This window comes from Rhinolophus sinicus, chromosome 10 (genome assembly GCF_057876585.1).
Source record: "Rhinolophus sinicus isolate RSI-liver-muscle chromosome 10, RSI-T2T, whole genome shotgun sequence".
NCBI lineage: Eukaryota > Metazoa > Chordata > Mammalia > Chiroptera > Rhinolophidae > Rhinolophus > Rhinolophus sinicus.
This window is the reverse complement of record NC_142510.1, coordinates 8,224,061-8,340,527: the sequence shown is the minus strand read 5'-3', so window position 1 is coordinate 8,340,527 and position 116,467 is coordinate 8,224,061. Positions and strand designations below refer to the sequence as shown.

Genomic DNA, 116,467 nt, shown 5'->3' with positions numbered 1-116,467 from the left:
GGGGGGCAGTCATGGCTCCGCCAGGAGCCCACACGCCATGCAGTGAACGTGGTACAATCATCCCTCCACTCCCTTGCTTGACTCACTCACTGTCTTGGAGCTCTGGGTTAAGTTCACAGTCCTTAGCATTCAAGTTCTGCCTGGACTGCCCCCTCCTGTCTCTTTGTCCCCCAGCTTTGACCTTGATGCTGCCTGAGCCCCCTTCACAAGACACTCTGTCACACCTACCAGCTTGCACCTGCTGTTCCCTCTGCTCAGAAGCCCTTCCCAACCTCTCTCACCTGCCTAGGATTCTTATCCTTTTGGTGCCTCCTCCTGACCCTCCTCAATGGAGTCAGCAGCGCCCTTCTATGATGAGGAGGCAATTTCTGTTCACTTGGCCACTTCCCCCATCTAGGCTGTCGGCACATACAGAGGCAAAGCGGGGCTGAGCCCACCCCCAGTACTGTCAGGTGGACCTAGAGAACCCTGTCGGGGTACGTTTCATCCCCCTAACCCCTCAGTCTTCCCCCTCCCACCCTCCCTCATCTTGATTTTCAACAAAGACCATCTGAGAATCTCTGTTGTGGGCCAGTCCTGTGAGGGGGAGAGGAGAAACAGGGTCTCCCTGCCTTTAAAGGGTGCTATGAACTGAATCGTGACCCCCCAAATTCATTTGTTGAAGTCCTAACCCCCCAGTATCCCAGAATGTGACTGTGTTTGGAGACGGGGTCTTTAAAGAGATTATTAGGGGCGGGGCACTAATCCAGTAGGGCTGCTGTTCTTCTAAGAAGACGAGATTAGGACACAGACATACACAGAGGGACAACCATGTGAGGACACAGGGAGAGGACGACCGTCTACATACAAGCCAAGGAGAGAAGCCCCAGAAGGAACCAACCTGCTGACACCTTGACTTTGGACTTCCAGCCTCCAGACTGAGAAAATAAATTTCCGTTGTTGAAGTTACCCATCTGTGGCACTCTGTTATGGCAGCCCTAGCCGACTAATACAAGGGGCTCACAGTTCTGCTTTCGTAAACAGAGATAATATCGGTCCTATCTCGTAAGGTGGGCGGGAGGACTGAATAAGTTTAATACGTGTAAAAGAGACACTGACCAACGCTAGCTGTGGTTTATTATTAGTGCCATCGTCAGCGTCAGCATCATCCAGGTGGGACAGACAAAACTCAGCAATGAAAAACAAGAGGATGCTAAAGACGAGAGTTGAGAGGGGCTGACACTGATAAACCAAATGATGCCTGAATTTAGGAACTGGAAGGGCCACTTGGTGTCCCCCTCATTTGAGGAATGAAGAAACTGAGGCCCAGAGAAGGCAGGAACTTGCCCGAGGTCTCATGGTAACAGAGAAGACAGACTTGGACTCCTGCCACACCATCCTGCTGGTTGTGGATTAAGCAAAATCCACGCCGTTGCTTGGTTGCCTGGCTTGCATCAGGCAAGCCCACACGCGGTACGGGGTTGACCCTTCCTGGATGAGACACAGGCTGCAAGGAGGAAGCTGTCTGGCTGCTGGGATGGTGGAAACAGCTGCTCCCAGATTCACATCTGCTGAAATACTTACTCTAAGGGCTTCTCCACGTATCCAGGCAGCCAAGAGCTTCCCTCACGTGGGCGCTTTGCCCAGGATCTGGGCTGAGCAGAGAGCAATGGGGGGCTCTCCCTCCAGACACTGTCTGGGAGCAGGAGAGAATGGAGAAGGCATGAAGCTGACCCGACACCACAAGGACACAGAGGCAGCAGGGCCCGGTCCTCCGTCTGGCCAGTCATTTGTTCCCTGAGCCAATAGTATGTCATGCGGGACTCGTCTGGAAGAGCTGGGTCCTGCTGCCGGGTAGTGAGGGCTGACAGTTAGCTACACCCTTAGCTGTGACCCCAGAAGCAGCTGCATGACTAGGAGAAACCCACAAATCTCCAACTCTGAAGTCACTGTGCACCATCCCCGCCTTCCACTCAGCCGGATCAGCTTGAAACCATCTCAGGACAGGGGCCTCACTACTCACCAAAGCCTCCCAGCCCCTTGCTGCGCCGTTCTAAATCAGTGCTACCCAACAGAAGTATGTGAACACATTAATGGCATTTTCACACTTGATCTGAGCCAAAAGGCCGAGAAGCGACTATGAATGTCATTTTTAAAAGTAAAAAGAAACAAGTGAAATTAATTTTAATATGTTCTTTAAGCCAATCTGTAAAATGTGATCATTTCAGCATATAATCAACATTAAAAAAATTTAGGGAGATATTTTACATTCTCTGCGTCTTGGAAATCGGGTGTGTATTTCGCACATCAGCATTTGTCAATCGGACCTGCTACTCGGGTGCGCCATGGCCACGTGGGGCTGGCAGCTCCAATCCTGGACAGTGTAGCTCTCAGGCGTGGACTTTTTTCTTATGCTGAATTAAAATCTCACGCCCTGCTGTTTTTTTACATATTGGCCAGACTTATCAGCTCTTTGGTAATTATTAGTAACTCCACATAAACAACTGTTACGCTCTTAATTCTGTGCCAACCAGTGGGCTGGACGCCATATGTGGATTCCATTTAAAACCCACACTGCCCTATAGTGCCGTTTTTCAAATGAAGACATGGAAAATGAAAAAGGTCACACAGCCAGCAAATGGGAAAGCCATTTGGCCATTGAGAAGGGGGAAAGCCAGCCAGGACGTGGCCCCAGGTCTGTGATTCACCCTCTCAGCCCTAACACCAGGCTGCTCGGTGTGGTAGACACCAACCATCTACCACAAGCGCTTGAAATGCGGCTGGCCTGACGCGAGATGTGCCGTCAGTGTCAGATACGCACCAGTTTTCCCAGATGTAGTACCAAAATCAATAAATAATTGTTATGCTGATTATATGCTGAAATGACATTATTTGGGTTAAATAAAATATTGAAATTCACCTCACCGGTTTCTTTTTGCTTTTTTTTTAAATGGCTATTAGAAAATTTAAAGTTGCATATGTGACTGACATTATATTTTATTGGACAGTGATCTATTTCCTTCTAGGCTAAATATTCTCCATTCCTTTGACAGTTCATACATAACATTACTTCTAATCCCTTCCCTCTGGTGTACCTTTGGATGGATATTTCTCGAAGTGAACAACAATCGGGCTGACTATTCTTCTGTGACCTGCTTGTTCAGGTCCTTTGCCCAGTTTGGGTTGAAGTGGTTTTCCTTTTGTCCTACTGGCTGGCAGACCTCTTTGTAGTAAAGGGTATTTGCATCTGTCAGTTGCAACAACTGGCCTTTCCGTTTTTCCTATGGTATCATCGGCTACACAGATTTCTGTTTTATTCAGCCAGTTTGCGAATAAGATTCCTCTGGTGGCTTCTGGATTTTACGTCATGCCAAGGAAGATCATTCTTTTGCCCACTCCCAAATTTATGAAAAAGTATTATCCTGCATTTTCTTCCACTACACTCATTTTTTAATCCTTTTTTCCTTTCATCCAACTGGAATCTATTTCTGTTTGTGATGGGAGGAAGGGAGCTGACTTAATTTTCCCCTACATGTGTAGCCAATTGTCCCATTTAGTGAATAATTCATTCGTTCCCCACTAATTTGAAATGCCATTTTAAAAATCATCTTTAGGCTCAGTTTTCCCCGTTGGCAGGCAAGTCGGCTGTCAGCAGCTCAATAGCTCAGCAAATAGAGGTCTGGTGTTCTCGGCAGTCCCGGGGTCACTCAGTAGACAGCCTGAACCGACGCGGCAGCCGGATGAAGCTGACTGACCAGGTCTGGTCTACAGAGGGGGGAGGTCACTAGGAAAGGGGGGAGGGTAGGTCCTAAAGGGAAATTGAGATGCTGGGGACAGAAGGAAGGACAGATGCTGGTCAGACGACGAGATGCTTACCACGGCGTGTACCCTCCTGGCCTGTCACTGCGTGCCCCACAGCCCAGCTCCACAGGCATTTGGGGGAGAGGGGTCCTCAGGTCCCCTCTGTTCTAGCATGGCTTCCCCCTCAAAGATTAGCTAGGGTTGTGTCTACCCTAGGAATTCAGATCTAACTCCAGATGCCCTTTCTGGGGGATCCCCTCTGCCTGGAAAATCAACCCAACAAGCTTGGGGAGGACTGTCCTGCCCACCTCTGCCCAGGCCTCTTGGCCAGGTCCCTTCTCCCTGCCTAAGGAGGCAGAGTGCAGGGAGGGTGGGAGGAAGGAAGGATGCCAGCAGGGCATGGCCACTGTTTACAAACAGAAAGTGATTCCTTCCTGCCTGTCCCGGGGAAAGGGACTGCCCCCCAGCTGGCTCAGGAAGTCGGGCTCCTGCAGGGAGGGTCCCCAAAATGCCTGTCTCGTCCTCCTTCTAAGGACCACGAGCATCCCTGGGTCACCAGGGAACAACCTGGAATGCAGAGTTCAGGTTCTTCTGTAGGGAGGTTTTGCAACCTCCCTGTGGTGGTGGGTCCCCAGCACCTCAGGCCACAGGGCGGGCACTGCCAGCACCTCCCTCTCACTCTAAACCTGCAGAGGTGGGGGTGGGGGAGATTTGAGGAGGAGTCAACGGATACGACCAGAACCCAAATTCTTTTGCTGGCTCCCCATCTCCATTGGCCCCTCTAAGCCCCCCCATAATAATAGTACACTGACCAGAATAATAGTAAATGAAAACACCATATAAAAGAAGACTAGAAGTCTCTTTACAAAACTTTGCTCTATCGAATGACATGGAACAGACCCACTAAACAAAGGCAGGCGGCCTGCCTGGCAGAGTGCAGATGTCTGGGCTCAAAGCTCAGCTCTGCCACTTGCTGGCTGTGACCTGGGCACTTTGTTAAACATTTTGTGCCTTTGTAGACTCCCCTGTAAAATGGCCCCCACCTCATATGGTCGTTGTGAGGATTCAGGAAAAGAGTAACAATAAATGATGAACAGCAATGTGTTTGGTGATTGTAGCATATGGATACACCAAATGAATGGCAGTCATGTAGGAAGGGAGGGGAGGGAGAAATTGGGAAGATTCTGTGACGCACGATCGTGCCATCTAAAAGTGGACTTAGATTAGTAAGTGTCTATTGCAAAACTGCTAGGGAAACCATTAAAACAAAATGTAGAGGTAGAATTGATAGGCTGGAAAAGGAGAAAACTGGAATCATAGGAAACAAAAACAGAGAAGGCAGAAAAAGGGAAGGTTTTAAAAGAGGAAGAATACACGGAATACAAACAAATGGGAGATAGTCATTCAACTATACCATTACATTAAATGCGAATGGTATAAATATACCAATTAGAAAACAGAAACTGTCAGCGTGAATAAAAGAGAAAGACCCAACTGCATGTTGTCTATAAGAAACCCACTTTAAATATAAGTGAACGGAATCTTTAGCAGAAGGTGAAGGGCTGTGGAGTCAAACTGCGCAGCTTTCACAGGGCCACTTTTCTAACCTCACCGAGCCTCAGTTTCCTCTTCTGTAAAATGGGCATAGTAATAGTTCTGGCCATACAGAGCTGTTGTGAGGACGAAATGAACTAAGTCACATACAGCATTTAGAACAGTGACTGGCACATAGTAAGCACTGTAAGAGTATTCTTTTTATTGTTATTATTATTGTTATTATTCAAGTGTAGTGTCAGGACAAGCTGCCCAGCTCTCACTTCCAACCAGCTTTTCACTTGGAAACGCCCCCTAAATAGAAACTCGAGAGGCACTACTTTTTCCTTGAATTTTAAGACCAGGGTCAGCTCTGTAATTTTCAGGGTCCCGTGCAAAACGAAAATGCCGGGGCCCTATTCAACATCAGTAAGAATTTCAAGGTGGTGCCGGCGGAGCATTAAATCGTGTACAGGGCCGTTCTGAATTCGGGGCCCTGGGGGATTGACTACACAGGTCACATGCCCACGAAGCCAGCTCTGCTTAAGACCCACAGACCACAAGGGCAAAGTCAGAATCCAGGAAGCCAACCTGCCCTCCCTTCCCCTGTCCAGCCTGCTCCAGCTCACCTGGCCGGGAAGACTCTAACCTCGTAGATGTGAACACACCCCACCCCCTGGACCCATGGAACCCCAATACAGATGCACTCCTTGCCAAAGAAATGCTTTGCTGCCTGCTTCCTTTTCAAATCCTGAACTCAGGATCTCCAAGGGGCCTCCTTTCTGGACCCACCAGAGCTGGGGGCCAGGTTTGGAAAGGGGAATGGTGGAGCTAAGATTGTTTCTGGGAGCCACGCTCAAGAGTGGGATGATGAGCGTTCCTGGTCTGGGGGGGGGGGGGGAGAGATGACCACCCCAGGAAGCCCTGGGCAGGAACGAGTCCCAGCTTGTCCACACACTCCCCACCCGAGTCACCCAGTTGGCCACCAACAGTCTGGAGACTTCAGACCTTTTTACCTCTTTGTCCTGGCAAAGTGCAGGGGTTCTGGCTCAGCCTGGTCCCCCCTGCCCTGCCCCAAAGGTCACCACCCAGAGGTCCTTGCCCTTTGGGGCTCTCTTAGAGCTGCTCCAGGGACACAGGCAAGGAAGGGGAGGGGAGCCAACTGGCAGAGGCCCTGGCATAAGTGGCAGCCCCGGGGTACCCAGCCACGCAGGCGATTCCCAGTGAGTGTGGGCGGCAGGCAAACAAGCCTTTAGTGTCAGCGCAGCCCACCCAGCCCTGAAACATGTCCCTTCTGTCTTCTGGGGGGGTGGGGCCTGTTAGTAACCCCTCGGGTCCCAGAGACTACAGGGCAACCCACCTCCAACTCCTGGCGCCTCCCACCCACCCCTATTCCGCATCCCCCTCCCTCCCCTCCCTCATCAAGGGGGAGGGACTCCCTGCAGGCCTGGGTGTGGCCCAGATGGGTTTTGATCCCAAAGATATTGTCCATCCCAGCCTGGGCAGGGCACGGGGAAAGCTCTGGCTCCTCCCTTCCTCTTTTTCCATTCCCTGCCCCCTCAGAAGTGAACCTTGCGGGCATCGTGCCGAGCTCAAAATCCTCACATGAAAGCTGCCACCTCATGGGTGCCAGCTGCAGGGTGGGAAGCCAGGAAGGAGGAGAGCTGGGGTGCGGCTGGCTCCCTCTGCTGCACCCCAATCCCTCCTCCCCTCACCCCTACACTCTTGCATCAGACAGAAGGGCCCCCCCCCTCTCCAGGGCAGTGGCGATGTTTTCAGAGCCCCAAATCCTGCGTGCATTGCTCACAGGGACACTGGCAGGGAGGGGGACCGTTTGAAATCCGGGACACAGCAAGGTGGAAGGAGAGCCAGAGCGGGTCTAATTCAGAGCTCAACACTTGGCGGGAGTTTAGGAGGGAAGGGAGAGGAAGGGGGTGCAGGGCAGGAAATCAGCGTACTGCCTGTGCCCAAAGAGCTAGTGGATTGCATGAGCTAACTTGTGTAATCCCAGAACAGGGCCTAGCGTTACAGGGGTGCCAAAAATGCATACCTTAATTCCTATTATTATTGTTGTTGTTGTTGCTCTGTCCTCTCTCTGGGTCCTCAGTTCCCCACAGGTGTAAACATTTCCTCTGCCTACATGCATGTGAGGGGGAAGGTGCCTTCCCAAAGGGGGTGGGTGTAGCGACCTCAGGATGGTCTCCAGGACTCCTCTGTCCTCTGCTGGGGGTGCACGGCACAGGCAGGGTCCCCTTCTCAAACTCATCTCTATCTCAGACCCCAGCTTGGGTTTTATTAATACCCTGTCACTCTCTCAGCTCGAATTCCCCGGGGACATGTCAATCCCTCTTGGGTTGTCCTGGGTGCTGGCTTTGTGACTGGAGTTAAAGTTAGTCACGGGAACTAATTCCATTCATTCTATAGTCATCCATTCATTTCCCAAATAATTCTTGAGCCCTATCATGCGTCAGACTCAGCGTTAGGAGGACGAGTTGCAAGGATAAAGAAAAAGATGGGCCCGCCTCCCAGCACGCAAGAGTGGAGCTGGGGGACAGGGTGCAAACATCCATCACAGAGAAGGAGAGAACCGCCCACCCACCTCAGGGGCTCCTTAGACAGTGCCCAGCCCCCTCTCCTGGTGTTTCTGGTTCTAGGCTGGGAATCTGGTTCTAGGCTCAGGAATCTGCATTTTTTAAAACGTAGTCCACATGATTTTTATTATTGAGGGAGCTTAGAAACATAAGCTCAAGAAAACAGGAATTTCCAGAAGGAGCTCCACACTGGGAAGGAAGGAAGGGAGGGAGGGAGGGAGGGAGGGAGGGAGGGAGGGAGGGAGGGAGGGAGGAAGGAAGGAAGGAAGGAAGGAAGGAAGGAAGGAAGGAAGGAAGGAAGCTGAGGACTGGTCAGAGAGATCAGCTGAGGCTTTCCTGGGAAACTGGCTTGAGAGCTTGGAGCTAACGCACGAGGCTGTTCGCTGGGTGAAACAGGGAGGAACTCACGTTCCTAGAGAGGGGTCAGCGTGTGCAATGGTCCTGTGGTGGGAGCTGGAAGCCCAGTGTGGCTGGGGCTCGGGAGGGAGAGGGAGCTGGACAGGTGGGTCTGAGTTATTTGGGCGGGGGGTGGGGGGTGGGGGGGTGGCGGGGGAGCCCTGGGAGGTTCTGTGTGAGAGGGGCTGATGTGACCGGTGCTTTGAAGAGATTGTCCATTAGCAGATGCACATTGAGCCTTACAGGCCCAGGGCCAGATTTTGGCAGAATCAGGCCTCTTTCTCCACCGCCTCCTTCCGTGGACGCCTGGCAGGCGAGGAGGGATGGCCCAGGTAGCCTGCAGGCCTGCCTCGGCAGCCCAGAGGCTCCGGACTTGGTTTCCGCTCCTCCCACCAGCTGTGCCCACCTTGGCGTCCCCGCAGGTTCGGCAGCCGGTGGGCAGCTCCACAATCTGTTTTCTAGTCCATCGCCAAGGTTCACCCCCTCCTCCCTTGCCCCTCAAGAGGCAGTGCAGGACCCCCACTTTCCACCCACCTCCTCTGCCCTCTGGAGTCACCTGCCAAGGGCAATGCAGAAGAGCATACACTCAACCCTTCAGGGGACGCTCCTCATCTCTGTACCGGACTTGACTGAGCCCGTTCTCCCACCACCATCCCGACGCCCAGCAGTCTACATGGCAGATGGGGAGCAGGGGGTTCCTCAGCGCCTCAACCCTGCAGGGGCTGGTGGGTAGGAGGAGGCAGTGGGGAAATGTGGGCAGTGCTCATGGGGGCTGGGCTGCCAAGCACGGGTTGGCACCGAGCAGGCCAGGTGCCCTGACGTCACTCAGGGGTGTGGGGGTGGGGCTACAGATTGAGTCTCATTTGCATACAACCCTGAGGGGCGGGGTCAGAGGGGGCAGGGCCGGGCCACTGTTGATTCTTGGTCTGCAATATCCCCACCTCCACAGTTTTCAGGCTCACCACCTCCATAACCCAGGGGCGCCTCTACCTCTCCTCACCCCCAGCATCTTTATCTTCTGTTTCACTAGATTTAAAGCTCCTGGACCAGTTCCTGGAATCTAGGGAAATAGGGGAGGAGAACTGTCCCCCATTCAGTGAACTGATGAAAACGCCCTTGGGACAATTGTGTAAAAGCCAAGTACACTGGGGTTTATGAGCAACCAGGATGGGAAAGTGGGGTGAGAAGGCACATCCCACCAGCGTTTTCTGCATCTTTCTGTTCCAACGGTGGTTCGGCCCCTTCGTTTCCCTCCTGGGGGCCTCGAACTCTCTTCCCCTCCTCTTGTTCCAGGGGCAGCGGTGAGGACCCCTATCACCAAGCTCACTCCACTTTTTTGCTAAGTCTGTGTGGATCAACTGACAAGGCCTCTGAAGGGTCCCCCTAGCCTGGAGTTCTGTGCCTGGCTGAGGGTCGCTAACGGATACCGGACAAGCAATACCACGTAACAGTCACAACCAGCTTGCAAACCAGTCTCTGCAGCCTGCACTTCATAGGCATTATCCCAAATAACTGGCTGAACCCCTGTGAGCAGAAACTGTTAGCATCGTCCCCATTGTATAGATGAGGAAACCGAGGCTCCCGGAAGTTAAGTGTGTTGCCCAGTCACACAGAGAGAGAGCTACAGTGCAAGGATTGAAGCCAGGCAGAGGGGCTCCAGACCCCTTGCAGTGAATGCTTTTAACTCTCCTGCTGACCCACAGAGAAGGCGAAAGTGGGAAGGGAAACGGGGTGACAGGAAACAGTGTAGGTGACCAGGGGCAGGGCCAGGACGAGGTAAGGCAAGCGAGGAGCAAAATGCGAGGAGGCCCTTGGGTTCCTGCTGTGTGGCCCCTGTGCTTGAGTGGACGCTAAAATCACAGGTTCCCAAGCGCAAGGGCTTCTTACATTTGGATGTGTATTTCGATCTTTTACACAAAATTTCGAACTATTTTCCAATTTTTGGATATGTTTTCTGGGATCTAATGGCAATGTTCCACACACAAGGTTGGAAGGAGGAGGGAATGGGTTGGGCTGCACCAGCCATAGCTGATTCTCTTTCTCCTTCTTCAGAAACGGAGATGAAATTCACACGTGAAATTCACGAATTAACCATTTAAAGTGTATAATTCGTTGGTGTTTAGTATAGTCACAGTGTTGTATAACCATCACCTTTAACTAGTTCCGAAACATTTCCCTCACCCCCAGGGGAGACTGTTAAGCAATCACTCCCCATGCCTTCCTACCCCCAGACGCCAAAAAGTGAGGGGGACCTGGGTGGAAGTGTCTTAGTTCTGCCCCACCAGGACGTCAGGGCTCACTGGCCGCTTCTCAGCCCACATCAGGATGACCCCTTATCAAGATAGGAGGCCACACACCTCTTAGGAAGGCCAGTTCTCTGACTCACACCCTCAGCTGGCGGTCTCCCTCCTCTTCTGAGACCACCAACAGCCTGGGGCTGCACTCCTCTCAGGACACACACACAGCCTGGCCCAAGCCCGCCAGGTATGTGGCAGGGGAGGGACCAGGCCAGCAGCCCCTCAGACACCTCCCACTCAGGCTATCCTGGGATCTGCTCCCCATGGGTGCCTGCACCCGTGCCTGCCCCCAGAGGAGCGCCAGGCATCCCAAGCAGCATAGTTGGGTGGGGAGGAGGAAGGACCGGCTGGCTGTCTCTGGGACACAGAGAATTCCAGCCGGCAGCCCTTCTGTGGTCACGTGGGACCAGAGAAGGTGCAAGAGGCTGAAAGCCCAGCCCCCAGCCCAATACATAGAGACCAAGAATGTTCTGTGTGTTTTTAGGGGAGGAATAGAAGGATTCCACATAGTTCCTCAGGAATTTTAATTGTGTGCTTTGAACCTGCCTCCCATTCCTGCCCCTCCCCCTCAGTCTGCGTGAGGGGACACTTGTCAAGAGCACCCCAGGAACCACAGGAGCAAACAGCCAGGACTTTGTGTGATGGTGACGCACTGACATTTCTGGGCAAAGCGAAAAATGCAGCCGCCTCCCTCCCAGTGCCTTGTTGCCTGATGCTGGCTGGTACGTGTGGGTGTGGGTGTGGGTGTGTGGGGGGGTGGGAGTGCCAGTGGGGAGCCACCTGGGGGCTAGTGCCAGCTCATCATAGCTGTGTCACTGTGAGCAAGTGACCCAGCCTCTCTGTGCCTCAGTTTTCTCATCTGTAAAGTGGAGACAAGCATAGCAGCTCCTTTAAAGGATCCTGAGATAGAGGGTAAAGCACATGGCATCTCACAAGCATTCAAGATGTTCTCTCCAACCATCATTATTATTCATGCTATTTGTTAGCTGAGAACAGAGAAATGCTGTTCTCCTAGCCAGGGGCTTGGTGCATAAGGCTATGGGGTCCTCTGTCTCTTTAGACCACCCTTTGGGGCTGGCCTTTGCCAGTGGCCTTGCCAGACCCCTCTTGGACTCAAGGTCCACCCTAAACAGTGGCTTTTCCTATATTTAGAAGGCTGTGGTGTTAGGTTCAGACCTTGAAGTCACACTGCTGGACTTTAGTCCTGCCTCAGCAGCCATTTATTCACTGTGACAATGGGCAAGTTTTTAACTTCTCAACTGCCAAGTCCATAAAATGATAGGATAAATAGAACCCATGTTCCAAGGCTGAGGGATGATTAAATCAGATAGTACTTTTAAAATATTGCCTGGCACACAGAAAGTACTCAATAAATGTGAGGTGTTATTTTAAAAATACTACTGGATACCTTTATATGCAGAGTCAGATTAGTCTTAACAATCACCCTACAAAAGGGTGTTTGGTTAACAATGAAAGTATTATCGGCCCCATTTTATGGATGAGTAAACTAAGGCTCAGAATGGTTACGTGGCTCTCCCGAGAGCAAGACGGCTAGTAGGGAGCGGAAATTTAGAACCCAGGTCTAATTTGAAAGCCCTGCTTTTAGCCATGACATTATACCACCACCCCTTTTAAACACTGATTAAGAAGCCCCTTCCCCACATGAAAGAGTCCTCTTTTCAGGATTTGTCAAGAAAAATTGGTCACGGCAGAAGGCCAGTACCAATTCAATAATGTACCGGGTGAACACATCTACAAACATTTAAATCGCAGTTTAGCTTCTGTTTGAGATGCGTTATGATTTTCCTACCTGTGTCTTGATGCTCACGTGGGCCCAAGGACCCTCTCCTAGTTCCGAGGCTTCCCTAGGGATCCTTACAGAGGACGACCATTATACAGATAAGGGGACTGAGGCTCCCTGAAGTTTGGCAACCTTCCCAGTTCAGGTCTGTGTGACTTCAAAAATGACCTTTTCTGAAAGGTCGCCGACTCCCATCTGCCTCACAGATGATTAGTTGTGTCCATTGTTTGGGGCCCTTTCTCTCCTGGTGGCATCTGTAAGTGGGGCCAGTCATCTTCATCCCCCATCCTCACCAAGGTGAGAGGCGGTGGATGCTTGTCTAGCGGGTCATGGAGAAGCTGAGCAGCGGTCAAGTTCAGAAGAGATTATGAAGGTCTTGCTTATGGATTCAATGTGGGATGTGAGAGAAGAGGAATCAAAGCGGACTGCCAGGTGGGGTGGAGAGTGGGGGGTGGCATTTACTTAGGGAGGGACAGGTGGTGGCACTGTTTCTGCGCAGGGGAAGCTGGTGGTGTTGTCAGGAGGGAGATACAGGAGCCTGAGGGTGGGAGACAGTGGGAGTGAGTAGGCGCCGAGTGGGATTGAAACAGGGGAAGGGGTGCCTAGGAAAGGGGAGACTGTGCTCCAGGCCCTGCTGATGTTAGAGGCTGGGAAAGCATCTGAACAAACTAAATGTCCAGGGTCCCCGATCCCTGGGGTGGTCGGCTCCAGCCCCCCGAGTGGGGAGTGAGTCTCCTCATGTTGATGAGCCCTGTGTGGACCATGAGCTAGACATCGTGAAACCTACAACTGAGGGGAGAGTGCGGGGGTGGGGGTGAGGAACCCAGGGACGGGGTGCTGGGGGCTCAAGGTCTCCCTCTGGGATCATCCCCAGGGAATCAAGCCAGGCCTTCTGAGGATAAGATAGCAGGGAGTGGAGATAGAGAGCCCTAGAGCTGGGTTCGAGTCTTGAGTCACCGTTTCTTGAAGTGGGGATTCAAATGCAGCACTCAGTTCCAGTCTGGGCATCTTACACGATGTCCTGAGGTTTCTTCAAGCTCTGTAGTTGATGGTAATTCTATCTTTGTCTCACTGAGTTTGTGGCAGCGCTTTTAACTTACACCTAAGCATCATGACAGAAGTGGATTATGGTTGCTTATAGTTTCCCTCATTCACTCATCCCGTTCTTGTGGATTTCATGTGTTAAGTGCTGTGAAGTATGTAAGACAAGGTCATAGGAGAGTCTCGGAGGTGGGAGGGGAGGAAGAGCGGTCAATGAAAAGTATTCCAGGAAGTGGGGACAGCAAGTGCAAAGGCCCAGGGGCAGGCATCAGCTGAGTGTGTTGAGGAACGGGTCAAAAACAGAGTATGGCCGGTGCATCGTGAGTGGGGAGATGACAGGGGCTGTGGCTGTGGAGGGACGCAGGGAGCATTCCCTGCAGGTTTATAGAATGAGGTCTGGGTTTTACTCATATTATAATGGGAAACACAGGGGACTACTCAACAATAAAAATATAAAAAACCCAAAAACTATTGTTGCAACAACAGGGGAGCATCTCCAAACAGTTACACTGACTGCACTAAACTCTGAAAATTCTAGAAACCACAAACTAATCTCCCGCCGCAGAAAGCAAACCAGTGATGCCCAGCTGAGGGAGGGACGACAGGGGGAGCGAGGAGGCTTTGGGGGGAACGGATTCGTTCACTGTCTCTACTGTGGATACGGTTTCTGGGCCGGACACATGTTAAAACTGATCATACTGACTAAGTACATGCAGTTTGCAATGCATCACTTACAGGCCTATGAGGCCGGGACAGACGGCTATGGGAGGAAGCCTGTGGTGAAGGGACTGGGGTGGACTCAGTGAACAGACCCGCGGCAGAGGCCTGGGGTGGAGCAGGGCCTGTGCACGCCGCCTGGTAGAGCAAAGGGCAGATGGGTCCCCGTGGAGCAGACGGAGCTCACCGTCAGGGAATTTCAGACCCAGGTGCCTCTTCTGACCTGGTTGTTGAATAAAAGAAGGCCTCGCAAGTTCCCTTTTACAAGAGAACAGTATATACGTTTGAAGCCCATTTTTAAAAATCTCATTTAACCCCTCAGTGAAACAGAACTATTTGCCCCTGGGACGTCTGACAAACAACTGTGGCTGTGAGTTCCACAAAGGCAGGACTTGGCCTGGTGTGTCCCTGCTGGGGCCACAATGCCCAGCACAGGTGTTGGCATGTGCCAAGAGCTCAGTGAACATTTCAAATGAAGACATGAATGAATGAATGGATGAATGAATGCATGAAAACAACTTCATATTGAGTACAGTGGCTTCCAAGGACAGCTCTCTTGTGCTCCCTAATCCACAGCCACCTTCATGCCTAGACCAGAAGGTACAACTCGCGGGTCTTCAAGGTCATGCTCAGCAAAGACGGACTCAATCTGCCCCCTCAGCTCTCCTGACCGGGCGAGACCCTGCAGCAGGGCTTCCTGCAGCAGGCCTGGGAGTTCTGCAGAGAACGGGGAGCATGGCTCCACCTCCGACTTGCTGTGTGATGGCGAGCGAGGGCCAGTGCCTCCCTGGATGGGGCTTTCCAGAGAGGCCTTGGAAGTCTCACCTCCTGAAGACCTCACCAGCTCCATCTACCCTTTCATCCACTCACACGAGAAACATCATGTGATTCTAAAGTTCAAACCAAAAAAAGGGGGCCTTCTGGATCCCCTTCCTTAACCAGAAAATGAAAAATCCCCAGGACTTTTGCATTCCTAGAGCGTCACTACTGAAGTTTTACTATGCTTTTTCCTAGACTTTGATGAATTAGTGAAATGGAATTGGGAAAGAGATTACACTAGTGTTCAAATTAATAAGCACCCTGGCCCCTAACAGCTCCAGCCTTTATATCTTAGCCCCCATGCCCCTTCTTTTAACGCACCCCAACTGGGAAACGGACTGCAAGGACAGAGAGTCCCTTTTGGCGTCTGGCACAATAATTAACTCTGAACAATTCACACAGGAAGAAGCACGGCATCACAGGAAGTCAGCTGGACAGGAGTCAGGTGACCTGGTCCCTACCCCAAAGCTGCCTCCTCTGTAGCTGCATGACCCCCCTTGAAGTCCCTTCTCCTCTGTAACCCCTGGGCCTCAATTTTCTAGGCTGGATCAAAGGGTCTTTCAGGGAGTCTCAACAAGGCGGAGGAGACAATTAGCTGCCTTCAGGGTCATCAGGCACCACATGTGAGTGACGCAGGACTGGTGTGTGGCAACGGGGCGTGGTGGGGACTGGAGCAAAGTGAGCGCCGCAGGCTCAGGGCCTCAGCCACACGGGGACGTGGGCACAGGGCGGCCAGGTCATGCCATGTTTAAGAGAAGCCAAAAAATACATATTTTGAGGCAGAAGTTATTATTCAAATGTTGGCAATGAAGTCAATGTATTTTTGAAGGCTTCCTACAGATTGAGACCGAGGCATATGCCCATCAGCCTTGCCCGTCCCTACATCTTCAGCGCTTTCCTTTCTTGGCATTTCTCACTTTGCCTCCAAAGCCTGCTGGGTTTCTAGCACAAACCTGGTCTTCTGAAACACAATGAAATGCTCGGCTAGGCCATGGAGGCAGAAGGCTAGAAGCGTGAGTACATGTTTGTACGCCCGTGTGCACACACACTCACGCACACACACACACAGTCACACACCCCGCTTAGGGAGCGGTGTGTTCCCCGGGGCCAGCTGGACAGCACCCCTCCTGAGCCAACAAGGAAAGCAAGTCAACTGGGAGGTCCTCCAAGTTCTCCCAATGTGTTCGCAGGCCTGGCAGGGAGCCCGCACTTGCAGTTGACTCTAGGATTTCCTGTCTGGGCTACAGCAGGGGTGACACCCTGCGTGGCTGTGCTCAGTGTGCCAGCTTCTGCGAGCCACAGTGAGATCCCACATTACTGGTCCCTCAGTTGTAAACAGCAGATGGGTGGGAGGTTTACCTTACCCACATCCAAAGGCCACCACACCCTTTCCTCCTAAAACTCAAAAATAACCCACCAGTCCAAGGTGGATATACACGCATGTGTTATACTTGTTTGTCCACTTACTCTTCGCTGAATAAAGTACTGCGGGACACACCCACTGTGTGCTGGGACTACGGGCACGGAAGTGACTACAATTTCAGGGTAGCCCCGTTCCCTCCACTTTGTCTTCTGCCCCCGTCACCCAGCTACACCACTTTTTACAGCCCATCCAAAGCCTCCTGGGCACCAAACCCAGCAGCCTCTCTTTTTTTCCTTATTAAAAAAATTTCTTAACAATGAGCACACCCAACATCACTAATCATTAGGGAAGTACAAATCAATACAACAATAAGAGAACATCTCATACCCGCTAGGATGGCTACTATCAAAAACAAACAATGACAAAAACAAAAACACCTAGAAAATAACAAGCATTGCCGAGGATACAGGGAAACTGGAACTCTTATTAGTAAGAACAGCATGGTGGTTCTTCAAAGAATTACAGATAAAATTACCATACAATCCAGCAATGCCCCTTCTGGGTATACAGCCCAAAGAACTGAAAGCAGGGTCTCAAAAAGATATTTGTAGGGCTGGTGTGGTGGCTCAAGTGGTTGGAGCTCCATGCTCCTAACTCTGAAGGCTGCTGGTTCGATTCTCACATGGGCCAGTGGGCTCTCAACCACAAGGTTGCTGGTTCAATTCCTCAACTCCCGCAAGGGATGGTGGGCTGTGCCCCCTGCAACTAGAAAATGGCAACTGGACCTGGAGCTGAGCTGCGCCCTCCACAACTAAGACTGAAAGGACAACAACTTGACTTGGAAAAAAGTCCTGGAAGTACACACTGTTCCCCAATAAAGTCCTGTACCCGTTCCCCAATAAAAAAAAATCTTAAAAAAAAATAAAAAAATAAAAGATATTTGTACAAACCCATGTTCATAGCAGCATTATTCATAAGAGCTAAAATGTGGAAGTGTTTATTGACGGATGAATGGATAAGCAAAATGTGGTGCATCCATATAGTAGAATATTACTCAGCCTTAAAAAGGAAATTCTAACATGTGCTAAAACCTGGATAAACCTTGAGGAGATTATGCTAAGTGAAATAAGCCAGTCACAAGAAGACAAACACTACCATGTTTCCCTGAAAATAAGACTGGGTCTTATATTAATTTTTGCTCCAAAAGACCCATTACGGCGTATTTTCAGGGGCTGTCTTATTTTTTCATGTACAACAATCTACATTTATTCAAATACAGTCATGTCATCTTCTTCTGGAACATCGTCATAACGTACGAAATGTGTCCACCTGGCTGACGATCTTAACTGGGGCTTACTTTCGGGTTAGGTCTTATTTTGGGGGAAACACGATATATAATTCTGCGTATACGAGGTACTTAGTCAAAATCATAGGGACAGAAAGTAGAATGGTAGTTGTCAGGAGCCGGAAGGAGGGGAGAGTGGGAAGTTATTGTTTAACGGGCATAGACTTTCAGTTTTATAAGATGAAAAGAATTATGGGGATGGGTGGTGGTGATGGCTGCACAGCAATGTGAATGTATCCAATACCACTGAGCTGTATAGTTCAAAACAGTTAAGATGGTAAAGTGTATGTTATGTGAATTTTACTACAATAAGAAAAATTGAAAAGAAATTTCTTAACAATGAACACACCCGCCTCCCAGACCTCGCTTTCTACATACTATTTTCTAATAAAAAGAACCTTGGAGAAATGACTGATTCTAGCGCTGGTGCAGGAAAAAAATTCAAGATAAGCCTGGAGCACCCTACAGTACCAGAAAGTAAGGGGGTGATCACAAACCAAAAGGATGGGTGCGTGTCAAACGCACACAGGAACCGACCTGAAAGAGCACCCAATGGCCAAGCTGGAACAATTTGAGCAACACCATAAACAATATATGTAAATCAGCATTGGATTATAATGCAAAGCATTAATATTAATATTCATGAGTACATACACATTGATAACAAAGAAATGATAGTTACAAATAAGGGGAAGGGACATATTTTTCCTCTAGAAGAATTACAAATAATATATGTAAATACTCTGCCTCCTAATCCCTGATTTCCTTGGGTGTGGGCTGGACTTAATGACTCATTTCTAAAGGAGTAGAGTGTGGAAAGGAAAAGCTGAAACTGCAGAGTGGAGACCTGGCAGGCACCCCCTTAAGCAAACGATCGGACTAACATCACCAGTGACGTCCTAGGGACATCATGAACACCCTGGTACGAGGGCATGAGAAGGGCACGTCACCTCTGTGGTGTTCCCCCAAACCTGTAACCCCAGACGCATCAAGAGAAAAACATCAGACAAACCCCAATTCAGGGACATTTGACAAATACCTGCAGATACAAGTACTCTTCTAAACTGTCAAGGTCATGAGATACAAGGAAAGACTGAGAAGTGGTCCCAGACAGAGACTAGTAATTACATGGAAACGTGGCACCATGGATTGGATCTTGGAAGAGAAAAAGGGAAGCCAGTGGAAAAACAAATCCTGGAGTTTGGGTCTGTTACCCAATGCATTAATGTTCATTTCTTCGTTTTGACAAATGCACCGTAACAAACGGTTATATAAGATGTCAACATCAGGGGAAGGTGGGTGAAGGGTACATGAGAAGGCTCTATGTTGTCTTTGCAACTTTTCTTTAAGTCTCAAACCACTGCCAAATAAAAAGTCTATTTAAAAAAGCATTTCCTCCTAACAAAGGAACACATGTTCACTGTAGAAAATTCATAATATAAACAAGAACCCAGCAGTTGCTTACTAAACTCTGTTAACATTCCAGTAGATTTCAATGCAATCTTTTTTCCTGTATCCTTTAACCTCACAAGCATATTCCTTCGGCATCCAAGTATTTGGGGAGCATCTTGTTTCTAGCTTCCTAGTTCAACTTGGCTGTGCTATACTTTACTTAGCTTTTCTCTCAACTGTTGAATAACTTTCAGAGGCTTCCTATGATAAATAGCTCCTTAACACACCTCTGGGTCTGCATTTGGGATAGTTTTCTAATGGCATCGTCTTAAGAAAGACATTCATACGTGGAAGGGGTATTTTTAAGTCTCTGGACACATGTTGCCAGTTTGCTTTCCAAAAGTGGACACCCATGGGTGTCCGGGTCAATGGCCTGCTTCGGATGCCCGCTGCCAAGGGCTTTCTTTATTCTCCATCTCAACATCCCCACTCCGACAGCTGTTCCCGAGATCCCCTCAACGTTGCTTCTGCCAAGCTGTCTGCCTCTCTCCATGCTCCCTCTCTTCCGCCCTTGGTCCTCTTCCCACCCAGCATCACATCCCAAGGGGAACCTTTTTCACTCTTCAGATCCCCTGCACCAGCCCATGTATTCCTGAGGGTTTGGGTCTCTCCTGCAGCCCCTTGAGCTCTAAGACCTCATTTCCACCTGCCTTTCAGATATTTACACCAGGACATCCCTCTGCGATGATTCAAACTCCTTGCATGAACGGGAAGTAGCCCACTTCTCTCTGCCTTTACCACCCTTCTCACTCCCCTCCTCAAGGAAGCAGCTGCCCAAGCCTGGCGTCTCTGCCTCACCTGGTCTCCCACTTGCCCCTTACAACTCACACTCCAAGGATTCTGGTTCCAACCTCAGGAATATTCCTCAAGCACCTGTCCTAATCCAGGTCCTGTGTCTTGTGCCTGAAATTCTAACAGTTGGTCTCCCCACCTCCCTCCACCTTCCTTCTCCTTATGGAGGGATTATTTCTAAAATACCAATCTGGCCACTCACATCGCCACTTCCGGGAACCGATACGCTCCAGACTATGTGCAGGCAGGCCTTAAGTTGCACTGAAATTCATTTGTACAGTGACTGTTCCATCGTCTTTCAAGCAAACTTACCTCAAGGAGAGTCTCCCCTGGATGCTAAGCGCCCTTTAACTCTTCGTTAAGACTGGCTGGTCTCCCTTTTGAACAAAAGAAGAGAAGGTTTCAGATAATATTCCCTAGCCAGACATTAGCAATATTTTGTTTTGTTCAACCGTAGGCAAAGCAGGCTTCCTGACTGCAGTCATGCTGTCAATTGCCTTTAAAATAAATCGGAAATCTTTTTTAAAGTGCAGTAACTTAAAAGATTGAGTGAACAGTAAAGGTGGTACTTGGTTATGGCCAAAATTGGGGAGGTGTCATTTGCTACACGAAGTGTGGTCTCTGGGCCGTCTCTGGAGCTGGTTAGAAATTCAGAATCTAGGTTCCACCTCAGACCTTTCGACCCAGAATCTGCCTTTTAACAAGGTCTCTGGGTGACCTTGCTATGCACATTACACCTCGGAAGCACTGATGTGAATGAAGTTTGGGAAACACAGACCTTACGAGAAAGTCAAAACTATTTGCCATCCGTGATGTGGCCTCGGGACCCTCCTAGAGCCTCACACGCCTCTCCAAGAGCTTCTGCCTCCACATGAGCTCCCTGCCTTTGACCACGCTACTCCTCTCACGGGAATTCACCCACTTCTGCCTCAACTTCCTCTCTGTTCAAGACACAGTGAGGAACCACCTCGCTCGAGTCCCAAAACAGTGCAGGCCTCCAAAATATAACCTTGTACCCACTAAGCAGTTACTGCCTGTTCCTCTCTCCCTGGCAACCATCAATCTGCTCTTTCTATGGATTTGCCTGTTCGGGACATTTCCTACAAACGGAATCGTGTCGGGCTTCTTTCAGGAGCATGCTGTCTGCAGGTTCATCCGTGTTGTAGCGGGTATCAGGGCTTTGTTCCCTTTTGATGGCTGAGTACTAGTCCATTGCACGGTTAGACTAGTCTTGTTTTCCCACTCACCCAGCGATGGGCAGTTAGGTGGTTTCCACCCTTTGCTTATTGTGGTTCATGCTGCTATGAAGCTTCGTGTGCAAGTTTTTGTTTGAGTGACTGTTTTCAATGCTCTCAGTTACACATCCAGGAGTACCACTGCTGGGTTGTATAGTAATTCTACGTTTCACATTTTGAAGCAACGTTACTGCTTCGTACAGCTTTATTTTAACCCCTACCTGCGTCTTCCTGCCCCAACCACAGAACTGATTTTGCCACCTCCTTCTCCCAGAGCAATTTCTAAAACACCCCCTCTAGCAAAGCTGGGTTTTAACCCCAGGACTTCTGACTCCAGCGCCTATTGTTTTGCACTGCCCCACACAGCTGACAGTCACCTCCAACTTGGACTCACCTCACTGTATAGACGCTGTTGCTCGGGCTGGGCTGGGAGCCTGTTCAAGGCCACACAGCTCCTAAGTGACAGGTGGGCTCTGGTCTCTCAGCTCTGGTGTCTACACGGTGCTCCTAAAGGGACAGACAGGTTTTTAAAAATGCGGCCTCTTCCATTCCTGGGGATGCTGACCACCTCGCAATGCTCTGTCCCCAAGGGGTCACCGTCTGCCACGAGGCCGGTTCTGCAGCGAGGAACGAGCACCAGGATTTTTGGTTTAGGCACATTTATTTGACTCTCAGTGTACACTTGTACGTTTCCATGATAGGAGGAAAGGAAGAAAAACGACTCTTTAGTTTTTCTGCCTTTTCAAACTTTATGCTGCGTGAGGAACGGGCCCGGAGCAGGGTGCCGAGGGCTGGCGGCGGCAGCTCAGGTGTAGCCCACCAGGCGAGGGGTGCTGGGAAACGTCTTGCGCATGCCCATGCACTGCCGGTCGATGCACAGGGAGCTCGCCTTGATGGCCAGCTCGTGCTCCAGCTGGCACTTGGTCGTCAGCAGCAGCTGCAACGTGTTCTGCGTCTCCCGCAGCCTCAGCTTGAGGGTCTGCAGAGTGTCATCGATGGTGAACACCTCGTTCAGGAGCCTGAGGCCAGAGCAGAGGGGAAGCACAGTTCAGCCCGCTGTTCAACACACACACACACACACACACACCTACTGCGCGCCAGGCACTATGCCAGGCGCTGGGAGACTGCAGGGAGCCACACAGGCAAGGCTCAGCCGTTGAGCAAAGACAAGCATGAACGCACAACAGAGCTACGGAGGGTGACGAGCGTGGAGGGAGAAGCGGACAGGATGTTCTGGAAAGCAATCCGGCTGCTCCTGTAACTTCACGGGGACTTACCGTACGGCCCAGCCTTTCCACTCCTGGGCACCTACCTGCCTGTGAGAGTTCAAACCAGACACTCAAATACCTGTACGAAAACTTCTGGAGCCCTCACCATGTGAGTCAATAGGTGGAAACAAGGCAAACGTCCATGCAGAGATGAATGGATAAACAAAAGGGGGTCTATCCAGACAACGGGATATTATTCAGCCATAAAAAGGAATGCAGCACGATACATGTGAAAATACGGATGGACCTTGAAGAAACCAGTCGTAAGGGGTTATATGTCGTATGATTCCATTTCTATGAAATGTCAGAACAGGCAAACCCATAGAGACAGAAAGTAAATTAGTGGTGACCAAGGCTGGAGGGAAGGTGACTGCTAATAGGCACGGGATCTCCTTTTGGGTGAAATCAACGAAAACGTTCCAGAGGCAGACAGTGGGGGTGGTTGTACAACACTGTGAATATTCTAAACATCACTAATGGTACATTTTATGTTATGTGTATTTTATTTTTTTTTAAAAAAACCACACCAGGTAACGGCCATCTTATCCATCTTATGTTGGTAAGATGGCCAGGTGCAGTGTCCACTGCTCAGGCCCCCCTCACTGGCTCGGGCAACTGTCCCCAGCTGCTCTAAGTGTTGGCTACTGATGGCTCATAGGTTCACACTTCTCCAAAGACGATGGCTCACTGACACAGGGTCACAAAAGGCCACCCCCTGCCTCAAGGTGGGACCAGCTCCTTGGTGCCCTTCATGCTCCAGAGTCCCCCGTGGGACCAGTGTGAAGCTGGGCCCCCTATGCTGACTCCCACTCCCCTGCTCCTGAAGCTCTGCTTCTGTGGAACCTTCTAAAGGCACCAGGGAGGCCTTTCTGAGGAGGACACTTGGGAGCTGAAGAGAGGCGAGAGGAGCCGGCCATGTGAGACCGTGAGGGACGTGTTGTGTGGCAGTGCTCTGTGCCATGCCAATGCGCTGTCCCTGCCCTGCCCAACATGGCCGCCACCCGCCACCTGGGGCTCAGGAGACTCATGATATCTAACCGAGAAACTGAATTTTTAATTGTATTTCATTTCAAATCTTTTCAATGTAAATGGAAGAGCCACAGGCAGCTGGTGGCTATGGAACTGGACAGTGGAGGTTCTGGAGAGAAGAGGACATGCAAAGTCGAGGGGCTCGGATTTTGTTCCCAGTGCACTGGGAAGCCACTGGGGGAGGGGGTTGACATGGGGGAATGATACGCTGATGAGAATTTTGGAGAGCACTCCAGGCTGCTATATAAAGATCTGATTAGAAGGGGGTAAGAGTGGAGGCAGGACAGACGTTAGGGGTTATTTCGAGATTCAGATTGAGCGGGTTGAACAGTGCCCCCCAAAAGTGTGTCTGAGTCCAAACCCCTGGTGCCTGTGGAAATTGGGTCTCTGCAGAGGTCATTAAGTTAAGGATCTCAAGAGGAGGTCATGCTGGATTTAGAGGCCATCTCCAGAAGCCAGGCGAGGCACAGCGCAGACCCTCTGAGAGCCTCCAGAAGGAACCAACCCTCTGGCACTTTGATTTCAGATGTCTGGCCTCCAAAACTGTGAAAGAATTAGTATCTGCTGTTTTACGCCACGCAGTTCATGGTCATGTGAGCTGTGATGGTGGGGCTGTCCCGTGGGGCGCACCTCGGGGGGAAGCGACAATGAAGCTGTGCCCAGGATGGGAGGACGCACTGTTGCAAGGACCTGAGCTGACAGCATGGTGAGCTTCCTTGTGGCCACCCCGAGCTAGGGAGAGGTGACAGCAGCGGCCTGGAAACCCTTCTCTCCCTGGAGATCTCTAGAGCGGCGCTGCCCAACAGAACTTTCCAGTGACGGAACTGCTCTGTGTTGTCCAATACAGTAGCCCCTAGCCACACGGACTACTGACCACTTGAAATGTGGTTTGTGAGAATAAGGAACTGACTTTTAAATTTTATTTCACTTTAAATGCAAATTTAAATGGGCATTCATCCTGGGGAATGGGCAGGGGTGGGACCTGAGCAGTTAGAGGGAGTCAGGAGAAGAGGGGCCGTCTGCAGGAGGACGAGGAAAAAGAAGACCCAGAGGTGGGAATGGGTGGCAAGGAAGGCAAAGCACAAGGAGGCAAAGCAGCTGCCAGAGAATGCGGACAGCTTGAGTCCCGTTATCTGCTTCACTCCCAACACTCACGCACACGCACGCACATCCACACATGCATGCACACAGCATGTACACACATACATATATGCACAGACACACAGTACACACACACACACACACACACACACACACACACGTGCACACGTGCTGCCTGGGGCTCCTGAGCCAAACATGCCCATCCATGCCCCCTGTCGACCCCTCTCAGTGGCACAGCTCATGGACCAGGAGGCAAGGAGCTTGTCCAAGAGCAGAAGGTCCTCTAGGACAACATCTGGTCACTCCCCTAAACCCGTTAAGTCCCGTGGTATAGACAAAGGGCTTATCAGAACCCTCTGCCCAGGGGGGCCGGAGCCCAACCTGAGCAACTGAGAAACAGGGACAGGTAGAGGAAGGGCCAGGAGCACCTCCCCCAACCACTCACCCAGGACCCTGGCCGCACTGCACCCACTTCCAGGGTGAGACCTTCTGGGCCCGCAGCAGGTGGAGGAGCAGGAAGCCAGGCTTTCAAGACGCTGTCCCTGCCCGCCCCCAGCTCGTTTCCCATTATCTCAGGCATAAACTGGGGCCGTGCAAACACCGTCACATGGAACCACCCAGCATTTTCAATCAGAATAGTTTTCCTCCCTCTCTTTACTTCATCTCTCTTCTCCACATCTAGGTTCAAGAGGACAAGCCACTGAGTTGTGGGGGAATTTGTTACGCAGCAAAAGAGAACGAATAACAGCCAAGTGGCCTGCCAAGTTACACATCACGTCATGGAAAAATAATCCCCCATGTCTGACGTTTCTTCTTTGCCTGGCCGCCGTCCCATCCAAGCTCTTACCCCAGGCTCACACACTCTGTTTTGGGGGCTGTCTGAGCTTTTTGCCCGTCTCCTGTGAGGAGGCCCTTTAGCAACAGAAACAGCCCTTCCTTAACTGAAAGGGACAGGTGGGATCAGGCTATCCTAGTGGCTCACAAGTGACAACTTTACAAAGGCTGCGATGGAGAGTGAGTGAGGTGTGGGCTGGGTGCCTCTTTCACGGGAGCCTACAGACAGAGAGAGGCTGAAGCAACCATGGGCCAAAGGGCACGTCTCTGGCCTGAGAGGGTCTCTCTCCTTAGCTTTCGAGGGAAAGCTAGGAGGTTCCCAGAATGCAACAGCGCTACAGAACCATCCCTGGTGGAGGCAGCTGAGAAGGCTGCAGTGCAGAGGGGAGGGCCTTCTCTGTGATGGGAGGCTATCAGTGGGACCCCCAGAACTCCAGACCCTCGCCCAGTGCCCTGTTGAGTTGTGGGACTAGACCTCCTGATTGGTGGAGAGGCCATTTTTCAGACCTAAGTTTCCTGGGAGCTCGCAAAACCCACCCCTTCCCCTTTGGGTCTGCACCACTCACTTGAATTGTGGGGGATCCCTGCACAGCTCCACGTTGGGGCGCCAGGTCCGGCACTGCAGCCTCGTCTGTGCCACCTTCAGTGGGCACTCCTTGGCCATGATGGACTTTTCCAGCAGCATGATGGTGTTCTCCGCCTGGAAGATCTCCTGCAGCGTCTGCGGGGAAACGTGTGGGAATCATGGAGGCGTGGGCTCAATCAGCTCAGCCTTGGGGCAGCTGCTTAGGTGACTCCTTTCCCAACGTCAAACACCTGTGGGGCACGGGCCTCACTCTTCCTAAGAACCTTGGGAAAGCAGCTTCGGCTCCTCTCGTCAACCAGGACCCTGTGAACTCTGGGAAGGGGCCGGTGCCGAGGTTGGTTTTGTTGTCAATCTCCAATATCCACTGGAGTTAGCCCACTAGTGTTCAGCGGGAGGGAGGCCAGGAAGGGAGGGAGACAGGCCTGTAAGACCAACACAGATAATCCAAGCAACAGCGAATTTCTAAACACACTTTTACCTGAATTAATCTGGGTTCTTCTACATCCTTTTACAATCCAGAGTTTACCTTATAACTAGTTCAGTAGATTAGTTATAACTAGTTCAGTAAATTAACTAGGTCAGTAAATTAACTAGGAAGAAAAAAAATAACTAGTTCAGTAAATTAACTAGGAAAGAAAAAAAAAAAGGAAGGAGAAATGAAAAAGGGAGAAGGGGAGGAAGAGAAACTCAAAGTTTTCTATTTATCTGTAGATGTATTTCCCTCCTTATAAAGCCACCATTGTGCTCTACACCACTGATCAAAGTACAGAGGGCAGGAAGGGGCAGGAGGGAGCCCGCTGGGGACTGGGAACGTTCTCTATCTTGATCTAGGTGGAGGTTTCACATGCGTAAACGTACGGAAGAAAATCATCCTCAAAATTCATCAAGCTTTGTTTATACTTTATTGTGAGATTGATATATGTCAATAGAAAATAAAGGTAAAATCAGAAAAAGGTCAATCACAAGCAAAGATCGGCAAAATCCTGATATACATGTTGGGTATACGCGGGTCTTTAATATAAGTCTCTACTTCTGCGTGTTTGAAGTTTTCCGTAATAAAAGAATCAGAGGACGAATAAAGAACGGACAGGCCAGCGCAGTCCATTCCCAGAGGAACCTGGCCTTACACTTAACCAACCTTAAGCACACACAGAATCGAGAGTACTGAACGACGTCACCTCACTACAGCTGAAACACCCCTTCTCCTCCCACCATCACCAGTGGCCCTAGATCTGTGAGCAGCTCCAGTTTTCATGCCCCTCTGATATGAGAAGGGTCTTCGTGGGTGGGTGGTGCCAGCATGCCCCCCAGACTCGGCAGGACCCACTGGCCACGTTACATGTGCTCTGGTCCTGACAAGCCTGGAAGTGGCACCTGCCACGGTGCCCCCAACACCCTTCCTTCGGCTGTTTGCTTGTCTGTCTCCCTCGCTAGCACGTACACCCCGAGAAGCCAGGGGCTTTGTTTCGTCCACCCTGTATCCCCACTGCCAGGAGCAGTGCTTGGTGCAGACTGAGGGCTGCCAGGTAAAATACAGGATGCCTGTTATGTGTGAGTTTCAGATCAACAACAAAGCAATTTCAGTACGTTTCAACTACTGCGTGATCTGAAATTCAAAGTTAACAGGACATCCTGAATTTTCTTTGCTAAATCTGGCGACTCTACTCAGAGCAGGAGCTCAATAAACGTTTATTGAATAAATGAATGAGTGAATGAATGATCACAGTAGGATCTGGAAGTCTGGATTTTTAGCTAGCGCCCCACTGGTCCTCACGCACAGTAAGGCTTGAGAACAGGGTGCCCTAATATGTATATGGTCCTGTCCATCTCAGATTTTGAGAGCAGGGAAAACTGCTGGCACCTGAACACACCAGTGCTCCTGAGTGGTAGGGGCTGCAAATACAGAGGGTGCCAAAAACACGGACACACGTTTTAAGAAAGGAAAAACTGTATTTAACTATATTAAAATTGTAATACTCAACATATAGCGATAACAAAAGATGACTACAAGTCATGTGTGTACATTTTTTCCCACCCCCAGTATAAGACCCAGTCCCCGCCTTCAAGGGCTTTACATTCATGTTTTCCCCTTTTTCATGAGCTATGAAATAGTCACAAATTATAACAGGTACTGCAATCACTATTTTAGCTGGGTTGGGTTCATATTCTGTAGGTACCAAGAAATTGCTTAAAAGACATTTTTCCCCCAAAGAATGAAAAGTCCTGGCTTCCCTATTAGTGTAAGAAAAAAGCCTACAGAGAGCATTTTGCGACTTCAAGAGGACAAACGGATGCCCATTGCCCACTGGGGTTGAGATGAGGGCAGCAGAACTACAGGAGGGCGGGGGCTGCTCTGCCCCTTTCCAAGCCCACCGAGGAGGAAGGCCGACCCCTCACCTGGTCCTCAGCCAGCCACAGAACCAGAGTGATACTGGCAACATGACGGTTGAACATTACCCCCAAAATGTTCTGTGCCCAGCACGTGAGCTGACATATAAACACTCTATGGGGAACACCTCTTAGAAACCCTGGAGGTTTTCCTCAGACACCTGCCCTTTGGGGGGTGGGGGGTGGGCGGTGCTGCAGATATGCAAAGCTCAGGAAGCAGGTTTGGAAAATAACTGATACAGAAGAAAATCAAGCCTTCTATAGATGAAAAATGCTTCTTGGCACCACACTGCCCATGGGGAAAAGAGCCCCACGCTGTACCATCTAGAGGTCCTTACTGGGGGGCGGGGGGCTCATTGCTGGAGTTGGGGGAGGGAGCATCACTGAGCGTTCAGCTGCATCCTTCAGCCCTGCCCCAGCCCAGACCATGGAAGCCATCTGCCAGTACGGGCTGCTGCTCGGGGAACCTTCAGATGCCCCAGCCAGGGCCCTGAGCCTGTGCTTCTCTTGGTTTCTTTTGTTTGCTCTCTCCAACCTCTGGCTCCCATCTCAAGGCTTGGCCAGCCTCACCGGAGGCCTGGGGCTTTACAAAAGGCCTGTCTCTTGAATCTAGGGAAAAAACTGACAATCATTCATGTGCTCAATCATTTCTTCATTCACTCACTCATTAATTCATGGATTCATTGATTTCGCTCATTGACTCAACAAATGCTCACTGAGCACCTATTAAGTGCCAAGCACTGCTCCAGGCAGTGGACACGGAAGTGAACAGAACAGACGGAAAACCCTGTCTTCCTAGAGCTTACATTCTAGTAAATCATTCAGTCATTTGCACCTTTGTAGAAACAAACATTTATTAATCACTGACAAGCCCTCACTACGGTTCCAACAGTGCTTTCTTCAGCATCACAGAAGTTCAAGTTCTTTCCACCCACTCGGTTAAAAACACATCCTGGATGTCCGTAGTGTGCTGGACATAGGTGAGGGATGCGGCCACATTAAGAGGCATCCAATACATGTTCATTTCAGTTCTCCAGGAACTCCCGCACAAGCAGGGACACAGCAACACAATGCATGGAAGCTTCTGGAAAACTGAAATGTATCAGTTATTTTCCACACCTCCTGACCACGTCCAGGATGGAAGTCCAGTGTGCCGCCAGCCTATAGAGGGCCCCGCCTCCCTCTCTAACACCTGCTTATCTCCCTTGACTGACAGAGAGCAGCTGTGGAATCAAGAGGCTTCTGCACTGAACAAGCTCCGGCTACATTTTAACCAGTTTGCTCTGCTTTCCTTATATGTATCTTTCTAGCTACCCTCTACCTAGGGCAAGTTTACTGGTTTTCCACTGATAGAAGAGATAGAAATACATTTTAAATGACTTATCATTTTTCAGTGACTCGATTTAAACAGAAATATAAAGTAAATAACAGCCGACGTGGCACATGGCTATGGCAAAATTGGAAGGTGGCCCAGAAGTGACTGAATTTCGGAAACCCCGTATAACGTTATGTGTCTCCTCCGTACTTAAGATATAGCAGGTGAGAGAAACAAGGGGCAACTGGGGAGCCAGGTGGCTGGCAACAGGCAGAGCGAGGATGCTGAGGGGCAGAGCCCATCGCGAAGGCCCTGCCTCCCATCTTCTCACGGTTGGCATCTGGCGGGATGTGTGTGTGTGTGTGGGGGGAGGTGAAGGCTGGAACCAACTGTTGCTTATTTCTTCACCCCCCACCCCACCACTGGCATTTCTTGAGCGAGCCTGCCTGTGGATTTTCCAGAACAGTAGGGGATTTCCAGAATTGGCTGTTCTAGAACCAATCAATGACTCACACCCAAGGCAAATCTGCTCAGGCAGGTGTATCATCTGCCAGAAACGTTTCCCGTAACCCCTCGTCCAGCCTGTCACTCACAGCCAGGGTCCTCTTCATTAGAAGGAAGAAGAAAGCCACACACACACACACACACACACACACACACACACACACTGTCCTGGGGGTCCTACCAGCCTATGCACCTCCAGAAGCCTGGGGCGCTGTGACTCAGCCTCTAGACCAGGGGTGTCCAAACTTTTTTCAGTGTTTTTCACCAAGGGCCATATGCGGTAAAATACACAAACAGCCGGGCCACTCACTCGAAGTGAAGTACGTATTGCCTCACCTGGTTTATTTAAGTAAACTAAATATATTTTTGGAATTTGCTGCAGGCCAATAAAAAATGGATTGCGGGCTGCAGTTGGCCCGCGGGCCGCAGTTTGGACACCCCTGCTCTAAAGGCTTGAGGAATGCGACTGACAAGGGCTAGGAGGCAGAGACCACGCGCTGACCTTGGGCAAGGGCTGGAGAGACAGCAGCCTTGACCTTCATGCTCAGGTGGAAGCGAAGGATTTGCTCAGTGCCGACACAGGCTCCAGGTACCATCCTGGCCCAGCGAGCTCTGAGCTCCAGGTCAGCCAGCTCCCTGGACCTCAAATTCCACTATGCTCCCCGGGGAGAAGAGCCCCAAGTGTAAGAGGCTGCCTGCCACCCACATATGCCAGCACACCCACTGGGTATATCCTGTAGGATAGCTTCACCCAGGGCCGCCACTGGGGACCATAATTTGTAACTGACCCATCAGTAGGTGCTCAATGAACACTTGCTCCCTGGGTGACGGAATACACACCACAGGGGTTTGGTTAAGACCAGTACAGACGCTGGCATTAGACTGCCTGGGTCTCTCCAAATCCCAGACCCAGCACAAACAAGCTGGGTGACCACAGGCAAGTGTCCTACACTCTCTGAGCCTTTCCGGCAAGACAGTGATTTAAACCGGATTCATAACCATTCCCACCGCAGAGCAGAGATGAGGCAGTAACTGCCTAGGACAAGATCTTGGAAACCTCAGTGGGAGTAGAAACTCCTTCGCTGCTGGCATACAGCCGGTGAACCACACACTCCTTTGCAGTCACACACAGAGCAACGATGCCTCGTCCCGCTTTTCATAAAGCACGTGTGTGCGCATTTGTGCATGTGTGTGCGTTTCTCCCACACACACCCTGGAAACTACAAGAAAGTCATATGCCCATTTCCCCACCTTCCCTTTGGCCAGGTAGTGACTCTTCCATCCTCCCTCCCGCCCTCTCTCCTCCCCTCCGCCCATCCCTGCCCCCTGAGTTCCAAACAGGCTGCCCTGAGCCTCAGAAGCGCCCCCCTTCCTCAGTCCCCAGAGACGTTAACCTTTCTGTTCCCACAAAGCCAAATGGGGGGAGAGAGGCTCCTCCCCGCAGGGCTCAGCCTGGCTCACCCGAGTGGCTGGGCGGGGCGCTGGGGGATTGGCCCAGGGGGTCACCCCATGGGAGGAGTCTCCGCAGCCTTGGCCGAGCTGGAACTCAGCAGGGAAGGAGGTGGTGGGAGCGCAGCGCCCACCGCACACACTCCCCAGGCCTTAGCTCCGTGCTCCGCGCTGCAGGCTGCCTGCCAGTCAAGGCTGCGAGACGGAGGAGAAGGCGTCCCAAGCCTCCCACACGCCAGCAGGGGGCGCACAGGGGGATGGCCTGGGGGGCACAGGGCTGGCGTGGGGGACAGATCACCTCAGCTCACTGTGTGATCACACAGATCAGGTTTATATTCCAGCTCCTGTTCTTCCCCATGGTGTGACCTTGAACGGGGTCCCCTCACCTCTCTGTGCCTCACGCATTTGTGTACTCAGCGTCTACTGAGCCAGGCATTTTGTGGGGCACATGTTCTCTTGTCTGGAAAACTGGCCTAATAACAATTCACCCACAGGGTTGCTGTGAGGATTAAATGAGATAATGTGTGTAAAGAGCCCCCTCCGGGGCGTGGCATGTGCACGGGGCTCTTCTGCATCCTACGCCAACCTCTATCCTGTAGTGTTCAGGCTCTTAGGAGATTTTCCCCTTGGGATCACTGGTCTTCTCTTTTTTTAATGTGAGACAACAGGAAACTCAGATTCATTTCATGGCATCTGTCTTTGCAGGCAGCTTAAACTCCCGCAGACCTCCCAGTCCAGGGCTTGGACTTCACCTCCATCAACCCACTTATTTGGGTGTAAGGGGTCAAGGCAGGGGTGGCCTGTGCGGTGGAGGAGGGACTTTCTCTTTATGGCGCCCCCCCACCCTTCCTTCACACACACACACACACACACACACACACACACACACACACACACACACACCGAAGTTCTTTTTGTTAACCAATCCCCCTCCTGGCAGCTTCCAGCCACAGGGGCCTCCACGCAGGGTGCCTTGGAGGTAGAAGCCCTGGGCAGGAAGTCAGGAGACCCAAGTTCCTAGCCAAGCCCTAACACAAACCAGCTGTGCAACTCACAGCCCCACTCAGAGCCCTAGGCTGCGCAGGGCCCCAGTTTCCTTGTCCAGCAAATGGGGGCTCAAGGCCGTGCTTCCTCTCTGGCTGGGCTGCTCTAAGTGCACCTGGACAGGTAACCCGCTCTACATCTGCCCCAAGGCACGTCAATCTCCCACACATGTCCAGAGTCATGGCCCCTGAGATCAGCCTGAGACCCGTCAGCTGCAGGCATGGGTGTGTGTGTGTGTGTGTGTGTGTGTGTGTGTAAGTCTTCAAGTCAACCCCTTCAGATGGCTGGAGTCCCAATACACAGCCTTCTGGGCCATCTTGAAGATATGCTACACTGTGGACACATTTTTCTGTACTGGGCTGGGTGGGAGGTATTTTAGGCTTTATGAGCCACATGGTCTCACAACTACTCAACTTAACCACTGTAATGCAATGGCCACAGATAACACATAAACGTATGGGGCGGGGGTGTCTGTGGTCCAATAAAACTTTATTTACAAAAACAGGCAGGAGCGGGGCACATTTGGCGCTGGGGCCAGTAGTTTGAGACCCCTGCTGTAGCCCATTGCAGAGGAAGTCCTGATTCCATTACGCATACAAGGCTGCACCTTGCTACTCAAAGTGCGGCCCGTGGACCAGTGTTGCTGGACTGAGTGCTTGTTAGAAACGCAGAAGCTCTGGCCCCACTCCAGACCTACCAACACAAGCTGTGTTTTAAGATTTAACATGGGGATCGTATGCACATTGAAGTGTTAAGGCAGAGAAGGACATGGTCGGATTTGTAGTTTGAGGCAGATCTCACTGGCTGCTCTTTGGATGATGAGCAGATGGGACGCGGGCTCACAGAGGGCAGGGGAGGGGAGAGACGCAGAAGGAACAAGGTCACAGGCGTTTACAACACGCAAAACGGGGAGCACCAGTAACCGATGGAGTGTGCTATGTGAGGGCAAACTGCACACATTTCAATCCTCCCAGCCCCTAAATCTGGAGGAAACTCCTAGAAGAAAGGCTTAGGACCCGCCAGCCTGCGTTCAAATGCCAGGACCATACTGCAGAGCATGTGACCTTAGCCAATCGCCAGACCTCTCAGAGCCTCAGTTTCCCCATCCATGTAGTGGTAGCATCTACCCCGGAGGGTTAACCGTGAGCACTGATTTAGGGGCCCGTGTTTAGCACTGTGGCCGGCACACAGAGATCTGGGTTTCTCAACCTCAGCACTTTCTATCTACCCATCCCCCCACCCACGTATCCATCTAGCCTCCGACCATGTTCTCCCCAAAATAAGACCTCGCCGCACCATCACTCTAATGCGTCTTTTGGAGCAAAAGTTAATATAAGACCCGGTCTTATTTTAACATGTGTTAAATAAGACCGGGTCTTATATAATATATAATATAATATAATAATACCTGGTCTTATATGAAGACCGGGTATAATATAATATAATATACCAGGTTTTATATTAACTTTTGCTCCAAAAGATGCATTAGAGCTGATGGTCCGGCTAGGTCTTATTTTCAGGGACAAACGGTATTTACTACCTTCTTTCCTCCCTTCCTCCCTCTCTTCCTTACTTTCTTCTTAAAATCAAACCGCAATGCCAGGAGACCAGGACACCTCGGCCTCGGCACTAATGACATTTTGGGCCAGATAACTCTCTGTGGTGGGGGGCCGTCCTGTGCACTGGAGGATGTTTAGCAGCATCTCTGGCCTCTAACCACCAGATGCTAGTAGCACCCTAGCAATGTCTCTAGACATTGTCAACTGTCCCTTGGGGTGCAAACTTGCCGCATTCGACAATCACTGAGCTGGATGTTACCTATTCTTATTGTCATTATTAGGCTGTGCCGGTGGGACGAACTCTGGAGCAAGACACCTAAATTCCAATCCTGGCTCTGCCATTTACTAGCTGGGGTGGGAGGAGGGCCCACTTCTGGCACATCACTGGTTCTCAGTTTCCTCATCTGTAAAATGGGGCTAATAATGATGCCTTCTACATAGGGCTGTAGGAAGGGAAGGTGAGTTAACCTAAGGAAAGCACTTGGAACTCTGGCTGCACATAGTAAGGCTAATATGTCTTTTGTGGTTATGGGGAAGTTTAAATTCTTTCTCCTATGTGCAGCAGGATGGCAAACTAGACTGTGACTATTCACCCTCAGCCCTTGTTGGGGACCCGCTGAGGGCAAACCCCAGGCCCTGGTGTGGGGAAAGGGTGAGGTCTGCACTGGAAATGGTCTCTTGCCAAGTCTGGAGTGTAAAAGACAATTCCAGGACTGCCTCGGATAAAACCAAGCTTGGCTCAGCGGAAAAGTGCACCAATACTCCTGGCTGGAATAGAAATCCACCCCAAAAAGCCTTTGAAAGAGGGGATGTGTTTGGCAGGATAGTTTGCCATGTAAAACTATCTGCCTACGTCTTGTCTTGTGACAGCAGAGAAAGCCTCTAAGGCCAGGAAATGATTTTTGATGTGGAGGGAAAAAATGGATTTAGCAGTTCCAGCCGGCTTTCGGCTTCTGGATGCTTTGTGCAACCTTGCAAATTTATTGTTTTCCAAATTGCACGAAGCCAAGAGGTTTCCAAGGAGATGCCTGGCTCAGCGCAGCTTCGCCAGTTCAGGAAGGGCAGCTTAGAATCCTTTTTCTGGTCAAATGGTGGAAGGTTTTCAAGTGCAGCCATGCCCAGGAGCAAGGAGAACAAGGAAAGAAGTGAGTGCTCCAGAGGGACCTCGCCAGAAATTCAGGACGTGAATGCTCCGGAGCAGGGTGTCCCAAACGTGGCACTTGTTGGGCCACAACTTCTGTGGGGCCGTCCTGTGCCTCGTCGTGTCTGGCAGCATCCACTCTGTCAGTGGCACAGTGCTGTCCCCCCGCCCCATTCCCCCACTGAGCTGTGACAACCAAAATGTCTCAGACACTGGCAATGCCACCAGGGAATAAACTCATCCCGGGTGTGAACTACTGCTCTGGAGGACAGATGTTGCCTCCAGAGGTTTCTGCTCCCAGCTGTTTCTGTCCAGAGGTGGCCAGCTGCCTTCCGACAATGCCAGGCCAATACAAATCTCAGCTGCTGAGAGGCCGTCTGGGGTCAGGGGTCCTGAAAGTCCTGGCGGGGGATGGAAACAGGAGGGGGCTCCGTGCTAGAGAGGACACGTGCATGAATCTGAAAATTCACAGCAGTCCACATCAGGCCGTCGAGGATCTCTTTTTAACACATCACAATTTTTAACTGTGCAGTGACTTATTTGTTTAAACCAGTCTCCCTCGCTAGAACATAAGCCCCCTGAGGGCAGGGATCCATTCATGTGTATCCCAGCACCTGACTCAGAGTCTAGTACACAGGATGCGCAAAGTAAATATCTGCTTCAAGGAGGCAGGGAATTAACAGGCATCTGTTACACGCCTACAAGTGGGAGACACACCTGCCTGGTTACATGCCTGGTTAAAACTCAGATGGCTGCGCCCCAGAGTTTCTGGTTCAGACGGTCTGGGATGGAGCCCAAGACTCTGCATTTCTAACAAGTTCCCAAGTGAGGCTGCTGCTGGTCCAAGGACCAAAGCTGGAGAACCACTGGGCTGAACTCTAACCTTTTGGCTGTCACTCTTGGCTGGGGAGAGTTTAAAAGCCTGGATGCCAGGCCACATCCCAACCAATTAAACCAGAATCGCTACAGATGGCACCCGGGCAACTGGGTGAGTCCACTGTGCGGCCCAGCTTGAGACCTGCTCAGCTTCACCTTCTTATTCAATCCTCACAGCTGGTGGGACTATTCCTTTCTTCTAGATTAAGACACTGAGATTCAGAGGAGTTAGTGGCTTTCCTGAGATCCCTCAGCTGTACCAAAAGTCAACCCTGGTCTTTGGATTCCAGATTCCATGTTCTTTCAGTGACTGTGCTGGTCCTGCCCCTTCAGCAGGTCATAAATCAGACATGGCCTTTTGCCATCTTTGTACCTAATATTCAATATGAAGCCCAATAGTAAGGTGACTGGGGCTGCTGCTCTTATTGTGACAACAAATATTTGCCAATCATTCTTACTGCCATTTGAAAGAGGGGGAAACTGAGGCACGGCAACCTGACCTTGGTCACATAGCCAGAAAGTGCTAGAGCCAGAACGGAACCCAGTCCTCTGCACTGCACCGTGGGCCTCCCATGTGGGGGATGGAGAATGTTGAGTTAGAAAGGGTAGCTAGACCAGGAGGAGGCAAGGAAATGCAGAAGCCAGGGGTACGGGCAAGGCTGGGCAGCAGGTCCCAAGCAGGCAAGTGGCCAAGGACCCAAGTGACAAGTGGAAGATGTTAGGAGACTGCTGGGCCGTGGCCGTGCCCAGGCTGCCCTCTGCCTCAGCCAGGCTGCGTCTTATATTCTTCTCATCTTCCCAGGAACCAATCCCAGTGCTTGTCCTGCCCAGAGCGTCCAGTCAAAGCATATGATTGGCTAATACCAATTGTACAGCACAGTGGGAAGAGGGGAGTAACAGCTTCTTTGAGAATCAGTGGCATTCACCAAATGAGCTCAGTGCAGCCTCACTTGTACTGCGCCTCCTACCCCACCCACACCACGCTGACCCTTCTTCATTCTCCCGCCCCCTCCTGTCTGGTCCCTCCAACTTCCTGCATTTGTTGGCTACCTTCCCAGCTCTGGACTTTTTGGCTCCGTTTCCCTGATTCCAGCAGCTCCTCTCTGATTTGGCACAGTGAGTGCCGCTGTGGACAGATACTGATGACACACTCCCCCCACCACCTGAGAGGGTGTCATGGACCCTCTCATGCTGGGTGTCCCCAGGCGCAACGATGAGACCTGAGCCCATGTGACACTGGAGAGCCTTTGATTCCTCTTGGCACTCAGGTGACCATCAGGTTAAGAGACCCACCACATGCCACCCTGAGGCTTTTCCTGAGAGGGAGCCTGCCAAACCCACACGCCATCTGTACACTTATTTAATGTTTTTGTTTGTTTGTTTTCAAATCAACTCCCTTTTCAGCCTCTGACAAATGTATTTGAAATGGAACGTCTATATGGAAGTGGAAAGAAAGGTAGTATCCCTTGCCATTACTAGCGGGTACCATTACAATAGAGAAAATGGAAAAAAGAAGTGAATTCTAACTAGGTTCTATTCTCTTTCAAAGGTTCAGAGCCTGCCTGAGGCTTGATGCCTTGTTGTTAGAAAGGGAGACAGCAAATGAAACAGAGGTTACAGACACATTGGATCACAGCGTCTTGCTCCTGGACATTCTCAGAAGGACAGTTGGAGAGAACTTGAAAAGAACCCTCTCACCAAGGCGCAATGTGTTTAAGGCCTGGCCCCTGCCCCTCCTCACCAGACGGTCCACGGGGGCACGGGGAAGGGAGGGCGGCTCCACTTCCCCTGGGCTGAGCCAGTTTTAGAAACAAGCCAGAGCCAGTCAGTAGCTTGGCTGCGGCACTGGTGCTGGACGCAATCCGGCTGCTTGCAAAGCACAAAAGCATTTCCCATTCCACAATGGGTTCCAGACCTCCTTGGACAAACAGAGGGGCTGGCGGCAGGCGCTGGGGCCTTCTGATCGCTGGCCGGCTGTGGGCCCTAACCCTTCAGATACTGTGCCTCCTTGCCCTGGCAGTGCCTCCCGGGGAAAGGGTGGTTCTGCTGCTGTTAATGACCACTTGGGAGTCAAAACCCCAAAGAAACTTCAGCGTAAGCACAAAGCCTTTCAAGGTTAAAACTCACGGCCCCTCTGGGTTCTGTGAAACTCTCTCCAGCATAATAGCCTGGCCGCTATTATACATCTGCTTTCCTGCGTGTCATCTGATGCACAGAGCAGACTGTGCCAATGGACAAGCCTGCTGGAACCAGGTGAGTGCTGCAAATAAGTGAAGTGGGCCATGGAGGAGAGAATGCAGGCGAACTGGAGAGCCTGGGTCCAAGAGATGCAGTGGTCACTCAACTCCTGCCCGCTGTTCCCCTGTAGAAAAGTGGGCTCAGCGTTGCTAGAGCTACTGATTTTTCAAGAGATTCTGGAAATCTGAAGTTTATGTACCCAAATGTTCACAGCAGCCTCAAACTGGAAACAACTCTAACATCAGCAGGTGAATGGATAAACAAATGGTATGTGGACCCCACAGCTGCTAGGGTCTAGCCTATAATATCTGTACCACACATACTGCTGAGCAGTAAGAAGGAATAAACTAGGAATCTCAGTTATGCTGAAAGATGCTAGATGAAAAAAGAGTGCATAGGGTATGTCTCCCTGTATAGCAAATTCTAGAAAATGCGAACTAGTCTATAGTGACAGGAAGCAGATCAGCGTTTGTGTCGGGAATGAAACAGGGAGGGACAGGCGGAGGAGATGACAAAGGGGCACATGGAAACCTCTCATATGTTCACTACCCTGAGTGAGGTGGTGGCCTCATGGTATATACAGTATGTGCAAACTTCTCAAATTGTACACCAGACATACGTGCAGCTCATGACGTCTCAAGTAGAAATAAAGCTGCCAAAAGAAAAACGTGAGGGGCCAAATAATATGTGGGTTAAGCTCACCTCATGCACTACTAGTGTCGATCCTCTGATTGGAAACACACCATCAACATTCACTTGGATTTCGGTGAGCACCATGCATTTCGTGAGGCACCATGGCTGCAGGGGTGACAGGGGCTGAGGAAAACCTCTTAACAGCCGGGCTGTAGATAAGCCCGGCCACAGTGAAGGCGGTGACCCTCAGAGACCGGCAGGCATGACCCAGACAGAGTCGGCTGCCTGCCCTCTCCAGCTAAACTCTCAAGGTTTTCTGAAGAACCGAAGTACTTGAATTTCTTCCCTCTGTAAATCTGGTTGGGCTACTCAAGGGTCGAATGCCCTCTTAACTAGCTGCCAGCTAATCGGTTGGCAATGTCAAAAGCAAACAGAGACCACGGCAACAACCCAGGCAAGAGGCTAGGGTGGGGGGTGAGCAGAAGAGGGAGTGAGAAGTGATGACGTTCTGAGAGTAGCAACAACCAGATTTACGGATGGAGTGGATGTGGGGTGGGACAGAAAGACAGGCACCCAAGTGTGGACTCCAAGGTTTGGGACTGAGCAAGTGAAAGTCAGAACCCCTGGAAGCCCCTGGAAGCATCTGGAAGTCAAGGCCACCAACTGAGATGGGAGAGTTCCAGGTGGAGCAGGCAGTAGGGCAGGAGTTGGCGCCTCCTGTTTGCTGCCTCTGACTATAAGACTACACAGAGCATGCGTGGGGTGAGCCGCTGAGGGGAAGCAAAGAAATCCACCTTGTCTGCAGCTTTGATGACCTGTTGGAGGCTGTGCTTCTGGCTTAGCCTGAGCCCCCAGTCCCCAAGGCTCCGACTATATTAACGAGCAATATGGGATAATGAGATGTGACTCAAGGACCGAACGGCTGAGCGGGCACAGAAACCCCAGAGGGCGTTTGCATCGGCACGCTCTGTGTGACGGGGTAAAGCTGGCCTGTGCCCTCGCAGGAGGGATGGCTGGGCTGGGCTTAGAAGCTTAGAAGCAAAACGCAATTAGAGAAAATCTGATTAGAATTGGATGACCCAGGCTTGCCTTTTGGAAGGATTTGGTTCTCCCAGTACTCTGGGTCTGGAAGAGAGGAAGGAGGAAGGAAGAGGGAAGAGGACGGAGAGGACGGGACAGAGGGGAAGGAGACAGCTGCTTACTCAGATGTTTTTCAAAGCCAAAGGACTCTACAACCTGCACTCTGGCTACTTCCTACCAGCGAGTCCAAAGTGCAGGTTCTTAGGCCCAACCCCAGCCCTGCTCCGCCAGGATCTGCGTTTTGCCGCAGTCCCCGGGCGACACTGGTGATGCCTGCACACACGTGCCGTGACACACAGGCCTGCACCATCATCCTTCACACTCCTGCCATAGTCCCTCACACCACTTGGAACGTGATTAACCATCTTTTCTTCAAATCAATTCATTAAACAAAGCCCTGAAATGCATTTACTTAAAAATGAAACTTGATATCACTATTATCAATGGAAAAATCAGCATCATTTGCCGTAAGTGGAAAGAACCATAAAAATGCGTGAAACGAGATGAAAGTGAAACCATGTTATTTCGACTCTGGCTGGATACTGCTGCCTGCCCCAAGTTCTCAGCCTGAGGTCCACGTTGTCTGTTTACAAGGGAGACCGGCGGGGATAAAAGAGGTGAGGGGGGCATTCTAGCTTTCCTCTTGAGATTATCACAAGTGTTGAAAAGGACTGAAGAAGGGAAAGCGTTCTCATTGTGTGATTCAGTGATATTAATGCTACGTCCATGCAGCCCACCTACTGTCGTTTCCTCGTTTCCTCGGCCAGGGTCGAGTTCCCACAACTTACGTGCTGTTGTACTGCAGCGTCCCTTCCCCCATCGCTGCTCCCCGTAAGCCTGTGCATCTTTTCCCCACATTGAGTCCTCCCCCTAAAAGGCACACTCAAGGGTAACTGGATGCAGATGGGACTTATGCTTATCGGCCCCCTCAGGACCCCGGCTCTCAGGAGGGGTCAGTTCTCAAAGGCAGCAGCCCCCGCTGTGGTCATCAACTGCCTCAGCTCAGAGAAGTGACCAGCCTCCTTCTAGCAGTGTTCAGTAGGGCCAGGAGTACCCCAAAGTGCAAGGACGAGGACCCAGGACAAGTTAAAAGGTTTGGGGTGTAGCTCTGGGGATGGAACCCCAGGATCATGGTGGACAGCTAAGGCCGTCTATGCAGCCTCAGACCACTGGGAGAGTCACAGTCTTCATGAAATGCCATGTAGACCTGGCCTTTCAAAGTGGATTCCTATGACCACTTGGGCAATAATTTAATTGCTTCGTGGCACAGGTGAGGATGGGGACCTAGAATTTTCCAGAAATGCTTCTTGCCATGGGGAATCAGGCCAAGCTCAAAAATTAACAGTTAACATTTTAAAGGGAGCATTTCAAATCCTCCAGCTGAAGCAAACTGTTGAAAGGTGAAATGGCTCTTATATGTTTATCTTCATTATTATCAACTCTTTCTTCTATTACCTTAGAAAAGCACCGTGTGACACAGGCCCTCACCAGAAGAGGAGTTCTTGCTCAGGCAGTGTTGACAGTGTCGTGTTGGGGTTTGGTGGATTTCAAACGGGAGCCGGCTTATTTGCAAAGCCGCTGGTGATTATATAATGACTTTTAATAAAAACTCTCGTGGTTCCAAAAACTCTCCGATCAGCAGTGATGAGGCTGTTAGTAATAACTCAAAACTTCCCCAGAGAAATTCGGAAAGGGAAAGGTTTTGCTCCCTACCCCTGCCCAAAAGATTCGTTTTCTTTCCAGTGGTAATACTTGTTACCTTTTCATTGAGTGTTTACCATGTGCCAAGTCCTGTTCTAAGAGCTTCACAGAGAACAACTCATTAATCCTCACAATTATAACATTCTCAAGCAGGAATTCTTATTCCCTGTCTCAGATGAGCCACCAAGACCCACCAAAGGACCCTTCCCACGTCATCTCCAGGCCTCAGACTCAATGCCATGAAACATTGTGACAATGAACTACATTTGATCCACCAAATGAAATACCTCATTAAAAGAAAACACTTACACAACAGCCAAAACGTGGAAGCAATCAAGTGTCCATCAATGGATGAATGAATATACAAAATATGGTCTATACATTCAATGGACTATTACTCAGCCTTATAAAAAGGAAACTCTGACATAGGATACAACATGGATGAAACTTGAAGACACTGTACTAAGTGAAAAGAGCCAGTCACAAAGGGACAATACTGCATGATTCCACTTAAATGATGTACCCAGAGTAGTCAGATTCATAGAGACAGAATGCAGAACGGTGGTTGCCAGGGGCTGGGGAAGGACGACTGGGGATTGCCGTTTAAGGGGCATGGAGTTTAATGGCAGGAACAACAGTCCTGGGGACAGATGGTGGTGATGGCTGCACCTTCTAGCCAAGGTACTTAACACTCCAGAACTACACACTCGCTAATGGTTGGCATGGACTGACTGACGTGTCTCCCCAAATTCACATGTTGAAATCTAATCCCCGTTGTCATAGTATTAGGAGGTGGGAGTGTCTGAGAGGTGACTCATCAGGAGGCTGAGGAATGAGACAAGCGCCCTTTTAAAAGGGACCCCGGAGAGCTCCCTCACGCCTTCCACTAAGTGAGGACACAGCAAGATGACAAGATGACATCTATGAATTTCATCTTGTACGGGATTTCCCCAGACACCCAATCTGCCAGCGCCTCGATCCCGACTCCCCAGCCTTCAGAAAGGTGAGAAAGACATTTCTTGTGTTTATAAGCCGCCCAGTCTGTGGTACGTTTGTTACAGTGGCCCAGTGGACTAAGACAACGGCAAAACATTTTTGCTATGTGTGTTTTACCACAATAGAAACGTGATTTTTCCCTACCAAAAAGAGAAAGAAAGATGCTTGAAATGAAAAGCATTCACTCATGCATACATCATTCCTTAAAACACATCAGTTCAACAGTCCTCACTGCAGATTCCCTTCATTTGCTGCACAGAGATGTAAGGAGTGCCTACTGTGTGCCAGGCGGCATCCTACACAGTGGGGGTACAAGGTTGGGTCAGGAGTGGTGCTCTGGCATCCCACTGGTCTGTAAACTTATGGGGAGCAGGGAGGACAAATTCCACGCAGAGGGCCCCCCCGGGTGGGAAACAGCCTGACACACAGGAATAAGGAAGTGGTGAAAAGGGCAAATTTGAATAAGAGAGCAACAGGAGACAGTGCCAGAATCTGACAGTTGTTTTTACGCCTCAAATTCAAAAGCACCCCACCCCTCAACGGCGGGTTCTGATGCTGTTAAAGCCTTCGAGGGTCCAAAGGTCACTTTTCAAAGATGCTGATGTGAGCAGAGAAGAGCTGCTCAGACTCAGTTCCTGGGGCTCCCACATCCACACCCACCTTCGCGGGTCATGCTCAGCCACATGGCCCTCGGATGGAGTGAAGGGCCCTGGGAGCCATCAACAGCCTTTTGGGTGCCGTGGTGACAGCCACGCTCCAAGCTCCATTTTCCAGTAAGCAAGGAATTTATCCCTAGATGCTCGCATCTTCCCATGAAGGTCATAGCCCTGACCCCTTTTGGACTGGACAAGTTCACAGACCAAGGGATGGGGGTGGGTGGGAACCATTTCAGCAGCAGGGCAGGGCGGGCAGCTTGGCCAGAAGCTGCTGAGACCATAGGAGGAAAGGGAGGGTGGTCATGGTGTCGGGGGCGTCCCGCTTCCTGACCTTAGCCAGCTGCATCTGCAGCTTATTCTTCACGTCCATCACCTCGGCGATGCGGGCGGTAAAGGCCAGGTTGGTGTCGGTGAACTGCTTCCACATCTGGTCTGACAAGGTCTCAAAGAGCCTCGCGGCCTCCTCCCGCAGCCGGATGGAGTCAGCCCGCGTGTTCTGAGAGTGCCTGATGTTGTCGTTACTGAACTTGGCCCAGGTCTCGGGCACGGAGACCCTGCAAGAGGCACGAAGGTGAATTTCACACAGGCGAGGAGCAGGGGTTTGCTGCAGGCCTTAGCGATCTCTCGGCACGCTTGACATTGGGGTGAGGGTCATTCTGGAAGTCGGGGGGCTGCCCTGTGCACTGCAGGATATTTAGCAGCTTCCCTGGCTTCTACTCACTAGACACCAATGCCTCCCTTTCAGTTGTGACAACCAAAAATGTCTCTAGGATTGCTACATGTCCCTTGGGGAAGGAGGCACAGTGGCCCCCAGCTGAGAGCCGCTAGGCTAATCCAACCCCTCATTTTACAGGGGAGGCCACTGCAGCCTAGAGACAGCAGCTGATTTCCCAAAGGACCCTTGCTGAGTTGTAAGAGGAGACATTCCCCCAAAAAGCTCTTTTCCGTAACACTTCCTCCGCCATCATCACCAAAAACGCAGAGGGGGGCATGACGCTGGCTGCGGGGTCCCTTCAGTTCAGCGGTGAACTGTGACCATGCTCCCCACACTGAATTATCTGCTCGGTGAATGTTCTCTGAACACCTACCACAGGCCAAGCCTCGTCTAGGTGCCTGGGAGGGAGCCTTCAAGAGGAGCGCTAACAGTCCTGTCCTTGTGGCGATAGGTTTCCAGGGCAGGGACAGAGGCAATCAACACAGATGTTTAACGTGGTTACGTGCTAGGAAGGAATTTAGCAGCAGGATGATGAGGACAGACCAATGCAGTGAGGCCACTATGTGCCAATCAAAGTCGCGGAAGGAAACAAATGGGATTTATACTCAGAGAGTGTGGAGGTGCTCATGGATTAGCAATTGCATGGAGTTGTCACCACCCCAGCTGTGAAGGCAAGAGAAGAGGGACAGATAGGAGAGGAGCAGGGCTGGAGGACCACAGGGAGGGAGAGAGGAGGGAGGGAGGGGAGGACGATAAAGCCCCAACATTTTTCTCTTCCTTCCCTCCCTGTCTCCTGATGATGTCCCTCCTACTAGTTGAACCCAACTGGAAACAGATTATCAAAGAACCAGAGAGGTGTTCTGCAAAGGGCAGCCTGCTCTACAGCAGGCAACCAGGGACTGAATCTAGGGGATGAATGGAGACACAGGTTACACCAGAAAGGGCAGGCAGGGAAGGCTTCTCGGAGGTGGTGACTCAAGGGATTCAGTGTAGACAACAGATAGCTCTTGTAGATATGGAAGCCCCTGCAAAAAGCAACCAACAAGCCCGAGTTTTGTCCTCTGGGAAGCCTTTGGTAAGGAGGAACATGCATTTCTTTGAGCTGGCTTCAGTTCCCAGGTAAATGACACTAGATCACTTTTCAAGGCCTTTTCTAGCCAAGAAGTCTGCAGTTCTTAAATAAAGCTGACTTTTTTTCTCAGGCAGTAGGAAAAAAGAGACTGAATTATCTGAAATACAAGTCTCTTTTCAGATGTTTTTAAAACGCTCTTATACTGCATGATCAATAGAAATGTTTGAAAAACACATATAATACATAGTTGTTTTGTCTGGCTTTTGCAAAAGTTAAAATCAAGCAAGAAACAGGGGTCTCAGGCTTCTGGACATGGGACAGGGCACTGTGTCTGATCCATCCAACAAAGACCTGTGTCTCTTAGAGAGATGAAATGTCTTTTCCAAGGTCACACAGCTACTCAGCATCAGATAAGAGAAGGTGAGCCCAGGACAGCAGATAGAGACCAGCAGACAGAGACCCCGATGCTGAATGTCAATGTCATGAGCAGCAACCTCTCAGCCCTCTGTCTCCTCTAGAGGAGACAGCTGAACTCCACAGAGAAAATAACGGGCTTGATCACATTGTCTCTGGGGTGAATTTGTCAGAGGCAGCTGCCCCCTCGCAGGTGGGAGGAATGTGTGGTTGGAGCTCCATGCTCCTAACTCCGAAGGCTGCCAGTTCGATTCCCACATGGGCCAGTGGGCTCTCAACCACGAGGTTGCGGGTTCAATTCGAGTCCCGCAAAGGATGGTGGGCTCCACCCCCTGCAACTAAGATTGAACACGGCACCTTGAGCTGAGCTGCCGCTGAGCTCCCGGATGGCTCAGTTGGTTGGAACGCGTCCTCTCAACCACAGGGTTGCCGGTTCGACTCCCGCAAGGGATGGTGGGCTGCGCCCCCTGCAACTAGCAATGGCAACTGGACCTGGAGCTGAGCTGCGCCCTCCACAACTTAAGACTGAAAGGACAACAACTTGAAGCTGAACGGCACCCTCCACAACTAAGACTGAAAGGACAACAACTTGACTTGGAAAAAAGGCCTGGAAGTACACACTGTTCCCCAATAAAGTTCTGTTCCCCTTCCCCAATAAAAAACAAACAAACAAACAAAAAAACCTCAGCCTTGTCTGCTAAAAAAAGGAAAAAACGATGGCAGAGACAGCAGGCTTTGTTGGGGACACGGGAAGTTGGACACGGGAAGTTGCCATGACAAAAACACACACAGGCCCAGTGTCCAATGTGGGCTCAGATCATGGCTCTGCTACTCGCTGTATGAATTTGGACCAGTCACTTCACCTTTCTGAGCCTCAGTCTCCTCATTGTAAAACGGGGACAATAATGGTGCCTATCCCCAGGGGTTGTTGAGTGACTAAATGTGAAACCTCTATAATGGTACCTTACAATAGTAAACGCTTAATAAATGTCCATTATTCATGAGACACTGTGTGTAAAGCTCTCAGCGCAGTGCCTGGGACATAGCAAACATCAGGTAAAAGGCCTCCACTATCACCATCACTACCATCACCACCATCATCATCGGTTAATCGATGGCAATGAGAACTGCAGTGAACAGAGACACTGCAATTCAGAGTCTCAAACGTCCTTTAAGCTGCCCAGACATGGCCCTGTTTTAAGAAAACCCCAAATCAAAGCCCTGAGCTAGGACATCTGGGGAACGATTAGTCATCACAAACAGCAGTGGAGGCTCTTTAAATGTCAGGCCCTCCTGAACATGGAGGTAGGAGTCGCTGCCAGCCAGCCTGGCCACCCAGGTTTCAGGGAGGCCTCAGTGGGAAGGAAACCCTGCGGACTCCCTGTCCCGGTGGGGAGCTGTGCTGAGGGCGCTGAGCTCCGTGAAGCTCTGCTCACCTTGCCAGCGCCTTGGGGGAGGCAACCTTGTCAGGAAAGAAAGCTCCCCAGGAGCTGTCACTGCTGAAAACCCCGAAGGATCCTCTCAATACTTCCATATACACTGAAGTGACCCTGGGCGTGGGCCAGGAAACTGCCAAGAAACTCCTTCCTTCCTTCTCTCTCCCCTCCCACCCCCCCACCCCTCCACCCCGTTCTTCTTTTCCTCTCTTACCCGCCCCTCATTCATTCTTTCATTCAACAAATATTTATTTTACACCTACTATGTGCCGAGCACAATTCTATGTGCTAGAGATTTTTTAAAAAGGGACCAAGACAGACGCTACACCCTCTGCCTATACCCTAGAGCGTCCCTGTGTGTCTGTCTGTCTGCCTCTCCTTCAAACTACCAACTGGGAAAGCATGCTAGTTCTTCACCAAGTCCTGTGATACTGATACTGTGACATGCCCACGACAGTGCCAGGCAGACAGAAGGCACCTATCACACAGCTGTGGGGACCAGAAAATGAGGTTATACAGCAAGCACTCAATAAATGTTAGCTGTTGTTATTCCCCTACACGAGGCTCAGCACTTCACATGGCCACTTTTTATACTCACAGCAACTCTGGGAGGTGGGCACTATTATTATTTCAGTGGTATAGATGAAAAAATGGGGGCTCAGAGGGGTTAAGCAATTTTTCCCAAGAGTTAGTATACAGGCGGGATTTGAAGCCAGGCAGCCTGGCTCCAGAATCCACTCTTAAACCACTACCAGCACTACCCGAGTGGACGTCAACAGGCTCTCCCAGCTGAGCCTGAATTCCTCTTCCCAAGGCTACAACCACCCTGTTGTGCAATCTGTTGGGTGGAATTGCCAACCGAGGTGCCCCAGCACGCCTGGCCCAGCAGCAGTGTGACCCTCACTGAGCCAATCGCTTGCTCTGTCTTGCTGGAATTTGTATCTTGGGCAAGTGAGGCAGGAGTGGGAAGGCGGTGGTGCTCTGACAACAGCTGATTAGCTCCCACTTCCTGGCTCATTCAAGCTGCCAGAACCTTCCCCTCCAACCCTCCCCCCTGCTGAGTCTGTGGCTCCCTGCAGCCTTCCCGTAAATTCTGTCTTAAGTCTTTTAGCCAGAATTCTATGCTGTGGCTTGCAACCGAGGATCCCCAACCAACCACACCACCTCTCACTTGACTGGTACACGGAGCCCTTTGAAGGTTGCTTGGCAGGAGCAGACTCAGAAACCCCATCCCCATCGGGCATGGCCAGATGGGGACCGAGAGCCCAGAACTTACGAGCCATCGACTTTCTCCACGCCATGGAAGAAGGTGATGCAGTCTGACGTGTTCTTCAGATTAAGGCACTTCTCATCGATAAAGTGGGCCGAGTTTTTGTCCTCGAGGTCCTTCTCTAGAGCATGCTGAGCATCTCGGTTATCCCTGGGGGGCGGGGGGGGTGTCAAGGATTTGTCCCTGGGTTGTGCACTTACCCAGAGTCCCTCACCCAAAGTCCCATGCGAGGTCAGTGCAGAGCCACTACTGAAAGACAGGTCTCTAGACTCCCAGGACAGTGCTCTGTCCACCCCAGCGGCTTCTCAGCCCTCTTCCCACCTCATGCCCCCGCCACAGACGCAGGGCCTGCCCCACTCCAAGCAGACCCGTTGTCATTTAGAACAGGGTGGGCAAATATTTACTGTAAAGGGTTAAATACTAATTATTTTGGCTTTGTGGGTCATATGGTCTCTGTAGCAACTACTTAACTTGGAAGGATAATATGTGAATAAATGGGTGTGGACTGTATTCCAATAAAACTTTATTTACAAAAACAGGTGGTGGGCCAGATTTGGCCCTCTCGCTGTAGTTTGCTGACTGGATGATTTAGAAGCTATGAATTCATACTTTGGACAAGGCCTAGTATTCATTTAAAACAGCTTATAAATTATTGTGTCTCACCCTGGGCCCGGCAGGAAGGGAAAAGACAAGGCTAAGACCCAGTCACTTACCTTTGAGTTGCTCACAGATTTGTGTAAATAAATACAGTAAAGCTACATATGGTACAGAATAGTAAGGGCAACTGTGCAGGTTTTTAAAGGATACAAAGTAACATAAGAGAAAAAGCCATTAACTCAGGGTAAGGGGTTGGTCAGGGAAGGCTTCCTGGAGAGATGTCTGGGCTGGGTTTTCATAATAATAGGAGTAGACATTATGGACAAAGTTGGGTGGGAGGATGAGAATTCCAACCTGAGGACACCACATGTGCAAAAGCAGAGGAGCTGAGACCTTCAGGTGTTTAGGGACCTACAAGCAGCTCATTAAGGTTGGCAGAATCAGGGACTGGGCAGAATCAGGGATTGGGTGGAGTCAGTGACTGGGCGGAGTCAGGGACTGGGCGGAGTCAGAGGTTGGGCGGAGTCAGGGATTGGGCGGAGTCAGGGACTGGGCGGAGTCAGAGGTTGGGCGGAGTCAGGGATTAGAGGGAGTCAGGGATTGGGTGGAGTGAAGGGCCAAGTAGAGGTGAGGAGAGGATAACAGGGCAGGCCCAGGACTTGAACCCATAGGGCAAGTATCCTGGCTGAGAAGCTCAGACTTAAAGGCCACTATCTGCCAAACCCTAGACATTGGAGAACCACTTTTATGATTCCTGTCATATTCCCAAAATGCCTATACTATTATTTGCTTGCTACTTTCTTTTCTTATTAAATCACTTTTAAAATATAAATAAATGTATTTTAAAAGGAAAATCTCCATCACTGTCTTTAAAGGAAAACCATTAACAGAAGGTCACCTCAAACATAAATACTAAGTAAGCACTAACAGAATCCTAGCTAGAATCTGTTTTCTCTAGAAGGTTTAAGCCTGAAGCTTTTTGTGTTTCCCTCTTGATTGAAAGAAGATTAGTCAGTGTTAAAACACAAAAGCATCGAGTGGGAATTTCACCTTCAAGTACTTAGAAAAATTGAAAGAGAACAGAGAAGGGAATAAGTCTAAGAGAGTTGATGTCCAGCCAGCAACTAAAGTGAATGATGCCTCTCACACTGGTCTCTCTCTTTCCCCTTCTGCACACTCTCATTTGCTCTTTCTCCCTTTCTCTCTGTCTTTCTCTCTTCCTGCCTCATCTTTCTTGGTTTCTCTCTGTCTTAGGGCATGTCTCCCCACTCTCCCTCCCCCCGCCCCACCTGTCTGTCTCTATCTTTTTGCCACTTTCTTTTTCTGCTGTGGATACTGGGAGCCAGTGAGGGGTTTCAAGCAGGCCAAGAGCAAGGAAATTAAATCCTGACGGTGGCCCCTACCTATCAGGATACTCAGGGGGTCATGCTGGGGCAGGAGGAACCATCCTGGGACCCTTGGGGCCTTTGAACTGGCAGAGCCATGAAGACATGGGGCTCTGTCTTGCCTAATGAGCTGGAAAGTGAAAGACCAGAATGCAGAAAAGAAACATGCCAGAGCATTAGAGGGGAACCTTGGGGGCTCAGAACTCCCAGTCAGCTAGTCCAGCCTCCTGGCTGTTGCTAAAGAGACCTGAGGACAGAGGGCACAGCCCCTGTCTCCCTTCCGCAGCCCATGACGGAGAGCCTGGCCAGTCCCAAGGCTCTCCAGGCTGTCGGCCCACCCAGGAAAGCCAGAACTTGGCTCCTGCCCAGGTAGGAAGCCTTTCCTGCATTGTTACGGCACCTGGTGAGGTGAGGACATGGTCCGGCCCAGATGGAGGCCTCAGGCCTCACCCAGAAAACCACGAGTCAACAGTGCAGGCCTGCTCATGCCAGGGCGGCCACCTGAGCGGGTTGGCCTCCCCAAGGGGCCCAGGACACACTGAGTTCTGCCCGCTAAGGAGGCTCTGGCCAGGTCTAGGTTAATTAGGCTGCCCCAACTGCAGGAGCTGCCTTCCAGCAAGGTGACAGGCGTCCTCTGACAAGAGGGCCTATACCCATGGTGCTCGGCCTGTGGTCCCCACGAAGGGGACTGTCCCCTCCACCTGCTCCCGCTCCCTCCCGCCCTCTGCCTCAGCGGCTTCCCCTGTGTCTATCCCAGCATCTGCCTCTCTCTTTTCCTCTCTCTGTGCATCTGTCCCTCTCCATCTCTGATTTTCTCCGTCTCTAACTCACCTCAGCTGGCACATCTGTGACTCTCTCTGTCCCTCTTCTCCCTGTCCCGTTTCGCTCTGCTGATCGCTTCATGTCTTTCTTTTTGTGTCTCTCTCTCCCTCTGACGCTCATTCTGCATCTCCCCGTTGGTGCGCCTGTGTCCGTCCATCTCTCTGCTTCTCCCAACCCGCCCGCCTCTTCCTTCACCACCTGAGGTTGCACAAGCAGCCTTCTCTCACCCCAGTCTCAGAATATCTCATCCAGGGTCCAGCTCCCCAATTTCAAGTCTGCGCTTTTGTTCACTCTGCTGGTTCAAAGTGTCTCATTCCCCAAACTTTAGTCCTTCTGTCACCCCAACACAGGGTTTTGTCATACCCCTATGTCAACCACAAATAGGAAACCATTCTCTCTTGCCAAAAATAAATGATCATAAAAAGAAGGCAAGAAAAATACAATGAAGACATTCGCCTGCCCACACAATCCTGTTTAAATACAAGTAAATATTTAAGTTGTGTGTGTGTTTTTAAATGAATTAATTTATAGACAAATATTAGGCAAGCAATAGTCCACGTGGCAGGTGGAATTGTCAGAAATCAGGGCAGAGGCACATAAATGACAGAATTCAACCCAGCTTTCATCACTCAACTGTCGCTTCAACCACTGCTGTATTTCCAACAGCCCCTCCTCTGAAGTCTCCCGGGGTCTTCCCGACTCATCTGTCTCTGACCACGCCCTCTGATGTACCGGTGGCTTTTCCACACTGCCCAGTGTGGCTCAGTGGAGTTGAGGGGTTGCTGATGGGGGGGGGGGGGGGACGGGGGAGAGGTATGACTGCTGTTTCTGGGGTACAGCAAGCCAGGGCACTAATCCCCAGAGCCTATCTGCAAGGCGTCTGGCCCCTCAGCATTTCATCTAGGTGCCCACGTGCCTCACACAGTGAGAAGGGGCAGCCCTGGCAAGGTTGCCAGTCCGCCTCTTGCTGTCTGTATCTGAGCAGATGCAGAGGCCAGCAGAGCAGCGTGCCTTGCAAGAGTTTTCGGCAAGTGCCCAGGCAGAAAGGCTGTCTCTGGGAGAGCTGGGTGCCAAGGGCTTATGTGGGCCCCAAGCACTGTAAAACTCAAGCCTCTCTTTAATTATGGGGGAGCTTCCTGGCTTGTCAGGATATCAGTTACATAATCTTCCAAGAACTAAAAGCTGCTCCCTTTTGAAGACTCTTGGCTCAGGCGTCCACCAGCTCCCTTCTGGAGATGCCTCGGCCCTCACCTGGATGCCTAATGCCACCCCTTCTCTGTCATTTCCCAAGGTTCAGAAGTTGAATGAGGAAGCCACAGGTGAAGAGGGGCCACGGTGAGGCCAATTTCTTTTGTCGAGGCCCCCACTGCAAACAAGAACAGCCAGGGATGTGCTGACTCACTGAGATCATATGTCAGGCTTGGCTGTAGCATTTACACCCCTGGAACCCGCAAATGCTACACACCAGGGTTTTTTGTTTTTTTTTTTCCCTTTCCTACAGAATTATTAAACACTTACCAGCACACCATTCACCAAAAACACCACCTAGAGCCAGGGGTTCCCCCTGGCTTGTCTCCCCAAACCTGGGGGACCCAAAACAAACTCCAAGGAGAGAAAGCAGCCCTTACCGCATTTGGATATCAATTCGTTGAGCTAGTTTTCTCATCTGTTCTTGGCAACATTTTAACAAATCTAACTCCTGCAATGAAAAAGGTCAGAAAGAGGGGTGCCCCTTAGAAGCTCACAGTATCTCACAGTAGCCTGTCTCCCAGGCCAGCGTCCCCACCTCTCACCTCTCACCGCCTACCCTCAACCCCACAAGGTGGAATGTCAGGGTGGGGCCCATTTCCTGCCTCAACCCACGTGATCCAGGGCCAGATACCTAAGGGTCAATTGTGGACATTCTTTGCCCACTTTCTTCTCTTTTTATATACTTCCAGATTAAAAGAAAACCTAGCATCTACTATGTACCAAGTACTCATTTATAGATTATTTCATCATTAAATTGAATAAAGCACACAAAACGGTACAGTGAGACATATAGTAGGTGCTCAATAAACACTAACTTTTACTATTACTTATTGGTATTATGATAATGGTACCCACTTTGGAGATGAAAAGACTGAGGGTCAAATGATTTCCTTCCTCCCTTCCTGTACCTAAACTGCAACCTAGGCCCCCAGCCAGGCTTTCTGAGCCCTAACTTTGCATGGCGTGACACATGTTCCTGACAGGCAGCTCAGAAAGCTCTCTGACCAGCTGGCCCTCCCTCCTCCCTCGGGGACCTGGGCAGACCCAGGCGGAACCTTACCTGGATAAGGTTTTTCTCCACATTGTCATGGACCAGATCGATCCCAATCCTTTTCTCTCTATGGTACAGACACTCCAGGGCCACCTGTAGGGAGCAGTGGGAAACTGTGTGTTCTCCCTGCAGTCGTATATAGACCCTGAGCCTTCATATCTGTCTGGGCCATGATCTGTTTCATCCCTGGGAAACCTGGGTGCTTCATGTGGCCTCACCATTGTGCATCTCGGTGGGCTGCTGCCCCCCAACTCCCTCAGAGGTGGGGGACTGGATGTCATGATTGCAGAGGGTGCAATATGGGTGCAGATCTCATAGCTTTGTTGTGCGGGTTACATCAGCTTGACAAGTGCAAAGCGCTGAGAATACTGTCAATAAATATCATCAATGAATATACAGTTAACTCTTGAACAACGTGGCTTAGAACTGAGTGGCTCCATTTAGAAGTGGATTTTTTTCAATGAATACTGGAAATGTATTTTCTCTCCTTTATGATTTTTTTAGTAACGTTTTCTTTTCTCTAGCTTACTTTATTGTAATAACACAGTATATAATCCATACAACAAAATATGTGTTAATCGACTGTTTATGTTGTCAGTCAGACTCGCGGTCAACAGCAGGCTGTGAGCAGAGAAGTTTTTGGAGGGAAAAGGTACACGTGGACTTTTGACTGCAGGGGTCAGGGCCCCTAACGCACTAGTTATCCAAGGGTCAACTGGGTGTGAAAACTCCTTTTTGGAGATCTCTAAAAGGGGGGAGAGTTTTGGAAAGTGACTAGGGCCAAGACCCAGGTAACCCTAACACCCAGCGATGTGGGGATACGAGCAGAGCGGAACAGAAGACAAAAATGGCAGCTCTGGGAGCTCCTGCAACAGAACCAAGAATGGGGGCTGAACCACCAGCCTATGATGTCACAAAGGGCGGCGGGAGTGACAAGGAAGCAGGGGAGCACGACATCTTGATGTCGGGAAGCCAGTACATCCGGGAACTCGGGAGAGAGAGGGAGGGATTCACTGACTCCACAACAATTTCCTCAGCCCCTTCTCTGTGTCTCCCTCAGTCAAGGTGCTGGGGATACTGCAATGAGCTAAACAGATGGTCCCTGCTGTACTGGAGTTCTCACGGAGCAGAGAGAACACACACAAGTAAACACATAAAGAAACGCATCCATTTCTGACTGTGATGAAAACAGGGTGAGGGGGTGTGGGGTGGGGAGTAAGGGTGTCAGGGTCTCGGGAAGAACATCTCTAAGGAGGTGACAGACTGAGACCTGTACCATGAGAAGCAGCAGAGATGAATGGGAATAAGTGGCAGGAAGAGGGGACAGCAGGTGCAGAGGCCGAGGCAGGAGGAGTGGCGGACAGGAAGCCACTGGGACCGGAGTGGAGGAAGTGAGGCTGGAGTGTTGGGCAGGGTGGGCCGGGAGGGGCTAGTGGCTGGGACCGGGAATTTAGATGTTAACTGGGTGCATTTGGAAGCCACTCAGGGGTTTAGCAGGGAAGTGGGAAGATCCAGTTTAATGTTTAAAATCAGCCCTGTGGCTGCAGTCTGGGAAATGGGCTGGGGGTGGGGGGGCAGGGGGGGAGGCCAGGCAGTCACCACTGTCCAGTGAGAGGCGCCTGGACTGAGGAGGTAGCCCTGGAGATGAAGCAGATAGAACTGACGTGTCCGTGCCCTGTGCCACCCTGCAGCTGTCCCAGGAGGCCACATGCGATGAGCAGAGCTGGGTTTCCCAGACAGGCTCGGGGAGTGAGAAGAGAGTGGGAGAGGAGAGCACAGATTTGAGATGCTGCCCTGGGTCTCTGAGTGGTATTTCTGCCCACTCTCCTCCCAGGGCAGAAACCCGGGGGTGTAGGGAAACAGTAGGATCCCCCCAGCACCGAGGCTCCTGGGGGACCTGGAGGCAGGACCTCCACGCCTGACATGGAGCAGACATAGCTGCAGATGTCTGCAGGAGGTTCTGAGTCCCCACACACTCCAGAGAGCAGCAGACCATCAACACAAGGCGAGTAAGGCCTGTTCCTCACCCCCTGTCCACTCCAGGACCTAGAGGAAAACACTCGCTAATCCAGCTGCCTCTGCAGCCAGGGAGCCCAGGTGAGTTCTGGCAAAAGGGCTAAAACTGGAAGCACATGATGGGTCTTGTGGAAAACTGATATTCCCCACAAAAACGGACAGATACAGGTGGCACATCTGCCCTCTGTCCTACCCCCGACTACCTGCCACAAATGAGAAGATCAAAACGCTCCCTGCAAGCAGGAGCTGCAATAGGAGACACAAAACCTCTTTGCGAGACAGGACTGCAGCTCCACGCTGAGGATGGCTGAGCAGGAAAAGAGTCGTCAGCTCCCTTCCCGCACCAAGTGGAGGCTGCAGCAGCTGACCTGCTTCTCTCTAGAATTCTCAATACGACAGAAAAAGAAATTCCTATTGGGTTGAGACTTTGTAAGTCAAATATCTGTTTACATGCAGCCAAAAGCCGTCCTTACTGGCCCAGGATATGACAGGAGACCGAGCAAGTGTGCATGTCCGTGTTCAGATATTTTTCATTTATTGAGTTGCCTACTGTGTGCCACACACTGCGTGAGGCTGGGGAGACACTGAGGACACTGGTCTAGTTAACAGGCAGGTGTGGACCAGCCTGGACTTGCTGGTACTTCACAGCTGGTGACAAAGCCGACAAAAGTCCCTGCCCTCATGGCACCTATATTTTACTAGAGGGAGAAAACCAGTAAGTAAATAAACACGTAAATGACAGAGTATGTTAGGGATTAAGAGCTCCAGGCAACGCAAAGCAGTCCTTCTAAGTACGTCCCCTAGAGACCATGACACACACGCAGGCACATACGTGCTCGTAATGTCTTCATGAAACGCTTATCATTTTGATGGAGCCCCAAGGAGAAGGGGATTCCATGATTTGACTGGGATTACACTGAACTGATTGTTTACCTTAAAAAGCTGATTGGAGAGGGTGATGCAGCTCAGAGCGACTGTGATCTTCACGGAAGGGAGGTGCCTGGGCTGCATGCCAGTGGCCGCCAGCCCGCCCCCAGCCCACACTCACCTGCAGCGGACAGTTCACCTCGTCAGCTGCGCACTCCAGCCGCTTCTTGACTGTGTCCAAGCTCCGGCTCTCGCTCAGAAGCCTCTCCAGCTCGTAGCTGAGCTCGGACTTCCAGAAGCCGATGTCCGACAGCCTCTGGGCCAGGTTCCGGCAGGCCCCCTCCTGCATCTGGTGCGTCAGCTGCTCCTTGTCATGCATGAGCCGCAGGCAGTCACCCCGCACGCGGCCGGCCCACTGCCGCGAGGCCTCGGCCCCGCGCATCTGCTGCTGGTTGCACTGGTCCCAGTCGCGGGGGTTGTAGCGACAGAAGAGCGTGGAACGGAGCGAGGGCAGGATGGTGGGCGGCGTCAGGGCACTGTGGCTTGTGCCCCCCTCACCCTGGCAGGTCTGGGCGCTGGAGACCTTGTAGAAGAGGCTGGGTCTCCACGAGTTGAGGTAGCGGTACCCAGGCAGGTAATAGGGCTGGTAACATTCCTGGATTACCGGGGCTGGCGCAGCCGGAGGCAGCGCCCTGAAGCCACAGGCCTTCTTGGGGCCACAGTAATTGGCGGTCTGAGTGGTTCCAAGAAACTCCATCCTCTCTCATCAGCCCACACGGGCAGAACTCTGTCCACGGGCCCAAGGCACCACAGCAAGTGGACAGAGCTTCTCTGAGGGACTGGCCGGACCTCTATGACTCGTACTGTTGTCACAAAGCCTGGGGGATGGAAAAACCCTTAGAGGGGGATGGAAAAGCCCTTAGAGTTGGAGGTACAAAGAATGGCATTTATCTACTTTTCTGTAACCATCGTATCTCCCTTTCCAGACCTAACTCTGCCCACAAGAGAAAATGTAATGTAGTCCGCTCCAGGAAACACAATCAACTCAGGGCCAGGGTGGTCAAGGTTAGTTGTTTTCCTTCTGTCTTTGTCTCTAAGGTGGCCCCAGAGCGGGACATCCACAGCATGTCCTATTCCTCAGCATCCAAAAAGAATAAACCCTGGGCACACGAAACAACACTGATGCATCTCGAATGTATTCAGCTAAGTGGAAGCAGCTAGACTCAAAAGGCCACGTCGTGTGTGGCTCCATTTAGATGACCTGGAAAAGGCAGAACCGTATGGACAGAAAACAGGTCAGTGGTTGCCAGGGGCTGGGGGTGGGGGAAGACTGACTACAGGGAGCACAAGACAATTTGGGGATGATAGTACCGTTCTATGTCTTGATTGTGATGGGGGTTACACAACCAAGGTACTTGTCAAAAGCTGTAGAACTCTCCACTAGAAAGGGCGAATTTTACTGTATATAAATTCTACTTCAATAAGTCTGACCATAGGGGCCAGCCCGGTGGCTCAGGTGGTTGGAGCTCCATGCTCCTAACACCGAAAGCTGACGGTTCGATTCCCATATGGGCCAGTACCACATGGCTCAGTTGGTTGGAGCGTGGGCTCTCAACCACAAGGTTGCCGGTTCGACTCCCGCAAGGGATGGTGGGCTGCGCCCCCTGCAACTACCAATGGCAACTGGACCTGGAGCTGAGCTGCGCCCTCCACAACTAAGACTGAAAGGACAACAACTTGACTTGGAGAAAGACCTGGAAGTGCACACTGTTCCCCAATAAAGTCCTGTTAAAAAATAAAAAGTCTGACCATAATAAAGGAGAGTGGGGAGGGACTGGGAGCTGCACGAGGCATATGTCCATTCGGCTCACCACTAAGTGCCAGGGGACCGCTGAAGGAATGAATGGGCACCGAGAATGAGAATTTTATTATTCCAGAAAAGTCTTCAACCCTCTGTCCTATACCAATATTTTCATCCCATCAAGAAACTTCCCTTCCTCCTTGTCTTGTGGGAGTGGCAATGAAATCTCAAGGTAGAGAACAAGAGGGGTGCTTGATTTGTGGGCACTTTCTCCCCTTTTGAAATGGGAAAGAAAAGAATCTGACCCTCAAACGGTCCTTGTTAGTGAAATGTGATGGTGAGTGGGAATTTTCTCCCCACTTGTCTAAAACCAGAACTGAAAAATGGAGTGGGTATGAGAGGACTAAGGCAGAGAGAAGTAATATGTATTAAGTGCCGTCCTCAGACCTGACGCTTTACATATACTCCTTTATTTAATCTCCACAGTGATCCTATAAGGAAAGCCTGGACCCACCCACCTTATAGGGTGAGATAAGAAAACAGGGTGGGATCTGGACCCCCTCTGTACCTACAACATTCACCTTGCAGGAAGGATCCTTTAAGGTGAGACATCGCACGTACGGAGTGTCAGCATACTGAAGGCAGTGAAGAAATGCACCAAAAACACTCAGGGTACTTTTTAAGCACTAAATGTTCACGGCAAAAATAATGTGAGCAATATCTAAGGGTATATAGTAAAACTTAGATTTTCTCAGGGCAGCTGGTTAGCTCCGTTGGTTAGAGTGCAATGCTCTTAACAATAAGGTTGCTGGTTCGATTCCCACATGGGCCACTGTGAGCTGCGCCCTCCACAACTAGACTGAAACAGCTACTTGACTTGGAGCTGATGGGGCCTGGAAAAGCACACTTAAATAAAAGTTTTTTTAAAAATTTAGATATTTCTCAACACCCCTAGCTCCTTTCAGTCTCCCTGGCTATAACTACTATTGTCTGATTTTGGTATTTTTCCAGAGCTATTCTATGCATGTACAAGCACACATGAATCTATATCTTTTTTTACATAAAGGTAAATACCACATACACCACTTTCCACATAACCACAGCTCTTGGACAGCATTTCACTTCGGACACAAACAACTCTCTTCCTTTTAGTGGCTGCATGGTCCTCCTTACATGGAGGTACTATTGTTCTTTTGACCATTCTCTCTGACTGGGCATCTAAGTTATTTCATGTCTTTTGCTGTTACAAACAGTACGTCCCTACATGGCCTCTCACGTGCATCTCTTTCAGGTTAATGGAGGGACAGTTTTCACACAGCGGAACTCACCCTCTCAGCACACGGGCTCCTGAGTTCTGACGGGCACACAGCGCCATCGCCACCATCCAGATTCAAGATGAGAACACTTCCATCACCCAGGAAGTTGTTCTGCGCTGTTCCCTCTGCCCCCATCCGCAGCGACCACTAATGGGCGCTCTGTCCCCAGGGGATGCCATATAACCAGGAGAATGTAGTCTGCAGTCCTCGGAGCCCAGCCTCTTCCCCTTAGCATAATGTTAAATGCAACCAGTACCCTTCCACATACATTCTGGGCATGTCTGAGCATAACTTCTGGAAGTTACTAGATGGAAGCGCATGTATATTTTTTATATGTATTGTCTTGAAGGTTTCTCCCTCCTGGGGCCTCTAGATATGTACTGTATTACTAGATTGCTGTGTGTGTGGGTATTGTCCCAAAGCTTTTCCCAGCCTGTGGGTCCCTGCGGGGAGCAGCCGGGGTTTTCCTTGAACCCTGGCGATGGCTTCTGATTCAGACACTGAGGAACATTAGTCAGGGGTGGCTGCTCCTGCCTGTTTGTCTTGGTCAGGAGCCCGGCGCTGCAGGTGTGGGGAGCTCAGACATGAACACCAAGGCCCCCCCACCCCCCGCCTGGCGTCAGTTACAGGGCTGCGGTGGAAGGGGGGTGGGGCCTCAGGAAAAAACCAGAGACTGGTAAAATAGGTCCCATGGTGACTTCCAGAAGGGACACCTCGAAGCAGGACGAAAACATCTGTGGCCTTGCTTACCTGGGCTCTAGGTCACTTGTTGAATGATCTGGGGAAATGTGCGAGGACAAACCCTAAAGAAAGGCAGCCATCCACAAAGTGAAACTGTCACCAGAGAAACTAACCTGCCTGCCTTTCAGCCCTTTGGGGCTCTGGCTTGATTTTCCTAAGCAAGGCAGGACTCCTTGCAGAAAAGAATGGATCTCGGAGTCCTCATTTTTGACTTTGCATATATAATACTACTGTCAACATAAGAAATGTCCAGACCTAGAGAGAATTTTTATAAGATTTTATGCGCCAAACTGACGTCACTGCTGGGAAGCAAGATATGCAATGCTCTGGAGAATGACAGTTTTGCCGGTTCTTCTGACATTTGGAATTAAGGCGGGAAGGCGAGGAAGATTACATGGAGGTGGGAGAAAGCAGGGCGGGGGTCGGACTAAGGACAGTTAAGGTTATGTGCTTTCTTGAGGGTGGTAAAGCTTAAGAGGGGTCTGAAAAAGAGGATTACTGTGGCATCTCAAAGGTGTGTGAACCTAGATGCACAGAAACAATGGACAGGGCTGGCTTAAGGCAAAGAGAAGCCTTTTACTAAAGAAGTTATAGGCCTGGGGCGTGACTACCCACCATGACCTGCCCAGCTAGAAATTTATGATCACAGCACCCTGTGAGGTTACTTTCAGTTAGATTTATTACAATGCACCTTTTTTGCCCAAACTATATATATATATATTTGCCATATATAGTGTATACATACACACACATGCATATGCACACACACACACACACACACACACACACACAATTAAGTTTGCGAACTTGTTGCAACGATGTTGCTAACCTTTTTTGACATCAGAGGTATTATTCAGTATGAATTTGTACCAACTGGACAAACACTTAACCAAGTTTACTACTTGGAAATGCTGAAAAGGCTGCGTGAAGAAGTTAGATGTCCTGAACTTTTTGCCAACAATTCATGGCTCTTGCATCACGACAATGTACCAGCTCACATGGCACTGTCTGTGAGAGAGTGTTTAGCCAGTAAACAAATACCTGTATTGGAACACCCTCCGTACCCACCTGATCTGGCCCCCAATGACTTCTTTCTTTCCCTGAAGACAAAGGAAATACTGAAAAGAAGATATTTTGATGACATTCAGGACATCGAGGGTAATACGATGACAGCTCTGCTGGCCATTCCAGAAGAAGAGTTCCAAAATTGTTTTGAAAGCTGGACTAGGCGCTGGCGTCGGTGCACAGCTTCCCAAGGGGAGTACTTCGAAGGTGACCGTAGTGATATTCAGCAATGAGGTGTGCAGCACTTTTTCTAGGATGAGTTCATAAACTTAATTGTCAGACCTCATATGTATACATATATACACACATATATATGTATATATACTTATATATACATAAGACTCAAGCATATGTATACGTACATACATATATATGACTCAAGCATTTTTTTCCCCATAGAATCTATGTCGGGTGGAAAGCTGGGGAGAGGTTTGATTCTAATGAATCCATCTTCGCAGACTTGTTAAGTACTTGTCCTCCCACTTCAGCCTGTTTACAAAAATGTCAGTGGCTGGGTCAGTGACCACGGGTTGAGGGGCTCCCGTGATGAAGAAAACAGGGAAATCTGGTCAGTGCTGTCCAGGCAGAGGTGGCCTGGAGTCCCAGCTCTGCCCCCTCTCCCAGCTTGGAAAATGATGCTTACTGTGCCGCCCTGAGATGGGAGCTGTGAGAACCAAATAAGGGCACAGCAAGGTTCTTGAGCACCTAGTAGGTGTTCAACAATTGCTATTGATAGCGTTATTATACCACACTTTGCCACAGCCTTTCATTTTATCCTTCGCTACCACTGGGAGGTGGGCATTATTTGCTCCTTCATTTCACGGACAGGCAAACTGAGGCTCAGAGAGGTGAATCTGCTTGCCAAGGGTACACAGTGGCTCTCCGGAAATGGCTTGGGTAATGCACTGTTTCCCATGGGGGAAAGGAGAGCCACATAAAAATCCTGGATGTACTTCCAATGAGGCTGGCAGGGAACTCAGAGGACAGCTCAGTGAAGTTGGGTTTCTATTTTTTCCCCAACATTATAAACAGTTTTTAAAATGCAGTGGTTTTCCGACATGTTCTCTGATGTGGGAGGCTGTATTCAAATAAACCCTCCCACAGAGGCAGGGCACGTGATGCAAAGCACCCTGAGCACTCGGGCTGGAGGGCGTACAGGTGGCGGGGGCCCTTCCCTGTGAGTCCCAGGTTCCACAGAGCTCAGTGGAAGCCCCTGAGTTAGTCTGCCTGCTCCCCACTTCACAAACGAAGGTCACCTAGCCACGAACTGCAAAAGCCAGGCTCAATGTCCACATTTTCTAAAGTGACACTGACGATGAGAGATACGGTTTGATTGTGATAATAAGCAAAAGGCATCCTGTGAAATCTGGAGTCATGTGCTGTGGGTTTATTAAGGGTCCGGTGGCTGCTGTCACAAAGCACCACAAAGTTAGTGGCTTCAAACTTATTCTCAACACAAACTTATTCTCAAAAGAGCCTTAAAGGGCTCAAATCAAGGTGTGGGCAGGACTAGTTCCTTCTGGAGGAGAATCCGTCTCCTTGCCTTTCCAGCTTCCAGAGGCTGCCTACATGCTTTGGCTCGAGGCCCCGTCCTCCATCTTCAAACCCAGCATCTTTTCTCCCCTCTGAGCCTCCTGCCTCCCTTTTAAAGGACCCTTCTGATCACATGGGACCCCCCCAGATCACCCAGGATAATCTCCCTGCCTGGAGATCTGTAACTTAATCACATCTGCACGTCCCCTTGGCCACGTAAGGCCAACATCCCACACGTTCCGGGCGTTAGGATGTGGACATCTTTGGGTGACAATTATTCAGTCCTCCATAGTGAGCAGTATGAAAGAATGCTGGGTGATAAGACAGCCAGCCAAAAGCACGGTGCTGTGGCGTGTCCAAAATGTGCAGAGACGCGGGGCGGAAGCGGCAAGTTGGAGCATCTCCTAAACCACTGCTTTTCCCAAGGTCTCCTTCATTTATGATACATTTAAGTCTTAAAAAACAATATTCTGTCTCACCCAGACTTAAGTGCCCATCCAGCCCTGATGTGATCTGTGCCTCACACGTGTCAGTTTGGCTTCAGATGACCTGGGGAGTGTGCGGAAATGCAGATTCTGACTGAGTTGGGCTGGGACTGGCATTTCTCACCAGCTCCTGGGGGAGGCTGGTCCATTCCTACCTGGAGTGATACGGCCCTGAAGTAGGGTCTACGAGGGAAAGGACCTCGTGTGATTTTGCTGATTATTATACCCACAGTTCTTAGCAGAGGACTTGGAACATAGCAGGCACACAAAACTGGGTTTACTGAATGAATGAAAACCTGGGTGGGTGGATGGATGGAGAGATGAATGAATGAAGTGGTAGAAGTTCAGATGCCATTAAATGAGAAAGATAAATTGGAAACAGTTGTCCACAGCTCAACCAAACAGGAACAGTAAAACCTGATGACTCAGTCCAGAGGACTCAAGGCCTCAACTTCTGAAAATTTAGGAAGTGGAAAGTATGGCCTTTTGAGCATGTAATCTTTGTATTTGTCAATTGTATCAAAACTAAAAAACTAACCAGGAACGTAATTATTCTGGAAATGTTGTATAGAGGAGGAGTGTGTTAAAAGAATTATCCACTCTGGGTGTCAAATACACCAGGTACATCACTGCTTAAAGATCCTTCGTCCACCACTGAAAGACTTTTTTTTTCAATCTCCTAAACCATGCTGCTGGAAAATGCATCCTCTTTCTGAAATCTCTGTGGGTAGTGGAGTAGGGAAGGCTGGGGAGACGGGAGGCTTGACTGACCCCTAGAGGGGAGTTCCCAAAGCTCCACCCAGCTCTGCCTCCCAAACTTTGGAGGCTCCGGGCTCAGCACTGCACTGCCTCTATTTTATCGCAGTCTCTGCCTGGACTCTGCTGTTCAGAGACGGCTGCCTGACTTCCATGGCTGTGAAGGGACGGCTCCACCTCTGCCCATGAACTTAATGAGAAACCCATCAGTCCACACAAGAAAGGCCTGGAGACTGTCAGGTGATGGCTGCAGCAGCGCTGTCTGATAGAACTTTGGGCAGCGATGGAATCTACTCATCAAGTCAGCGGGCATTCCTTGGGTGCCCCCTGTGGGTAGGCAGGAACCTTTCACCTGGGCCTTCTTGGCAGCCAAAATTTGTGACTCCAAGCAGTGCTCAGAAACCCAGCAAAATAGGGACACACGCAGGAAAGAGAGAGAAAATCCACAAAGCAGCTGCTTTCTATTCAGCGCCCATGCTGGTTTGTGTCATTGAAAACCAAAAAGTGTATTTTACAATCAAGTTTTTTGGGTTTTTTTCGAATTTCAGAAGCTCTCTTTTTGGTGCTTAGCGCTCTCTGTGGCTGGTATCCAATGACCTAGCAATGCTTCTGGAAATCTCCCTTCAGATACATACATACATGTGTGCTAAAATGCATGCATGTGTGTGTTCATTGTCATACTGACTGCAGCAGTGAACAAAAGTGGAGCCAAGCAGATGTCCCTGAGCACAGGATGGCTAAATAAAGGACAGCACAGCCATTCGATGCCCTGCAACGTAAGAAGAAGTTAGATCTGTACTTGCTAGTAAGAAAACATTTCTAAGACGTGACTGAAGAAAACAAGATACAGAACAGTTTATACAGAATGATACCACTTAGGCAGCTATGTATGTATCACAACTATATACAGTTGTCCCTCGATATGCACAGGCGATTGGTTCTAGAACCCCCCCAGATACCAAAATGCTCAGATGCTCAAATACCTTACATATAATGGCGTAATCTGCATATAACCTACGCACATCCTCCCATGTACTTTATTTTTAAACTTTTTTATTAGTTTCAGGTGTACAAAGCAATGTAATAGTCAGACATTTAAACCCCCCATAAAGTGATAACCCACCCCCCAATCTGCTACCCCTGACATCGTATATAGCTGTTGCAGTACTGTCGACTGTCTTCCCTATGTTCCCTATAGTCACATCCCATGACTATATGTACCTAGGTATTTAGTTATAGTTGACATTCGATATTATTCTACCTCAGCTCTTCAGGTGTATAGCGTATTGGTCAGGCATCTACACCGTCTGTGACGCGATCCCCGATACGTCCGGTGCCCGTCTGGCACCTTACATGATCTTTACAACATCATTAATTATATTCCCCAGACTGTATTAACTATCAATTTGTATTTCTTAATGGCTTCACCTTTTTCACCCTGCCCCCAACCCCACTCCCATCCATCACCCTGATAGATCTAGCACCCATCTGGCACCATACCTGGTTATTACAATATTACTGACTCTATCCCTTATGCTCTACCCTACGCCCCCATGACTGCTGTGTAACAACCCATTTGTTCTTCTTAATCCCTTCCCCTTTCACCCGTCCTTAACCCCCCTCCCATCTTAAAGAAGTCCCTCTGAGATTCCTTGTAATACTGGATTGGTGGTGATGAACTCCTTCAGGTATTTTTGTCTGGGAAGCCCCTCATCTGTCCTTCAATTGTAAATGACAGCTTTGCTGGGTAGAGCAATCTTGGTCGTATGGCGTTACGTTTCATCACTTGGAATGTTTCCCTCCCATGTACTTTAAATCATCTCTAGATTACTTGTAATACCTAATACAATGCAAATGCTATCTACGTAGTTGTTATACTGTATTGTTTAGGGAATCACGACAAGAAAGAAAAATCGGCACACACGAGCCATCACAGGCCTAACTATATAGTACACGTCAGCAATAACGGAATATCTTTTTTTTCAAAAAGTTGCCATCCGTGGTTGGTGGAATCTCGAATATGGAACCTGGTGGATAGAGGGCCGACTGTACACACAAATACTTCAGGAACGATACACAGGAACCAGAGCAGTGATTACCTTAGGGTGGGGGTGGAATGCGGGGCATAGAGGGAAATTTACTTTTTGATGAAGCTTTTCAGAATGATATGTATATTTTTTTAATTTTAGTATATAGAAGGTGCCAAAAAATGCATACATATTGTAAGAAAGAAAAAAACTGTATTAAAATTGTAATAATATACACCAATAACAAAAGATGAATACAAGTCATGTGTATATATTTTTTGGCACCCCCAGCACACATAGCATATATGTTATATATAGTAACACATAGTACTCTATATGTTACACATAATATACAGAATACATACATATATATGTGACCTAATAGGACTTCCACTTCTGGTCAAGATGGGATAATAGGGATTGTCTGTACCCTCCTGTCTGAAACAACCCCCAAAAATAAAACAATGACTTTCAAGATACTGGACATCAGACCGTGAAGGACAGTCACCCCTAAGAGATGGGAAACAAATGAGGTGAGGCCTACGATCGCCCCAGCTCACCATGGGGACAAAGTTTCCAGGCCATGGTGCAGGGAGAGGGCACGTCTTGAGTTAGGGAGACAGAGCTGGGAAGGGGGGACGCCAATGTGGCCAGAGTCTGAAGGACAGAGAGGGAAGAGGAGAGGACTACCGAGAGACAGCTCTGGACACTTGCAGACCGGTCCCTCGGTCCTCAGCTGAGCATGATCAGTGCTCGCCTGTGAGGAAGCAACCCCAGGCTGAGGAAAGAACCACCCAGCAGGGTTAGCAGGAACAATCCCCAGAGCTCCCTGGAGTCTGGGAATAGCGCCCCATCCCGCCAACCACGGTACAGAATTTCATAATTTATGTAGCATCGAGTCAAATACCCGAAGGGTTTTGCCTAAGGATTAGGGCAACATTACCCCAGACTTAACACCACTCTGGTCCTACCCAACAAAGCTGAAAAGCAAGATCCCAAAAGATAAAAATGTTTCCAGTCAATCAGCTGCGTCCCAGAAAAAATGGTCAAGAACATTTGTAAAAACACAAAAATTTTCAGCACTCAATAGGTAAAATTCACGTCTGGCATCCAATAAAAAATTATCAGGCATGAAAAGAGCCGATAAATACGACTCATAATGGGGAGTGAGGGGGATCAAACAATTGAAACCAAACCAGAAATGGCACAGACAATAGAATTAGTAGACAAGAACATCTACAAAGTTATTATAACTCCATTCTATATGTTCAGGAAGCTAGAGGAAAGATTGGACATGTCAAGTGGAGACATGGAAGATAAAAAATAAACAAACAAAAAAGCACAGCTGAATTGAACTTGCAGAGATGAAAACTACACAAAATGGGATTAGAGGCATGTCTCGGCCAGCCCAGGCTGCATTACAAAGTACCACAGACTGGGTGGCCTATTATAAACAACAGAAATCCATTTCTCTCAGTTCTGGAGGCTGGCAGTCCCAGATCAGGGTGACAGCATGGTTGGGTTCTGGTGAGGGCTCTCTTGCTGGCTACAGTCAGCCACCTTTTATGTCCTCACATGCCTTTTCCTCATGTGACGAGAGAGCAAGCTCTCTGGTGTCTCATAAGGGCACTGATCCTTACATGAGACCTTCAGGACTCCATCTAAGTCTCATCACCTCACAAAGGCCCACCTCCTAATGCTGTCACGTTGCAGGTTAAAGCTTCAACATAAGCATTTGGGGATGGGATGGGGGGAGGGGCGGGCGGACACACATTCAGGCCATAACAAGGCAGATTCGACATTGCGGAAGAAAAGATTAGCGAGATTGAAGACATTTAACATGTAGCAATAGAAAGTATCCAAAATGAAACAGAAAAATAGTAACTATAATAGCTGAGAGACATTTAAAAGGACCTAACTAGAGAGCTGTATCATGTATGTGAATTGGAAGGCTCAATACTGTCAAGATGGCAGTTCTCCCCACACTGAAGGTTAACCCACTCAAAATCCCAGCAGGCTTTTTGGGAGTAGAAATCAATAAAGTGACTCTAAAATTCATATGGAACTTCAAAGGACCTAAAATAGCCAAAAAACAACTTTGAAAAGAAAAATAAAGTGATAGGATTTAGACTTTATGACTTTGAGATTTATTATAAAACCCATGTGGTACTGGCTATCATATAAGCAAAGATAAATGAAACAGAATAAAAAATCAGAAACGTACCTGCATATTCATGGTCAACTGATTTTCAACAAAGGTGCAAAGTTATTTCTGTGGAGAAAGGATAGTCAGTTCAAAAAATGGTGCTGGAACAACTGGACGTCCATATAAAAACTGAATTCCAACCCATACTTTGCATCATACAGAAAAAATTACATACAAAAATTAACTCCAAATGGGTCATAAACCTAAATGTAAGTCTAAAACTATAGATTCTAGAAGGAAACATAAGAGAAATTCCTTGTTAGGCCAAGAGTACTTTGTGTTAGGCAAAGATTTAGATATGATATCCAAAACACAATACATAAAATAAAAAAATTGAGAAATTGGACTCATCAAAATTAAGAATGGCTCTTCAAAACACATTAGAGAAGGAAAAGACCAGCTACAGAATAGAATATACGTGCCAAACATATAACTGATAAAGACTTGCATTCATAATATGTATAGTATTTTTAAAACTCAACAGTAAAACGAAAAACCAAAAACGTTTTTCAATTGGCTTAAGATTTGAAGAAACACTTCGGTAAAGAAGACACACTGATAGCAAATGAGCAAATAATTCTGACTAGGGAAATACAACTTAAAACCACAATGAGACCACTATCACCTATTAGAATGTCAGAAACTTAAAAAAACTGGCCATTACCCACTGCTGGAGAGAATATGAAGCAACTAAAATACACACACACTGCAGGTGGGAGCGTAGAGTTTGGCAGTTTCCTACCATCCACTCTTAGGTACTTACTCCAGGGAATGAAAGTGTGAGTTATGATCAAACAATACAGTGAAAGTTTAAATTAAAAAAATATATACAGTAAAAGACACATTGCCATTAATTCCCCTCCAAAATACTCCCCCTCACTTCAAACACACTTATCCCATCGTTCCTGCCACTTTCTGAAGCAGTTCTGGAAGTCCTCTTTCGTGAGTGTCTTTAGTTGCGCTGTCGTGGCTGCCTCGATGTCCTGAATCATTTTGACTTTGGGGAAGAGCCAGAAGTCGCACGGTGCCAGATTCGGTGAATGAGGTGGATGAGAACACACCATAATGTTTTTATTTGACAGAAATTGCCGTACCAGAAGCGATGTGTGACACAGAGCATTGTCATGATGGGGTGTGATTTACAGCACACTTTAAAACACTTTCTCTCAACTGTAGCTCACACCCGACTGACTGCGCCGAACAAGGTGAAGCTTGTCACACACTGTTACTAAGGTTGGATGTGCCACTTCCCATGTTGAAGATCCCTGACTTCTCGTTGGATGGCACTCGGCAGCAGCATTCACCATATTTCCTGATCACAATGGTAAAGCTCTGTGTCACATATTGCTTCAGGTATATGGCATTTTCTGTCAAATAAAAACATTACGGTGTGTCCTCACCCACCTTATTCACCGGATCTGGCACCGTGCGACTTCTGGCTCTTCCCCAAAGTCAAAATGACCATGAAAGGTAAACGTTTTGAATGGATTCAGGACATCGAGGCAGCCACAACAGCGCAACTAAAGACACTCAGGAAAGAGGACTTCCAGAACCGCTTCAGAAAGTGGCAAAAACGATGGGATAAGTGTGTTCGAAGCGAGGGGGCGTATTTTGAGGGGGATTAATGGCAATGTGTCTTTTACTGCAATAAAGTTTTTTTATTTAAACATTCACGGTGTCTTTTTATCACACTTCGTATATGTCATTACGAAGACTTGTACAACAATGTTCATAGCAGCTTTATTTCTAACATCCCCAAAATGCAAGCAATCCAACCGTCCAACCACAAGTAAATGGATGAATAAGTCATGTACTCTGATAATGAAATACTACACAGCAACCAGAAGAGATGAACCTCACACACGACATCATGGATGAATCTAAAATAAGCATGCTGAGTGAAAGAAGCCAGATCAAAAAGAGCCCATACTGTTAAGATTTCATTTACATAAAATTCTAGAAAATCCAAATTAATCTGTAGGGACAGGAAACAGATTGGTGATTGCCTGAGAATGAGGACTGGGGAAAGTTTGCAAAAGGTCATGAGGAAACTTTGGGGGATGACACGTGTCCACTATCTTGATAGTGGTGATGGTTTCAATAAAGTTGTTTTAAGAAATAAATAATTGTGGACACCTATAGAGGGCTCAAATGGGCCAGGCACTTTTTAAAAACTGTTTTACTCATATTAACTTATTTAATCCTTCCAAAGACAACCCTCAGAGGTAATTATTATTATTATTGCCATTTTACAGAGGAGGAAACTGAGGCATGAATGCAGAAAGCTCGTAAATGGGGAGCTGGGACCTACACGCAGCACCTAGTGTTCTTAACCAACACGAGTTGGTCTCTCTGTATGTAACAGATCTGATCCTTATTTTCCAACTCAATTATATATTAAGTGACTGCGGTGTATGTAGCTCTTTGTTAGATAATTTTTTGCTGGATCTAAGGGAAGAAATAGAAAATTCTCTATTCCTAAACTTAAATTTTTCCCCATTTCCTGACTTTGTTCATATGCAGGGGAGGAGTGCCATCGAGTGGTTAAACACAGAACTGCAGGAAACCCCGATAAACTGTTTTCACCGTCTGCGGGTGTTTAAAATGCTCCTGTCCTGCTGAATCTGCATCCCAATTAATTAATTAGTTTGACCCACATGCTAGTCTTGTTTCATCCAATAACCTGATGTGTGATTTGGGGCAACTTTCCCTGTCAAGGCCTCAGTTCCCCCATCTGTAAATAAGGGTGCAGAATCTGATCTCGGCAACTGTGTCACCTACAACCCTACCAACTGTACAGGTGGATGGGTCTATTGCGTTTCACTTCATTGTGCTTCACAGATGTTGTGTTTTTTACAAGTTGAAGGCAAGACCCTCCACCAGCAGAATGATTACGGCTCACTTTACAGCAATTCTCGCTTTATTACAGTGGTCAGGGACGGAACCTGCAATATCTCCAATATATGCCTGTATCGGAGCTTTGTTCTCTGGATGTTCTGTGCTTGGTGCTTTGCATAAAGTAAATTATTTTATCTCCACAGCAACCTCACGGGCAAATGCTTTTATTATCCCCATTTTACAGATGAGCAAAACGAGGCTGGAGACAGGAAGGAGACTTGCCCAATGTTTTCAGCTCATAAGGGTTGGGTCAGGATTTGAACACGTAATCTGTGTTCAGACCTTAAACTGTAATCTGTGTAATCTGCCCTCACCCTGAGGAGTTTTTGAAACATGCTGTGATATTGTGATTTATAATGAGAAATATATTTTTGGTCTTCTCCTCCTGTCCCCGTCCCTAGCACAGAGCTTCTAAAACCCTTAGACTTTCCTAAGTGTTGAGAGTGATAAAGGTGTCCTTGTTATGCTAATGTGTGACTTTGGGACCTCACTTAAGAATGGGGGCTGGTTGCCAACCATGTGATTGGAGAGGTGGAACTTTCAGTTCCAACCACCCCCACACCGAAGGGCAGAGGGCCTGGAGCTTGAATCAATCACCAATGGCCAATGATTTAATTAATCATGACTACATATGTAATGAAGCCTCCGTAAAAACCCAAAGGACGGCGGTTCTGAGAGCTTCCAGGTTGGAGAACATGTGAAGGTGTTGGGAGGGTGGTGTCCTTGGAAAGAGCATGGAAGCTCCTCCCCCTCCCCCATACCTTGCTCTGTGCATCTCTTCCATCTGGCTGTTCCTGAGTTGCATCTTTTCATAATGAACTGGTAATCTAGCAAGTAATATGTTTATCTGAGTTCTGTGAGCCGCTCTAGTAACTTAATCGAACCCAAACAGGCAGGAACCGCTGATTTATACCCAGTCTGTCAGAAGCACAGGTTTAACAACCTGGACTTACAACTGATGCCCTAAACCCAAGGAGGGGGGTCCTTGGAACCCCCAATTTATAGCTTGTCAGAAGCACAGGTAACAACCTGGTGTCTGAAGTGAGGGTGAGGGGGTCAATCTTATGGGACTGAGCCCTTAACCTATAGAACCTGATGCTATCTCTGGGAAGTGTCAGAATTGAGTTGAATTGTAGGACACCCAGCTGGGTTCCTGGGAGAAAAGGCTAAAGCAGGGAAAGTAGAAGGGGAGCCTGGAACATCTTAATGTGTCAGAAAGGGAGAAAGGGCTCAAAGAAATTGGACTGGGATCCAAAACACAGGGGTTGGCGTGTAGAGGCTTCCCTGCTCAAAGTCTGTGTGTTTGGGGTATGTGTGTGTGTGTGGGGGGGGGGGGGGGAGAACTGACCAGAAAGAATAGGGATAATGTATTATAAAACACAGAATTTTTTTAAAAATCATGACTCCATAGTGATTCTCCAAAAAAGGGGGTGGTGGGGTGGGAGCTGGTATTTACAGAGGGATGCCAGTTAATAAATAAATAAAGATAGACTTGGAAAAAAGCACAATTGTGCAAACACCAGTATAACTGATTCAGACAAGAATGGTGCTAAAACCACTGAATGGAAAAGTTGATGAACATGGTCATCGACTCACCCCAGAGAGACTATTGATTACAAATGGAAAAGGGTACCACTCGTTGGCAAAACAGGGCAGACATGATGTTTACCAAGGGATCAAGCTTCACTTATCAATGTTAAAAACAGGACAACAGGCCCCAAATGGAGCATGTACGCTAAGCCTCACATCACCAAGCCGAGACTTAATTACAGTTTCCGCCTCTCCCAGGAATGGAATCTTAAACCAGTCACGTGGTCAGCACTAGCGGGGTAACCTGCTCGAAAGACCCCTGCCGTCCCCTGAAGGACAGTGACTTTGCCACAACTTTTTGCTAGTGTCACTTCCTTGACCGGCTCCCTTCTATCTCCGTCTTTTTTTTTATACAGCTCCTCAGGTCTCCTGTCTGCTAAATGGGATGATTCCTGAATCACTGACGATAGCCCGTAAGATTCTTTAAAATGGACTCGGTTGAATTCTGTTTTTTTAAATACCAACAATGGGACCAACTGGCATTCTGTGCCTCCTGATGTGATACAAGTGCAAGCACATTACTCAAGTGTGTTCTGCCCAAAACTCAACCTGCATCTCATCACGATGGGAGGAATTAAATCAAGATTATGGGATATTCTCAAAGACAACTGGCCTGAACTATTCAAATGTATGAATGTCTCAAAAAAAAAAAAAAAAATAGAAAAGGGGGTGAGGGTCGAGAAAGGCTGTTCTGGATCAAAAAAAGACTAAAGAGAGGAACAAACAGCAAGGTGCGACTCTGGACTGGATCCAGTATGAGGGTGTGTGTGGGAGTCTCATTGCGGGCAATTGAGCAAATTTGAATGTAAAATGCATACTGGTTAATAATTTTGCATCGTTATTAACCACCGTATTTTCCGGGTATCAAAACGGTATGGAGGTTCATGTAAGATAACGCCTTTGTTCCTAGGAGACATATGCTTAAGTACTTAAAACCGGCAGCAGTTCTAACGGGGACAGAAATAACCCCCAACTCCCGACACAAGGTTCGCGCGTGCGCACATCTCCGAGACTTACTTCGCGCGGCTGGAGGGTTGGATTCGGTGCCACAAAGCGGAAATACGCAACGAGGGGTTCCGGTGACCGCGTAGGTTCCGGGGACTACGGCGGCAAAATGGAGGAGGTGCCCCACGGTGAGTGCGCAGAGGGTGTGTGAGTGGCGGGGCTGAAGGGACAGGAGTTACTCTAACTGTGATTTTGCCTCTGCGCAGACTGTCCCGGGACCGGCAGCGACCAGGCGGGACAAGGCACCGCATGTCAGGGGTGTCCCAACCAGCGGTTATGCGCTTCTGGAGTCGGCGCGGCTCCGGACCCAGGTGAAGAAGGGGCAAGGCCTGAACGGGAAGTAAAAGGCGTCGGCCCGGAAGAGGCGGGGCGTAGGCGGAAATAGGGCGGTGACGGCGGGCGGGACCTAAAGGATGAGTGACCGGGGCGGGGCCAGAGGAGGCATAGCGTGGAAAAGTCCGTAGGAGTGAGGGGCGGGACTTAAATGAGTGACAGAGGCGGGGCCCAGAGGGGGCAGGGTCTTTAAAAGGCTGGTTCGGAGAAAAGGGGCGGGATGGGGGTGGAGCCTGAGGACCAGTGACAAGCTTGGAGTCAAAAGAGGTCTTAACATTTTCGCTGCTACGTTGGTCTGCAGAGGAATGATATTTCCATGCCGCTGACCGTGGCCTTCGACTTGACCCCATGAGCTCAGTGTTCCAGAAAGGAAGGCTAGGACAGCAGATGTACATTTTTCTGTATTTTTGTGTTTTTCAAGAATGAATAACAGTAGGAAATTTTCATACTTTAAAGTAACCATGTATTTTAATAAAATGCAGCACCTTAACAGTAGTTACTTAAAAGTATAAATACTGTAATTATTTTCTGTGGATTTTTGACACATTTTGGAGAACAAACCTGAAATCAGTTAACGACGCAGTGCAAAGCTTGAGAGAGACCGGGCATGGGAGAAAGTCGGCTGGATTGAGGAGCTGGCCAGAGGTTTGAGTGACTAAGTGACAAGGTAGGGAGGAGGCCACCAGCAGACGTAATAAGGTATAAAACTTTGAAGTCAGGGAGTTTGGGCTTAAATCCTAGCTGGGTGAGCTTTCTTTGGACAGAATTTTCTTCCTTTTGAGGAGTGATTCTCCCATTCATTCATTCGACAGAAATATGTATTAATCAGTCGCCTTCCGAGGCACAGCGCTCTGTGCTGGGGATACAGCGGTGACAGGTAGATGAGGTCACTGCTCTAGTGGGTGTTGGTTTAATAGGGGAGACCCACAGTCAACAAGTAAGCAAGCAAATAAATCATCACAGCAAAAAGTGCTATGAGGGACAAATTGGAGGGTGGGGAAGACTCTGGGAACCTACTAAAAGGAACTTGAAAAGCAGGGAGAAGAATTTTGAAAGAGTTCGAAGACAGACTTGGGTTTGGTTCTTGGGTCCCGCAAACAGTATTACCTTAAGCAAGAATCTTCACCTTTCTGGGCCTCTGTTTCCTCATCAATAATGGGGAGAAAAATAGTGACCTCACAGTGTTGTTTGACGGATTTGAAATAAGGTGAAATAGTGAAAGCACAGCAAGTGTGTGATAAGTGGTAGCCATCAATGACAGGCTCTTGTCACGTGCTTGCTGTGTTGTCAGGGTTTCTCAACCTTGGCACTTGACATTGGGAGCTGGATCATTTTGTGTTGTGGGCAGCTGTACTAAGTAGTGTCGGACATTTAGCAGCATCCCTAGCCTCTACCTACTACATGCCAAGAGCACGCCTTCCTTGTGACAACCAAAAATGTCCCCAGACATTGCCAAATGTCCCTGGCAGATGTAGCCCCAGGTTGGGAATCACTGCCACATTCATGCACCACATAACGAAGTTTCGGTCAGTGTTGGACTGCATATATGACAGCGGTCCCATAAGATTATAAGGGAGCTGAAAAATTCTTACCGCCTTGTGACATAGCTGTCCTGACTTTATAGCATAAAGCATTTCTTACGTGTTTGTGGTGAGACTGGTGTAAACAAACCTACTGTGCTGTCAGTTGTATAAAAATACAGCACATAGAATTATGTACAGTACATAATATTTGATAATACACAGCTATGTTACTCGTTTACGTATTTACTACTGTATATTATACTTTATTGTTTTAGAATGTACTCTTTCTGCTTATAAAAAAACTTTGCTGTAAAATAGTACGCGTGTGACACAGGTAGCAGCCCCATACATCTCATGTTTATCTTTTGATGACATCATCTTCTCTTGTGCATGCCGTAACCTCATGTTTCGTATGGTGACATGCTGTACAGGCGTGTGTCCTAGGAGCAATAGGCTGTGTCATACAGCCTAGGTGTGTGGCAGGCCACACCATTTAGGTTTGTGTAAATGCACTCTACAATGTTCGCAGAGCGAAATTGCCTAACACATTTCTCAGCACGTGTCCCCTTCGCATGACTATACATGCAAAGCTCTCTTTGGGATTTGGCAATAAAGTGGTGAACACTTCCGAGTCCCACCCTCGTGGAGCTTATATTCCAGTAGGGGAAACAAATAAGTAAACCAACAAATAAAAGGTCAGATGTGATAATAGCCTTATTGTCTTTGTAGCACTTATTACTCCCATTGAGTAGGTGGTATTTCACAAATGATCCTTTGAAACAGCCCTAAAGACATAGCTCCCAGCCCATTGGAAGAGTGACATTTGGGATTTAATCAGGGGTGTCATCACCTGAACTGCTTTCTTTGCAGCTATAGAGGAAATCAAAGAAAAAATGAAGACCGTGAAACACAAAATCTTGGTGTTGTCTGGAAAAGGCGGTGTTGGGAAAAGCACCTTCAGCGCCCACCTTGCTCATGCCCTGGCGGAGGATGAAAACACACAGGTGGGACCTTGGAAAAAACTGGGAGAGGCTCCTGTCTGAGGGCTCATGATGGCGTGTGGAGAAATGCTTCCTTAGACTGAGTTGAGTCGGCCTCTTTGATTCTAGTCCCTGCACAGAGGAGGAAGCACGAAATAGTCAAGCAGTGAAAGGAAGTATTTCATTGGGTTCTGCAGCTATGAAAATGGATGGCAGGTGTACGTTTCTCTTAGCTTGCTGATGATTTATTACGTTAAGTTCAGACTTCTTTCTCTGCCCCTTTCTGCTTTTTTTTAGGCCAGGGGTCTGCAAACTACAACTCATGGCCAAACCCAGCCCATCTCCTGTCTTTTTATGGCCTATGAAATAAGAATGACTTTTCCATTTATAAATGGTTGTGTTAGATTGTTACATAAGCACCTACATAGTATCCTTGATTTGCCCACAAAGCCTAAAATGCTTTCTATTTAGCCCTTGAGGAAAACATTTGCTGACCTCTGGTCTCAGTGTTAACAAAAGGGATGGTAAGGTGAGGAAGAAAAAGACTCTTTACCAAAAAGGTCAAATGGAAATTTGCAGTACCTGTGATTTTTTAAATACATTAGGTTATTCATCGGGATTCATGATAATTTTGCTTGGACCTTACAAAATGATATCCTAATATTCACTGTGATTATCGTTTTCTACCTAATAAAACCATGACTATTGTGGGTTTCAATTTTTGTGGGTTTTTTTTTTTTTTTTTTAACATAGAACACATTCTACCTTTTTCTCCAAAAAGAAATTTTGCTCAAAATTCCAATTAAAAAAACTATATATATATGTATGTATCAGAAGTGCTAGAGTGACATGGGTAAACCCAACTTAGAACCCAACTGCCAGCGCATTGACCCCTGAAATGGGACCTCTCTGTGGACATAATGTGTTGGCGCTGTGTGCGTTCTGGGTTAGAGACTGCTAGTCACTGCATTGCCAACTAAATGCCGTTTTCTCCATCAGAGCACTGTTGAGGGCCTGCAGAAGAGTTCTGTGTAAGGTAGAAACTATTTTATTTTCATGTTGAAAGCCAGTTGTGACCGTTTCAGGTCTTTCCATGGTCTTTGCATGTGCCTTCCTTCTTTCATGCATTGATTTACTTCTGAAAATTGGCTTTCTCTCCGTGCATTTTGAATATTAAAAGTTATTTTCATCTATGAGGGCTAACACTTTCACTTCATGTTTTTTTTTCTAACTCGTGACAAATGGTCCTCCACTTTTGTTTGCTTTTCTTTTTAAAAGATAGTGCTGGAAGGGACCTGTAGAGGTCTGTTTAATATTGAAATTTCAAAACTGCCACACATTGTCTATTATATTTTAAAACTCTAAAAGCTGGATAAATTTCAGCACTTTCTACTTGTGTAAGATAAACATTCTACTTCAGTATGAAATAGCACCCTAAGGTTTTCTTTTTTTTTTTAAAGACTTTATTGGGGAAGGGGAACAGGACTTTATTGGGGAACAGTGTGTACTTCCAGGATTTTTTCCAAGTCAAGTTGTTGTCCTTTCAGTCTTAGTTGTGAAGGGCGCAGCTCAGCTCCAGGTCCAGTTGCCGTTGCAAGTTGCAGGGGGCACAGCCCACCATCCCTTGCGAGAGTCGAACTTGCAACCTTGTGGTTGAGAGCCCGCATCCAACCAACTGAGCCATCCGGGAGCTCGGCAACAGCTCAGCTCAAGGTGCCGTGTTCAATCTTTAGTTGCAGGGGTCGAGGAGTCAAACTGGCAACTGTGGTTGAGAGCTGACTGGCCCATGTGGGAATCGAACCAGCAGCCTTCGGCATTAGGAACACGGAGCTCCAACCGCCCGAGCCACCGGGCCGGCCCCTCACCCTAAGATCTTAACATGAGAGAGACTTAATTTCCTCCATGAAAAAAATAATAAAGCCAGCAACAGTGGGCAGTGGAGATCAAGCCCTGCATTCTGATATGCCTTACATAAACACACACACACACACACACACACACACACACACACACACACACACACAGTGGCCCCTGAGGTACCTCACCAGTATGTATGCAAGAACTCCAGAACTACATTTCTTAAATCATTGCATTAAAAATTAGAGTTTGCTTCAGTGGTTGGTAATTTTTTTATGTAAAGAGCCAGATGGCAAACAGGCTTTGCAGGCCAGACAGTTTCTGCATCAACTAATCAGTTCTGCCCTTAAACATGAAAGCAGCCATAAGACAATCCAAACAGTGAACATGGCCACGTTCAAATAAAACTTTATTGTCCCTGAAATTTGAATTTGATATAATTTTCACATCACAAAATAAAAGTAGTGTTTTCATTTTTATTTTCCCAACCCTCTAAAAGTGTAATAACCTTGTGGGCTGTACAAAAACAAGTGGCAGGCTGGATTTGGCCTCCGGTTGTAGTTTGCTGGCCCCTGGTTTGGTTTGTAACACCAAAAGCACCAGTGCTGGCTGGGCAAGAGCATCTTTGGAGGATTGAAACCTTGGGCAGGCCACAGCCTTCTTGGGACAGTGAAGAGGCTGGACTAGGTGATCTGTGCAGTGTGGCCTCCCTGTCATCTACTGGGTCTCAGTTCTCCTTTGTCCCTCATTTCTCTTCTGATCATTTTGTGACGCGTGCAGCTATTCACTGGCCTACATGGCTGACGTGGGCTTCTCTGGAATCTGGTATCCATCGTCCAAGATGTGCTCTAGGGATTTGGGGAAAGGGAGAGACTTCTGGGAGGACAGCTGGGCTTGGAGAAGGCGGGCTCGGGTGTGATGGGGACAGATGAGTGGGGGGCTTCAGGCAAAGGTATAGATGTGGAACCTCCAGGGCAGACGTGGAGCGGCAGGCAGTCTGGGGGGGCTGCTCCAGTGAAGGGAGCCAAGGATGAGGCTGACCCTGACCATGGAGGCTATGGGTGACCTGGTCTGACATTTGGACAGGAAAGAGGCACGATTTGAGTGTTGCTATGGGAACATCGCTGGACAGCCAGCTGAGGGTATGATTGAGGACATCAGACGCTAATGGTAAGTCGGCCAGGAGGTGTTGCTTGTTCTCCATGAGAGGCCACAAGGGTCCAGTTAGGGCAGTGGCTGGAAAAAATGGCAGGGAACAAATGAGGGCAAAGTTGTGGAGACAGAAGAAGCAGGGCCTCCCAACTTTGGGAGAAGAGGGCGGAGTCATCTGAGTGTTGGGGCAGGATAGTGCGGGTAGGCCAAGAACACAGGCTCTGGAGTTGGACCGCCCAGCTCCGCCCACACCACTGCTATGACCCTGGGCAGATTACTAGGCTCTCTCTGCCTCAGTTATCTCATTTGTAAAGTGGGCTCAGGACGGAGTGAGATGATGCGTGTAATGTAAAGTGCTTAACACGGTGCGTGATGTGTCCCTGAGTGTCCCTCATCATTGTTGCTTTATTCCGCTAACGAGTGTGGAGGGGTGATATTTCTGCTCTCGTGATAATGAGTTTCTAGCCTACCTAAGCGCAGTGTTGAGCAGATTCAATATATACTTGTCAATTCGTTCTTCTGTTAGTCAACAGTCTCTTGCCATTTGAAGGTCAGATTTGTACTGGCCACTTGGCTGGCCAAGAAATGTTTTCTCAGATTATCCAGATTACCCAGAATAATCGTTGCTTTTAGAAGCTGTCAAGCATATTCTCCACAGCTCTCTGGAGATGGGCTTTAACCAGGCCAGTTAAGGAACCACGTGTGAATAGACAGCTATTGACATATAATTACCCTTCCATATAATTATGTTTGGAAGTCCCCACTGCACACATGTCTAGACTTTGCAGTATGCTGAAGGAAAGCACACATCCAGTGTAGAAATAAATATGGCTAGATAAGCTCGCTTTCTTTATGCAGTGGTGCTTTAAAGAAGTAAGTCAGCACTCAGGAAAGTGTATTCCCTCCGGCAGAGCTAACTCGTGACTGAACACATCCCTGTCTCCAAAAGGTGCACAGTGTCGGCACATAGTAAACACTCAGTGTATCTTGTTAATTACAGTCAAGAGGCACACATTCTTCCCTGCCCTAAACTCATCAGGACGGGGTGGGGGGGTTGGGGGGGGGGGCGAAGCGCCCTGTCCTTTTCCTGCCTGCCGTGTGGCAAAGCTCAGTGCTAACTCTGAGCAAGGCTGTTCAGTGTTAGAGCTCAAGGCAGGCAGGTGTCTGATAACTCATTTGCAAAAGGTCTTGAATTGAGGCAGCAAAATCAGGAAACACCCCTGACTAATCATGGAAGATGTGTAAGTTGTGGTGAAGGGAGGCAGAGGAGCCCTGAGCTGTTATCAAAGAATCGTGTGCCATCTTTCCACTGCAGAAGTCACCAACGCCCATAAACTACCAATTTACCATCATGCTTTGTGAGCTGAAAGGTGAACTCTTACCATTGAAAGGTCTACGCTGGGTCCTTCAGGACTGTAGAGCTTTTAGGCCCATCTCTGGGGCTTGTAGACTCTAGAGGTGGAAGGGGCCTAACCATCCCCGAAACACTTGTTCACAGATGAGAAGCTCAGACAGATGGGGCTGGGGGAGGAGAAGCAGTTTGTGTGAAGCGACACAGCCTCGGAGAGCCAAGACTTAGGACTGGAGCCACTTCCCCGTGACCTCTTCCTAAGGGGAAGTTGGGATCCAGCCTGCTGCATCTTCTGTCTGGGAGAGGTGTGGCAAGGCGCCTCTTCTTCCCATCAGGCTTTTAGGGCCTTCTGCAGAGGCCCTGGTGAGTATTAGTGCAGGCAGCTTTCTCTCAGCTAGGGTGCTCTGGCTTCACTTGAGCAGAAAGTGAATTAACTAGACAGATATCGGGGATAGTGACAGGATCAACAGGCAGTCTGGAAGGGACAGGACACAGGGCCACTCCAGAGATCTGATAGCAGGAACGTGTCACAGGTCCCACCATGGGAGTGAGTGCATGCGATCTGTGTCTTGCATCTTTGCATCGTTTCCCTGAAAGATTCACCCTCTTGTTTGTGGGGAGTGTAATGCCTCAAAAGGAAACGGATTAAATTGTTCCCAAAAGAACATGGAGACCAGGCTGGAAAGCTGAGAGTATTGACAGAAGCCTGCCTAAATCGTGGGGCTCTGCTGTAAAATGTCTGTGGATTATTAACGCATCTGTCCCCAAGTATCCAGCTCAGGAAAGGCCAAGGATGTGAGGTTGTCCAATTGTCATTCTGTTGCACTCCCCGCGTCGTCCAGCAGAGGGCGCTTGAAGCAAACGGCCGGTCAAATGTATGGCGAGCTTGCCTGACCACGGGTCTGCGAGTGTGTGTGAGGAAGTAGGAGGTTGTTGGTTGTTGAGAGGGTTGAAGAAGGAAACAAGATGCGAATTTGGGACAAGTTAAAAAGTTACCCAAAGGCGCTGCACTTTGGATCCAGGACATCAGAGCTTTCAAGATGAGTACCAGCTGTCTCCCCAGCAGGTTCTGGAAGGCCGTCTCAGACCTCATTCATCACATGGGGAGAGCAGGGTGTCTGGGGTGGAGGGAGTCATCCCAGGCGGCACTTGCCACTAGCACGGAGCTTTTCTAAATGTCCTCCTTATTTGCATTTTCTTTTCTGGACGTTGAGCCTAATCGATTCCTAACCTTCAGGATCGCAGGGAAGTGGGACTTGTTCAGAGCTCAGCTGGAGGGTCCACCTGGCCCTCCTCACCAGGCCCCATGCGGTGGTGCAGAGAGCCCTGGCGTTGACTTGGGAGACCTCGGTTTCTGTCCTAGCTCTGCTCCTCACTCATCGAACAAGTCACTGGGCCCCTCTGAACCCCAGGCTCCTCTTCTGTAGAGCAGAGATCACGATCCCCACTCCCCAAGTACATGGTAAGGGCCAACTAAACAGTGCCAAGCCCAGAATTGCCAAGTGACCTGACACCCAGGTCCATAAGATCACCCTGGAGCTAGGCCAGACTTGGGGGTGGAGAGTGTTGATGTACTTTGCCAAGTTTTCTTTAGGCGTCTTAGGGCCGGGAGGGGCCGGGAGGATAAATGTTGTAACTCTCCCTCGTGAGATTCCACTTGGTCCACATTTGACCCAGTTTCTTTCCGTCTTCTCCCTCCTTTTCCTCCAATCCTGTGCCCCTCCTACCTGTGTGTATCAGGAGGCTTGTGAATTCAGTTATGTCAGTGCTCTGGTGTCTTCTTGTTCCCCAGGTGGCTCTTCTAGACATTGATATATGCGGGCCGTCAATTCCAAAGATAATGGGACTGGAAGGAGAACAGGTAAGAGCCGTATTACAGAACACAGAAAGTGGTCTCTCGCAGAAAACATGTTATGAATCCCTCGGCCTAAACCAAGGGGTCAGCAGAGCCCATGTGTTTTTATGGGGACACGATGAAACCAGGTAAATGTTCGCTAGTCCGTCTGTCTACCTGACCAACAGCTGTGCATTTGGGGGGTGGGATTATATATAAAGTTCATCCAAACCATTTGAGAAGTGCTGGTTTCAATGCCTTCTCAGAGGGGAAGGGAAACAGCAAGTAAAATGCAGAAGTAAGGTACAAAAGCTTAGTTCTGACTGGGAAAGCTAGACCAGGGTTGGCTGGGGGTTTGTGCCCTGGAAGCCAGGGAATATTTCTGCCCTGTGGTTACATCTGGGGAACTGAGACTGTGAAGCAGGCGAGTGACGTGGGGTCGGGTGTAGGGGGTGGGGGCAGGGCCCCCGGAGTCCGTGCAGGTGCTGGTGTCGCCTTCTGAGTGGGAAGAAGACGACCAGGGAAGGGTTCTCCAGGGGCGGTGCATCGAAGGTGGGCTGGAGGCTAGGCTGTGCCAGGGCTGTCAGGATGGGTTTGTTCTTAAGTGCTGGAACTATTCTGGGTGTTGGGGTGCATAGTGAGCCAGGCGGAGAAAGACCCCAGCCCTCATGGGGAAGGACAGATGATAAATGAAGATAAAAAAAACTGAAGCAGGGGAAGGGGACAGACAGGGTGGGGCAGGGCAGGCAGGGAGAGCTGCTCTTTGGGAGCAGGTGGTCTGGGGCACCCCGCTGTGGAGAGCTGGGAAAGAACCTTCTTGGCTGAGGGAGCAAGTACAGGAGCCCTGAGGGGAGTGTCCTCATGTCCTCAGCAAAGTAGCCAGTGGGGCTGGGGTAGAATGTGGGGGGGCGGGTGGTGGAGAGTAGCCAGAGGCAAGTGGGGCCTGTTTGACGGGCTCTGCTTAGGGCTTGGGAAGGGATATGAGGCCACGCAGGGTCAGGTCAAGTGCAGGATCAAGCGTCTGTGGCCACACACCCGTGGGTAACAAGCTCTGCAGCACATGCCCACAGTAGGAGTGTGCATTTATTTACTTGTAAGTTACACGCATATACTAGTCACTGGACCAGTACGTAAATATTTTATAAAAATCGAAATGTTTAAGTGGTGAGAGTTTCCACTAGTTTATTTTCCTTCACTATTGGGTCATCATGTTTACCCCTCTTTTAAGACCAGTGACGTAAAGGACGAGGGTAAGTAAGAAAGCCAGACACAAAGGACCACATATTATATGATTGCATTGTGATGAAATGTCTGCAACAGGCACATCTATAGACAGAGAGTAGATCCGTGGTCACCTAGTACTGGAGGGAAGTGTAGGGATTGGGGGTGACAGTTAAGAGGTGCAGGGTATCTTGGAGTAATGAGAACATTCTACAATTGATCGTGGCGATGGATGTATAATTCTGTGACTATCCTGAACGCCATTGCATTGTACGCTTTAAATAGGTGAGTTGTATGGTATGTGAATTACATCTTAATAGAGGTTTTTTAAAAAGTAAGACTTCGTCAGGAGAAATAGACCTTCCCTTTTGGCTCCCGCATTGCTCTAATTTCTAAGATTGATGTATAATTGGGAGTGGCCTAAGTTCTAGCTTTGAGACAAAGCAGCCATGCTGAGTTGAACACCTACTGCGGGAAAGAGTTTGAATCTTGAAGTAGCCCCAGTGAGCTTCCCCTTGACACCCCGCCTCCCAGTTTTTGCCCCCCTGGGGTCAGCAGGCCAGAGCTGAAGCTCAGGCCACTGACAGGGCAGGTGCTGTATCACCTGGCTCACTAAAGGTATTTCCTTCATTCCTGCACTTTTAGAGGCAACCTTACTACTCCACAGTTACCTGCATTTTACTCAACAACCCCCAACCGATTTCTGTCACTCTTTGAAAATACCTCAGACCCCAGATTATATTTGACCTCAGGTAACTTTGGTTCTTTGACTAGATATCTAAGCAGAGTTTCAAAATAACCCAGCTAGGTGGGGGGAAAGGGTATTGAATTATAGTTTCCATTACTCCCCTAGCTGCTCACTCCCTGTTAAGAGTTTAGTGGTAGAATTGTAGACAATGAATTGTATTTTATAAAACTGCCTTCTTGCTGTGAAAAGTTGGTGTATGAAGTATAACCAGGGTGCCGAATTTACAAATGAACTCTGATGCCCATTTTCACGCAGGTTCACCAGAGTGGCTCAGGCTGGTCTCCCGTGGTGAGTTTTCACCTCTGTGCCTTATTTTCCAGGTAGGGGGTTATGGGCTGCGTGTGCATAGTGGCTGTGTGGTGGGTTGGCAACACAGTTCATCAGTCAACAAATATTTATCAAGGTTCTTTTCTAGGCCCAGGGAATACAGTTAAGGCCAGGGATTGGCAAACCGTTTCTGTAAAGGACCAGACAGTAAATAGCCTCCATTTGTGGGCCATACTCTCCCCGTCATTATAGCTTGAAAGCAGTAATATGTACATGGGTGACCATGGCTGTATTCCAATAAAACTTTATGTACCAAAACCGATGGTGGGCCAGATTTGCCCCGGGGGCCATAGTTTGCCAACCCAGGTTAAGATAGTTAAGGAGATGATACTCACTCCAGCCAAGGTGAGTGTCATCGGGCCATAAGTAGTACCTCTTGCTGTTCCCTCAATATGGTAAGCTTGTTTTTTTCCCCCAAAAAAGTGATTTGAAGATTCAAAGAGTGAAAATACTCATAGATCACATGGTAAATTTGCCCCCAAAATGGCTTTTAAGTAAAATGTTTCTTGCCTCATCCTCTCCAGTTCCTAGAAGACAACCTGGGGGTGATGTCGGTGGGTTTCTTGCTCAGCAGTCCCGATGACGCCGTTATCTGGAGGGGACCAAAGAAAAACGGTTGGCCACTCTGCTTTCTATCTTTCATTGCATTCTTCAGAGGGCAGAACTGCTGTGGGTTTCCTTTGCGTCCTGTCCTGTCAAGATGACCGCAGTCACCCTGCCGGGCTCTGTAGGGCAGTATTTTTAAGTCTCCAGGTGCCTCTTTCTTCACTGGTTGAAGATAGCTAATAGAAATACCAGTTCCCATTACAAATTTTAGTACCTACTATGGGTTTTTTCTCTTCTGAAAACCTATATAACCCTGAAATTATTCATATTGTGGTTTTGTAGTGGCTTATTGGTGCAGAGAGAAGTGTGTGAAGTAATACTGATAGCAGGTAGATTGGGCACCGAGACCTAGGGTGACAATGCCAGTGTCATTTGGGGCAAGGTTCTTCAAACTCAGCACTATTGACATTTTGGGCCAGATAATTGTTGGTTAGGGGAGGGGAGGGCTGTGCTCTACACTATAGGGGTACCCCGGCCTCTATGCGCTAGATGCCACTAGTACTCGACCCTGGTCGTGGCAACCAGAATTGTCTCCAGACGCTGCCACACAGCACTGCTTTGCAGTCCAGACTGACCATAATAGAGGTCACACTGTGCTTCTGTAAGGCGTCCTGAGAACAGTGGCGGGAGAAGAGAAAAGGCCTCAGGCAGGTTCTTTTTCGCAGGCATGATCAAGCAGTTCCTCCGCGACGTGGACTGGGGAGAGGTTGACTACCTCATCGTGGACACTCCGCCCGGGACGTCGGACGAGCATCTGTCAGTAGTGCAGTACCTGGCGGGGGCCCACATTGACGGGGCGGTGGTCATCACCACCCCTCAGGTGAGCGCGTGCGGAGGGCGCCGGGTCCACACTGTGCCTTGCCGGTGCTGTTACAACTCAGATTGTCCTCGTGGTCACGTCATTCTTGCCGTGCTCATCCCTTGGTTCCCCACAATCCACCGTGCTGCTTCCATTGTGTTTCAGAGCAGTTCAGGAAGGCTCCCCAGGTTTCCACAGAACCAGCCTGGGGCGTAGACGGGGATTTCTGGATAAGCTACTGTGGTCCTGGCCAGCTCCTTCCATGCCAGCCACATAGAGGCCGTGCTGAGCGGAAACTTAGTAGATCCAACAGGGAACAAATGCAGTTGAGTCTGAGACGTGCTTTAGTATTATTGCCACTGCTCTGAAGGGTCCCAAGAAACCAACAGATGATTCTCTTCAGTTATGCTCTCTTCACTCCTAAGAAGCACAAGAAAGGGGGCTTGTTTATTTTTATTTTTATTTTTATTTTTTTATTGGGGAATATTAGGGAACAGTGTGGTTTTCCAGGACCCATGAGCTCCAAGTCAAGTTTTCGTTTTCACTCTAGTTGTGGAGGGTGCAGCTCACTGGCCCATGTGGGAATCGAACCAGGGACCTGGGTGTTATGAGCACTGCGCTCTAACCAATTGAGCCAACCAGCCACCCAAAAGAGGGTATATTTTCGTCTCCCTCTGAACCAGTCAGTGGGACCCCTCATCTTTCACCCTCACTGAGCACCTACTGCGTGGGCCAGGCGCCATGGTGTTGTAGACTGGTCCTCCCTCATGGCTCACATGGTTCACTGAGGAGCTTGGGTGCTGGACACACCTGTGCTGCCAGCGGTGTGACAGGCACAGCAGGCCACGTGACGGGGCCACGCTTGGGGACTGGTAGGACAGGATTCGTGTCTGTCAGCTCACTCTGGTACCCTGTGGAGAAAGATGTTGGGGGCATGCGAGGGGCAGGACACCATTTATGTGGCTTGGGGCTGGGAGCACGTGGCCCGAGGGTGGCGGTGGAAAGAAGATGGATTCATCCTTAGGAGTGTTTTCTACTGAATTTTTAAAAAGTGGTTGGGGCCCTCTAGACCAGCAGTACTATCAAGAGTAGGTCCCACCGAAAATACCTAAAAGGAAAACTATCGAGTTGGAATGTACCACTCGGGATGTTGATGGTGGGAAAGGTTTTTCATGTGGCACATGGGAAGTCTCTGTACTTTCCGCTCAATTTTGCTGTGAACATAAAGCTGCGCTAAAAATAAAAGTCTGTTGCGAAACAACAACGGAAATGTAGCCGGCACAAGGTAGCTTCTCCAATATGACATTTGTTGCGAAAGGAAACATGGAGTCTCCCTAGGGTTTAAGAAAAGGGGGCAGACCGAGAAGATGCTGGCCCTTTCCAGGAAGGAAGCCATGGCAGCGTGCTCCACACGTGTGCCCTTTGTACAAAACCTCTCTGGAAAATGTGGCTTCAGGCGAGAGACACCTACTTTCTCAGAGCCCTTTACACCTGGCACAGGCACAGGCAGGTGGCTTTTGGGGACGGTCATTTTTGATGAAGCTGCACGGCTTTTATTACAGGACCCCAAGGAGAGAACCACAGAGGTGCAGTGAGATGCACAGACTAATTTGTAGCCAGTTTACTTTCTAGCTGAATGCCTTGTCTGTACCCCGGCCTCCAAGACGCTGAGAGCCAACTGTGTGTCTCAGAAAAATAGATGACTCGAGGCTCTGATCCTTTGGGAACCCGGGAATGTTAAAGCCACACATGCTGAGGAGTAGCCATACTTGACAACAGCATGCTAGGACACACGTGTCTGCAATAACATTGAATGGGGAGGAGGGAGGGTACAAAGCACCGATTATACACAGTACTCACACCGTAAAGTGCAGCGTTCAGAAGTGACTGTGACATGCTCCAAAGATGATAATATCTCTCATTTTCTCCATCAGGTTGTTTGTGTTCATAATAATTTAGATCAGAGTTCAGCAAACTTTTTCTGTAAAGGCCCAGATGGTAAATATTTTTGGTTTTGAGAATCATACAGTCTCTGCCGTAGCCACTCAGCTATGCCACTGTGGGACGAAAGCTACCAGAAGTGACAATTATGTACAGGGTCGGGCATAGCTGCGTTCCCAAAGGACTTTACGCAAACAGGCAGCCAGCCCAATGTAGCCCACAGGCCCTCGTTTGCCATCCCCTGACCTAGAAAATAGTGTATACTTTGGCACAGCGTAGTGTGTTAACGAGAAAGTAGACATCCAGCTATGTTAAAAGTCATGTTTCGTAGATTCATTGGATGTTTGACATTTGGCTGTTCAGGTTTATTCTTTCAGGGTTTTTTTTGGTTTTGTTTTTTTGTTTTCCTTTTAATTTTATTGGGGAACAGCGTGTTTCTCCAGGACCCATCAGCTCCAAGTCGTTGTCCTTCAATCTAGTTGTGGAGGGCGCAGCTCAGCTCCAAGTCCAGTTGCCGTTTTCAATCTTTAGTTGCAGGGGGCGCAGCCCACCATCCCATGCCGGAATTGAACCAGCAACCTTGTTGTTGAGAGCTCGTGCTCTAGCCATCTGGCTGCCCCTCCGGAAGCTCAGCAGCACCTCGTTGTCTTCAATCTAATTATGGAGGGCGCAGCTCACTGGCCCATGTGGGAATCAAACTGGCAACCCTGTTGTTCAGAGCCCACACTCTAACCGACTGAGCCATCCAGCCGCCCCTATTCTATTGGGGTTTTGAAGGAAGTAGCTCCCGGAACAGAGCTTAGCCCATAGTCGGCACTAAATAAATACTTACTAAATGAATGGCGCACATCTCTAAGGCTTCATGATAGAAAATCCACAGCACTGCAACTGCCCTCAGCCACACTAACGCTCCCTTTCTTGTACTTTGACTTTGAAACAACTGGTCTTTTGAACGTTGATAGGAGGTGGCCCTCCAGGATGTCCGGAAAGAAATCAACTTCTGTCACAAGGTGAAGGTGCCCGTCATCGGGGTGGTGGAGAACATGAGCAGTTTCATCTGCCCCAAGTGTAAGGTGAGCGTACGGTCTGACCCAGCCCTCCTCCCGCAGTTGAGGAAATGGGAAGGGGTCTCCGCGCAGCTGGCTCTGCCCTCCCCATCATTCCTGGAAATGGGATCATAATTAAAATCCTCTCTTGTGGATTTCATGCAAGCCCTTGTGATAATTAGTGTTTCCCATTCAGAGTACCGTGGGTTTTTTTAACACGTTGCATACGGTTCACGAGGGATTTAAACCCCGCCGTACGCAACGTGTTAAGTTTCTTTAAAATGTGGTCCATTCTTATGATTCTAAAACAAAGTTATGATGCATCCCCCTTTTAATTTGCCTCACAGAAAGAATCTCAGATATTCCCGCCAACGACCGGGGGTGCGGAGGTCATGTGCCAGGATCTGAAGATTCCTCTACTTGGCAAAGTGCCTCTGGACCCACACATAGGTAGGTGAGTCTAAACAGCCCGATTCTGTCGCCAAGGGGGACCTTCACGCCCCGCTCAGCCACACCGCATAACTCAAGACTGGGGCATTGGCTCCTGGGCCCACCATCCAGGAGCTCACCTTCCAGCTCAGAGAAGCAGTGCAACAGGTGGGCAGGTAGCCGAGGAAGCAGGCAGATCACAGGGAGGATGGGTGATTGGGTTGGGCCTGGAAGGGTAGAGGAGAGATTGGTCGGGGAGATGCCAGGAGGCAGCGGGGGGTACCAGGAAAGGAACAAAGGGACCCTTAGGAGACTGTTCTGGGACCTGTACTTCCCAGACCTGGTCCAGCTCCCGTGAACGTAGGGGCTTCCCTAGCTGCTTGCACCGTGTCCCCATGGTAGCTGCACCCCTGCCATCCCCTTCTCACTCCTGGCTCCTTCCCTCGCTCAGGTTTCCCTGCCCCATAGGGCAGTGCACTTGGGGAGTCTAGGAAATGCCAGTTCCACGGTTGGCCGCACCAGCATCCACCTAAGGTTGGGGAGCAGCTGTGGGTAGTGGAACCAGCGAGCCTGCTTCTCCAGCAGTGCTCAGCATCTGGGGAGGGGCGATGGGGAGGCCGCCCGCAGGGGCACCCGGATTGGGGTGGGCAGAGCCGACAGAGGAGGCGAGACCACCCCCCACCCCCTGCCTCGTGCTCACCTGGGAGCTGAGGTGACATGGCCTACAAACAACCTGCATATCATAAGAGGACGCTGCAGTGGACGGTCTTGGGAAAGACTAGCAGGCAGATCGATAGCAATGTGGAATGACCTTTGAGATGAAATTATTCGAGGAAAAGCAATGGGCAGAACATGGGTATTGGATGCTCCTATTCATTTTGGGTTTTTTTTAGTATCGAGTATGTATGTGCATACGTATGCCATAGTTATACACACACATTCTAGACAGACATCTGAAACACTGGTGGCCTCTTTTGGACTCACTGTCATGGCATAACCTTTTGTATTCCATGCCTTTTCACCATGTGCATTTATTAACTTTTTACTCAAAAGAATGCACTGATCTTTTAAAAGGCAGGTTCCTGGGCCCACCCAGAGGTTGCTGAATCCGTTTTTTGTGGGACCCTTGAGCCTGCATTTGCCATATACCACCCAGATGTCTCGTAGGCACACACACTAAAGACCACTGGGCAGGGGAGGGTCAGAGCCATGTTGAAATGCTAGCTGGGGTCCCCGCTGGATGGAGGGGAGACAAGTGAGGTCTTTTGAGACCCCCCAGTGTTCTTTCCTGGCTTTGTTCTTCATTATGAGTGCAGTGGGCTCAAGATCTTAACGTCATAAGCACAGAAAGAGCCCCAAGGCCATGTTGCCACTGTGCTTTCTTCAGGGATTTAATTTTCTTTCATCTGTTTCTTTAAGGGAAGAGTTGTGATGAAGGCCGGTCCTTTCTGATTGACGCGCCAGACTCGCCAGCCACATTAGCCTACAGAAGTATAATTCAAAGTAAGTGTTTATGTGAGTCTTGTGAATTCAGATGGCTGTGGAGCCAGGAAGTAACGTAACTGAGCTAAGCAGGCTGGGTGTGGGAAGATTTGATTTAAGATCATAAACGGTCACTGCCACGCAGCGTCGGCTGGGGACGGCAGGGGTCGTGGGGTCTGGGATGACCTGGAGTGTCGCCCTCAGCCCAGGAAGGCAGGAGTCTGGGAGAAATCTTCCAGTACGTCGATGTTGTGAATTAAGTCATCGTGTAAAAGACACAGCGAAGGTGAATTTTATGGCGTAAGAAATACATCTCAATTAAACTGTAAATAGAAAATTGATTAAGGGGGACAAAAAAGGCCAGTGAGCCAAACCAAACCCACGTGCAGGCTTGATTCTGCCAACGGGCAGCCATCGGAGGCCTTGAATTTGCTGCAGAGGTGTCAGTAGTTTAAAAAGCGCTGGAGTCTTGCTTTGTGCCAAGTTCTTTTTGCCAGAGAAAACAGCGTCAGGGTTAAGTGACACCGTTCCCAGGCTTCCTGATCTGCGACTGGACCAGGGAGAGGCCTCTAGCTGGTGCCTATAACCACGATGGGTAGTGGGCAATACTCCAGTCACTTCGAAGATGCAGGGCAGCAACAGAAATGGGTTTTTGTGGCGAGTTAAGCCACCTGGGGATTCCACCTCAGTCTAGACGCGCCCTGGAGCCGTCAGAGCTCCTCTGCCTGCCATCTTGTTTTCCAGGAATCCAAGAGTTTTGTAGTCTCCATCAGCCAAAAGAAGAGAACCTCATTGGTTCCTGAAACATGGGGGAACATTATGGACGCAAGCAGCATGTCCAGTCAACCTGACCAGCTCGGGGACAGAGTGGGGGTCACAGGCAGAGAGGGACCAGACTGGTGTGGTGTGAACTCACTTTTTCAGAGACACTTTAATCGTCTTAATATTTGTACACTTTTCTTTAGAACATATGTAAAGGGCGTTCTTTACAAATGTGCCGTTTTAAAAATAAAAACATCTCCTCAAACCTCTTCCTGAGGCCTGCTTCACTGAATAACCAATGGCTTGTGGGTTGTGGAATTCTTCTCTCCTGGAAGCTTATTTGAGTAGAGAACCTCTGGCTTCAGCCCCTGCTGCCTCTGAAGATAAGCCTAAAAAGGAAACAAAGGGACGGTGTGTGGCTTCACTGCAAAACACACACTCACGGTCGTAACAGCATAGTCCACAGACTACGAAAAATTAAAATAGTGATAGATCCTCATGTTAGGGCTTGTTCTGAGAGCAAGCATATGATGCAGCTGGGTGGAGTCAGAAGACCCTTGAAAAGCCCTTAAATCACCCACGTAGACAGAATTGAGGGTCTGTGTCTATACCCTGTACAATCATATACACTATAGCTAGTAACTTACAGTGTCACACAAGACAATGTACCATTTTTGTTTTGTTTTTAATTACATAAAAAGGAAAGACAGCTGTGAACTCTAAAATTATCCACATTGCTGTGAGATGCTCACCGTGTGTGAGATGCACAGGAACTGAGACAGCTGAGGGAAGAGTAAATTCCTGTTTTCCATCTTACTCCAGACATACGAGTAGAATGGTGGGCAAATCCCCTTGTTCTTTCCCTCCCATTCTCTCATTTCCCTTCCACCCGCTTCATACCTGCACATACGGTCGAATCTGCATGTGTCCAGTGTGGGAAGGTGGGACCCCTCTAAAGGGCAATGAGGTCGCAAAGCCCCGGGGACACCCAATGCTCAGCCTGGTTCCTGTGTGGCTATGTAGCCGGCCACTCGGGGAAGCCCGCCCAGACCACAGGCACAGCTGAGCCCAGGGGAGCTGCACTTTTCACAAGCCCCCGGCCCGCACCATCCAGAACCCTGCTGTGATCCCGCCTCTTACCTAACATTTGTGGATCTCCAGCCCCTTGGGGCCAGGCTTCTGAAAGTCGCTTGGGCAGGCCTGCAAGGGGAAAGTCAGCCATGCCCTTTGGTTCCCACATGTGCGTGGTTTGATTCTGCTGATGCAAGGCCAGAGCAAACCCACAATGTCCCAAGAGCCTGCAGAGCTCGTTGCTCAATGTCTTGGTGTAAAGTAGCACTGTGCAAATTTAAGGTGGTTCAAACCATTTCAGGATGAGCCTGGTCAAATCTAAAAGATCTCTTTTAGAAATATATGCGAAGTTAAAAAAATTTTTATGGTTCTTAATTCTGTAGTCTTAAAAAATCACTTAAAAATAACAATGGTAGTCACAAAAGAATAAATACTGTATGATTCCACTTATGTGAGGTCCTTAGAATTGTCAAATTCATAGGGACAGAAAGTAGGCAGGTGGTTGCCAGGGGCTGGGGGGACGGGGAACAGGCAGTTACTGTTTGATGGGTGTAGAGTTTCCGTTTGGGAAGATGGGTGGTGGTAATGGTTGCACAACCCGAATGTAAAAATGGTTAAAATGGTAAATTCTGTGTTGCGTATATTTTACCACAATTAAAGAAATTAACAGTGGCAGCCTGGCTGATACAGAAAACATCAAAAATTGCAGATGCCAACAGGTCTCCTTACTTGCATGTCTGGAAAGCAAGGGTCCAGGAGTTAGACTTCAGTAACTCACCGTCTGGAACACTGTCTGGGACAGGAAACTGGCTGTGACTTTGCTGATGTCACTCTCGCCTCCCATCTTACAAAGGATGTAGCCATACAGGTTAGCAGCTTGGAGAGCAATCCCGGCTATCACGAGAGCCTGCGCGCAAAGCAAAAGTGAGTTTTCTGAGAGCATATATTGAAACGTTCCTCCCAAACCAAGTAGCAAGGGCGCTGGCCTCCACCTGGTAGTAACAGCGAACCTTTACTGAGCATTTACAAATACTCATGGACACCTTTGACCATCACCAACCCGAGAAGTCCGTGCCATCAGCATCCCATTTTACAGGGAGGGAACTGAAGGCCACCCAGAGAAATGAAAGTAGCCCAAGGGCCCAGAGCTGATGCCGGTCAGAATCCAGACTTCAGGGCCCATGCTTTTAATTACACTGTCGCTGATACCGGCTGTGGATATTTTGTTCTCTCATCGAGTGAACCACCTAATGGCAACAAAATATGGTACCTCTGAAATGAAACTTCTGACCGCTTAAGGCTAGCTTATTCCTACTTAGGAAGGGTTCCCTGTCCAAGGTAGGATGTCATATGCCTTTTCTAAAACCTCCTCTCAGCAGCATTATTCGTATGTGCCAAAAGGTGGAAACAACCAAATGTCCATCAGTGGATAGATGGGACTAAATAAAATGTGGTATATCCATACAGTGGAATATTACTCAGCCTTAAAAAGGAAAGAAGTACTGATACCTGCTACAACACAGATGAACCTTGAAAATAAGTTCAGCTAAGTGAAAGAAGCCAGACACAAAATAACACATACTGCAGGATCCCATTAATAGGAAATAGCCAGAAGAGGCAAACATATCGAAACAGAAAGATGAGTGGGAGCCAGGGGCTGGGGTAACAGGCAGGGAGGGACGTGGTGATGGCTGAAGGGTACAGGGTGTCATTTTGGGGTGATGGGACTATCCTAAAATAGATTGTGGTGGTGGTTGCATAACTGCATATACTAGAAGCCATTGAATTGTACACATTAAATGGGTGAATTGCATGGTATGCGAATTAATTCAATAAAGCTGTTTTCAGTCCATCTTTCAATCATCAATGAATAAGGAAAACCTACTCCTGCGACCCCTGGATCTGTACGGATGTCAAAGCAACGTCAGAGTCAAGGAGTTGCCTTACCAGCCACTTTAGCTTCAGGGAGAACAAGGTGCTGAAGAAGAACACGGTCCAAATCATGGGGCAGATAATGAGGCCCAGCCAGAATATTCGGGCCTCAGCCTCTGTGGCAGCTGCACCACTCGGAGAGACCTGTGTGGGAAGGGGTTCAGGCTGTCGTTTTCATTGATCTTGCGCGTGCTTCTGTTACTTGCCGGAGCACCGACGACAGTAGGCTCCGTCTAGGGCGTGTATCACATCCACCCAAAGCCCAGAAGGAAACCACGGAAACATCCCACAGCCATTTTTTCCATTCTGGTTTGACTGGTAATGGAGAATACCTTTCTGGCTTCAAAAATCCAGTGGCTTTTCCCATCTTCATCTATCTGGTTCCACCAGCGGAGGCCTACCATGAGCCGTCCAGTTACGTTCTGACGAAAATGGACAGAATGACAGTAAGCACGCCACAGGTAAAAAGGGTCCTTTCCCGTTTATGGGTGAATCAAACGAAAGTCACCAGTTCAGGTTAAACTTGTGCTGGGAGCAGAGAAGGCGAGGATTGAACTGGGGGGGTTTCTCAAATCAGTTTTCGAGGCTTCTAAGTTTTAACTATGCTCACTTCAAAAAGTGAAGACTCCCAAACTGTATATATTCATATATAGAATATTTAAATATTTACATAGTGTTAATCCAAACCCATGTGGACTTGTCCCCCTCATATGGTACATATTTGCAACTGTGATAATTGGTAGACCCAGAAGCCATTTATTCACACCGAACAATATATTTCTTTTCCCTTTAATTTTAAGTGACTCTGGCTCAGTATTCTTAAGTATGTATTAGCAGTTTCAACCAAAGTATCTCTTGACCCAAATCAGCTACCTGCATTGGGACAGTCACCATCTGGAAGCACAGCCCAGGTGTCTCGGGAGCAGTAGTGTCACAGGTGAGGGGCCTTACCTTCACAGACCAGAAGTCAAAGGACAGAAGGAGAAGCACGGTGACAAAACAGCCCGCAAAGCTTCTGCTGAACCAGTCACAGCACACATAGGTGACGATGGCACTCACTCGGAAAAACAGGTGGAAAAAGGTGGCCAAGGGGTGCCTAAGGGAGAACCGGAAAGGCCCAAAGGGCCTTGGCTGAGCTCCCTCCGTGGTTTTTGACTTTCCATGTTCTGCGCATTTCAGGCCAAACTCAGTCAGGCTTCAGCTCCAAGGATACTAAATTAGCCCTCAACAGTCATTGCTACACTAGCCTTTTGTTTTCTCCCTTTCGAAGAATCCCGTACTTTCCCCTTATTGAATTCCAAATATCACTTGCCCTCTTTGAAACTGGGTCACCTTTGAAGTGCAGCGTGACAGTGATCACTGCTTTCCCAACTACCAGCCATAATGACCAGTTCCCTAAAGATAACGGTGAGGTTATTCCCCAGTAACAGAGCAGCGAGGCCACGTGCAGCCCGTCGGTGCTGTCCTGCAACCCGTCGGTGCTGTCCTGTCATCAGGGAACACGTGCTCCTGGATGGAGGGAGAGGAGCCTGATGTATGAGGGGCAGGTCTAATGTGTCGTTGCTCATAACAAGTGGCACTGCAATGATGAAATTTAACCCAGGGGAAGATGGCTTTTCATTGTCCTAAGCAGATAGAGAAAAACACTCAAGCACAATCATGAAGCAACAGTGCCAGCCCGATGACGATGGCAGTTAAAGCACCAACCCAGTGCCAAGGAAGAGGAGGGAGCGGCAGGCCTCCCTTCCAGAGCGGTGACTGTACTTTGCAAACCTCCCCTTCGTGCTGCCAGGTACAGTATTTTCACAGGAAGCCAGAAGTCCAGACTTGCAATGGGAAATTGGATTTTTAAATGATGGTGACTAATTATGTTAATAAAATATTACAGGCTTTGTTTTCTCCCGGCCCACAAGTCACCAGCTTGCAGCATCTGGGATGTTGAAGACGCAGTCAGCAAACCCGCAGGGGGACGAGCCTGCTGGATTTTCCCAAAGAGTGTGGTCAGAATAAGCAAACTAGGGGCTCCTATAGAATTGTGCAGTTTCGGACTCCCAAGGGAACGTGAATTTGGAGTGATTTCTGCATGTACCCTAATGTCCCACAGGAAGAAAGGGACATGCCCAAACACCAGCCATTCTCCGGAATATTTCTGATCTGTGCTTTCCAGAAACTGAGCTCTCCCAGCAGCCTGGATGAAAAGCCAGCTTGGGGACTACCCAGCACGTAAAAATGAGACGTGATCACATAGAACTTCCACATCTGGAATGTTCCAGAAGATCAGACCCTTGGGAGTCTATTATACCTTTTTTTGCCTTAAATCTTATTGATGATTTTCAACAAACTGTTTTCATACAATGTTGCCCCTTTATGCTGAAGATAAATGAATCTATAACTGAAAGTCTTTGAGGGCAAACACCATGTTTTAGATAATTTTATATCCCCAACAGTGCCTGGAATTTAAGATTCTCAGCAAATATTTGTTGTGTCAAAACTTGTCATCAAGTTTGGTAAGGATCACTGGGACATCTATTTTTCTTTCTGTAGAACAATATATTAATAGACTGAAAAAAATAGACTCAAGTGTGCCCTGATCCAGGGTAAAACCTGGAAGTCAATGCATTCGAATAAATCTCCTGCCCACCACTTTTTTTTTTTTTTTTCAGCTGTGGTTTCCTGAAATAAAATGCAGAAAAATTTCCAATTGTTGGAAGTTCTGCTTCGTTGAGTCCCGGTTAACTGTTTCTTTAACTTGTAATGGAAGGTATTATTATTATTGTTATTCCAACAAAGCCCAAAGCAAGTAGAAAGGATGCCTGTTGCATTTCAGACTAGTTTTCTAGGTTTTTGAGTTTTGAAGGTTATGACTTAAGCCTATATACTCTTTACTGCCATGGGGTCCTCTGTCCTCAACAGCATTCTCTCCTGCCACCTCTGCAGCCACAGGGCGCACACACCAACAGTCCCCTCCACCTCTCAATGCCACTGGCTCCTCACTTCACCCTCCTAGGCCCCCACCTGGTCGCCCCTTGAGAGGTGAGCAGTACAGAAGTGCCTGCTGCCAGGCTTCCAATCCAGGCTCCAACCCCTGAATAGCTCCGTGGCCTTTCCTAAACTACATAACCTCTGGATGCCTCAGTCTCCGCTTCTGTGCAATGGGAATGCCAATGGTAGCCACTTCCTAAGATATTTTAAAAAATCAAGTGACGGTGGCACATATGAAGTGGTTGAAACACACAGACCATGCTCAGTAATTATGAGCCGCTATTATTAATATCTCAGCCCCCAGAGTCATTCGAAACTGTTCCGCCTCCAGAGGGGGCCAAACTGGAAAATCCCCCTCTGACCACAACTTTCTCTCTCTCACTCGCTGGGCCGGGGCAGACTTTTCATCTCAAGATCCCCCAGGACTCCAGATCTCTCCATCTTCCCGCAGCCCCTCTGCTTTCACTGAAGAACCTCCTTCATTTCTCATATTCATCACAGAGCATTTACATTCGGTAACCAACCGGCTCTCTCCACCCCAGCAGGCAGAAGCCTGTAATCTCCAGGAGAGGAGGAAAGAATGACACATGGTGAAAGGGGGAAATGAGACTATTTAATCAAAGTATTGTCAAGGTGGAGAGAGTCCCGATGGGCTTCTGTTTAAGTTTAAATCCATGTTCCCGGTTCTGGGTGCAGGGCACCAATCGTCTTTCTCCTTGGAGGGAAATACAGAAGCTTCTCAACCTGGAATGTGAATGAAAGCCACACAAGGAGGCCTTAAAATGTGCACAGGCTACTCTTGTGCCAAGACCTGGCTTCAGATTTGGAGTGGGGACTGGATGTGAATTTCACAAAGGAAAAGCACTGCTCTATACTGGATTCACAAGGGTCACATGTGGCCCAAGGGTCACATCTGGCCCCATTTCCTGCTTCTGTAAATAAAGTTTTACTGGAACACAGCCATGCTCACCCATCCTCTGGCCTGCAAAGCTGAAAATATTTATCCAGAAAGTACTAACCCCTGCTCCAGACCAGCAAGAACAATTTGGGGATGAAATCAGGCTCCACTCCAAACAAACCGAAATGAAACAAACTGCCACTAAAGGCTCCTTCCCCCCTAAAAAGTCACCTGTCAAAAGCTTTACGGTGGGAGCTGCCTGCCTGGCAGAACTAGTGGATTATGCTGGAAGTCAGAAGAGCGTTATCTCGGGATGGTTGACATGGCAATGACAGGGAAGATGCACAAGGATACTTGTGGGTGCTGGAATGTTCCGTATCTTAACCTCACGTGTCCACACGTATGACAGTTCATCAAACTGTACACGTAAGGTGAGTGCTCTTGACTATGTACACTACACCTCGATAAAAAAAAATTCTGATGGAAGCCACGGACCAAAGAAAAGTCTTTGCAAGTCACCCTAAAAATTCTACATGTGATACAATCCAGCAATCGCATTCCTCAGTATTTGCCCAAATCAGTTGAAAACGTTATGTCCACACACAGATGTTTACAGCGCCTTTATTCATAACTGTCCAACATTGGAAGCAACTAAAATGTCACATCTTCAGTAGGTGAAGGGATGAGCTGTGTTCCATCTACCCAATGGAATATTATTCAGCACTAAAAAGAAATGAGCCATCAAGCCATGAGACGACATGGAAGAACCTTACGTGCCTATGACTACGTGAAAGACGCAGCTCTGAGAAGGCTTCTTACTGCATGAGTCCAACTATATCAACATTCTGGGAAAAACTAAACTGTGGAGATAGTAAAAAAGTCAGTGGTTGCCAAGGGATGGGGGAGGGAGGATGAAGAGATGGGGCCTGGGATTATCAGGGCAATGAAACTAGTCCGCACGATAATTATAATGGTGGCCACATGGCATTATTCGTTTGTCAAAACCTGCAGTGTCCAAAACCAAGAGTCAACCCTGACGCAAATTGTGGACTTTAGTTGATAATAATGTATTGGTTCATCTGTTGTGACAAATTATGAGTTACGTAAGATGTTAGTAAGCCGGGGAAATTGGGAACTTATGGGAACTCTACTTTTTGGGGCTTATGGGAACTCTACCTTTTGTTCAGTTTTCCTGTAAACCTAAAACCACTCAAAAAATGGACACAGGTTGGGGTGGAAGTGGGGGTGCTCTGTCTAGACGGAGTACATAGCGTGAAATCGGGGAGGACGTCCCACAGGCACACACACCCCCTTCACCACAAGCTTTTAAGGCAGGTTTGATTGCGGCGGGGAGGTTGATTTAATCATAAATTCAGCAGTAATCTAACATTGTCTTTCAAACTTGCCCTTTATTTGTTTAAGTTACTTTGAAAACTGTACTATGGTTTTTTAAGACTGTCTTCAGCTTGAATTCTTCATCACCCTACTTTAAATTCTCCATCATCTTTCAGACACCCTGAAAAGCTTTCTGCTTTTCCCTGTGGCAAAGGTCTAAAGAAAGTATCTTTCCTCCTCGGTTTACTTTACCACTAAAAAAAAAAAAGCATCTGCAAGGATATCTAAAGTTTGCTTCAAAGTAATGTGGGGGCGGGAAGAGGATGGGTAGAGATGACACAGGCTGGTCATGTGTCATCACAACTGAAGCTGGGCAACCGGAACTCCGGCGTATTGTTCTCTGTATTTTTATGAAAATTTAAATTCAAAAGTAGAAAAATAAAGAAATCATTAGAGGCAGTCTCAAGTTTGTATTGAGGCAAAAGACGCCTTTCAGAATAAACCAAGCTCACGGGTTGATTTTCTTGGGGTCCATCTGTGGTCAAAAAAAAAGAAAAAATTCTGACCTAAAAATCCCCAATTGAGTAATTGGTCATTACAGTTGGATACATGGAAAATTCCAGAAAGCGGGTCCTTTCTTCTGGACTTACCAGTCCCTCTGCAAAAAAGGGCCACCATTATATTGGAACTTACATACAAATATGTAATACAAATTTGTTTGTATATGGCATACAAATGCCCACATGGCCCCCACCCCGGCCCCTACCTAGACATGGGTACAGTGAAACCCAGAGAGCCGAGGTTCACATTTGCACCCCATCCTTGCTGCATACATGATGTTGGACAAGCTATTAAACTACTCAGAGCCTTGGCTTACTCATCTGTAAAATGGGAGCACACTGACCTCAGATGTCTGAGGCTTCCAGGAAATAAAATAGCTACAATGCTAGGCCAGCAAGAGTTTTGAGAACAGGAGAAAGTGAGAAAAAGCCCTGACCAGTGATGCTCTTTTTGAATGACCTCTGTCAGACATGGTTTGCTCCATTGTCATGAGTAGGGTGCTACTATTTATTCCTTCAGCCCTGACACCCACTTAGTCAGGTGGCATTTCTGCTAACAGCTTCTGCTAAAACCACATGCCACTATAAAGATGTGGGAGGAAGTGGACCCCCACTGTGAAGGGGAGACAGCCTGGGCAACACCTATGCCCCTCAGCCTCTTTTCCACCCACCAGCTTCCCAGGTGTCCTGGAGCTTGTTAGGAATGCAGGATCAGTGGTCCCACCCCAGAACTCCTGAGCCCAAATCTTCATTTTAACAAGACCCTAAGTGATTCATGTGCTTGCTACAATTGAGAAGCTCCCCCTCTGTTCTATTTTCAAGATAAACTCAGTTCCAGGAACAAAGCAGAAAGGGACCAAAGGAACCCACATAAGAAAGCAGAGACCCTAAAAGAACAGACTTCCCTCTGGTCACCACAGTGTTCCCTCTTGTTTCTGTTCTTTATTTTTTTTTAAAGAAACATTCCGACTTTAGAGGCTGGACACGCTCAGCCTGTCCAATGAAAGTGAATCCTCAGGGACAAGTCAGTGGACCCCTGGCCGCACCGCCTAACTTACGTCCTGTGCGGGGTCCTCACCTCTCTCCCTGGGGCACAGCTACAGACCACGTCCTCCTGCTGCTGCCATCACGGACCCGGTTCCTTAGCTTAAGACCCAGAATTTTCAAAAGAAATGGGAGCCCCAAAGAGCTGAAAGCAGGACTCAAACAAAAAATTGTACATACATGTTCATAGCACCACTTGCAATCACCAAAAGGTGGAAGCAGCCCAAGTGTCCATCAACAGATGAGTGGATGAGTCAGATGTGGCCTCTCTGTACCAGGGAATAGTATTCAGTCACAAAAAGGAACAAAGCTCTGATACCTGCGACAACGTGGACGAACCTTGAGAACGTTAGGCTAAGCGAAAGGAGCCAGGCACGAAAGCACAGGTAGTACACGGCTCCACTTATAGGAGGTGCCTACAATAGGCAAATTTATAGAGACAGAAAGTGGGAAGGAGGCCAGCAGGGGCTGGGGGAGGGGAGGGGACAGTTATGGCTTAACGTACACAGGGATTCAGTTTGGGATGATCATAAAAGTTCAGGACATGGAAACTGGTGACGGTTACGCAACAACGTGAATGTACTAGTGCCGCTGACCTGTACCCTTGGAAATGGTTAGAAAGGTAAATGTTATGTGTGTGTGACGCGTATTTCACCACAATTTTTAAAATACAGGGGGGAAGAAAGGGAACGAATACATGCGACAACCTGAGTGAACCTTGAAACTATTCTGCTAAGTGAAAGAAGCCAGACACAAAAGGTCACGTATTGTATGATTCCATTCATATGAAATGTCCGGAACAAGCAAATCCATAGGGACACAAAGCAGATTTGTGGTCGCCAGGGGCTGGCAAAAGCGAGTGGGAGGAGAATGGAAACTGACGGCTTAATGGCTTTTGGTTTCCTTTTGGGAAGATGAAAATGTTCTGGAACTGAATGGTGATGGTGGTTACACAACATTGTGACTGTATTAAATGCCACTGAACTGCTTACTTTAAAATGGTCAAATTTACATTATGTGTATTTTACCACAGTTTAAAATAGATAAAAGAAACGGGGGAAGGAGAGACGCTGCCTTCACTGGCCCTCCTTTGGAAAGAAGGCAGCAGAGCCAGGCGTGTGTGTGTGTGTGTGTGTGTGTGTGTGTGTGTGTGTGTCGGTGAATAGAGGGTCCAAGGTACAAGTTCAGACATTAAAATTGTCCGTTGCCCAGGTTCAAACCCCGCCTCCCGCACTGAGGACCTGTGTAATTTTGGGCAAGTGACTTAACCTCACTGTATGTGTGTCCCAGTTTCCGAATCTGTAAAATGGGACGATGAGTCAGGGCTGCTGCAGTGCACACAGCCAGGGGGCGCCATTCAGTCATGTTCCCTAGAGTAGTGTAGTACACGGCTGCATGGCCGTGTAAGCTGGTGGCAGTGCCAACTGCATGGAGTTGCTGGGAATATTACCTGAGAATAATAGTACATGTAAAGGTGGTCAGCAGCAAAGGTGCCATAAATGCCAGCTATTCTCAGAAATAACTGCATTTGTGCTGGGGAGTGATCATTCCTTTTGTATTTTAACAAGCAAATCACCGATCGCTTGTTAAAATGAAGATTCTGATTTAGGGGGTCTGGAGGACCCACGAGTCTACGTTTGAATAAGCACCCAGAAAATGCCGGTGCTGCTGTTGCCGGCACTACCCGCAGGGAGGAGGGAATAGAGGAAAGCTGAGTTGTAACAAGCACCACAAACCGGGGAACACAAAACAACAGAAATCTCTCTCACAGACCGGAGGCCGGAAGTCCAAAATCACAGTACTCATCAGGTTGCTTCCTTCTGAAGGCTGTGAGACTCTGTCCCAGGCCTCTCTCCCACCTTCCTTGGCTTGTAGCCACATCATTCCAGAGTCTGCCTGTGTGGTCACATGGCCTTCTCCACGTGTCTTCACGTGGCTCTTTTTATAAGGATACCGGTCATATCCGAGTAGGGACCCACCCTACTCTAGTGTGACCTCATCTTAACTAATTACATCCACAATGATCCTATTTCCAAATAAGGTCACATTTTGGGGTCCCAGAGCTTGGGACTTCAGCATACCTTTTGCGGGGAGGATACAAGTCAACCCATAACACTGCTATGGGACAAAGAAAATAAGTGAGGTTAGAAGGGGACAGAGAGCCATTCTGCAGGTGAGGACACGGAAGCTCAGAAAGGTGAAGTGACCTGCCCCGGGGGGTGGGGGTGGCAGCACCGCCCTCCAGCTGCACGTCCTGGAGGGAACTGTCTGCCCGCGGGGCGTCTTTTCTAGTTTGCACAAAGGCACCCTATAGGCTAGCAGCTGCTCTCCTGGCAGAATAAGCATGAGAACCAAAGTCCTCATCAATCTCAGCCTGGAGTTTCCCACAGGTCACCTGCAAGGGACATGTGCTCAATGACAACTGTGACTCCTAAAAACGTGGCCAAGAGAAGATCAGAGGCCCTGCTTGATGCACTTCTAGCCCTAGAGCCAGAGAGCTGATTCAGGAGACAAACCCAGACTGTGGCTTCTAAACTCCATTCTCCCAAGGAGCCAGGGCTCCTTGGAGGAAAGGCCATTCCAGGTGCAGATGGAGACATGCACACGCTGAGGCTGGGACATCGACACACCCCAGGTAGCGAGGAAGCTGTTAAAGCCTACGAGTCAGGGCAGAAAGACTCAGAAGCCAGCTGGAAGAGGCTCCCACTGGCAAAGGTGGGACAATTTGGGTAGCAATAAGAATGTCTTAATCCATGAGTCATGTGATGCTTAAACGAAGCCCTCAGTGGTCACCTGTGGGGGGTGCTGGGGCTGACCTCATTACTTGAAAACAGAAAACATGAAGGGTAAGAATCAAGCATCTATTATGCCTTTTCTCTATAAAGTATATCTTACAATGACTAAATATTTGAAGCGGGGGAGTTTCTCTTTGTAGATAACTTCAGCTCACAAATGAAGATGGAATGCTAGAATGCCACCGTGCCACAACCCCTAATGAATTCAAGAGTCGCAACTGAGGAGAGCCAGGCACTAGGAGAACACACCAGAACCACCCAGCTCAGCTAAACCCAGATCCTGACCTTCAGGCACAGTATGAGATATAAACGTTTGTTATCTGAAGCCACTAAGTCTGGGGGTCATTTGTTATGCAGCAGTAGCTAACTAATACAGGCTGTAATGTTGAAGAGTTTTAACTCTGTATAACCCATGTTATGGTTTGTCAGGTGGTTTCCAAGGGCAGGAAGGACAGCATGAGGTTCCGCCAAGAATCCAGGTGATAAAATGAAGAGTCTCAGACTTATTTGGAGACATTTGGGTGTGGGGGAGACCATGAGGGCAGCTGCAGTTACACTCACCTCTTTCAAACAGGAGACTCAGAGTTATTAACTGAGGAAGAGAAGAAAAGCAGAGAAGCCAAGGACTGACGTTCCAGAAGGCTGGAGCGGAAGTCAGCCAGCAGGAAAGTACGTAGAGCAGGTGGCACCTCAGAGAGGTTGATCCAGGTAAGGAACCTGGATTCTTGTTTGTTTGCACCATTGCTGTGAGTGGGCTGTTTTTGTTTTTTGGGTGTGTTTTTTTTTGCAATAGAAGTAGAAAGTAGAATTCACCTGTTTGCGTGTTTTTGTTTCTGAAGAGCTGCTAGGATTTGAAGGCATCAAATGTTAGCTCTTGTGTGAACGTGGGTCTGTTCCCTAGCTCCCGATAGCTACAGTGCCTCATCTGCAAAATGGAGAGAATCCTGTCTTTGCTTGCATTTTCATTTTTGACCACTTTAATGCGTCTGGAATCAGACTGCACCCACTAATGGTTGCAAATATTAATATGGTATTTATTTCCCACCCCCAAGAGCTATCACAGAACTATGGTACTTTAAAATGTTAGCATCTTAGAAACAAAGAGCTCGACTTACTGGTATTTAATGGGAGAATTGAGTGAAATCATATTAATTCACTCAGCAAACACTAGTCACTACCACAGCCTGGCCTGCGGGAGCCCCATTAAACTGGTGTCTTCATTCTTTATAATAGTCTGTGACATTTAAAAAAATATATTTGTGCTTTCTGGTAACAAAAGGGTGTTTCAGCTCCAGCCAGACTGGTTTCTTTCCACCTTAAGAGTTGTCAGTGGCTCCTCTCTAAGGAGCCCTGGGTTCTTTGGGTGGTGAAGAGAATCAAAGACCAAAACCTAGGGGCTGAGGTGCAGGTAAGAGGAGGTGGAGGGCAAAAAAAAAAAAAAAAAAGAGCCACTTCTGGGCCACTTTTGGTAGTGACAGAGCTTGGGGGGGAAATGTCCTTTTAGAACACATAATTTCCACAGTATTTCTGCTTAAAACCATAACCGGGATCTAATCCTGAGAAATATCAGACCCAGGTTCAGGTATATGCCTCAAAATAGCTGGCCTTTACTCTTCAGAACTGTCCAAGTCGTGAAAGATAAAGGCTGAGAACTGTTCCCGAAGGACTAAATGCAATGGGTGAGCCTGGACTGGATTGTGAATTGGGAAAAAAAGGACAGTGGAATACGGACGGACTATAGATAAATGTCTCAGGGTCACTAGTACTCTGCTTACATAAGAGCATGTTCTGTACTTAGAATACACCTTGAAGCATGTAGGGGTAAGGGAACATGGCGCGTGCAATTTATTCTCAGAAAACACACACCGCAAAGTGTTGACAATTGGTGAGTTAAAGTGACGTGTGTCAGTTCTTTGTAGTATTCTTGCTATTTCCAGTAAGTTTGAAATTATTTCAAAGTAAAGAGTTTTTTCAAATTCTTTTAAGGACATTGATTCAAAACATTATTTTCCAACGTAAGGTATTTTGTTGCTGTGTTTTATGATGTTTTTCATCTGGGGTTTCATCAGCCAAAAATCCCTGACATGATGAAAGCAGAAAGTTTTGTAATTGCCGTATATGTATATTTATTGTTTGCAGATGAATCTGGCACCCAAAACAATGACTAATGCTGAAACTGAAATTGTAGTTTAAATTGTCCAAGGACATAGAATTAAGTTCACAATCAACATGTAAATGTCTGAAATTGATTTTCAAAATTGTTGAAGCAATAGGTGAGTTGGATTCATTGGCTTAAAGTGGTGACACGACATTTATTGAGCACCTGCTATTCACCAGGCACTGTGCTAGATGCAGGCCAAGTGCCATGAACAGAATGGACGAAGTCCGTCCCTCACAGGCGTCACCATTCTCCGGGGGGAGGCAGAGAAGCAAACGGGCAACTTCAGCTCAGTGTGAAAAGTGTCAATGGGGTAAGCAGTCAGGATCGAAATTTTCAACAACTGACATGGCATGGCCACTGTCCAGTCAGAAGGGACAATGGTGCCGGGTCCCATCGGCTGCCCCTGCTGTCCCAGGCGCTAACTCTTCAGTTACAGGAGCAGGGCAGGGCATCCATGCTGATATTTTAAGAAACCCCAGATGTGGACACAGCAGCTGGTCATCAGACCTGGGGTCTGTGGGGGCTAAGAGGAGGGGGACCTCGCCCAAGGTCGGGGATGCAGTAAGGAGGATTAAGATCTAGGTGAATATACTAACAACCACTGAGTTGTCCACTTCGGAGGGGTGAATTTTATGGTGTGTGAATTATATCTCAAGTAAAAATGAATCTAAAAACGATCTAAAGGATAAATTTAAGCAGCAGAAAGTGAAGCGTTTACAAAGGCTGGAGATGAGCAGGAACGCAGGGCCTCAGGGTAAATGGCCTTGGATGGCCACCGCAGCCTAACCCCCAGGGCGGGGTCCTCGCAGACAGGCCCCCCCATCACCTGGGGGTGGCTTCAACACGTCTGGGGAGCAAACCACAGCATTAGAGAGGAATTCCAACTCAAAGTTTCTTGCACTCCTGGAAAGTATAGAAATGCTATTGTTGGAGTAATGTTTACTCCCCATTGTCCCTGAGGGGTGGGGCTAGGGGACTGCAAACTCAGCTGTTTATAGGACTGAGCTGGGCTCCTAAATAAGTCACCTGGTTGATTGATGGTTGGAGTTCACCCAGAAGGGACAGGTCCCACAACTCAACTCAGCCCACGCTTCCAACTCCAATGTCTTCTCAAAAGAAGTCAGCCATCTAGACTTTTTAAAAAGGATTTTAAAATTGCATATTATTAAGTGAAAAAAAGCCAGTCTGAAAAGGCTACATACTGTATGATTCCAACTATACAACATTCTGGAAAAGGCAAAACTAAGGAGACCAGGGACTGAGTGAATAAGCAGAGCCCAGAGGACTTGGGGGGCAGTGAAACTACTCTGTATGATACTGTAATGGTAGATACATATCATTATACATTTGTCCAAACCCATAGAACCTACAACACCAAGAGTGAACCCTAATGTAGACTACAGACTTGGGGTGATGATGTGTCAATGTAGGTTCATCAATTGTAGCAAATCTTGCATCTGGTGGGGGACGCTGACAATGGGACAGACTATGTGTGGGAAGGGGGTGGAAGGTATCTGGGAAATCTCTGTACCTTCCCCTTAATTTTGCTGCAAACACAAAACTGCTTTAAAAAGGAAGTCTAAAAAATAATACAACAAAAAAAATGTATTGACATCAATAAAATTAACCATTTTAAAGTGAACAATTCAGTGGCATTTAGTACTTCACACTGTTGTTTAAAACGTTTCCATCAGTCCAAAATGAAACTCCATACCCATCTGGCAGTTTCTCCCCATTGTTCCCTCCCCACAGCCCCTGGCCACCACCACTCTGCCTTCTGTCTGTGTGGCTTCTCATCTGAGCGAGTCAGATTTCTAATGTGATCTCTTCCAATTTTTTAAATTCACATTCATTTAAAATACCTCCCCATCTAAGAGTATATCTGAGGCTTGGAGTTAGGGGCTGACTGTCCCTTTGCAATTTCTATTCTACAGTATTTTAAAATCCAGGGGAGAGACACATCTGTATTGAGATTTGGGAAAAATGTGAGGATCCATTAACACGATTTGTGGCTGTTTCTGAGTCATTCTGGAAGCCTCCTTGCTCCAGTAATGAGTAAGGAGTGAGTCACGGGCCACGGAACACCCCCAGGCTGCTCCCCTGCGTGGATTTCCTTAAGGCTGGGAAAGGGCCAGGCCCGGGGATTTTTCTCTTGGATTTCAATCCAAACTGATTAACTTGGTGCTTCCTAAGGAAATACCATTGGCATTGCATGCCAGAGTATATGGCTACGCCTCGTATCAACACCTACCCCCACCTGAATGAACATCACACACACACACACACACACACACACACACACACACACACACACTCAGACACATAAACACCACTGTGAGCATTCCCTAATTATCCAGAAATGGACAACCTGGAAAAATATTCCCAGTCACTCAGAGCACAGCAGAATCACAGAGCAGAAGCCTTTCACACCCATCCCAACACCTGCTGCATCTTCAGGGATAGAGAACCTCACGTTTAGGCCCTTCGTTCGAGCTCCCCTGGGAAAGCAGACCGCCGAGACATACATCTGGGACCCACTGCCTTTCACCATCTCCCCCCAATCTCAGAAGTCCCAGACCTGCAGCTGGCAGAATTTGGACAAAGGTCACTATTAGTCAAGTTCCCATGTGTGTCCCTGGAGTTTAGCCACCAGCATCTCGCACTCTGGCCCCCTCATCAGCCTGCGAACAGACTGTGCTGCCTCCATGCTTGCCCTGTAAGCCACATGCGGTCACAGGCAGCTTCCTCAAGTGTCAACCAGATCATACCTGTCCCCCGCTCCGATCTCTCCAAAGATTGCCCATCAAAAGCAAACAAAATCCCAAGTTCCCCACTGGCATCTCCAAAGCCCTCCACCTCTTTCCTCTCACAAATCTCCAGTGTGTCTCCTCTTCCCTCTCACACTTCCCATAGCCTGGCCTGGTTCCAACAATCCCTAGGATATGCCTCACCTCAGTGCCTTTGCACTTGTTGTTTCTCCAGAACTCCCTTCCTGTGGCTCTTCCCATACCTGGCTCCTCTTCCGCATTTGGGTCTCAATCCAAATGCACCTCCTCAGACCTCCTCTGAGCCCTCCATGATTGAAAGTAACCCCCTGACCCCTTTTTCTTACATTCTCCTTCGTGGCACTTACCACTCTCTGATGTTACCTTAATATTTAAAGATTTGCTTATATATGTTCACTGCCTTCCCCCTAATTAAAATGTCAGCTCCATGAGGACAGGGACCAGGCCTGTTTGGTTTTCCTGTGTCCCCTAGCACAGTGTTTGGCACACAGAGGTCCTCGAACATTTTTGTTGATTTAATGAATAAATGAGTGAGCAAAAGAATAAACCAGCGGTTCTCAAAGGGGAGTTGATTTGGGGGGCCCCCCCCAGAATGTCACAAGCAGCGGTGCTGCCGCTGGTATCTGGTGAGTAGAGGCCAGAGACGCTGCTAAACAGCCTGCAATGCTCAGGACGGCCTTTGCAACAAGTAATGTCCGGCCCCAAATGTCAAGAGCGTCAAACCGGGAATAAATGAATGAGTGACTAAAACCCTCCAGGTCCGCGCAGTCGAGCTGTCCAATCAAGGAACCTGACCAACGTCCCCTTCTGGTCACCACTTCCTTGATTGTGTGGGTCATAGTTCAGCAGAAATCTCCCTTTAGTGATCGGTTTGTTGGGATGGCTTATGCAACCAATTTCATGTTAACAAGGAAAAAATATAAATAAGGGGAAGTTAAGCAGCTGTAAATGGAAGGAGTTAATTTCAAAATATGTAATTCCGTGTCTTAATCAAAGAGAACTGAAATTTGTCTAGTTCCCCGATTCTGCGGGTTATTTTCCTTGGTAATCGTGGACCTTCCTTAAAATTAAATAATCAGCTCTTGGTGAGACCTGCTTATGTTGTTATATTCCTGTATTTTTAAAACAGATTTTAGAGTGGGGAGAGGCAGTGTGACTTGTTTCCCAAAAATCACTGGGGCCAGGGGAACCTCAAAAGGTGAGGGGTCCTCACTGACTGAGGCAAACAGACTTCCTGGAATAACAACAGCAAAAAAAAGCCAAATTTCTCCTCTTGGGCACGTAGGAGCGTTAGATTGTGTGTCACAGTTTGAGATGTGCTTGTGTTGACTGTTGAGAATAATGGCTGGTCACCAGGCCCCTCTGTACCTTCACCTGCCCCCCATCCTTCCCCCGCCCTACTGCTTCCCATGGGTCTGTGCCAAACACAGAGGTGTCAGGAAGGCTCTGAATTCCTTCAAATGCAAATTTAACTGATCCCAATCCAAACCCCAGACAGAGAGCAAGAGAGTATAAGTCAGGGTTCTCAACCAGGGGCGACTTTGCTCCTTGGGGACATTTGGCCATGTCTGGAGTCACACCTGGGGGGTCGGGGGTCGGTGGGGAGGGGCAAGGCAGTGCTGCTGGCATCTAGTAGGCAGCGGCCAGGGATGCTTCTAAAGTCCTACATGCACAGGACGGCTCCCACGACAAAGATTTACCCAGCACCAAATATCAACAGTGCCAAGGCTGAGAAAGCGTGCTCTAAATAGCAGAAGTAATTTCGCATTCTCATTGACGCACGGAAAATGTAAAGTACTCCCCAGAATAAGCATAAGATGGAATCCCTGGAAATGCTAGTCCCACAGCAGAGCTTGTCTCCTAAGCACAGGGTAATATACGAACTCGAGAGCCAGACTCTAAGGGTTCAAATCCCCACCCTGCCACTTCATAGCTGTGATGCTGAGCAAGTCACTCAGCAACCTCTTTCCCTCAATTTCTTTAATCTTGAAACTGATAAAAATCATAGAAGCTACTTCATAGGTTTGTAGGACAGATGAAATGAATAATTATAAGTAAAACACCTAGAATACTGCCTGCATATAGTAAGTGCTAGGTTAAATGTTTGCTACAATTATTTTTCCTTCAATATAACTTCCCTTAAAACCTAGCCAACAATTGCATCCGTGGCTCATTTTGAGAAACAGCTCTTGTATCCAACATGGGAAGATAAATTGACAGTGAAAGACTTCTTGAAAGGAAAAAATGTTATTCTCCTGGACAGACTAATTAGGGATTTGCAGGGGTAGTTTTGATTCCATGTGCTTGTTGCCTTGGGACCCGGATCCCACTAACACCTGCAACCAGAGGACAGCGTTCTTCTCATCTGATGCCCCCTGGGCTGAATGAGGACCAACCATGAAACCCTGGCCAAACCGCGTCAATAAAACCTGCCTTGACAATCGAGACCAAAGTCAGACCCAACGGATCTGTCCGGGGCAAGAAGAGATCACCCTACTTTGAGTCCAAATGAATTTTGTGAAGACGGTGCCTTGAAAGCATAAACATAACTTTCCCCGAGGGTCGGTCTCCAGCTCCAAGGACAATCCCACTGGGACATCCTGTTCCAACTGAAGATATGCCTCTACCCCAGTCCTGCCCACAGACACAGGACACGGAAGTCCCACTTATGGCCAGATAACAGGTGCCATTTATGAAGCCCGTATGAGCTGTTAGGGGGGGTCCCATTAGTCTCGTTACATACATTTGTCCCCTGATTTAGTCCTCTTTACACAACCCTATGATGGAGCTAATATCCCCATTTTACAAATGAGAACATACGGGACCTGGAAGGTGCCCTGACTTGTTCAAGGTCACTGTGAGTAAAATAAAAAGGTTAACATCAGGCCAGCTTGAGAGTGACCTGGGTGGAAGGGCCCCTGGGTTGGAGGAACTGTGAGCGGGCAAGCAGGCTATGGATCTCAGCGAACAGAATCATAGAAAAGGTTTGCAGGCAAAGAAAATTAAACAAAAACAGAAAATTTTTTAAAAAATGTTTGCAGGAAATAGAGGCTGCAGCTTCTGTGCTTCCAGGCGACTCAGAGTGCACCTGGCCCATGCAGGTGACAGAGCACAGGGAACTGTGTGGGGTCGGGGCTGATCTCCCGATGACATGCAGATGCTGTGTTGCCACCCCGTCTCCTTCTGTAGAGCCAAGTAAGATTCTGATCATGGCGCCGCCCTGCAGAAATCCCAGCTCCAGAACTATGCTCCCCAACATGTGCCTATTTAAAATTAAAATGAAATATCCAAGTTTCTGTCCCGCGGTCACATGAGCCACATATCAAGTGCTCAGTAACCACACGGGGCTGGTGGCTACCATATCGGACAGCACGGACGTAGTACATTCCCATCCTTATAGAAAGTTCCAGTGGACAGCGCACCTCCACAACTTCACTTATAGGCCCTTCACGGTGTGGCCGCAGCCTCTGCCCAGCCCACTCAATGACCCACTCTCATCTCTAAGCCTTTGCATGTCATGCCCCTTCCCTCTTTCCCTGCTTAGCTAACTCCTCTCCATCCTTCATCCTTCAGGTCTCAGCTCAGCTGTCACTTCCTCTGCTGACCAGGGTCAGTGCCCAAGCTTTTGCCTATCACGGCACGTAAAACCCCAAGTTGTAACAGCCAGGGGCATGCCTGCACCCCCACACCACTGGTCTTCCCCTGGGGGCAAGTTCACCTCCTGGGGGACATTTAGCAGTGTCAGGAGACATTATTGCTGGGATGCTACTGGCATCTGGTGAGTAGCGGGCAGGGATGCTGGTGAGTAGAGGGCAGGGATGCTGCTGAACATTCTGCAATGCACAGGACGGCCCCACAGCAAGAAGAATCTGGCCCAGAATGGCAGCAGTGTCGTGACTGTCCATCTCTGCTCCAGATTGGGCAACTCCATAAAGGCAGGGGGCGTGGCCTTATACGCCGTCTCCCCAGCCACCAGCCCAGAGATGGGCATAAAGGAGGTGCTCATGAAAGACTGAACACACGAGTTTAGATGTTCTATACGATTCTTTCCCCAGGATTCCAGTTCTCTTACAGTGTCTTTCCTGAAAGACAATCATTGGTCATTATGGGAGGTTGAATAACGGCCCCCCAAAAGATCTGGGTCCTAATCCCTGGGAACCGAATGTTACTGCACATGGCAAAACCGAATGTTACTGCACAGATATGATGAAGGATCTTGAGATGGGGAGATTATTCCAGATTATCCCAGTGGGCCCTAAATGCAATCACAAGTAGCCCCATAAGAGGAAGGGAGGGAGATTTCACGCAGAGCAAAAGACAACGTGAAAATGAGCAGCGAGCTGAAGATGCTGCACTGCTGGCCTTGAGGATGGAGAAAGGGGCCCCAAGCCAGCAGCCACCAGAATCCGGAAAAGGCAAGGAACAGATTTTCCCCTGGAGCCTCCAGAAGGAGTATGGCTCTGCTGACACCTGGTTTCAGCCCAGTGAAACCCATTTTGGACTTCTGGCCTCCAGAACTGTGAGAGAATAAATTTCTGTTGTTCTAAGCCACCCAGTTTATGGTAATTCGTTACGGTGGCCCTTGGAAATTAATACTGTCTTATTCCATTCTGGGGTTTTATTGGCTTTGAATCAGAGAATTTAAAAGGAATGGCATTTAGGTGCCAGGCCCCCATGCCTAGAAGGCTGGAAGGAGAGATGGGGCAGAAGCAGGTGAGTGAGTGTGGTTAAGCTATGGATGTTTCTAGATGTGGCAGCTGCCTGGGTCATCAGCAATCACGTTTATGGGTCCTGCCGCTTTGGGGGATGCTGAAGGTCTCAAGCGGGCAAGTGACTTGACCCAGGAAACTACGTCTGTCTGGCTAGTGCTGAAGCAGTGATTAGAATAAAAATTCCAGTCGTTGGACACCTCTCCAGCTTCCCGCCAACCTCTTTCTCTTCTCCCACCACCTTGCAGACACAGAGGCCTTTCTCTGACCTTCCAGCATGGCCTTGGTGCCTTTGCACCTGCTGTCCCTTCCACGTGGGACACTCTTTCTTCAGGTCTCCCACAACTGGCTGCTTCTCATCATTCAGGTCTCCGTTCAAATGTCACCTCCTCAGAGAGACCCTCCCTGACTACGCAAAGGCAAGCGGCCTTCCCCAGTTAATTTCTCTTGCATCACCCAGTTGATTTTCTCTCAGCTCTTCTCCTGCTAATTATCTTGTTAACGTCTTTGTTTGCCTGCTCAATGTTGTCCCCTCCCACCCAGACTGCAGGCTCCAAGAGGGCAGGGGCCTTGTCTGGTCTGTCCGGGGTATGTCCCCTAGCGCGGGCCAGGCGACACTGGGTGCTGAATACATTCTGAATCAATGAGCGACTGCATACGTGAGTGAACGTGAATGGATGAATTTGCAGCTTTGGGGGGTGTCTCCCCAAAGCCAGTCTCCACGTACCTGACCTTGGCTTTCCGAAAGGCCAGCTCCTCTTCGTTGCCAAAGTCCAAGGACACATCCTCAGTGTCGTCCATCAGGGCCTGGCAGGGGCACCAAAGACCAGTGGCAGACCCCACCCCCACCGCTGGCGGGCCCTTCCCCTGAGGCTGTGACTCCTGGCCTTCTCCACCCTTCTGCTCATGTGGGGTCCAGCCCAGGCCCAGGCTCCGGCTGGCGCATCCCTCCTCCCCGCCCCCCTTTCTCCGAGCGCTCCCGCAGGCTCCTCCCTTCCTCACCACCATCCTTCCACTCCCAGCATCCCCGGCCCTACCTGCTTCATTCTCCCAAGAGCCCACCTGGAGCCCAGACCGCAGGCTCCGGTGCCGCCCCTCGCCGCCGAAGGGCTAGGATGCTCGGCTGGCCCCTGGTGGCGGGAGGGTCGGAGCCTGAGACCCGCAGTGCAACCTCCGAACGGGTCCCCGGTGGGGGCGGGGCGCGCGGGGCCCAGAGCGCAGTCGCGGGCTGGGGAGGTGGGCACGGCAGCTCTGAACGGGGCGGGGCTTAGAAGGTCCCCGGGCCCAGGGGCTCACTGGGGACCCGGCCTGAGAGAGAAAGAGCAGATGCTCAGGAGCAAAGGGATCCAGGGCACAGACCGAGCTGCAGCAGGGAGGGGACGATTCAGGCTCAGAGGCGGACTTGGGGACCGTGAACACTGATCCCGGGAAGAAGAGAGGGGGGTGAATGAGGTGGATGTTTTATAAATGTTCTATAAATGTCCAATGAGCAAGCGAATGAACGAATGAATGTCTGTGTTGGGCACCTTCATACAGCGTTTGGAGAAGGTGAGTGGTTTCCCAAAGTCTCTGATCCCAAGAATTTCCCAGGGCCCTTAGTAAAAGCAGATCCCCAGGCCTGGCCCTGGAGATTCAGAAGTCCTAGAGTGGGACCCCGGAATCTGCCTTTTAACAAGTGACTCTGCTACAGCCACACCTTGGGAACCACTGCTGACTACAGTGACAGTTGCACTCATCAGGGTGCCAGACACATATTGAACACAGAATAACTATTATTGGCAGTAATAGTGTTTCTGGATGTAAAGCCTTCCCAGGTATCTCCCAGGAAAGGAGGCTTGCCACTTGAAAGTCTTTCCTTGCCCAGAACAAGGTCACTTCCCCTCCTTTCTGCGCACTCCCTCTCCTGACCTCCCACCCAGAGGCA

At 48.9% G+C, this 116,467-nt stretch overlaps 3 protein-coding genes across 14 annotated transcripts; 1 reads left to right on the top strand and 2 right to left on the bottom strand.

Annotated features, from left to right (window-relative positions):
* Positions 1-21,804: 21,804 nt before the first annotated feature.
* TEKT5 (tektin 5) lies at positions 21,805-74,091 on the bottom strand. 3 transcript variants are annotated; one of them, XM_074322578.2, is made up of 10 exons: positions 73,892-74,091; positions 68,405-68,452; positions 61,383-61,629; positions 56,638-57,334; positions 53,583-53,666; positions 52,900-52,970; positions 48,474-48,617; positions 43,892-44,114; positions 25,961-26,115; positions 21,805-22,181 (listed from the first exon to the last, which is right to left on the bottom strand). In XM_074322578.2, exons 4-10 carry the CDS (start codon positions 57,211-57,213, stop codon positions 21,968-21,970), a joined length of 1,467 nt encoding a protein of 488 aa, XP_074178679.2. In that variant the 5' UTR covers positions 57,214-57,334; positions 61,383-61,629; positions 68,405-68,452; positions 73,892-74,091; the 3' UTR covers positions 21,805-21,967. The 3 variants fall into 3 exon arrangements, with proteins under 3 accessions (XP_074178679.2, XP_074178677.2, XP_074178676.2); XM_074322576.2 differs by lacking the exon at positions 61,383-61,629 and having other exon boundaries at positions 56,638-57,717; XM_074322575.2 differs by lacking the exon at positions 61,383-61,629.
* NUBP1 (NUBP iron-sulfur cluster assembly factor 1, cytosolic) lies at positions 73,915-94,189 on the top strand. Of its 4 annotated transcripts, none has more exons than XR_016022562.1 (11): positions 73,915-74,007; positions 74,086-74,190; positions 76,606-76,739; positions 82,868-82,936; positions 85,134-85,166; positions 85,730-85,820; positions 86,477-86,631; positions 89,514-89,624; positions 89,945-90,051; positions 91,446-91,529; positions 94,051-94,166. XR_016022562.1 is itself a non-coding variant. In XM_019714065.3 (11 exons), the coding sequence occupies exons 1-11, from the start codon at positions 73,989-73,991 to the stop codon at positions 94,155-94,157; spliced, it is 1,011 nt and encodes a 336-aa protein (XP_019569624.3). In that variant the 5' UTR covers positions 73,915-73,988; the 3' UTR covers positions 94,158-94,189. The 4 variants fall into 4 exon arrangements, 2 of the variants coding, with proteins under 2 accessions (XP_019569624.3, XP_019569625.3); XR_016022561.1 differs by lacking the exon at positions 94,051-94,166 and adding an exon at positions 92,253-92,391; XM_019714065.3 differs by having other exon boundaries at positions 89,945-90,047; positions 94,051-94,189.
* On the bottom strand, positions 84,185-115,870 carry TVP23A (trans-golgi network vesicle protein 23 homolog A). 7 transcript variants are annotated; one of them, XR_016022563.1, is made up of 10 exons: positions 115,581-115,861; positions 115,271-115,350; positions 96,225-96,369; positions 95,606-95,695; positions 95,289-95,417; positions 94,120-94,248; positions 92,537-92,659; positions 89,384-90,253; positions 87,335-87,521; positions 84,185-87,030 (listed from the first exon to the last, which is right to left on the bottom strand). XR_016022563.1 is itself a non-coding variant. In XM_088801245.1 (8 exons), exons 1-7 carry the CDS (start codon positions 115,587-115,589, stop codon positions 92,555-92,557), a joined length of 687 nt encoding a protein of 228 aa, XP_088657371.1. In that variant the 5' UTR covers positions 115,590-115,861; the 3' UTR covers positions 84,185-87,030; positions 92,537-92,554. The 7 variants fall into 7 exon arrangements, 4 of the variants coding, with proteins under 4 accessions (XP_088657371.1, XP_074178680.2, XP_088657372.1 ...); XR_016022564.1 differs by lacking the exon at positions 87,335-87,521; XR_016022565.1 differs by lacking the exon at positions 87,335-87,521 and having other exon boundaries at positions 90,167-90,253.
* Between the last annotated feature and the right edge of the window lie 597 nt (positions 115,871-116,467).

What these genes read in the sequence shown, in the direction of transcription:
- TEKT5 (XM_074322578.2), bottom strand. Translation starts at nt 57,213, where the DNA reads ATGGAGTTTCTTGGAACCACTCAGACCGCCAATTACTGTGGCCCCAAG. An exon ending in AGGTGAACTGTCCGCTGCAG is followed by an intron (nt 53,667 to 56,637) that starts GTGAGTGTGGGC and finishes TGCTCCCTACAG; the next exon opens with GTGGCCCTGGAGTGTCTGTA. An exon ending in AGGGATCCCCCACAATTCAA is followed by an intron (nt 22,182 to 25,960) that starts GTGAGTGGTGCA and finishes CTCTGGCCTCAG; the next exon opens with GCTCCTGAACGAGGTGTTCA.
- TVP23A (XM_088801245.1), bottom strand. An exon ending in TTGACTTCTGGTCTGTGAAG is followed by an intron (nt 95,696 to 96,224) that starts GTAAGGCCCCTC and finishes CATTTTCGTCAG; the next exon opens with AACGTAACTGGACGGCTCAT. An exon ending in GGATTTTTGAAGCCAGAAAG is followed by an intron (nt 95,418 to 95,605) that starts GTATTCTCCATT and finishes CTTCCCACACAG; the next exon opens with GTCTCTCCGAGTGGTGCAGC.
- NUBP1 (XM_019714065.3), top strand. An exon ending in CGGCGCGGCTCCGGACCCAG is followed by an intron (nt 74,191 to 76,605) that starts GTGAAGAAGGGG and finishes CTTTCTTTGCAG; the next exon opens with CTATAGAGGAAATCAAAGAA. An exon ending in GCTCAGGCTGGTCTCCCGTG is followed by an intron (nt 85,167 to 85,729) that starts GTGAGTTTTCAC and finishes CATCCTCTCCAG; the next exon opens with TTCCTAGAAGACAACCTGGG.